Source organism: Leucopleurus acutus, assembly GCF_964270905.1.
Source record: "Leucopleurus acutus genome assembly, chromosome: 3".
Classification (NCBI taxonomy): domain Eukaryota; kingdom Metazoa; phylum Chordata; class Mammalia; order Artiodactyla; family Delphinidae; genus Leucopleurus; species Leucopleurus acutus.
In genome coordinates, this window is record NC_139145.1 from 64,245,475 (window position 1) to 64,372,729 (window position 127,255).

The 127,255-nt window shown below is 38.6% G+C and overlaps 3 protein-coding genes and 1 long non-coding RNA gene across 6 annotated transcripts; 1 reads left to right on the top strand and 3 right to left on the bottom strand.

Moving 5' to 3' along the window:
* Positions 1–899: 899 nt before the first annotated feature.
* Positions 900–9,820, bottom strand: CAMLG (calcium modulating ligand). The gene is made up of 4 exons (XM_082835648.1): positions 9,565–9,820; positions 7,530–7,990; positions 4,756–4,821; positions 900–1,483 (listed from the first exon to the last, which is right to left on the bottom strand). The coding sequence occupies exons 1-4, from the start codon at positions 9,734–9,736 to the stop codon at positions 1,292–1,294; spliced, it is 891 nt and encodes a 296-aa protein (XP_082691774.1). The 5' UTR covers positions 9,737–9,820; the 3' UTR covers positions 900–1,291.
* Positions 9,821–14,324: 4,504 nt separating this feature from the next.
* Positions 14,325–76,891, bottom strand: SEC24A (SEC24 homolog A, COPII coat complex component). Of its 2 annotated transcripts, XM_082834976.1 has the most exons (23): positions 76,358–76,891; positions 61,741–62,223; positions 57,583–57,753; positions 55,423–55,500; positions 54,687–54,847; positions 54,223–54,395; positions 51,675–51,777; positions 50,512–50,638; positions 48,692–48,801; positions 46,395–46,507; positions 44,914–45,032; positions 40,344–40,399; positions 39,044–39,250; positions 38,068–38,188; positions 37,591–37,749; positions 30,986–31,159; positions 27,998–28,108; positions 25,744–25,919; positions 21,979–22,116; positions 19,378–19,482; positions 18,960–19,052; positions 17,690–17,793; positions 14,325–17,277 (listed from the first exon to the last, which is right to left on the bottom strand). In XM_082834976.1, the coding sequence occupies exons 1-23, from the start codon at positions 76,452–76,454 to the stop codon at positions 17,163–17,165; spliced, it is 3,294 nt and encodes a 1,097-aa protein (XP_082691102.1). In that variant the 5' UTR covers positions 76,455–76,891; the 3' UTR covers positions 14,325–17,162. The 2 variants fall into 2 exon arrangements, with proteins under 2 accessions (XP_082691102.1, XP_082691103.1); XM_082834977.1 differs by lacking the exons at positions 14,325–17,277; positions 17,690–17,793; positions 18,960–19,052; ... (6 more) ...; positions 38,068–38,188; positions 39,044–39,250 and adding an exon at positions 39,292–39,971.
* A 7,326-nt stretch (positions 76,892–84,217) lies between these two features.
* Positions 84,218–115,071, top strand: SAR1B (secretion associated Ras related GTPase 1B). 2 transcript variants are annotated; one of them, XM_082834979.1, is made up of 8 exons: positions 84,228–84,330; positions 93,921–94,036; positions 94,617–94,692; positions 98,689–98,808; positions 106,899–106,964; positions 108,428–108,531; positions 109,584–109,715; positions 111,205–115,071. In XM_082834979.1, exons 3-8 carry the CDS (start codon positions 94,635–94,637, stop codon positions 111,319–111,321), a joined length of 597 nt encoding a protein of 198 aa, XP_082691105.1. In that variant the 5' UTR covers positions 84,228–84,330; positions 93,921–94,036; positions 94,617–94,634; the 3' UTR covers positions 111,322–115,071. The 2 variants fall into 2 exon arrangements, with proteins under 2 accessions (XP_082691104.1, XP_082691105.1); XM_082834978.1 differs by lacking the exon at positions 93,921–94,036 and having other exon boundaries at positions 84,218–84,330.
* A 2,638-nt stretch (positions 115,072–117,709) lies between these two features.
* Positions 117,710–120,528, bottom strand: LOC309958835. Its single transcript, XR_014326061.1, has 3 exons — positions 120,390–120,528; positions 119,528–119,757; positions 117,710–117,783 (listed from the first exon to the last, which is right to left on the bottom strand). It is a non-coding gene; the product is annotated as an uncharacterized lncRNA (long non-coding RNA).
* Between the last annotated feature and the right edge of the window lie 6,727 nt (positions 120,529–127,255).

A 127,255-nucleotide genomic window follows, 5' to 3' on the forward strand; every position in this document is an offset into this window, starting at 1 on the left:
GTGTGACAAATTCAAGAATACTATCCAATCCTCTGAATATTAGATTTGTATGGAATTAGGAAAAATGTGTGCTTGTAATCTTACCCTAAGTCAAACGAATAGACAAATTGTTATAATTACTCTCCATCACTGTGGTTCAAAATAAAAAAACTTTGTGAGTAATAAAAAAAAAGTCTATATCACAAGAATTAATCAAACAGACGATACAAAAAAACTAGGGAAATGTAATACCAAGTGATAAAAAACTTATGCTTTATACTCTTTTAAGTCAAATCTTCCAAATATGACAGTGTTACTACATTAGTTAAAAGAGTATTTATGCTATTGGGTTGAATACTTCAGTCAATTCTTCAAATTCCATTTTTATATCTAATCATTCTATGCCTATTGCTTAAAAAACATACTTCTGAAAATCTAAAACTCAAAAGTAAAAATTTCCAATTCTGAGTTTGGTAATAAAATTTTTCATAAATTAAAATTAATAAAGATTTCATAAATACCTTTTAATTTCACATGTATGAATCTTAATCATTTCCTCCATTAAATATTTATGCTGGAATAAAAATTAAGATACTGGGGCTTCCCTGGTGGCGCAGTGGTTGAGAGTCCACCTGCCGATGCAGGGGATGTGGGTTCGTGCCCCGGTCTGGGAAGATCCCACATGCCGCGGAGCGGCTGGGCCCGTGAGCCATGGCCTCTGGACCTGCACGTCTGAAGCCTGTGCTCCGTGACGGGAGAGGCCACGGGGTGACAGGCCTGCATACCGCAAAAAAAAAAAATTAAGATACTGACTCAACGAGAAAAGATAAAATTGGCTACCTTATTCAGCCATTATAAGTTAAAATGTGCAAACTTAACACTAGACAATTCAATTTCTTTCATTTTATTTTTAAGATGGCTCCATTTCTCAGGACAGAACAATACAAATACAAGATTCAGTCCTTGGGACTGGCTGAGACGACATTCATCTGCTCTCCTAAAAGCACTAGCTCAGCTCTCAAAGAGGAATTACAAATCTGAGAAGTTAGGGAAAGGTGTAGACTAGGAATTCTAATTAAACAAGAAAAATCGATTACTGACATTGGTACTCTAATCTTCACATCAGTATTAATACAAACTCAACCCTTTCCAGTCAGGGAACCTGCCATTCCATTCCTAATCAAGTGGTTTTAAAACCGCAAAAAGTAAAAGAATTTCATAAAGGTGTAAACCAATATGCTTCCTTTAGAGTCACTGCAATATAGAAGAGAAATTTTTTTTTGTAAGCTTCTCTTTCTGAGTTCTGCAGGCTTCATGGTACTTCAGAGCCCCAATAATCAAGCAGTTCATGACAAAAGATAAAAGTGAAAAAGTAGACACAGAGATCTGTGAAAACTTCGCCCATTTTGCTATAAGTATCCATTGATCGATTTATCACTTCAGCAGGAATTCCGGATAACAGAAGCGCAGCTGTTAGCACTGTTGTCTTTATCTTCTTTTCACCCTGCATAGAGAAAGACTTCAATAAATCTTACAGCTTTCAGAAGACTACTTAAGCTCTATAAAAACATCAGTGCTGCTATTTTTGCCTAACTGATTTCAAAACTGTTAATGAAGTTTCAAAATATCAATCAATAATATATGAAGAAACATTTACTGAGCATATAATATGTAAAGCAGCAAACTGCTAGGCAATAGGGAAAGACACCATTCTTGCTATCAAAAGTTTTTTAAAAAAGTCTTATCTTGGAGGCAAGATATAAATAATAATTTAAGATACATACAAAAGCTCAAGACAAAAACAGGAAACGCATTACCAGACAAGACATAAATAATTGCTAAATGAATGACATGGATGACGTGTGCTATAGTGGCTCAAAGGAGACAGAAATTACTCCAGGGTTTTTACGTATAAGTAAAGCACAGGGAAGGATTTCAGAAGGAAGTGGAATTAAAAACAGGCCTTTAAGAATGAGCAAGATTAAGATGAGCAAAAGTGAGAAGATAAATCTTATTATAAGGTTAAGTCTCATGACAACAAAAGTCAGAAGAGTGATAGGTGTACTGGAGGACAGTGAATAATTTGTAACAGAATCAAAGGAACATTCTGTAGAGTCAGCCCTAATTGCCATCCAAACGAATTCACATTTGTTTACATATGCAGCAGAACATCACTGAACATTTATTTCCTAATATAATTTTCTAGTCTCATTCTTTAAGAGATTCAAGGCTGAATTTTCATTTAATTTATTGATTTGGTATCACCAAATCCAATCACATGGTTCAAAACATTTTAAATATAAAAAGCTATAGTTACCCAAGAGAAATCAAAGCCTACGTCCACAAAAAAACCCACTCAGGAAAGTTCTTTGTTGCTTTAGACATATTAACCAAAAATTGGAAACAACCAAGACGTCCAGCAATAGGTAATTAGACAAATTAATGGATACACTCACTCAACTGGAGCATTATTCAGGGAAAAAAAAAGAGAGAAAGAGAATGAACTACTTATGCACTCAACAATATGGATGAATATCAAAAATATGATGCTGAATGAAAGAAGCCTTGCACAAAGAAGTACAAACAGGAACGATCCCATTTAAAATAAGTACTAAAACAACCAAAACTAATCTACAGTGGGAAAAAGAAAATCAGACCTTCATGGTGCAGGGGTTGGGACTGCCTGGAAAAGGACATGATGGAACTTCCTGACAGTAATGTTCTAAATCTTAAAGGATTTGGGTTTCACGGGTTGTCAAAACTCATTAAATGGTATAATAAAGACTTGAGCATTTCACCGTATGAAAATTTTACCTCAAAATAACGAAAAATAACCACAAAGAAACACTGAATTGTATATATATATATATATATATATATATATATATATATATATATATATATAAACTGAAATGTGTAGGGGTAAAATATACTGATGTCTTCATCTACAACATACTTTGAAATGCATCAAGAAAAAAGATGTATTGAAAAAAGATGTATTGAAAATGGATAGAAAATTGGGTGAATATATGATAAATATAATGAAATGTTCACTACAGAATCTAGGTGGTAAGCATAAACGGGTGTTCACTGCACAATTCTTTCAACTTTTCTGTTGAAACCTGTTAACAACAAAATATTTTGTTGAAAGAAAATTATACAGTAATCTCCCTTCCTTTTCTCTCCCCATTTACCTAGTAACCGACACACACTCTATCACAAATAACCACTGTTAAAAATTTCATGTAATATTCTTCCAGAGTTTCTTTACACATATACAAGCAAAATGAAATACATAGGATTTTCCTCCTTTTTACAAAAAAAAGGAGTATACTATAGATGTTATTCTGTATTTTTATATCTTAATATTTCTTGGCGAGCTTAACATTATCAGTATATGGAGACCTTTATCATTGTGAATGGATAGGCCATAATTTTTTTTAACTAGTCACTTATCAGTAGACATTTAGGTTGTTTCCAAACTTTTGCTATTGCAAAACTAAAATCAGTGTTTCAAGGGTAAATTTCTAAACAAATGCTTTAATTAAAATTACATTTTTGGAGGCGATCAATGAATATACATCTATATCATAAAAAAAGTTTTAATTAAAAAATAAAATTACAGGGCTTCCCTGGTGGCACAGTGGTTAAGAATCCGCCTGCCAGTGCAGGGGACACGGGTTAGAGCCCTGGTCCAGGAAGATCCCACATGCCGCGGGGCAACTAAGCCGGTGCACCACAACTACTGAGCCTGCGCTCTAGAGCCCACGAGCCACAGTTACTGAGCCTACATGCCACAACTACTGAAGCCCACACACCTAAAGCTGGTGCTCCGCAACAAGAGAAGCCATCGCAGTGAGAGGCCCGCGAACTGCAACGAAGAGTAGCCCCCACCCGCCACAACTAAAGAAAGCTCGCACACAGTAAAGACCCAAAGCAGCCAGAACTAAAATAAATAAATAGATAAATTTATTTTAAAAATAAAATAATAAATAAATAAAATTACATACCTTTCTTTACTCTTTTACTTTGTGGATTTGACTATTTGACCCCTCAAAAATATGTTTCAAACGCATTAAACACACACATGAGGTCTATCAGTGCATTACAAATGACTAAGCAAACAGTAAAGGAGCCATTTTTAAGCAAAAATCTCACACAAAAACTCAATTACACAAGTAAGGTTATCTTCTCTAATGGCAAGGCAAGTTCCATAAAACTGTATAGCATAATTGGAGTCAAGCTGACCAGATAAACACTGATACTCCCCATGATTCTGCTCTGTAAGTATGGCCAAATATTTCTTACAAATATCAGACCCTTGGCATTAAAGATAAAGCGCACTGTCATTAATTGTTCAGTAAGGAGCACAGTAAGATAACTGAACCCATTTTTAAAATAACTTCCTTTGTTAAAAACAAAATGTATTACTAAACTTACTAAGTAACTAAGTTGAACACTTTCTTAGACAAGTACTATTCAAACTCTGTCATGAGGGTTTTCCCCTATTCCATGGTGGACCAACATTTTTGTAAAATATGATAAAAATGTTATGGCAATGTCATATTGCTATACAAGTTTCTAATTACTCACTTTCTGAACTGAACTTATTACAAACAGAAACAAATAGTTTGAAGATCTGCACTTGTGAGCCAATCACTCTTTGAATAGCACTGATTCAGACCATAAGTATAAATAATTTTAAGTTCTTAAAAATCATCTCGTTGTTAATCAATCTAAATATATCACCATAATTCAGAAAAAATTTTAATTTACCTTAGGAAAATATTTGTATAGTCCCATGTATGCAAGTTGTAAAGTAAGAAATGGAGCAAATATGGACTGTGAAGACAGAAGATAAAGTTACATATTTCCAACATAATCATTCAAATCACAATAAATCAAACTAACAGCAGTTATAAAATTCCAAGCAAAATAACTGTAATAAAATATTTAATTTTAGTGGCTGAAAGGATTCTTGTTTCTGCAAAAGAGTGACAAAAATAAAGAGATTTGATTTCCTTAACATAAAACATGTTTCTCAAGTCACATTCTATCAACATCCTCCAAAATTCCCTCTCTCTTAAAAACTTATCTTTTAAATAATTTAAAAGGTAACTTCTCAGCGGTGATTGATGTATAATAATGCAGTGACATCTCTCTCATCTACAGGTAATTAACTGACAGTTTGAAAGCATACCTAAAAGGCTCAATACTCAAAAGAGATGCCATACATACCTCACTCACACTTCAGGGCAAGGAATGAATTCATCTCTGGCCCTCAAATGACGAGGTGTTTTTATTATAGATAAAATGGCTTGGTTATCTCACTTCTCACACAATAAAACAGAAAAGATCAAAATAATACCTAATTTACATTTATTTCTAAAGTTAAAATAGGGAGGGAAGGAGCAAATATTACTAGATGGAAGAATAGTGAGAGCAGTGATTAATAGCTGAAAATCTGACAGCAAAAAAAACACCCAGAAAGCCAAAAAACCTCACACGAAATGAGGTACAAAACTAGGACATAATTTTAAAAGCATGGAAGTACAGAGCCCTTTAGATAAGACAAAAAAAGTAGCTATACATCTCACTAAACGCTGAAAGCTATGATGCCAATTTATCATCAGGGGAAAAAAAGATCTAATCTGTTCAACAGATTCTCTTTAAGAAAAAACTGGCATAAAAATAGACTTTTAGGGACTTCCTTGGTGGCACAGTGGTTAAGAATCCGCCTGCCAACGCAGGGGACACAGGTTCGAGCCTCGGTCCAGGAAGATCCCACATGCCGTGGAGCAACTAAGCCTGTGTGCCACAACTACTGAGCCTGCAAGCCACAAGTACTGAGCCCACGTGCCACAACTATTGAAGCCCATGTGCCTAGAGCCCACGCTCCGTAACAAGAGAAGCCACCTCAACGAGAAGCATGCACACCACAAAAAAGAATAGCCCCCACTTGCCGCAACTAGAGAAAGGCTACGTGCAGAAACAAAGACCCAATGCAGGCAAAAATAAATAAATGAATTTTTTTTTTTTAAAGATGGGAATTTCCATTAAAAAAACAGACTTTTAAAAACTTTTTTTCTGGGCTTCCCTGGTGGCACAGTGGTTAAGAATCCACCTGCCAATGCAGGGGACGCGGGTTCGAGCCCTGGTCCAGGAAGATCCCACATGCCGCAGAGCAACTAAGCCTATGAGCCACAACTACTGAGCCTGCACTCTAGAGCCCGCAAGCCACAACTAGTGAAGTCCACGTGCCTGGAGCCTGTGTTCCGCAGCAAGAGAAGCCACCACAATGAGAAGCCCGTGCACCGCAACAAAGAGTAGCCCCTGATCGCCCTAACTAGAGAAAGCCCGCGTGCAGCAACGAAGACCCAACACAGCCAAAAATAAATAAATAAAATAAATAAATTAAAAAAATAATAATAATAAAAACTTTTTTTCTTAATAACATAAACCTTAATTATCTGAAAATTTACTTAATGTGGCTGGTACTTGGTAGGTATTCTTAAAATGTCTACTGAATGGAAACACCTCAAAGAGCAAGACACTGTTATACTTTTCTTCTTTCCTCCACATACTATGAAACAAAAGGACCAATAAATCCCAACTTACACTGAACAGCCATGGCATATGAAGGTACAACAAAAATGGACTGCTCCTATGATAATACTACACTATAAAATGCAGAATGCCTTCTGAACCATAAAAAAATTACATCACATCCAGGACCATAGGAACTGCATTTTAATATTTCAAATTTGAAAAGTGGTAATTAATATCTCTATATATGTAGGTAATTTACCCTTTGGTTTTGGAATCAAAGTGCTTGGGTTTAATCCCAGCTGTCACTCAGTAGTGTGACCCTGGACAAATGATTTCACCTCTCTGAGTCTTCATTCCTTCATCTATAAAACAGATTCAAATGATACCTGATTCACTAGGGGCAGTACAGGAATAAAGATGCAGACATAGAGAATGGACTTGAGGACATGGGGAGGGGGAAGGGTAAGCTGGGACGAAGTGAGAGAGTGGCATGGACATATATACACTCCCAAATGTAAAACAGATAGCTAATGGGAAGCAGCCGCATAGCACAGGGAGATCAGCTCAGTGTTTTGTGACCACCTAGAGGGGTGGGATAGGGAGGGCGGGAGGGAGATGCAAGAGGGAGGGGATATGGGGATGTATGTATATGTATAGCTGATTCACTTTGTTATAAAGCAGAAACTAACACACCATTATAAAGCAATTATATTCCAATAAAGATGTTTAAAAAAAATGATACCTGGTTCAAGGATGAGGTTAAATGAATTAATATATGTAAAGCACTTAGAATGTTACTTAGCATGTAGAAAGATTTTAGCAATTATTATCAGGCTCTGTATTTAACCAGAACACCTCATTCTATACCTAAGGCGAATAGCAGTTTATAACACATCTCCAAACATCCACATGAATCTAGTAAATATTAAGTTACTGTTGGCAATGAATCTTACAAAAGCACTCATTATTATAATCAATTTGCATTTTCCACTGTTTCTTACCAAATATTTGCAAACAAAAGCTCTGACTCCAAAGGCAAGGAGAGCACATCCCACCAATCTAAATATTCGAAAAGAGTCAAATTCTTCAGTTGTATTTCCATCCTCTTGGTTGGGTTTTTCACTAATCAACTGTTTCCTTAGCTTCATTGCTTCTTCAAATCTGGAGAGGTACTGTTCTAGGCCATGGCGAGAACCCCTCTGGACAGTGTCTGCTGTCAGGTCTCCTCTGTTGCGCTGCCGGAGCTCAAGGCTTACATCCATACTGCACTCAGGAGGTTTAATGAAAGAGTCCAATTTGTCTCCCAGCTGAGTCCCCTTTACCTCGGCCACACCACTCTGCTGGTCAGTTGTTCCTGTACTGACCGAATCACCCAGCACTACTCGCTTTGAAACTGAAGGAATGGTGAGGGAGTTCAGTTTATCACTGTCCTGCTGCTTTGATTTTGTTTGACTTTCTTCTTCTGAGAAAAGAAATTTAGAAGACTTAAGTATTACATACTGGCAAACATCTTTCTTATTACTATTTAAAAATATGCCACTAGAGCTAGAACTTCACAGCCTCTGAATTTAATACTGATTCTTCATAAGACAAACTAGTTCCTTCCTCTACACACTCAAAATGTCAAAAAGAGTCGTCCTTCAGAGGACATACCCCAAACTTTGGAGGTAGAAGATAACGCTATTATACAAATTGGGAAAGACAGGGATGGAGATTTTTTTAAATCTGTATTTTTAATATTACATTTCTGAATCCAGAGTCCTGTCAGCACAGGGTGTGGCATATACTACAGCTACAGTTTACGTAATCCTTCTACTGTAATCTGGCAGCCATTAGCAGGTATTTAAGCAGTTTTAAGATGCTGTTCCGGTTTAAAACAAAACAAAGGGGAAAAAAAACCTTTAATGACAGATAAAATAAAAATTTCAAAGCAAAATAACAAAGTAGAAGCTTTAGGAAAGAATAAATATTCTACTATTAATCATTAAAGGGGAAAATGCGTCTTCTAACGATTGTTCTAGAATTTGAAATAGGGCTCTTACCTCTCTTGGCAGTTTTCAGTCGCAAACCCGTAAACTGTCTAAAAGTTCAGAGCTATATATCTAAAGCCCCACAGAGCAGAAGTCACAAGGATCTAAGGAACATGCAATCAGTGACTAAAGGCCAAATATTAAAGGCAACGCTCAATGGAAATTTAGAGAACACTAGCTCATACTGAGTGTTCAGTAAATATTCACATGAAAAAAAATTTTAAGAAACTCATTGTACATGTCATTGGGGGAGAAATGAGGAGCTATCTTCAGTGTTAAATGCAGTTCCTGACATCACTCACATCAATCTCAGCACACTAGGAGATAAGGCCTCAGATGGGCACGTCCCACTTGTTGGGTTTCTAAAGAACGGGCCCTCCAATTTTTTTCACCTGTTTAAGAAGATCTGTAGATGACAGTGTGGAGAGCACTGAACACAGACACTAGGATTTAACCGTAAGAGTCTCTGATCCAAGGAAGAACCAGGGGGCAGTTCAGTAAAGACAAGCTCATGCAGGCCGACAGAGTTACAGCAAAAGGCAAAAGAAGGTACAAGCCAGGGAAGGCACTGGAAGGGAAAGCATTTGGAAAGGAAATAAAGGCAGGCAATCTTCCCGACGGGCACAATAGACAGAGCAGTCTAGGGATAAAATGTGTGCACTTCAAGAGAGGCGAGGGAGTGGGGAAGGCGGAAGGGGGCCGTCTCAGGGTAACTGGGCAAAGGGCACCAAGGCAGAGGGTCTCAGGAGCGAGAGTTTCGCAGCCCGCGGCGGAGGTGGAGACAACCTAAGGGCGGAGCCCCCGGAAAACTGAGGAAAGAGACTAGAAACGTCGTGGGGTTAAGAAGTGCGAACTGGGGACATCATCAAAGGGACGGGGCCAGAGGGGGAGGTCAGAAAGCAGGGTTTGGTCAAAAAGGTCAGCAGGGTGGAGAAGGGAAAGGAAGAATGATCCCGAAGACTCAAAAGGGATGGGCAGGAGACCGTGGGGAAACGGAGGTTCTCACCGGCGCCGCTCCCCGGCCTGTGAAAGCCCATGATTCGGCTGATGCGCTGTTCCGAGTTCATGAGCAGCTTTCTCCGCCGCAGCTCGGCCCGACGCTGGGAAGCCGACAGGCCTGAGCCCGCCGGGGCCCCCGGCCGGTCCCCGCTGTCGGTAGCGATGGTGACCGGCTCCATCTTCCCCTCCACAATCCGGGAGTGGTGACGGTGACAGCAGCGGGAGCCGCGGCGACGAAGACTCCGGGCCGGGCCGCAGAGCAAGCGTCCCTCTACCTCTGTGGACCCGCCCCCTGCCCTAGCGCTTGGCCGCACATGCAGCCTAAGCACGCGCGTCGCCTGACGGGACCAAGCGCGAGCCTTGCGCCGCCATCTTGAGTGAGGGCATCGCTGGAAGCTTCAGTTCCTCCCGCCTGGGCTGGCCCTCGTTGCTCCTCTCCCCCTACCAGCGGTCCCCTGTGGCGTTCCCTCGGAAGTGAAGAAAACCGGCACCTAGCCTGACGCACGGAAAACGTATGGGAGCGAGGAATAAACTCTTCCTACCTGGTGCCAGGAAGTAAAATGGAGATTGCAGCGGCAGGCACTGGTTTCCAGTGATTTTCTTCGGCCTCGCTTATAGGCTTCGGGAATGCGTAACTCCGAGAGCGACGCTTTAGGGACCCTTGCGGTTGGGATTTGTTATTGGTGCTGATTCCTCATCTTCAGTAGTGCTACTACCAAATACACACCTGGTTCGTTCCAGGCTTTCCTCGTGTCTTTGTTCAAGACTTTCCCAGTGAAGCCTTCCCTTTCCGTTCTATTTAAATTTCCACCTCTTCTCAACACTCCTTATTCTCCTTATGTGCCTTTTCTCAACAGTTATAACCGACTCGAAAGCTGAATGTACTTGTGTTTATTATCTGCTTCTTACTAAAATGTAAGCTCCATGAAGACAAGTAATGTGTTTTGTTCACGGCTGCAACTCCTAGAACAGTGTGAGCGCCTAACAGGGTTGCCTTATCCATTAGGCCATGGTGAGGGCCCACAATAGGGGCCCAAGAAAATGTTTTGTTTTGAATTTTTTTAATGGAAGTATAGTTGATTTACAATATTGTATTAGTTTCAGGTGTACAGCAAAGTGATCTGGTTATACATATTGACATATATATATGTACATGTCTATGTTCTTTTTTACATTATTCTTTTCCATTATAGTTTGTTACAAGATATTGAATATAGTTCCCTGTGCTATAGAGTAAACCCTTGCTGTTTATCTATTTTATATATGGAAGTCTGCATCTGTTAACCCCATACTCCCAATTTATCCCTCCCTTACCCTTTGGTAACCATGAGTTTGTTTTCTTTGTGAGTCTGTTTTCTAAATAAGTTCATTTATTTGAATATTTTTTTTAAATCAGAAGAAAAGTGTAGTAATAATTTTTGTATAATGATGAATCAAGCCTGGATTGTAGTCATTCTCATACTAACACAGTCATAAAATATAATTTTAAATATGCTTTTATAGAGGAAGGAGCCCACGAAAGCAAAATATCCACAGCCCACAAAAGTCATAATGCAGCCCTGGTGCACAGTAATGACTAAGTGAATGAGTAAATGAATGAAGGAATTAAATCCCTTGTCAACCCTTGCTGAGAGGACGCCATGGCCAGTTCGTACCTGAGGCTGCAGGGGGTGAGGCAGCCTAGTGTGTCCCCTGCAATGAAGCCTGCTCAAAGTCAGCAAGTGGGTGAAAAACCCTGCTTAGATAGAAGGTAATAAAGTACTGTTTTTAACTGTGTCATCTGACCCTGTCTCAGACAGAAAAGGATTATGAAAAAAAGCGTAAAAACAAACAGCAACTTATCTTTTGGGTTCAACAACGTAAGGAACTCAGGTATAAACATTGAACATTCCCCTTTGATTGGATGATAGCTAAATCTCAGGGACATGCCCTAGCTAGTAATTTTAAAGCATTAGAAAAGGTTTTCCCTGCATATCTGTACAGATCTACATCTCTGAGGCCCAGACTGTGCCTTAAAAACTTCTACAGTTGAAATAATTAAGTACTAGTAATAAGTGTGCACAACTTGATGAGGTAAAATCCTGATGAGTCAAGACCAAATACAGTTCCATGGTAGACAAAAGATTTTTTTCACTTGAGATAGCATATAGAAACCAAATGGATATTTTGATAGATGTGTTGATGTATGATGGCTGATGGAGTCAGGTAAGAATTTAAAGTGTCAAGATTTCATATTACATGCTTACTTATTTCTGGGAAACCATTTCCCTATGGGGTTTCCATAGTTATTAAATTTCCTTGTGCTTCTCAGTGGTATATGATTCCTTACTAAATGATGTGCATACTTAATGATTGTCTTAATTTCTGTCTCCCTCACTATAGACTTTTTACAAGGGCAAGCCCACCTCCATCTCTTTTTCTTGTGTGTGTGTTATTTTTTTGGTCTCGTTTTTATATTCCTTTAAAAAAAATTTTAATTTAAAAAAAATTTTTTTTCCATTTTTAAAAATTGACCACTTTGCCCCATGCTTAGCACTGAGAGCTCTAGATTAAATTTACCTGAATAGTTGCAGAAATTTTTCTTTTGTGCCAAATCTTGGCATTTTCAATGAGTTTTATGTATAATTTTTATTTGATCCCAGCATTGTTTAGGTAGGCTAATATTAATACTTTATTGACAAATTGTAGCTACAAACTGACAAATATGTATGAACATATTGAGTCATAAGTAATAAAAGTAGAATTCAAATTCTCGGGTTAAATATAGACAGTAAGTTCATGCTTGGACACCTCTCTACTACATATAGCAATCAGTAACAGTTAAAAACATAAAGAGAGGGACTTCCCTGGTGGTCCAGTGGTTAAGAATCCGCCTTCCAATGCAGGGGACGCAGGTTCAATCCCTGGTCAGGGAACTAGGATCCCACATGCCACAGAGCAACTAAGCCCACGCACCACAACAACTGAGCCCACACACCGCAACCAAGATCCCGTGCACCTGCAACTAAGACCCGATGCAGCCAAATAAATAAATATTTTTTTAAAAAACATAAAGGGAAAAAAAAAAGATAGCTGGCCTCAAAAACAAGAGAAACATCTCAGCAGATCAAAGTATCAGAAACAGCACAGTGGAGCTAAAGTCAGGTGCCTGTTGGGCTGCAGATCCAGAAGCTGGCAATGGTAGCGTGTAAGAGGACCTGAAAGTGCTCCACGTGAGACAAAGGGATGAACAGGACAAACTCACTGCTTGAGGTCTGCCCTCCCTGAAAAATATTCAAAATATCATTTGCTATTGGACTTCAGCTTAATAAACAGAGAGGCAGAAGAGAGGGCAACAACTAGACTTCCCACTGTTGGTGACTGGAATGGTGATATCCCCAAATCACGGCAGGAGCCCTAAAATACCTCCATGAGCCCTAGTTTTGGGAAAAAGCAACTAGAAAACCCATAGACAGGGAGGGGGAAAGCTTGGACTGAGAGAGATGTGCTAAAATGAAAATAACAACCCTCCCAATCAAATAAGCCTAGAAACCCAAATTCTAACAAACATGAAGAAATACAACATTTAAATTCTGCCACCCAAATTAAAAATTGGAATTCACTCCAGAAAGAATGTTATAGAACAATTTTAATACATTATTGAACAAAATAGGCAGAAATTAATCAAAAATAAAGTTAGTTATACAAATATAAAAATCAATAGATGAGATTAAACTCCAACTGGACGTAGTCACAGAGGAATTAGTCACAAGAGGAATTCTGGAGACTTCCCTGGTGGTCCAGTGGGTAAGACTCTGCACTCCCAATGCACTCCCGGGGCCCGGGTTCCATCCCTGGTCAAGGAACTAGATCCCTCACGCATGCCACAACTAAGAAGTCTGCATGCCGCAACAAAGAGCCCGTGTGCCGCAACTAAGACCCGAGCAGCCAAAATAAATTTTAAAATAAATAAATATATATTTTTTTAAAAAAGGAATTCTGAAGGTAAAAAAAGAATAGAGGGAATGACAGAAGCAAATATTTTAAGAGAAAACATATGTCAATTATATCTAAGTTTTAAAAATAAATAAAAATTTTAAACGTAACTGAGAATTTTCCAGAATTGAAGATAGACAAGGATCTCCAGATTAAAGCATGCTCTGAAAAGCAAGCAGGGTAAACAGTAAACTCAGAGTATTAAAACTATAGAATATTAAGGATAAAAGAAAAATCTTAAAAGCTAACAGATTATCTTCAAATAAACAATTAGACTTACAGTAGGCATCTTATCAGTAACAAAAGGGTCCACAAGACAGTGAAGTAGTATCTTAAACATATTGAGAATTAAAAAATTGAAAACGCTTTCAATCTAGAATTTTATTTTAATTTATTTTTTTTTTGCGGTATGTGGGCCTCTCACTGTTGTGGTCTCTCCCGTTGCGGAGTACAGGCTCCGGACGCGCAGGCTCAGCGGCCATGGCTCACGGGCCCAGCCGCTCCACGGCATGTGGGATCTTCCCGGACCGGGGCACGAACCCGTGTCCCCTGCATTGGCAGGCGGACTCTCAACCACTGTGCCAGCAGGGAAGCCCCCAATCTAATATTTTAAACCTAGCTGTTCTTGAAGAGTGAGCATCCAGAATTTGGATTGTGACTTCCCAGACACTGACTCAGGTTTAAAGAACCTTCAGCAATAGTTTTCCATTTACTTAATTTGGGTGCAAAACATAGCACTACTCAGTGACTGTCAAGTTATTCATACCAATTTAAATAACTAATCACAGTATGTTAGCTCTTTCAATTAACTTTATTGAATAGCCAAATTGATAAGTTAGCACAGTTCAAACGGTTATTTGCATGGGTTACAAATGACTTTTTTTTTTACAGGAATAAAACAGTGAAAATTACAAACTGTAAAAAGGAAGACATCTTGTCTCTAACGTTTCAGAGAAGCAAGATTTAACACAGCACATTGAAGATCAATACATTTTTGAATTTGAAAACAAGAATTTAATGTTACAATATTATACACTACTTTACAAAATTAAAATTTCTATATAAGGATTATATTTGTAATGGTTAACGAAATCTTGAAATCACATTTAGTGGTCCCCTAGATAACAGCTGTTATTCATCTTTGATTAGAAGAAAATCTTTTATTCTAATTATTGTAAAACAGTCTATTAGACTCAATATATTATATTAAATTAAAACAATAAAATATATGCAAACTAAAATAAATGCTACAGCTTGAGGGAATATTAATGTGCCAGACTTACAGAAATGTTATTTTAAAAATCCTAGAAATTAGAAAAATAGAGTACTTTTTATGGTAGAACTGCCATGCTCAGATTTAAATACCAAGATTGCCCTTGTCAGTTATTTTAGTAGCTGCAGATCTGTAGAAAATTCAAGGGTCTTTCATAATTTACAACTACAATAAAAAAAATATGGCATAGTGTAAATATTAGTTGCTTTACATCAAAAAGTAATACAAGATGAGATAGCAGGTAGTGCCCTAATTTAAAAAAAAAAAAAAAAACTAAACTAAACAACACATTCAATATTGCAAAAAATAATTGCTTCATATCAATATCTCCAAAAGTTTCATTCATTCCCTCATTACTGGGAGAACAAATATTGTGAATCCTTACTAAAGTTATGTTTTTTATGACCTATTATAAAATTATTCTGGATTGCACATGTTATGCAATATCTAAAATAATTTTTTAAAGTAAATTTGTGTAATACACTAACAAAGCATGTTGTAATAACAAGAGTCATACCCACTTAGGGATAAAAGTGAGGCACAAGGAAGATTATTGTCCCTAGGAGCACAAACTTTTCCCTCTGGAAGATTCTTTACTACTATTAAAAAAGAACCTACAATATCAACATTTAAAATTCACATTATGAACAGAATTTTAGTTATTTTAAGAAACATCAGTGCATAATAATGACTCAGTTTCTTCAGAAGAGGGGAAAATATAAATGTATTCTAACTAGCCACAATTTGAAAATTGCTTCCTAATAAATGAAGCAGCTTTCAAGAAAATTTCCAGTTCAATGTACCACTTGCATACTGAAAATAAACCTTAACACTGCTTAAGGGAGATAATATTTTTATAGAACACAATTATTTTGATCTTGCTGGCAAGCAGTAGTATATACTCTAGTGGGACCTGTTTCTTCCCTACCCCAAAACAATTCAGTTAAAGTCAGCTCATATTGATGTAAACCTGAAAGTTACTATTTCATTGGTGATCATATGAGATCAAGATTGTAAACACATTTTTCTAACCCATTAAAACAAAGAAACAAAAATCTTTTCATCAAGTACTATTCATGAACAACTTTTACTTTAAGAAGTTCATATAAGACAAGATGAATCTGTGAAAACTGGACCAAACTCTTTTAAAGATATTTTATCACGGCACTTTAAACATACAGATGTATAATTTACCTATTTGTAAACAAAATTCACTGAATAGTTTTGACTATAATATTTCTCTGGCCAAATCAAAAAGCAGTTTCTTAAGCATGTTCAGGAATCAAGTTTCTTTTGTAATTTTCATAAATCAGATTTGTGTAATCTTAATATCCACTAAACCAAACAGTGGCATTCATACTTTAATTTTTAATATCCAAGAATAAATCTTATGAGCAGCTTCCAATTTAATTATTAAACTCCTTAGAAAAATGTTACTGATGCATTTGAGACAGCATTTAAGAAACCTTTAATTTCTTTCATTCATACTCATTTCACCAATATAATGCTTTTATTATACATCACAGAGCAAAAATGTACCAAATAAAACCCACTTAAAGGATCAAGATAACTAGGTTTCTCATCTCCTTATTATCATTGCAAGTCCCAACGTATTTAAGAAGACAGCTCAGATTCTTTTCACTGCAGAATAAGACAGTGTGTCCAACCAAGTCTTCTGCAGTCAAATCAGAAAACTACATACAGTTTTCACCTCAAATCAGGGACATTCTTCTTCAAGTATAGAGAATACTGACAGATTTTAAAGCTTGACTGTATCACTTCATAGTCTTCTCAAGCTAGACTAGAGTTAGTTTACTCTAGTTTTAGTTAACATAATGATCCTTTTTCTTCCTTAAAAAAACAACTGTGGGGGATGGATTCTAGTCTTCCAACATATTATTTACTTAAGAAATTTTTTGATTTTAAAAAGATCATTATCAATGGATTTGTAACTTCCCTGCAACATTTAGTCTTGTGAGGTTTTAAATGTAGCAGCCAAAAATTCAGAAAAAAAATGAGAAATATACATTTGGAACACAGAAGTCTTTATTTTACAAAATGTACTTTGCCTCTGCAATACTGTCTTATTTCAATCCATAACAACTCAAACATAATTGGCAGCAAAGGAAAAAAGGTATCCAATCGTATATAGGTATATTTTGATTTAAAAAATACAGTATTTCAGAGTCGCATGTTTGCTGTGTTCCTTTATTTGCTATAGTTTGTTGAGATCACAGTGAGAACATATAATCATCACATTAGTCCACAAACCTAATAGGAAAGGAAAGTATTACACATTTTCAGGTGTTCTGCATTATTGTAACTTTCCTTAGAAATTACTAAGTATCTTCATTTGTTCATTTATTCACTTGCTGTTGTATATGCAAGAGGAATTCATAATATGATAATGCAGATTCTGTTCTGTCTTCTACCATGTTTTGAAGGAAGTTTGCTTTCATTGGACTCTCATCCCTTAGGAATAAAAGACAAATATTTACATACATTAGACAAAATGTAATAGTAACATAAACAGTGGATTTGTCACAAAGCTTTTGACACACATTTTGCTAATAACTGGATATAAAGCATAACTTAGTACTATATATTAAAAAAAATTTCTTTTTCTATATTCTTCTAAAGAGTTTGCGGGAATTCCCTGGCAGTCCAGCGGGTAGGACTTTGCACTTTCACTGCCGGGGCCGGGTTCCAACCCTGGTCGGGGAACTAACATCCTGTAAGCTGCTCAGTGTGGCCAAATCAATCAATCAATCAATAAAGAGTTTGCTTAAGCAAAAGGTCACACATATTTGAGTCACAAGGACTCAAAACAGGTCCTTGCAAGGCCAAATTGTTTCACTATCAGTAAATGACAAATTCAACTTACCTTATTACATAAAGTATTGGGTAAAATGGTCTCTGTTCTCTAAGCCAAGAGATGAAAGCTATTGTTCTGGCAGATTCTGGTGTATCAAGTTCTGGAAGGTCTGTCTATTAAACAAAAACCAGCAACATCCAACTTATTCTAACCATCTACAGTGTTTTTCAAACTTTATCTTGTATATGAATCACCTGGGGATCTTGCTGAACTGCAGACATTGATTTAGGAGGTCTGCGGAGGAGCCTGAGATTCTGCATACCACAGTTTTCTAGTAAGGGTTGGAAACTTCTTAAAGGGACAGATAATAAATATTTTAGGTTGGCAGGTCATTTGGTCTCTGTTGCAATTCTCAACTCTGCCACTGTTCCACTGAAGTTGCCATAGACTATACATTATAACATCTAGAATTAACTGATCCATTCAGGCAGTTATTATAAATATATCCATTTCTTATCTCCTCATTACTTAAAATGCCTAGTCATCCAGACCAGCCATTAAGCTACTGCTTATCCTAGATAGAATCCTGACATATATGTCTTTTAAATATATAAATCTCCTAATGACTTTTATAAATGAAGTTAAACCCATAAATATGAAAAGATGCTGACATAAAACATATTCCAAAGCTGGTGACAAACTGAGAGTTGAAACTGAAAAATATGATGTGAAATAAGACCATGTTATAATTAATTCTAACTTTAAAATTCACAGCTATCCAAATAGTACATAGTTTCACACATGCTTTCTCATGTGTTATTTCAAATACTCCTCCATAAGCAATAGCATTCTTATCTTACAAACGAGGCTTGACCACGTTTGACAAACCTGGTCAAGTCAAGGTTAGTGACTTGACAAAGGTCACAGAGCTAGTGACAGAGAGTCCACTATTACACTGTCCAATAATCAATATAAATCCAACTGACACTGGTCACAAGTCATTTGCTTGTGTGGAAATTAGCTTAGTTCTTACTCCAAAGCAGCGGTTAAAAGGACCCTGCCAAAGAACAATGAAATCACTTGCAAAAACACAAAACACAGAAACAAAAGAGCCCTAACACTAATGCCAACAGCAGCAAACTTTTTTGGCCATTAACTAAATTCCTTACTTTCTCCCTAAAATAGTACACACACATAAGAATAAGTCAGTCAAAGATGCAAAATAACGTAAAGAATGCCTTTAAAATATAGCTATGATTTCAAAATAGGATGTTCATGTTTTTGCCACATTTGAAATGCCTTTAAGCCTATCACAATCACTATAATTACATAATCTTACCATAGTCTGTGGAATTAATGCATAGTTTTCAACTCCTAGAACTTGACTGAGAAAATTCTGTCGACAATTTCTTCCAACCCAAAGCATTAGTACCTATGGACGGGAAGAAAACTATTTTGAGATGTAGCTTAACAGTGAGCTGTTGACTTACCTTTAACCACTGACTATGTTTCAAAAGATCAGAAAGATGAGTACGTTTACTGAGATTGTACAGCCTTCAACTGAAGTAATGATAACTACCATTTACCATGATGAGACATTTTATGCTTGGCATGAAAGGAGACTATGGAGGGATAAGTGGCTAATACAAAAATATACAGATTAAATAGCATATAATCTGTTAAGGAAGAGAGATATTAAGAGGAATGAAGGTAGTAGTATGCAGAGAGAAGAATCCAGCGCAGTCAAGACTACTCACAGAGCCTGCATCCATGAGGAAAGCTCCATCCCTGCTCAGCTTCTCCACTGAAAGCTGAAGAATAGGTGGCTGAGGTATAGTGCGATCATTGATGTTGATTGCACCCTAAAGAATTAAGCAAAAGATTAAAGCTTTTAATCATGTACCACAATGTTCATTGCAGCAGTATTTACAATAGCCAGGACATGGAAGCAACCTAAGTGTCCATCAACAGATCAATGGATAAAGATGTGGAACATATATACAATGGAATATTACTCAGCCATAAAAAGAAACAAAATTGAGTTATTTATAGTGAGGTGGAGGGACATAGAGTCTGTCATACAGAGTGAAGTAAGTCAGAAAGAGAAAAACAAATACTGTATGCTAACACATATATATGGAATCTAAAAAGAAAAAAAAGGTTCTGAAGAACCTAGGGTCAGGACAGGAATAAAGACGCAGACGTAGAGAATGGACTTGAGGACACAGGGAGGGGGAAGGGTAAGCTGGGACAAAGTGAGAGAGTGGCATGGACATATATACACTACCAAATGTAAAACAGATAGCTAGTGGGAAGCAGCCGCATAGCACAGGGAGATCAGCTCAGTGCTTGGTGACCACCTAGATGGGTGGGATAGGGAGGGTGGGAGGGAGATGCAAGAGGGAGGGGATATGAGGATATATGTATACATATAGCTGATTCACTTTGTTATAGCAGAAACTAACACAACACTGTAAAGCAATTATACTCCAATAAAGATGTTAAAAATAAATAAATACATAAATAAATAAAGTAAAAAAAAGATTAAAGCTTTTAGATACCAGTAATAGGGAGCCACAATTAAACAAACAAAAATTTTAATGAGTGTTACCTCTGAGACTTTGGAACTTATTTAGGTAAATCACAATTATTCATATTTAAATATAAAGAAGAGGAAGAAATATGTATCACTTATCTAAACAAAGTCACCATGAATCCCAATAAAGCCAAAATAATTTCTGATCTTAATTATTATTTTAAAAACTAATACAATAAATGCAATCAATATCACGTATCCTGAATGGATAAATGACATTAGTAAGATCCAAATAAAGTCTGGAATTTAGTTAATAATAACAGATGATTGCATGGCTTAGATCAATGTACACATCCTGAGGGAAGAGTAAGTCTAATGCAAATGAGTTTTTCTCCAATTTAATATTTATTAAGGCCAGAAATGGAAGGTTTTCATTTATAATTGAGTATAGTACTGCCATCTTAAAACACACACACACGCACACACACCTTTAAATATTTATAACTATTCATTTTTGACAAAAAGTTGATTTAAGTACTAAAACTTGGTACTTAACCTTATCTAAAGGAGAAAGTAAATAAAATACTGACCTGTCAAGGGGTACTACCTTGATAAGGCTTTAGCTCTACCAGGAACTATTAATCACAGCACCTTAAGACCTCTGGCCTTAGGGTGTGTGGGCAGCTAAAGAGACTATAACTTAAATACAGCCATTCAGAAATTAATGTGAACTAAGAAAAGAGAGCCTTGTCCTTCTCTGGTGATAAAGATGGGAAGCTATCAGTGGCTCTGTTTTCTAGTCTGGTAGAAAAGGCCAATCTGAAACAATGAGGCAATGCAAGAGAGTCTATGAATCTGAGCTAGACCTGAGTTTAGTTATACCCTAGCCTTTCATGTGGTTTGTGTTTGAATGCCACATCAGTCCCCTTTCCTTCCTAAGCTTACTTGCAGAAAAGAGAGTCCTGATAAATACACCACCGAAAGTCCTAGTAGTGCTTGTCTTTGAATGTATCTGAGTGATTTATTTTTCTTCTTTCTAGTGGTTTCTGTATTATACGCATCTAATATATTGCATTTGTATTTATGTTAATTTGCTTTTTTTTAATGTGAGAAAAAGACAGGTCCAGTTAGTTGAACTTGTCAAACACAAGATTAATCTTGAGTTATTATTTTTGTAATACAAACTAATGTCATCAACAGTTTTCATTTGCTAAAAAGTTACCTCAAATTTCACACGTAATTTCTTCTTTATTATGCAAGGTACCCTAAAATCTTTAAACTCCGAAAAGGTTTTAACCAAAATATTACTTCCAACATATATATCCTAATTTGATCACAATGTAGGAAGAAAGGTTATGATTTAACATTTTCATGCTTGTAGCTTCAACTCAGGTTAATTTCCTATCAAGGGAAAATAATGTTACAACTTACCAGATAAATATTTTCTCTTTAATTCAGGGACACCATTACACTAAACATTGACTTGAGGTATTTAAATTAAGTGTAATTTTACTCTAGGGATACTCCTTTCAGATCAATTTGCTTAAATAAATAAATCATAGGTTGCTCTGGTCAATCTGACAATCTCTTCATTTACTTAGATCTGCTCTAAAGATTTGTCTTAAATAAACAGTAAAGTTTATTATTTTAATAAATAAAGGTACTATATTCAGGAGCTTCCCAAAACCAAACTTTCTTTATATAGGAATAAAATAAAAAGCTTTAAAAAAGAAAACACCTTTCTTCATTTCTGCAGTGGATTCAATATAATTAGGCTTATAAACCTTCAAGTAAAAGCAACTAAAAAATGAATCAATCTTACCTCATCTGAGAGATTGTCAACTCTATACAAACTGGGATGAGTTGTGAGCATAAGGTAAACCAAAGGCTGATTTTTCACTTGACACATAGCAAAAATGCGTTCATCTAGACATGTATTTGTCCCAGTCTGAAATGATTTCTATAAAAAAAAATACACCCCCATTAAAAAAAAGAAAAGGTATTTAACAAATACATATACATTTTGCAAATATCAGTTGTTAAAAGAATATCTTCAGACAGAATTAACAAATTTACCGTTAATTATTCTTTCAAAAATATCTCTTGGGACTTCACTGGTGGCACAGTGGTTAAGAATCCACCTGCCAATGCAGGGGACGCGGGTTCAATCCCTAGTCCAGGAAGATCCCACATGCCGCAGAGCAACTAAGCCCACAGCTACTGAGCCTGCACTCTACAGCCCACAAGCCACAACTGCTGAAGCCCGTGCACCTAGAGCCTGTGCTCCACAACGAGAAGCCACCGCATGAGAAGCACGTGCACCGCAAAGAAGAGTAGCCCCTGCTCACCACAACTAGAGAAAGCCCACTTGCAAAAATGAAGACTCAACGCAGACAAAAAAAAAAAACATATATATATATACACACATATATATATATATACACATATATATATATATATACCTTAATAAGTCATACACATCTATTAAATCGTGGCTATATCCTCACCTGAAAGTCTTGACAAATTAATTATCTGACCATGGCAAAGTCATTTAATCTCTCCAGCATTTGTTTCCTAATCAATGAAATCGATCTAAACACTCTATCTACCGTATAGCAATAGTGATGTAAAAAACTAAATAACATTGCAAGGAGGGTAAAGTTATATTGCAGATGACAAAATAAAGACATATATGAAATATGAAAGACCAAAGATCTAAGTTTCTGTAAAAGCTGGGTGATGATTAATGGTGGTTAACTATTCTTGTTTCTCCCACAGTTAGAGAAATTAAATAATGTAACAAAGCTCACAAATCAATCAGGAAAATTAATAATTTGAAGACAACTGCTTAGCAGCATACAGATAATAAGTAATTGTGAGTTTCAACTGGAATATTAGCTCCATGAAGAATAATGAAGTTCTGAGGTAAGGTTTTAGCCATTTCTATTGATGGAAAGGAATAGAAAGAGGCAGAGAGATAACAGCAATGAAAGTATGCCTTAAAACAAATGCACTGGGACTTCCCTGGTGGTCCAGTGGCTAAGACTCTGTGCTCCTTATGCAGGGGGCCTGGGTTCAATCCCTGGTCAGGGAACTAGATCCTGCATTCCACAACTAAAGATCCCGCATGCCGCAATGAAGATCTTGCATGCCGCAATGAAGACCCAGTACAGCCAAATAAATAAATATTTTTAAAAAAACAAATAAAAAACCCAAATGCACTGACTATAAATAAGCAAGAAGAGAAAAGGTTCTTAAAGAAAGAGTACTATGGGAAATGAAAGAAGATCCATTTATTCATTCAAAAAATATCTACTGACTGCCTACTATGTACTAAGAACTGCTCTAGATGCAGGGACAAAGTGGTAGACAAACAAATTAAAAATCCTTGTCCTTGTGGACAAAAATCCTAGTAAGGGAGAAGTAAATAATAAACAAGCAAAATATGTGGTATTTCAGTGTTAAGTGCTATGGAGAAAAACAAAGGAAGAAAGAGAGATAAAGAATGTCAGGGTGGGATGGGATGAGAGTACTGCATATTAAATGGGGAGATGACAGAAGGCAGGCCTCAGTGAAGGACAGCATTTAATGAAAGACCTGAAGAGGGAAGAGCTCAGATTCTTAAATGTTAAAATTTAAGTATTTATGTAACCTCTGTGTATTTACATTATTTTCAGAAGTGGAAATACATAATTTGAGTTAAAGAAACTAGAAGTAGATTCAAAAGCTATTTCTATCAATGTGTAACAGGTTGCCCTTCTTGCCTGGAAGAGACAACATACACCCGACAGGCCAATGCTGGAGTTCAGAAAGTATACAAATTGACAAGAGCAGTCCTTAATTCATCCTGGAATCTGGGATGGTTCCCCAGGTAATCTGTTAACATGAACTTTTTAATAAAATTTTATAAGGGAAAGTTATACCAAGTCTACAAGTTTAGACATTTTTTATTAACTGAAGTATAGTTAATTTACAATGTGTTAGGTTCAAGTGTGCAGCAAAGTGATTCAGTTTCCTCTTTTTCAGATTCTTTTCCAGTATAGGTTACTTTTTTAATATATATATTTATTTTATTTATTTATTTTTGGCTGCATTGGGTCTTCATTGCTGTGCACAGGCTTTCTCTAGTTGCGGTGAGTGGGGGCTACTCTTCGTTGTGGTGCACGGGCTTCTCATTGCGGTGGCTTCTCTTGTTGTGGAGAACGGGCTCTAGGCGCAGGCTTCAGTAGTTGTGGCACGCAGGCTCAGTAGTTGTGGTTCGCGGGCTCTAGAGCACAGGCTCAGTAGTTGTGGCCCACAGGCTTAGTTGCTCTGCGGCATGTGGGATCTTCCTGAACCAGGGCTGGAACCCATGTTCCCTGCATTGGCAGGCAGATTCTTAACCACTGCGCCACCAGGGAAGACCAGTATAGGTTATTATAAGATATTAAGTATAGTTCCCTGTGCTATACAGTAGGTCCTTGTTATTTACCTATCTTATATATAGTAGTGTGTATGTTAATCCCAAACTCCTAATTTATCTCCCCCGCAATCCCCGCTATCCCCTTTGGTAACCACGTTTGTTTTCTAAGGACATTATATTTTGGTCATTGGAAAAATAAGCCTCCTCCACCAGGCTAGAGTTTCCCTTTTTTCTTTTTTCAGGAGCCAGGGATATGGGCAAAAGGTAGGCAGGGGAAACAAGTAAATAATAATATAAAAAATAAAAAAATATTTTTTTAAATGTCCTCTATAAATAAATATATGCACAAAGAGCTACCGGGTCACAGAAGGAAAGGCAACTGCCAGAGGGACAACATTTGAGCTCAAAGACAAGGACAGGAAAGCATAATGCACATCATGGAAATAGGTACACATGTATGAGAAGGCATTTCTAAGATTAAGAAATGAAATGTGGGACTTCCCTGGTGGCGCAGTGGTTAAAGAATCCACCGGCCAATGCTGGGGACACAGGTTCGAGCCCTGGTCCAGGAAGATCCCACATGCTGCAGAGCAACTAAGCCTATGTGCCACAACTACTGAGCCCATGCACCACAACTACTGAGCCCGTGCGCCTAGAGCCTGTGCTCAACAAGAGAAGCCACTGCAATGAGAAGCCCGTGCACCGCAATGAAGAGTAGCCCCCGCTCGCTGCAACCAGAGAAAGCCCGTGCGCAGCAATGAAGACCCAACGCAGCCTAAATAAATAGTAATTGCATTACAAAAAAAAAGAAATGAAATATGGCTGAAATATTGTAGGGAGCAGGAAAGCATCAGAAGAAGAGTCTCGTGTGTGACTTGTTGCTCTAGCAGTAAAATATACAGTTCCTGTTTTGAAAAACTGGAAAACTGATCATTTGTATCTTCGATAACATCAGTGAATACTTCATCAGTGAGCATCTCTTACAAAGAAGGCACATACTTTAAATCAGTATTTTGTAAATTTTTTTGGTTACAAATCCTTTAAGATACAATAGGAGTTAAGGTCCCTGTCCTCAGAAAACTTAACTGATGTAAAGTTATATATACAATGTTCAGCGGTTCACAGGACAAAAACTTTGGCTGTTGACATTTTCACTGTGTTAGTTTCTGATTCTGATTCTTTTACCTGTTTAAGGAGAGCCAACACAAACAGTGGGAAAAGCCGCAAAGAAAAAGGAACCATAAGTCCATGCTGCTGGTTACTTAGGACTGAAGAACGATAAGCTGAAAGAGAGTCTATGACAGCATTCACTAGGGCGTCCCGAGCATCACTCAGACTGGCAGTCACAGACCTGTCAACAGCTAACAGAGGTTGAGGTAGGAACAAAAGAGAAAAAAGATAGAAGTTTAGCTACCCCACTGTTAAGGAAAGAAAAGTTTTTTTAAAATTATACAAATTCTCTCTCAAGTTATTACATACACAAGGAACCAAACATATCAGTTAAAAGCACATACTTTGGAAAATCAAACCATGTGTTGAAATGTTGTTCTGCTATTTCCTAGCAGTATGAATATCTGGCAAGTAATTTAACTTTCATGAGCCTCAGTATCCTTACCTGTAAAATGGGAAAACTGTATTTCGCCAAATCTAAGGTGTTATTAATTGTAACCCACCATTTTATTTTATGTATCATTGACAAAGAAAAAACTCTGCAATCAAACACACATGCTTTATTAACACAGAGAATTTTTTTTTTTTTTTTTTTTTTGCGGTACACGGGCCTCTCACTGTTGTGGCCTCTCCCATTGCAGAGCACAGGCTCCGGACACGCAGGCTCAGCGGCCATGGCTCACGGGCCCAGCCGCTTTGCGGCATGTGGGATCCTCCCGGACCGGGGCACGAACCCGTGTCCCCGGCATCGGCAGGTGGACTCTCAACCACTGCGCCACCAGGGAAGCCCCATAGAGAATTTTTATTTCATATTTATTGAAAGAACTCTTAGCTATTTAGATGATCTTCATCATCTGTCATGCCACTGTTTTATGCTTTTCTTTATACTCAAAAAATTTCTTCAATACTAAAAACACTCTAATTGTTTTGAAGACTTCTCAAACTACAACTAAACTCAATTCATGTGTTATCAAAAATACACTTGGGCTTCCCTGGTGGCGCAATGGTTGAGAGTCCGCCTGCCAATGCAGGGGACACGGGTTTGTGCCCCGGTCTGGGAAGATCCCACATGCCACGGAGCGGCTGGGCCCGTGAGCCGTGGCCGCTAAGCCTGTGCGTCCAGAGCCTGTGCTCCGCAATGGGAGAGGCCACAACAGTGAGAGGCCCGCGTACCGCAAAAAAAAAAAAAAAAAAAAAAAAAAAATACACTCAATGAAGTGATGTTATTAACTGCTATGACCAAATTTGTACATAAGCAAGAAAGAATGAAGACTACTGTTACCTGATCAACAGTAACTCTAAGACTTTATCAACTGAAGACATCCTGATTTTAAAGATTTTGACAAAATGTGAAAAAAGTGCATACTGGGATCAACCAAACTTAATAACAGAACTAATATTTGTTGTGAAGATTTTTTTTAATCCACAAATACTGCCTGATATATAGTTGTTGCTGAAAATAATAATAATCACACTGTTACCAAAACATACCAGTTCAACAAAATATAAAGGCAATGACCCTCAAATTTCTTAGGTCACAATTTTTAACTTTTGACAACACATGAGACTAAAGTGAGGTTAGATTCTTTACCCTGTTCCATTAAAGAAAAATTTTCCCAATAGGAAATTCAAGAAAATAGGTAATTATTCCTATTATAGGCAGATTTGAGTTTGAAGCAAATGGACCCACTGGTAGTCATCCCTGAAGGAGAAAGGGAGCAAGAAACAAAATGATGTTAAGCTCTATGTATTTGAAAAAAGGATCCAAAAAAAAAATCCAAGAAAGCAACTCTGAGATGGAAGACATTAAGGAAAACATGGTTATTTAAGTCCGTAGCAGGAAGATTGTGAGGCAGAAAACAGTTTAGTGGTTGCCTAAGGCCAGTGAGGGAAGAAGAAGGGAGTGAGCAGTAAGTGTTAATGGACATGAGGTTCTTTTGGGGGTGACGGAAATGTTTTAAAACCGGATTGAGATGATGGCCACACAAATCTGTATATATACTCAAAACAATGAAATTGTATACTTAAATGGGTTAAGTGATTGTTATATCACTTATATCTCAATAAACTGAAACTACATTTCAATAAAACTTTAAATTAAAAAAAAAAGATCAGGTTATCTGCAGCAGATCCATTTACTTAGCAGGCATACACTGGATCCAAAATATTGAAATCATAAAGCTAATTATTTAAAGGAAAACAAAACTACGTGGACATTTCAAATGTTACTACTTGCAATATATCTGCAATAGGTGACAACAATTCTTACCCATATTGGCCAATAACCCTGAAATTGCTTGAACATCAGCTCCAAGAAAGACTTCATTTAGAGTTGAAACTACTGGCAAACACAAAGTATGAACACGAATTCTTCTTTCACCTTTGGACAAAACACACAAATGATAGTGAGGGACAGCACTATAAAAAATAGTTTGTATTAAAGTTACTCGGAAAAATCAGTTCTTTTCAATTTGGAACCAAACAGGGTTATATATAGTAAGCAGGGATAGTATCAAAACTTTAATTCGTGAAAACTCTAAAGCATTATTTCTTTTATCTTTTTTACTACAAAATTATTTTTCTTCAAGGTATTACTGAAAAGACCACAGGGATCATATCCAAATGATGGTAACATGCTAGCTTCTTAAAAATTTCTTTTCTGAATTTTTTCGTTACTTTATCCTTTTTCGTAAACACAATTTTGGGAAAATATACATACTGTAAGACAACACTACTCCAAGATGTGTTCTAGAGTTTGTTTTGATATTTAAAGTCCAGAGAAATTTTATGTTTCTTTTTAATCACAGGAAAAAAGTTTAAAAGAAATAGACTAAAGCCGCTCAGCACAGCCAAATTATAAACAAACAGACAAACAAATAAAGCTTTCATTAAAAAAAAAATGAAAGAAATCAACTAATAGTCACAATACTTCCTCTTTGGTAATTACCCACAACAATAAAAATCAATAAATACAAGAAACAAAAATGAAAATCTTTCGAGAGCCATAAAATATCAAATATCATGTCAATCTTTAAAACATTTCTAATGAGCAAGACCTTGAACAACAAAGAAAAAGAACAAGTAAAAAAACTAGAGAGGATACCCACACTACAACCTGCAGGGACACATGAAGACTAACGAAATTGTATCTAGGAGGAGCTCATACAAATTACTTTTAAAGACAAGAAGTGATATCTACAAAAAAGGGTAACATTGTTTAGTGCTTCTAGTCTAGATAAAAATATTGAGAACTAAAGGGAATAGGATACAATGTTTAGCCTATCATATTGGCAACAACAACTATTACATACATAGATACAGACACACACAGATACATGCACACAAAATCAGAGGCTGAAATGAAAAGGGCACTGGATGGGACTACAAATTGGTAAAATATTTCTGAAAAGCAATCTGACAATACCAAGATTTTTCTAAACAGTTGATCTCTATACTTTTTATTTCCAATCCTAGAAATCCATCTTAGGGAAACTTTCAGAAATGACAAAGATTTGTGGACATGGATAGATATTATAATCACATTTTCCATAAAAACAAAACATTAGAAATAAACTAAACTTCAAATAGTAAATATATAAAAAGATATCCAACGTTAGTTACTAGGAAAACATGAAATAAAACTAAAAGTGGTATCACTATACTTTATTAAAATGGCAAAAGAGATAAACAAAACAAACCAAAAACCTCAAACCAAACACAACAAACAAAAACTAAACACTGATAACAGCAAATGCTGGTGAGGATGCAGAGCAGCTGGAACTCTCATACACTGCTGGTGAGAATGCAAAATGGTACAGCCACTTAGGAAACAGTTTGGCAACTTCCTAAAAAGTTAAACATAAGCTCACCATACAACCTAGCCATCTGTCTGTTAATACTGAAAAAGTATTAACCGAAGTGAAATCACAATTTATGCTCACACAAAAATCCAATGCAAATGTTTATAGGGGATATATTTGAAACTGCCAAAAACTGGAAACAACCCAAATGTACCTCAACTGGAAAGTGAATAAACAAACTGGGTACAATGGAATACTACTTAGGAATAAAAAATAACTACTGCTGGATGAAACAATATGGATAATCTCAAATGCACCATGCTAAGTGAAAGAGCCAGATACAAAAGGCTACCTACTGTATGATTCTATTCACAAGACAGTCTTACAAAGGCAAAACTACAGAGTCAGAAAACAGATCAATGGTTGCAAGGGGCTGGGGATGGGAGAGAAATGACTACAAAAACACAAGGAGATTTGAGGGGTAACGGAACAGACTGTGATACCTAAATTGTAGTGGTGGTCACACATACACTTGTCAAAACTTGTGGAACTATATATTAAAATGGTAGATTTTACCACAGGTCAATTATATATTACTTTTTCTTTTTAAATGTTAAGAAAAATCAATGAGCAGAAAAAGGATTGGGATGTTCTTCTGTCAAATAAAAAATGATACCTAGAGACAGAAATCCATCTTACTTTTACATTTATAGTATGCAGTATTACAATCATAGTACAAAAACTGGACTTCTCTCATACTAAAGGTTTTCATTAAAATATCTGTATTATACACTTTTTATAGATTTTGGTGGGGCTGTGAAGGTCAGTAGACATAGCACAGAAACACTTCCAAAACCTTTTTTAAGGAGACAAAACAGAATAGGGTGAGAGCTGTGAATCTTTAAAATAATAAAAATAAATTTAACCAGCCTTCACATCATCTTTAGGACAAAACACATTATAAATTAATTAGTACTAAACAAATTATACCCTTAAAAAGTGTTTATCTTCCATTTGAGCTCCTTCAAAACTTAACTCAAACGTCACCCTCTGTGAGACCTTTCCTGACAACCATATCTTAAAAAACCATCCCCTCAGCACTTCTTAAACCCTTCACATGCTGTTTCTCATTAACTGATATTACTATGTAACATACTACTATTTTACTTACGTATCCTCTTTATTGTTTGTCTCCCCTACTAGAATAAGCCTATGAGAAAGAGGTTTTTAAGTCAGTTTTATTGACTGTTGTATTATCAGAACGTAGTTCAGACACTAAGTAGACTCTCAAGGAGTTTATCACAAGCCATAGACTACATGGCCAAATCAAAAATCTTACCTTTGCTATATCATTGTGCTTATAGTTAACAATATGGTATTTTAGACTTTAATTTTGTTAAGAGGATAGATCTCATGTTATGTGTTTTTACCACAGTAAAACAAACCAAAAAACTTACCTTTGCTGGATGTATACAAGAGTGCTGACTGAAAGGAAACCAACTGAGTGTCATTAAGACTCTCTTCCACTGACATTTGTACTGCATACCCAGCATCTGGGTTTACATTAGGTAAAGACAGTAAGTCTGTGGACCGAACAAAGAAGTTCCCATGGAAAGTATGAATGGAAAGACCTAGAAAAGAAAAATATATCAAAATGATTTATATGCACCTACATATATTTACATTTTATCCTTGTCACTTATCAGAATAGCAGAGTAGATTAAAAAGTTTAAATGTGATATTGTGGTTTATAAGAAATATATACTTGGTCTTCACCAGTTTCTGGCACAGAGCTCCCAAAACCCTTAGAACTCCCTAAGTGTTGAGAGTCCCAAAGGTATCTTTTGCTATGTTAACAAAGTGGTTTTTGGAAAGCACTTAGGTAACCTAAGGATGGGGGCTGGTTGTCAGAGGATTCAACCATATGATAAGAGGGTTAGATCTTCCAGTTCAACCCCCCACCACTACCTCCAGGGAGGGGAGAGGCGCTAGAGGTTGAATCAATCACCAAATGTCAGTGATTTATCAGTCATGACTATGTAATAAAGCCTCCATAAAACCCCAAAAGGACGGGGTCCTTTAGAGAGCTCCGGGATTGTGAATACGTGGAGATTTGGGGAGAGTGAAGCTCTCAAAGAGAGCAAGCAAGCTCCAGAAGCTCCATGCCCTTTCCCTATATCTTGCTCTATGCATCTTTTCTATTTTGCTGTTCTCGAGTTATTTAAAATAAACCAGTAATCTAGTAATTAAAATGTTTCTCTGAGTTCTATAAGCCACTCTAGCCAATAATTTCAACCAAAGGAGGAATTTGTTGGAACATCCAATCTATAGCCAGTTGGTCAGAAGCACAGGTAACAAACTGGACTTGCAACTGGCTTCTGAAATGGGGTGGGGCGGGGGGGAAGGATGGGAGACGGTCTTGTGAGACTGAGCCCGTAACCTGTGGGATCTGATGTTAGCTCTACACAGACGATGTCAGAACTGAGTTAACTGCTTGGTAGTGTGGAGAAAAACAACCCACACATTGTAACTGGAAGCAGAATCATATTAAAGAATACATAGTAGTTAGTGAGAGTGGGGAAGGAATAAAAGATATCTTCTTAAATGAATTCAAATTTTCAAAAAACTTTTTTCGATAATAATTTGGCAATATCTACCAAAATTCTAAATGGGTACTTACTTCGACTCCAGTAATTCCATAACTAAGAATTTATCCTAGAATATCCTCATAAAATATCCTCGTAACAGTGTTTCTACTAACAAATCTCACAAGTGGTATTTGCTCACACTTGACAACTCAAAAAAAAAAAAAGAATTTATTCTATAGATACAATTAAGTGCCAAATTTATATGTGCAAAAAAAATTAATCATAACAAAAAAAATCAGAAACATCTTCAATGACAACCAGTAGGAAAATAACTAAATTGTGATTTTTACATTCTACTGAGTACTGGGTAGAAGTTAAAAAGCATGAGACAGATCTACATAAACTAATATTATTAGATCTTCAAGACTTGCTGGGCTTCCCTGGTGGCGCAGTGGTTGAGAGTCCGCCTGCCGATGCAGGGGACACGGGTTCGTGCCCTGGTCCGGGAAGATCCCACATGCCGCGGAGCGGCTAGGCCGTGAGCCATGGCCGCTGAGCCTGCGCGTCCAGAGCCTGTGCTCCGCAACGGGAGAGGCCACAACAGTGAGAGGCCCAAGACTTGCTAAAAACATGTACAACGTTATTTATGCTACTACACTGTACTATATATTTTCCATGGAGAGGTACATATGTATGTAAACATATAGAAAAACTTAGCATTACCACAATGTGGTTATAGTGACTACATAAGGATGGAGTGAAAGTGAAATAACACACACACAAGCTTATACAAGAGGACTTTAGCTTTATCAATAATGTTTTCATTTTTTACAAATAACAAGTATATTTTCTTTTCTTTTCTTTTTTTTTTTTTGCAGGACCGGGGCACAAACCCGTGTCCCCTGCATCAGCAGGCGGACTCTCAACCACTGCGCCACCAGGGAAGCCCCCTCGCTGCTTTTATTTGAAGGCGAAAATATATTCCCATGCTTATATATGAACGGGAAAACTTTTTCAAGGGCATATGAGAAACTCTGAGGTAGACTATACTGGCTTAAGTTTAATTTCTCATTTTATATCTTTTTGTACTGTACCTTTTTTTTTTGTAGCTTTACCAAGAGCATATTATTTCATGTAATATGAATTTAATGTAATTTATCATTAAAAGAGAGAGAAACCTAAACAAATTAACCACAAAGATTTAGTAAATTAAGCACTGTAGAAAGAGGGCATAGGTTGGTTTCTATGTCCAAGCTCTTTATGCAAAGTTTGGTACATATAAAATAGCTTCTGTCCTGCCAAGTAGAAAAAGTCTTAAAAGCACTTTTAGGATGTACATTCCCCTTAATTTAGAGCCAATATCTGCAGAAATAATCATTTCTGAGGTCCATCAATCTTGAATGAATGGGATATGACAAATGGGCCCTTTAAAACATAAATACTAAAAAACTATTAGAATTAAGAAGCAAGTTCAACAAGGTTGCTGGATACAAGATCAGTATACAAAGAATTAATTATATTTATAGGAGAAATAAATTTTAAAAATAATTCTATTTAAAATGTAATGGCAAAAACATTTAGGAATAAATTTAACAAAAGAAATGCAAAACTTACATTCTGAAAACGCAAAATATTGTTGAAAAAATTAAAGAAGAGACATACCATGTTTTTGGATGGGAAGACTTATTATTGTTAAGATGCCAATATTCCCCAAATTAACCTATTATATACAATTCCTATCCAATACCAGCTGGCTGCTTTGCAGAAACTGACAAGATGAAACTAAAATTCATACGGAAATGCAAGGGACCCAGAATATCATAACCATCTTGGTAACGAAGAGAAAAGTTGGGAGGACTCATACTTCCTAATTTCAAACTTATTACAAAGTCACAACAGTCAAGAAAGTTTGGTACTGGCATAAGACAGACATAGATTAAAAGAATAAAATTCAGAATCCAGAAACAAACCCTCACATTTATCATCAACTAATTTTCAACAAGGGGCCATGGACACCAAGACATTTCAATAGGAAAAGAAGTCTTTTTTTTTTTTTTTTTTTTTGCGGTATGTGGGCCTCTCACTGTTGCGGCCTCTTCCATTGCGGAGCACAGGCTCCGGACGCACAGGCTCAGCAGCCATGGCTCACGGGCCCAGCTGCTCGGCGGCACGTGGGATCTTCCCAGACCGGGGCACGAACCTGTGTCCCCTGCATCGGCAGGCGGACTCCCAACCACTGCGCCACCAAGGAAGCCCGAGAGAATAGTCTTTTTAACAAAAGGTGCTGGGACAAATGTATATCCAGATGCAAAAGAATGAAGTCAAACACCTACCTCATCAAATACAAAAATTAACTAAAAATAAATCAAAAACTTAAATATAAGAATTATAACTATAAAAGTCTTAGAAGACAACATACATATAAATGTTCATGACCTTGGATTAAGCAGTGGTTTAATGCTACATTAAGATACCAAAAACACAAACAGAAAAAGTTGATAAATGGGACATCACCAAAATTAAAAACAATTGTGCCTCAAAGGGTACCATTAAGAAAGTGAAAAAGGCAACCCACAAAATGGAGAAAGTATTTTGCAAATCATATATTTGATAGAGGCCTTGTATCTAAAAACATATAAAGAACACTTAAAACTCAATAATAAAAAGACAAACATACCAAGTTTTTAAATGGAAAAAGGATCTGCATAGACATTTCTCCAAAGAAGATAAATAACCAATAAGCACAAGAAAAGATGTTCAACCTCATTCATGAACAGGGAAATACAAATCAAAACCTCAACAAGATACCACGTCACACCCACTAAGATAGCTAAAAAAAAAACAGGACAATAACAAGTTTTGAAAAGGATGTGAAGAAATCAGTACTTTCACTGTTAGTGGGAATGTAAAATGGTGCAACTTCTAGAAAACAGTCCGGCTGTTCCTCAAAAAGCTAAACATAGTTACCTTATGACTCAAGTATATACCTTAGGTATAGACCTGAGAGAAATGAAAACAGGTCCAAAACCCTCTACACACATGTTCATAGCAAGGGACATCCCTGGCAGTCCAGTGGTTAGGGCTCCGCGCTTCCACTGCAGGGGGCGTGGGTTCGACCCCTGCTTGGGGAACTAAGATCCCACGTGCTACACAGCGTGGTCAAAATTTAAAAAAAAAAAAAAAAAGTTCATAGCAATACTATTCATAATACCCAAAAAGTGGAAACAACCCAAATATTCATCAACTGATGAAAGGATAAACAAAATGAGGTATCTATACAATGGAATACTATGAGAAATAAAAACAAACGAAATATTTTTTAAGGGGGGAGTAGTGAAATACTGATATATGCTATAACATGGAAGAACCTTGAAAACATTAAAGTGTAAGAAGCCAGTTACAGAGGACCTCATATTGTATGACTCCATTAATATGAAATACCCAGAACAGGTGAGTCCAGAGACAGAAAGTAGACTGGCAGTCGACTAGGTGGGGGAATGAAAAGTGACTCCTAATCAGTACAGGGTAGCTGTACTGGAATGATGAAAGTGTTCTAAAATTGATCGTGGTAATATCATGGTGAATATATTTAAAACCACTGAATTGTACATTTCAAATGGGTAAATTGTAAGATATGTAAATTTTATCTCAATAAAGCTTCTATTAAAAAAAAAGGAAACAGAATGCTATTGTGGAAAGTGATCTGTTATGGGTGACACCAATATCTGTGTGCTGTTTGGAGATGTGGCAACCTCTTAAGTGTTTATCTGATACTTCATTTGACACGTCATTTGATCAACAGATTTTAACATCTATCTAGTGGACAGGTTTGTGGATCCTTATCTTTTGATACCTACTTTTTGCTACATATTTCACATAATCTTTCCACTGTAAAAAATTATTGCTTCATACCCTTTTACAGAGCAGTAATATTTTAAAATCTGAATAAAAGAGTAGAAACAGGTTGATAATGTGGAGAAATGAAATATCAAGAATTATAATTTCCCACTTTCATAAGAAAATAGTTGTCACATTTAGCAACCACAAAACATTTATCCTGAAAAACATATTGAACATACGCATTCTGAAACTGTGAGACTATTTCCAAAGCAACAGTGTGGCAAGGTATTAGTAGCAGGTGCAGAATGAGAAGAACACAAACTAAAAGATACCCGACTTCTGGAGATGGATGGTGGTGATGGCTGCACAACAATGAGAATGTACTTAATGCCACTCAAATGTATACTTAAAAATGGTAAAATGGTAAAAAAAATTTTTCAATTTTTAATTTTTTGGCTGCACTGTGCAGCATGTGGGATCTTAGTTTCCCGACCAGGGATTGAACCTGAGCCCCTGCGTTGGAAGCATGGAGTTTTAACCACTGGACCACCTGGGGAGTCCTGTAAAATGGTAAATTTTATGTTATATCTGTTTTACCACAATTTTAAAAAATAGTTGTGGGCTTCCCTGGTGGAGCAGTGGTTGAGAATCTGCCTGCCAATGCAGGGGACACGGGTCCAAGCCCTGGTCTGGGAAGATCCCACATGCCACAGAGCAACTAGGCCCGTGACCCACAGCTACTGAGCCTGCGCATCTGGAGCTTGTGCTCCACAACAGGAGAGGCTGCGACAGTGAGAGGTCCACGCACCGCGATGAAGAGTGGTCCCCACTCACCGCAACTAGAGAAAGTCCTAGCACAGAAATGAAGACCCAACACAGCCAAAAATAAATTAATTAATTTAAAAAAAATAGTTGTAAGAAAAAAGATCTTCCACTACTACTGTTCAATAAGTGGAATAAAAATCCATCAGTAATATGTTTTATTTTCTTTGGAGATGAGATATTTTTTCACTGAGATACAATTCACATACAAAAAACCCCACACTTTTCAAGTGTACAATTCAGTGGTTTTTAGTATATTCAAAATAGTCCCTAGGGCTTCCCAGGTGGCGCAGTGGTTAAGAATCCGCCAGCCAATGCAGGGGACGCAGGTTCGAGCCCTGGTCCGTGAAGATCCCACATGCCGTGGAGGAACTAAGCCCATGTGCCACAACTACTGAGCCTGGGCTCTAGAGCCTGTGAGCCACAACTACTGAACCCAGCGCACCTAGAGCCCGCACTCTGCAACAAGAGAAGCCACCGCAATGAGAAGCCCACTCGCTGCAACTAGAGAAAGCCCGCTTGCAGCAACGAAGACCCAACACAGCCAAAAAAATTAATAAATAAATAAAATAATACATCAAAAAAATAGCAATTCCTATAAAAAAATAGTCCTTAGTTTTTCAATATGTGTCTTCTCTATTCTTAATTGCATAGTCCATCAAAGTAAGTACAATACCTTAGAAGAACAAATCATTTTTTTTTAGAAGAACAAATCTTATGAGAAAAGACCAGGTGAAAATATGTGTATATTTATTCGTATCAAAAGCAACATTTACGCCTTTGTAAGTGTAAAAAAAAAATAGTGCCCCCACCTTTGGTGCACCGAATCCTCATGACTGCCTCAAAGCCAATCTTCCGAGTGAGGTACCTCTGTAGTTCCTTCTGTAATTTCTGCACTTGCACTGGGTTGTGCTGATGGTGGTAAGAGGGATAATAATAGACACTACCTGCTGAATACCGAGAAATACAACCTGGAAGAGAACACATACTCCTTTTAAATTCTGCCATTAACTACTATTACTACACCAGAGTAACTACAAGCATTTGAATCAATCTTTGCTTAGCCTCCTAAGATATTGGCAAAAAAGAATTATTTCATCCCTTTAAATAGTAATTTAGAAATTTCTCTATTATAAATATTCAGAGTATAAGACTATAAGGTTTATTATAAACTAAACTAACTTCCCAAGGGAATAAGAATTCTTTCACTTTGTCCTCTCTTTAACATATCGTCATAAAAATACCATTTTGACATTCACATGAGAAAATAATCACTAGGCAGAACTTACCCAGAGAAGCCAAATCAGAATACTGTCCACTGAGAAGGAATAAGTCAACAGCTACCTGCTGACCAGAACAGTCCAAGGCTAATTTCTTATAGAAGTCAGTTGATGGTGTCAAGTGAATTTCCTATTCATAATTACAAAGAGAAAAAATTTTAAATCATTAAATTGTCATAAAATTTATACACCTATCCATATATACCAAGGGTTAACAATTATCCTTGGGCATTCTACAAAATCCTTTTGTTCCGTGATATTTCCTCTTTTTTCAGTATGAAACACATCCTGCTTAAGAATTTACTATTTTTTTTTTACTTTTAAAAAGAAATACACCTATTATACTAATTTTGATAATCTATTAAATGCTTATTATGCTGGAAGCTTCTAAATTCATACGTAATACTTTTCATCTATCATAAGAGATGGGTACTATCGATATTTTCATTTTATAAATATAAGGAAAAAGAGGGGCAAAGATATTATGTAACTATTCAAGCTCACACATCTAAAAAGCAGTGAGACTTAGGCAGACTTATTCCAAAACTGACACCTTAATCATTACAGCATATAGCCACACTACCATAATCTTTTGAGAAATACACATCTCAAACTAAGTTTACACACACAAGGTGCTCAAAAGCAATCCATGGCAGTCAATATACCAAACCATGACTACTTTTTATTCATCATCCAGGTGCTACTTTGTCCCTGGCAAGCATATTCTCTTAGTCTGCCTGACTTTCTCATCAAAGGCAGGTGGCATTGCTATGGCCTGCTAAAGATCTATACATAAGGTAAGGGTGAATCAGATAGAAAATAAGGTAATAAAACAGAAATGTCTACATAAAAGAGGAGAAACGCTTTATCCATTTCCTTATATTCCCTCCTTTTCACAACTGAAAAATAAATTTGAAATAAGCTCTGTACTCAAAGGGACAAAGCACCAGCATAAATCTTATCATGCACTTGATGACTTTCTAACCTTAGCAGATGACCTTTGGTTGGGTTCCTCTTGTGGTTTCAGGGCTCCCACTCCAAGAGTTGGGAGTTGTGTTTGAAAAACAGACATTCGACCACCAGTTGGGGACATCAGCTTAAAGGCAGCCTGAAGGGCTGGACCCAAGGCACTCTGGGTCTCCAGTGTCTTGGTGAACATTTGCGGCAAAGTTTTCAGTAAATCTTGGACGAGCTTGTGAAATAAAGCAAGAAAACTCAAGAGTGTTACAATAAAAAAAATTTTTTTCACGTTAAGTCACTAACTCATACGATAGACAAGACATTGAGTCATGATGATGGTCAGAGAATCTACAGACAGTACAGTAAACAATGAAGTTGGTCAAATGACAAGAAAGCCATTTTAAGTCAACATTATAAATTGGCAAGCAAGACAAATCAAAATTGGGGCCTTACAGTTCTTGCACATGCAGTAGTCCAGCAAGACTATAAGTCCAAATGTATCCAAAAGAACCATCACAGTTTAGAGATTTTACATATTTAAATGCCATGAAATATGGCCTTCTCAATCACCTCTATACACTTTATTCTTTTCAGTTCCAAAGTGCGTTTAACTCTTCCCTACTGCAAAATCTAAGATAGCCAGTAAATTTGCCAACTAGTAATATTACTACAAAAGAAAAACAAAACAAATAACAACTACCTATTCAGGTTAGGTTGTACAAATAAAGAGAGTTAATGGGAAAAAAATACTTCACACTATGGTGAAGTCACCATTGCCAACAGCTGAGACCATAGACTTGCTAGTTAAAATGTTACCCCTACGGCATATATGCATGTACAGGGTAGACAACATCCCCCCTTCAGACACATTCTGTTCACCTCTCACTGTATTATGTCATGGCAATTTCCAGGCAGGTAATAAGAGTTTCTTCTGAACTGACCCCAATGACACTCTGTGAATCAGAAAAGCAAAGGGCACTGAAAGCAGCCTAAAGTGCTTCTATGTAGTGACCAGAAGCTTATCTCAGCAACCCTCCCAATTTCCCAAATGGCTGGCAAGGCAGGTTTCCTTCAGGTTTCTCTCATTTATGGAATAGGCTTATCTTCTACCCTACTACAAATGGATACATTAAACTTAAAAGCAATCAGTTCAAGGGCAAAATCAAAAGCTGTTCATCTGATGAATTTTAACTAACTGCAAATATAAAATGCTATACATCTTAGAAATGTCACAGAGAGAAGCAAAATTCTACTTAAAGTTCGTTTCAAAAATATATTCCTTCAACATTTCAATTAAATATGTCAGATAGGAAAGTGTCCCTTACCTCTTTACTTTCATTTAAATTTACTAATAAGTTCTCTGGCATAGGTATAAAAACATCTGAAAGAACAAATAAATATTTCTCTTAAACAAAACTTAATTGTTAAAGATGTTCCAAATACATAACAGTGATATAATTAACCACCCCCATACTTAGAGAAGAGCCACCTTCTCCATTTGTACAGCAATGTCTACGTATGTTCAGTCACCAAAAGAGCACTGATTTAGGCTTTTACTGCAGCTTATCTATTACCATGTAAAAGGTAAATAGCCTCCCAAATAGAAAATACTGACCCACAAGCACTCAGTAAGGGTTTGTACAAGTACTCTGCTTCTTAGGTTAAAGACAATTTAGAATCCTGCTTTAGAATTCTTGCTTAGCCCCAGAAGCCAGCCAAAGAAACACTCTTGGCATTAAAAAAAAAAGTTGACTAAGATGACACACAAGAATTCTGTGTCTTGACATGGAAGTAATACAGCCCACCAACAGCTCTGTCATTCATAAGGCACATACTTTCTCATAAAGAAGGCCCCCATTATACTTATGGGACCACGAGGTCAAGTGAATCAGGAGGTATGCTAAATGGCCACATCAGAAGAGCTTCTCAGGATTCAAATTTATTCTTTCTTAGGAATTAAATATCCTTTCTTAGAAGGAAGCAACTGGGAAGGAAATGTGGGTGGTGATGCAGGATTATGAGGGGGTCTCACTTTCTACATTTTTGTACTATTTTTTATTAAAAAATTACAAAAATAAGGCTCATCATAATGTTCATGAAAAATAACACCAACAAATAATTTGAAACATGAAATACTTAGTTTAACTATCATATAAAAAATGTACTATTGTTTAGATTTCTTCCTTTTTCTTTAAAATTAAACAGATTTTAATAAAAGTTTTAAGATATAATTCACATACCATAAAATTTACCCTTGCAGAAGATACAATTCAGTGATTTTTTAATATATGCATAGTTGTACAACTAACACCACTAATTCCAGATCCTTTTCATCATCCCAAAAGGGAACCCCACACCAATTACCAGTCATTCCTCAATTCCCTGTCAACTCCCACAGCTCTAGGCAGCCACTTTCTGTCTCTGGATTGGCCTATTCTCGACATTTCATATTAATGGAGTCACACTATGAGGTCCTTTGTGACTGGCTTCTTACACTTAGCTTCGTGTGTTCAAGGTTCATCCATGTTGTAGCATTTATCGGTACTTTATTCTTTTTTATTGCTGAGTAACAAAACATTTCATTGTATGGATATTCTACGTTTTGTTTATGTTGGGTTGTTTCCACTTCTTGGCTGAGTTGCTACCAACATTCACGTACACATTTTTGTGTGGACATGTTCTGTTTTATTTTTAATAATTCATATTTAGCAATTTTAAAAAATTGAAGTGTAGTTGCTTTATAGTATAGACATGGTTTTAATTTTCTTGAGCATATACCTATTAAGTAAAATTGCTGGTTATATGGTAACTCTATGTTTAACTTCTAGAGGAACTGACAAAATGATTTCCCTAATGGCAGCACCATTTTCCATTCCTACTACTAGTGAATGAGGGTTCCAATTTCTCCACATCCTTGCAAATACTTGTTACTGTCCTTTAAAAAAATTTTTGCTATGTGACATCCAGCAAGGGATATTCCGTTTATCAGCTCATGTATAAAATTGAGAAGCTGGACCATATCAGTAAATTCACAACTTGGCCCATCATCAGAATCACCTGTTCAGTGATTTTATTTTATGCCAAATAAGTAGCTGGGTAAATAGATAAGGGAAATGAATGACTGACGTGGCTGCTCTGTTGTGAGACCTGGAACAACCAAGACAGAAGGGGGCTCTATTCAACTATTTAATTTTAAAGTTGTACAGTCAATTCTCCTAATTCATAGATTTTATAGCTGCAAACTTGCCTACTTATTAAAATTTATTTGTAACCCCAAAACCAATACTCATGGAACTTTCCCAGCTATTCAGATATGCTGAGAGCAACAAAAAATTTTGGTTTTGAGAATTTTTTTTAACTGGTGTGATGTGGCATTTCACTGTGGTTTTCATTTGCATTTCCCTGATAACTCATGATGTGGAGCATCTTTTCAAGGGATTATGAGCCAATTGCATATACAGAATATTGAATATGGTGTATTGAATAGAAACATGTCTATTCAAATCCTTTGCCCACTTTTTAATTAGGTTGTCTTTTTAATAAGTTGTAGAAGTTTTTTACATAATCTAGATATAAATTTTGATCAGATACATAACTTGCAAATATTTTCTCTCATTCTCCACTTTCATGATGGCATCCTTTGAAACACAAAAGGTTTTAATCATTTTAATTTTTAAAAATTTTTGTTTTTTTTTAGTTTATTGAAGTATAGTTGATTTACAATGTTGTGCTAATTTCTGCTGTACAGCAAAGTGATTCAGTTATACATATACATTTTCTTTTCCATTATGGTTTATCACAGGATATTGAATATAGTTCCCTGTGCTCTACCGTAGGACCATGCTGTTTATCCACAGGTTTTTAATTGTTAGGAAGCCCAACTTATCTGTTTTTTCTTTTGGTATTTGTGCTTTTGGTGTTATATCTAAGAAATCACTGCCTAATTCAAGGTCACAAAGACTTACTTCTATGTTTTCTTTTAACAATTTTATAGTTTTAGTCTCATACTCAGATCTATGATCCATTTGGAGTTAATTTTTTAAACTGTGGTAAAATATACATAATATACAAAATGTATCACCTTAATCATTTTTAAGTGTACAATTCAGTAGTATTAACTACATTCACAATGTTGTGTAACCATCATCATTATGTATTTTCAGAACATTTTCATCATCCTAAACAGTACCCATTAAATAACTTCTCCCTTCCCACAAGCTCCTGGTAATCTATAATCTACTTTCTAACCTATATCTCTATGAATTCACCCATTCCCGGTACCTCATACAAGCGGAATCATATAATCTTTGTCCTTTTGCATCCGGTTTATTTAACTTAGTATTGATATAATGTTTTCAAGGTTCATTCATGTTGTAGCGTGTATCAGAATTTCATTCTTAGGGATGAAAAATATTCCATTATATGTATATACCACATTATTTAACGAATCATCTCTTGATGGATACTTAGGTTGTTTCCAACTTTTGGCTACTGTGAATAATGTTGCTATGAACATTGGTGTATGAGTATTTGTTTGAGTTTCTGCTTTCAATTCTTTTAGGCATATACTGGGAAGCAGAATTGGTAGATCATAATGGTAATTCTATATCTAACTTTTTGAGGAACTGCCAAATTGTTTTCCATAATACTGCACCACGCTACATTCCCACCAGCAATATACAACAGTTCCAATGTTTCCACATCCTTGCCAGCCCTTGTTATTTTCCATTTTTTAAAAAATAATAACCATTCTAGTGGATGTGAAGTGGTATCTCACTGTGATTTTGATTTGCATTTCTTTAGTGACTAATAATGTTGAGCATTTTTTCACGTGTTTATTGGCCATTTGTACATCTTTGGAGAATTGTCTATTTGAGTCCTTCGTCCATTTTTGAATTGTGTTTTCTTGTTGTTGTTGCTGAGTTGAGAAGCTCTTTATATTAATCCTTCATCATATGTGTGATTTGCGTATGCATATATTTTCTCCCATTTTGTGACTTTTTACTCTCTTGACAATTTTCTTTCATGTACAAAAGTATTTTGACAGTGATAACATCCAACTTATTTATTTTTTCTTTTGTTGCTTCTGCTTTTAGTGTCATATCCAAGAAATCACTGCCAAACCCAATGTCATTAAGATTTTCCCCTATGTTTCCTTCTAAGAGTTTTACAGTTTTAGTTCTTAAGTTTAGGTCTTTGATCCACTGAGTTAATTTTTTTTTATATGGTTTATGGTAAGGGTCTAACTTCATTCTTTTGCGTGTTTGGTTTTCCCAGAACCATTTGTTGAAAAGACTGTCTCTTCCCCATTGAATGGTCTTGGCGTCCTTATCAAAAATCAACTGAACATATTTGTGAGGGCTTATTTCTGGGCTCTCTATTCTGTTCAATTAATCTAGGTCTATCCTCAAATACTTTTTGAATGAGCTTTAACATTAACTTGTTTTTTGTTGACTTGTTCAGAACTCACTTTACCTCCATAATTCTGTTTCCTCTTCTATAAAATGAGAGATTTGACTGAGGGACTCTTTTTTTTTTGCGGTACGCAGGCCTCTCACTGTTGTGGCCTCTCCCGTTGCGGAGCACAGGCTCCAGACACGCAGGCTCAGCGGCCATGGCTCATGGGCCCAGCCGCTCCACGGCATGTGGGATCTTCCCAGACCGGGGCACGAACCCGTGTCCCCTGTATCGGCAGGCGGACTCTCAACCACTGCACCACCAGGGAAGCCCTGAGGGACTCTTATAATTCCAAAAATCTTATGATTTTATACTCAAGGTTTTCCTCAGTATAGTAGAATCATACCATATGCTGCTAGTTTGTTGAACAGTCACGAAATATTTCTAAAACTAAAAGCTCCTCAGACAGTTCAATAATTTTAAGTATATAATATATACCTTCAATATCTGAAACTATTAGCATCTGAGGTTGAGATAGACCTTCTTGAAGGCTGTAGAAGTGGATTGTACTATCAAATGTTATGAAGCCAATTTTTGTCCTAGTGTTGCCAGGAAGCCTAAAAACAAATTCAGAAGAGTATTTTGTAGTTTTCCCATATACATATATACCTAAAATATCTGCAAAGAGTTAAATACAAATATCTACTTCTGTGTTATGAAAACTGCCCCAACATAAATGTTTTTAACCCGTGCAATGTTTAATCACCATGAAAACATACACTACTCAAAAGAAAACACTATATATAAGTCAAACCCAGCAATAATACAGCATATAATACAGCAATACAAAACTCATTATATGATATAAAGTTATATCAATCACTTAGGAAATGAGATATAAAAAATACTGGAAAGTATATACAGAAGTTTGTAGATGATTTTAATTTATAAAAAATACTTCAAAAAAATTACCAAACACCAACTCTAAAATGTAATATAAATTTATGAACTGCATATCTTTAAAAAAAATTGCCCAAACCTCTTTTTATATTGTTTAATGCATTCATTTAAGATGATCAACAGAAAGATCTGTTTTTGAAGAACTTAAATATGTAGACCATAGTTTCATAAGGGGAAAGACAAACTAGTTTTCATTTTTGTTGTTCATGCTTGGGTGAGTCAGTGAATTCTCTCATCAACAGACAATCCCCATACATAACCTACAACATTAAAAATACAAATGCTGATAAGAACAAGAATGCCCATCGCCAAGGTGAGGGAGTTAGTCCACTTCTGATGAGATTTGGTCCTACACATTCTTCCTTACACACAAGAGCACAATAGTATTTTATTACACTGAAAGGTCACATTAGCTTTTATGTGTTACACTAAGTATCTAAGAACCACTTAAAGTACAGTTATTTTAAGAGGTTTAAGAGATATGACCAGCAAATGCAATGTGTAGATACTGTTTAGATTCTTATTTCAACAAACCCACAGTAAAAACACATTCTGGAGACAACCAGGAACAAAAATTGAACTGGGTATTATATCACATTATGGAATTATTGCTAATTTTGTTTGATGTGATTCTCATATTTTAGTTAGGGTTAAAAATAATTCCAAGTATTTCTAGGTAAATGATATACTCACTGAGATTTGTATTAAAACACTCTAGGGAAAAAAGGGGGAAGGGCAGGGTTAGATGAGGCAAGAACAGCTGAATGCTAAAAATATTGAAGTTGAAGGATGGGTACCTGGAACTTCATTACATTCTTTCTATTTACTATATATTTGAAATTTTTCCATAATAAAAAGTTAAAATAAATTAATGTTTCTCAGAGAAGTGAGGCCTAAAGTTATCTACTGATTTAAGTGGACTTTCAGAACATAATTACATAACTTTTAAAATATAGTTTGAAACTACTTATTCATTTTACAAACACCGTTTATAATTTAACCTGAATTAAGATACTTACAAATCCAGATTGTCTAACAAACTCTGGCAAACTGAATTCAAGTATCCAGTTTCAACTGCATTGTGAGACACATCAAATACAAAAAGGTACACTGGAGGTTGAGGTGGTCGTAACTGAAGGAGAAAAAGGATCTCATTAAATACAATTAATAGAATTAAATTTAAACTTACCATTTGTTGTGTCTATATAGCAAAAGAATAAAATAAGCATTATTTACAGATTAAGTGGAGACCACAATAAATAATAATACATTAAGAAAATAATATAGAAAGAAGTTTTCTTCAGATGCATACTTAGAAAAAGGACAATGAGGATATGATTATCATAGGTCAGAAGAGTATTTTTTTTCTAGGACAGGAAGAGGAAGGAATGTGATCAGAAAGGTATTTATGAGCATCAGTAATGTTCAATTTCTTGACCTGTGTGGTGCAACAGTGGTGGTATGATTATTTGGTAACCTATATATTTATGCTTTATAGGCTTTTCCATATGTACATTATATTTCACAATTTAGGGAAATGTACAGCTCTGAAAATGACAAATCAAGTTAGCCTGAGCTGGTTATTTAATCAACACACTTCAGCCAAGTTCCAGGAAAATGTACAAGTATATTTTAAACTTCCAAGTTCAAAGATTTGTTTTCACTTCAGTAAAAAGCTGGGGCGGGGTGGGGAGGCAGGTACAAAATGGGAGATTGGGATTGACTGATATACACTACTGTGCATAAAACAGATAACTAATGAGCACCTACTGTTTAGCACAGGGAACCCTACGCAGTGATCTGTGGTGACCTAAATGGGAAGGAAATCTAAAAAAGAGGGGATATACGTATACGTATAACTGATTCACTTTGCTGTACAGCAGAAACTAACACAACACTGTAAAGCAACTATATTCCAATAAAAATTAATTTAAAAAAAAGAAGCTCGTCATGAAAGACAAGGAAAAGCTAAGGAACTGCCACAGATGGGAGCAGACTAAAGGAACAGAAACTAAATGCAATGTGGATTGAATCCTGGGACAGAGAAAGGATGTTAAGTGGAAAAACTAGTGAAATCTAAGTAAAGTCCGTAGTTTCATTCATAGTGTTGTGCTAGTGTTAATTTAAGCTTGATGACTGTCCTAGAGCTACATAAAATGTTTACATTAGGGGTAGCTGGGTGGACTCTTTGTGCTATTTTTGCCATCCTTATATAAGTCTAAAATTGTCTTAAAATAAAAAGTATTTTAAGTTTTCAATAAAAATAATAATAAAATAAAATAAAAAGCACCAAATAACCACAATCAGAACTCCACGTGTAGTATACTAACTTTTATATTATTTTGCACATATCACTTGCAAAATCCATAGAATCTGTTGCCCAAGAGGTAAGTCAGGAAGGAAGAAAACCTCTTGCTATAGGCAAATTTCCAAATTTAAAGGAAGCCATTTTTACAAAACCTGGGAGTTAAAGAAACCCAGGAAGGCCAATTCAAAAGAACAAGTGCTTCTGATTTTTTGGTTTTAATTCAACAGAGGGACAGCTACACTACAGAAAGCGATCACCAGCCATTTAAGTGTCACAAAAATGTTTTCTACACTGAAATTTCTATGTGATGAAAAGAGACTGAATCTTCAAAATATCTATACTAAAATGGCCCCAATTGACCAGATAGAGACTATTCCACAAAAATATACTAAAATAAAATATTAAAAGTTGGTATTAAATCTTATCTTCATATTCCCTTTCCTTAGAGGCAATTATTGCATGCGGAAAGGGAAATCAAATCAAAAATCCTAAATTTTTATGAGACCTCTAGCACCTGCTAAAGAAGATCTGGAAAGTCACCTAACTAAATTTGTTTCACATCCGTAAAACAGGATTAACAGCTTAAGAGTTATTTGTGATAATCAAAAATATATAAGTGCTTTATAAAATGCATAGTGCTAAACATTAGGCATAATTATTATCTTTTCAAATGCAAGACCTCAGATATTCACACAAGTGTATAAAAGTAGTTGCAAAGATGATGTGCATCACATCATTATTTGTAACAGAAAAAACTGGAAGTGACCTAAAAGTAAGTATGATCCCAATAATATATTGCAAATTTCTGGAGGGATGCCCAAGAAACATAAGTGGAACTTTACACTTTTACTTTTCAAACTTACCCTTATATACAAATTAACTACTTTTATAATGAACAAGGATAACTTTTATAAATTAAAAATATAAAATTTTGGTTAAAGGATTTTATATTTTATTTAAAACCAGGTATAATGAAATATTTGTGCTATATAAAAAATGAAAGTTTACCATGTATTCTGAAGGAGCCATAAACTCAATAGTAGCATTTTGAACTTCAGGTCTTCTATGAGGTTCTCCATAGACTCTGGTCAAAGGGTTGTACATGAATTCTTCAGGAACTATGTGAGTTAACAATATATAATGTTAAAACTGAAAGGATTAAGTTTAATATAGCTTGCATTTGGCTGTTTTTTTTAATTTAGGAATTTATAAATAATTCAATATAGACTAAATATTAAGGGTTAAATACACTTTGTTTTTGAGTCCCATTCAATTCCCCTCCACACTGAATGGCACTAAGTATGTTTTGCTTTTACAACCACAAGCACTATGATTTTTCTTTCCCTATCTTCTAATATCCTTTTTTCTCTTAATTCTTGGAAAGCTGCTTTCCTAAAGTAGTTTGAAAGGATGATAAAAATTCATTAAATGCCAATTATTTTCTTAAATGCAAGACTAAACTTTGTCTTAAATTTCACAGTGGTACATGGATAATAACATTTGACGTATGAAATGTACAGACTCTGGTTGCCCCTAGAAAGCTATGGTAAAATACTTCAAAGGTTAAAGCCTAAGGGTATGGTGAGTTTCAATAGTTATAAGACCTCTATGGAATATCAGTTGCCTACTGCCTATAGAACACTAGTGCTCAAAGAGTATTTTCTAAATTAACACATTTTATCCAGAGACATATTACGGCCACAGGCGTTGGTTTCTGAAAAAATCCCCCCCCATAATTATCATTTCATCTATCTTCCCAGGAACTGTGTAAAAATTCAAATTCCTATCTATGCTAAAGGGTAAGCCATAGTTCATGAAATGGTCTGGGCTGCACACAAAAGTGACTTCAACCCTTATTATAATTTAATTTCATATATTGAAGCATATATACATAAGATTCTAAAAGTGTACTAAACACTATAAATACATACATTTTCTACATTATTACAGAGTAAAAAGAATGCTCTTTTTCTACCCTCACTTCTTCTACTCTAAAAACACAAACAATAAAAATGGTTATAAAAAATCTCTCAAGTGTCCGCCTGCCAATGCAGGGGATATGGGTTCGTGCCCTGGTCTGGGAAGATCCCACATACCACGGAGTGGCTGGGCCCATGAGCCATGGCCGCTGAGCCTGTGCTCCGCAATGGGAGAGGCTACAATAGTGAGAGGCCCGCATACCGCAAAAAAAAAAAAAATCTCTCAAGTTCCTTTATTTCCCAATGCTTAATGAAATTTCCTTCTAAACAGAGACCAAATATTCAATGTGGGTAACGGCATGCCCTTTTTTTCTTCTCTAATCCTAATAGAATGTTGTTGGTTAGATGATATTCCTCAAATATAAATTGTGAAAGTTACTGAAGAAGATCCCCTCCTCATCAGCTACTAAAAAAACTACATTCAACTAACCTTCTAGCACTGCCCACCTCCCTTCATACAGCAGTGAATGAAGCTAATGGCAGCTACTCTGTGGGCTTATTTTCTTTCACCCTAGAGAAAAGGCATGGGACAATTTCTAAATAAAAATATTTCTTAAATTACAGGCTTAAATAATACCATGAAATATGCCATTTATTATATATCCAACAGAATAAATGTAAAAAAGTGGTATCAAAGTAGTATTATCACATTTTTTGCTTAAGAAGTATATAATTATTTATATATAAGTATAAATGCCTAGAAAATAGTTAAAAGAAGTTATATCTGAGTGAAAGGATTACGGGTAAATAAGACCGGGTTTTGTTTTGTTTTTTAACTTCACATTTGTGTTATCTGATTTCCCTACAATGCATGTAGAAATGTTTAAATGTTTAAAAAAAAAAACATACCATCATTGACTCGGTAACATAAGTTACATTTCCATCTCCTTTGATCAAGAAAGCTGACAAAAGGGTTGATGTATGTCCTGCATGAACGGCATCTCACAATTGTACTAGAGGTAACCACAGGCAATTGCTGAAAAAAAAGGACTAAATTATTAAAGACAATGATGATCATGTCTAAAGGTCAAGCACTTAATCCATACCTTCCAAATAATTGTTGGGATATTATAATTTTAGACAAAAAACTAGGGTAAAAAAATGTGTCCAAGCTGCCAAACAAAAAATTATGTAATGAAATGTACTGGTTCTTAAACCCTAGTGATTTTCCCCAGGACCATTCTCATTAAATTTTGCCTTTTAAAAAGTATTTATTTTCTCATTAAAAGTTTACATTGCAAAACCAACATAGTAAATTTACAACATATCTGTGAGATGAATGGTGAAGGAAGGATCAATATTCTAAAAAAATGACTAATTAAATCATTAGGAAGTTTCTTCATGTTATATTAACAGGCTACTAAGTTCTCATAAAAGAACTGTCACAAAGTAAGGTATGGTTAAATTATATTTAAATATTTTATTGGACTTCGCAATTATGCTCCTATTTAAAGTTTATCCTACGTTTTAAAAGATGTAAAGTTAAAGTCAAAAATCAGTAAAGGCAATACAATCCTATTACCAAAAGGAGGTTTGTATTGGGAAAGTCACTTCACTTATGGACTGATTCTCTCAACCCGTATGTGGTCACATGTCAAGGTCCCAGAGCCTTAGGACAAAAGTAGAAGGGCTTCTTTTCTTTTCTTCTTCTTCTTTTTGGAAACAGCTTCTTAAAGCAACAGATTTTACTCCAAGAATGGAAGAACTGGGAGAATGGGTAAAGTATTTTAATGGGTAAACAATTTACAACTTGTTAAAATAGTATGGTTCATTTATTTATTTTCTTCAGTACCTCTATTCTATTCAGTACCTCCTGAATTTTTCAACAATATGTTTATTTTATCTCTTTGTGAAAGCATTTGATAATATTTTTGGCTGAAATACAAATAAAGGAATCGGCCAATGGTCAAATTCCTAAAGATAGCTCAAACAAATTCTTGCACTATTATAAAAAATTCCTTACCACCAAGATAATTTTCCACAAAACATTTACTTTCACTAGTAAAACATACCACTAGGTCTTTAAAAGGATGGAGCAGCAGTCCCAAAGGAAGTTTGGCTTTATTCAGTAAGGCCTGAGTCTGAGGAATGCTAGTCAGTGTGCATCGGAATAACCTATATCAATGTAAAAATCATTTGTCAGTTATTACTATGACTATTTTTGGACAAAAATAAAAAGACTTAAAAGGTACACATTTTAACATTGGATCAGATTACAAATGAAGTATTTCAATAGGCTCTCACAAATTTTATCCTTTTTAAATATTTAAATCCTATTCAGAAAGAAAGGGTGGACAGTTATAATCCCATTTTATATAACTAAAACAAATTTTCTTCTCAGCTTGTGCATAAGACAGTCTAGACTACCAAAGAACTTATTTTTCTTTATATAAATCTAGATGGCACTGGAATTTAAAGGTGATGACCCAAATTTGCACATGCAAAGTTAAGCGTATTACTGGAACTTTCCCTGGTGGTCCAGTGGTAAAGAATCTGCCTTACAATGCAGGGGACACGGGTTCAATCCCTGGTCAGAAAACTAAGATCCAACACGCCTCAGGGCAACTAAGCCTGCGTGCCACAACTACTGAGCTCACGTACGCCTCAACTAGATCCTGCGTGCCACAAATACAGAGCCCATGCGCCCTGGAGCCTGCATGCCACTACAGAAGAGAAAAGCTACTCGCCACAACGAGAAGCCCGTGCACCACAACGAAGAGCCCGCGCACTTTAATGAAGGATCCTGCATGCCTCAAGGAAGATTCTGAGTACTGCAACTAAGACCCAATGCAGCCAAAAATAAATTAAATAAATAAATAATAAATCTTAAAAAAAAAGTTAAGTGTATTACTGAAAAGCTCAGTTTTACTGATGGTTTTAAAAAGACTATTTAAAAATAACAAAATTGGGTTTCCCAATTTTGGTGGCTCAGTAGTTAAGAATCCGCCTGCCAACGCAGGGAATATCCCACATGCCGCGGAGCAACTAAGCCCCTGTGCTACAACTACTGAGCCTGTGCTCTAGAGCCCGCGAGCCACAACTACTGAGCCCACGTGCCACAACTACTGAGCCCGTATGCCACAACTACTGAAGCCCGTGCACCTAAAGCCTGTGCTCTGCAACAAAAGAAGCCACTGCAGTGAGAAGCCCGTGCACCACAACGAAGAGTAGCCCCCGCTCACCACAACTAGAGAAAGCCCACATGTAGCAACGAAGACCCAACGCAGCCAAAAATAAAAATTAATTAATTAAAAAAAAATTCGGGGACTTCCCTGGTGGTCCAGTGGTTAAGAATCCGCCTTCCAGGGGCTTCCCTGGTGGCGCAGTGGTTGAGAGTCTGCCTGCCAGTGCAGGGGACACGGGTTCGAGCCCTGGTCTGGGAAGATCCCACATGCCGCGGAGCAACTAGGCCCATGAGCCATAACTACTGAGCCTGCGCGTCTGGAGCCTGTGCTCCGCAACAAGAGAGGCCGCGACAGTGAGAGGCCCGCGCACCGCGATGAAGAGTGGCCCCCGCTCGCCGCAACTAAAGAAAGCCCATGAACAGAAACAAAGACCCAACACAGCCAAAATAAACAAATAAATAAATAATTTTTTAAAAAATTGAATCCACCTTCCAATGCAGGGGACAATGGTTTGATCCCTGGTTGGGCAACTAAGATCCCACATACTGCAGGGCAACTAAGCCCATGTGCTCTGGAGCCCACACACCATAACTAGAGAGCCCACACACTCTGGAGCCCGAGCGCTGCAACTACTGAGCCCACACGCTCTAGAGCCTGTGCACAACAACTAGAGAAGAGCCCCCACACCGCAACGGAAGATCCCACATGCCACAACAAAAATCCCACATGCTGCAACTAAGCCCAATGCAGCCAAATAAATAATAAATTTTTAAAATAAATAAAAATAACAAAATTCAGTTTATCAGAAAGTCTTCATATACACTTAAACTCACAATCAATTTTAAGAGAGAAAAGAGTATTATGTTGGTTATGAAAAACAATTTAAAATGAGAGCAAATAAAGGATTATATAGAATCAAGTCTCTGTCCTTTGGACTTTGAAAATATAATGTAATCACCATAATGATAATGAATATCATAGTCCCATTAGAGCTGATAAGAGTAGCTATCAGATCAGGGGTTACAACACTATTTCTTTCTTTTTTTGTGGTACGCGGGCCTCCCACTGCTGTGGCCTCTCCCGTTGCGGAGCACAGGCTCCGGACGCGCAGGCTCAGTGGCCATGGCTCAAGGGCCCAACCGCTCCGCGGCATGTGGGATCTTCCCGGACCAGGACACGAACCTGCGTCCCCTGCATCGGCAGGCAGACTCTCAACCACTGTGCCACCGGGGAAGCCCTCTATTTCTTGACTTAGAATATTTCAAATATCAAGTAAGCAACTAACAAAGCGCTGTTTTCTGCATGCAGAACTACTTTCATAAATTAATACATTTGTATAGCTTGTTCATAACACATGAAGCTCAAAAATAATCTGGAAGAATTTTAGAACAAGTAAAATGTCATATTTAATAAGAAGCGCTGTTTGAAGCCTTACTCTGGGTTACAGTTGAGTTTCTGAATATCTTCATGCAAATTTGGAACAGGAGGCTGCAAAGGTGTCAATGGAAGCATGTTTCTTTCTTGAAGTAGATTGATAACCCATAGCCCCTCTGGATGTAGACTTAATCCTCTCATGCTTGCAGGTAAATGATTAGCACCTAAAGGAGTCTAAAGATATATAATTTCAAAGTAAGTAGCCTTTATAATGTCTTCAGTTGAAAAGAGAATAGTATAAGGACTTGGTTACTTAATTTCTCTCTAAATAACAACACTGTAATCTAGATTTCCTGGTCAATTTTTTGGTTCTGGAGATATGTAACAGGACAAAGGCCTTATGAAATATTTATTACCATTCTAACTGGTTAAAAATTTTCATTATACCTTCCTAAAATTTTTTCATGTGAATACAGTTTAAACTGAAGTGGAATACAGGTAAAAAAACAAAAACAAAAAGTATACCTGAGTAAATGCCTGTGGACCACTTGGATAATTCAAGGAAGAGGGTGGCATTCCTGTTGTACTAGGTGATATTGTGTTCTGATAACCAGGTGGTAAGGAGGGATATGAATATCCAACACTTCGGCTCATTGTAGGATTCTTATTAGTAAGCTGTGGTGTTGCTAGAAACAAGGTAACTTTTAAGTTCTATTTAACACTCCAGAGTACTTTAAATCAACACACACATCCATTAAATTATAGAAATCATAACTCTAAAATCCTTTGGGTAATTTAATACTTTTATTCATCAATTTTGTAAAGTAAAACAAATAAACACTAGTAACAAAGTAAGAGCAATGATTAAAATCTAGCTAAAGTGGACTACAGCTGTAAACACACAAAAATAAGTTTAGTATAATTAATTTACTCTCATATCTCATATCACGTACTAAACTTTGTATTCAGACTAAAATTTAAGTCAAAACAACTTTAATTAAAACATACTAAATGTTCAACTGGATAAGTAAATTTAAATAGATTTAATTGAAAAAAATACTCTTCGGTCATAACATAATAATAATAAAGCCCATAATCCCAGTCCTAAAGGGGAAAAAAACCTAACAAAAAATCTAAACACATGGAGATAAAAAATGCTAACAGTAGGTATCATTGTGTGACATAATTATGAAGTTTTCTTCTTTGTTTCCTACAAGGAACACATACTTAAAAAAACAAAAAAACTTTCATAGCATCTCACCCAAGAAGCCACCGCCTTCAATTTCATCATAACTATTGTGAACCACCATAGATCCATTATTGGTATTTGGTATAATACCTAAGGAGAAAGTTTATTAACAATATTTAAATTAGAACCATTACTATAATTTTTGCAAGATTTGAGCTAACGTTTAAAATTTATGATAACTTTCCAAATGACAAATAGTTTAAACCACAACCCAGGAAATGTTAAATGTTGAAATAAAAATTTCAAACAATGTAAGATTTTAAATATACAAAATACATAAAAGTTTCAAATAACTTTATAAGCTTCCAAAAAGAATGGTACTTTGTGTAGTTTATAAAATTATATACTACCTGAAAGATTTTACTAGTTGTGAGAGCAGCATTAAAAACTTCTAAGGAGCAGTACGCACTAAAATAAGTCACCAAAATCAATACTATTTAAGGATGAAATAAATTTATGAGGATAAAAACCTTTTTAAAAAAATATGTAAGTAAGGGCTTCCCTGGTGGCGCAGTGGTTGAGAGTCCGCCTGCCGATGCAGGGGACATGGGTTCGTGCCCCGGTCCGGGAAGATCCCACGTGCCGTGGAGCGGCTAGGCCCGTGAGCCATGGCCGCTGAGCCTGCACGTCCGGAGACTGTGCACAACGGGAGAGGCCACAACAGTGAGAGGCCCACATACCGCAAAAAAAAAAAAAAAAAAAAAAAAGTAAGTAAGTCAGCAAGAAAAACAAATATCGTATATTAACGCATATATGTGGAACCTAGAAAAACCGGTTTGCAGGGCAGAAATTGAGACACAAAGAACAAATGTATGGACACCAAGGGGGGAAGTGGCGGGGGGGGGTATGAATTGGGAGATTGGGATTGACATGTATACACTGATGTGTATAAAATGGATGACTAATAAGAACCTGCTGTATAAAAATAAATAAAATTCAAAAAAAATAGAATACAAGAAAAAAATTTTAAAAAATAAAAATATGGAACAGAGCAGAATCTAGAGTTAACTTTAAGGTGATATATATTAATTAGAACAATTGCTTTGGTCTAGCAAACAACCGCTAAAATGAATAATAAAAATTTATCATTATGTACCTCTGCTATTTATTAGCTCTAATTTGGGTACAGAAGAAACTAAAATCAATGAATAGTATCAACCTCTAGCACCTAAGTATAAAGGTGCTAACTTTTAACAGTTTTAACACCAAATAGATAAGTTTAATGGTTTCATAAAGTTAGTAACTCCTTTCCAATTCTCAAGACCACCAGGTCTTTAGCCATGAGTTGATACAGAAAACCTTAGTAAAACTGTTTTGTAGAAACAAAAACATTGAGCATATTTTTAGTTGGTTAAAAGTTTAAATACTTATTGTAGCTTGATATTCAAAATTATCAGGTGGCAAGCAGTGGGACACGGCTTTATCATTTTGTTACTCATTGTTAACACCATTCTTTTCAAATTATACACAGGTCAGTTTTTTCCCTACTAACAATACTAAAAAAAGGAAATGGTAGAAGAAAATACAAAAATGATAATATTGATTATATTGAGTAGTAGGATATGGGCAGTGGTTTTTTCCCCTCCTCTTCTGTTTTCCTATTTCCAATCTTGTTGCAATGGTTATATTATGGCTAAAATCAAATTTCTTATTTTATAAAATATTTTGTTTAAATTAATAAACTTATATGTTAAAGTTACCTCTGAAGACAATGCTTTAAAACTATAAAACATCAAAATGTTTGTATATTTGACTTTTTATTTAGGCTCATAAATATTTGTTACATTTACAGTAAGAGTGGCAAGCAAAATACTGCTCCCATAAAAAAGGGCCAATGTATTAAAAGGATAGTTCTAACATCATGTCCAGAAAAGCAAAATTTCCTCTCGCCTCCCTCTCCCAAAAGACATGTAACTTTATAGCCATGATTTTTAAAATCTGCACAGCAACAAAAAAAGTCAACAGTGATCCCAAAAGCTATTCCACAGCCCAGAATGGGGCAGTGGAATACCGAGAAACTTTTTTAAACTCTAAATTCCTGAGGGGCATCCCTAACCAAAAAAACTAGATTTTCTGTTAGAATATGACTTGAATGCACAGAATTCAGATAATATTCATCTTTCCATCCTGAGTCAAAACTTTAGGACGCGACTTGGTTTTTGTCTTGCTTACCTTCTTGGTTGCTAGCTGAATTAAAGGTGGGCTGGGGCACAGCTCTATGTGTTGATTTCTGAGGCGTAAGGGCCCTCACTGGAGGTGGTGCTCCAGTTGGAGGGGGCCCAAGAGGAGCTCCTGGTTGAAAAGTGGTAGGCAGAGGTGGATTCACTAAGGGGGGTGCAGATCCTATGGAAACAGTGGTTTTTCACATGACACTTAAGAACTTAAGAAAAATGCCAAAACGGCCTTTTACCGAATCTAAGTAACTTCCAAATCTGTATTTCAACTACAAACCAAAAATTACTAGAAATGAGTTAACCTCCCAGATGAATGACTTTCTAATTTATATGCATACTTTACACATTTCCAAGTCTCTCCTACCATAATTCTTACCTGTCGATTATTAAAGCAGTATAAATATAAAGTCAGCATCAAATTACTTATACAGTAGATACAATGCCCTGTTTATTGATTAATTTTTCATTAACTGGTCACAGTTTCAACAGGCCACATCAAATATTCCAGTAGAAATTAACATTAATAAAAGTGTATGAATACCTATCAATATAGTCCATTCACTATCATCAATTAGGTTTAGAGTTAGCTTTCTAAAACTACAAACTATTGTGGTTATCCTAAATTTTCCAAGTTTTATTTCATTTTGCTTCATTTTTATTGGGGGTATAACCTGTTAAAATAGATAATAAATGTGTACACTGTTCAGTGTTTACCTAATAATAATTAAAAGTAGTTTACTTCCAATAATTGCTTAAATACTATATTAAGAACACTCCCTAGGCTTAAAAATCAGGAAATGATCCAAAGTTTACGTATAAACCTTATGAAACACTGATATCCAAGAGGTTTAAAAGTACCCATCAAACAAAACTAAGAAATGACATGGTATTTGTCCTTGTATCTACCAGTATCTCACTGCCTCAATTTCACCAATTTTCTATTAGGACAGTAAGTTCTGACTACTGTAAAAACATTGTCAGTTACCCTTGGGGAAATTCTTCTGTGTGACATGGAAAGTTCCAAAACCCACAACCACCTGTCCATTCAAATCAATAATACTGCTTCCACCTTCTCATTTGCTAAAGAGGAGGAACAAAGTCTATAAAGTAGATAAAATACTACTGATAATACTACTGATAAAATACATGTGATTTAATTTTTCATTACAAGACTTTTAATCCTCTGAATTTGTAAGTGAAATAGGTAATAAATTTTACATATAATATATTCTACCTGTATTTTGTAAAACCCTGTATTTTGTAAAATCAAAGGAATAAAGATACCTAAATATGAAAAATTTCAATATGTTTCTTCAATACTGTTCAAATTCTCCAGGGCCAAATTGAAAAATGATCTCCCAACAAGACTAATCAGTGCCCTGTTGTCAAAGGTGAAGACAAAGATTACTGCCATGTAACTCCCTTATCAAAGAAGCACCCATACATATCTATGGCAATAGAGACAAGTCAAAGGAACAAAAGGGCAAGGTACATTTGCAACTCAGCATGAATAAGAATGTTTGATACATCTGGCCACAAAGATGTAACAACCTAATGTTTAACAGAATACAAGTGAGCTGATAGAGATTTTTCACAGCTTTAAGAGGAATATTGTTGAATCCAGAATAGGCTACATTTCATAAAATAGACATTATTTTTTCAAGTTGAATGACTCTTATTTAGAACACTAATAGTTAGAGTTTCAGAATCTGCCTTCTGAGATCCCTAAAACTAATTACATGCTAAAAGGTGTCCCATTAGAAAAAAAAAGTCAGAGAATTTTAATACGTGAATTAGAAATTTGCATAACTTAGATACAGTTTTTTTTTTTAAGATTTTTTTGATGTGGACCATTTTTAAAGTCTTTATTGAATCTGTTACAATATTGCTTCTGTTTTATGGGTTTTTTTGGTTTTTTGGCCACAGGAATGTGGGATCTTAGCTCCCTGACCAGGGATCGAACTGGCACCCCCTGTTTTGGAAGGCGAAGTCCCAACCACTGGACCACCAAGGAAATCCCTAGATACAGTTCTGAGATCAGACAATCAGGCACCTACTAACAATGATGAAAAAACAGAGGTAAAAACTGGGGAAGTTTTTTAGAGTTTCTCATTAAGAAAAGAGAAGGGCAGTCATACATCTCTTGTAGGTTCATTTTATTAGTTTATGTATCTTTCTTTCCCCTTCTTTTATATAGAAACCTTCATAAGTTTTGGCACTTCCTTATGTCTCTTTCACCACATCTGTGCTGTAATCAAGGTGCTCTACCTGAGGGCTTCTGTTATAGCCAAAAAAATATTTCAGATTATTGATCACGTGCTTTTTAATGAGAGGCTACACCTAATTTTAAATAGTACCTTTTCCCAACCTATTTTCTTGTGGCTTTGGGAAAATTATTCAAGCCTCACATTCCTTATCTGTAAAACGTACTGCTGTAAAGATTAAATAAGATAAAACACATTAAAGTTTGGTAAAGTGCTGGAAAATAACAAACATTCAGTAAATGATACCTATATAAATGTTACCTAAAAATGTTACCTAAAATATTACCTAAAATTCTATATAATAAATGTTACCTTAATAAAGAAGTGAATGTTCATTAACTTCAAGCGATTGATGCTCACTCATGGTGTCAAATGAATAAGAATAAAAGTAATCAGAAGGATTTTAGGTCTAACAATTATGGATCAGAAGATCTCTCCAAAGAAACTAAGTTTCTAGAAGCAGCCTTAATCTTTACAAGTCCAAAATGCATTCACCAGGGCCAGTGGCTAGTCAAGAGGCTAAGAAAAATAGTTTCAGCAGTTAACAAACTACAAAACTGATGAAGTGCATGTAGTATCTAGATGCAGAAATACATATGAATATAAAAAGGTAATGACTGATATTACTATTTCACTTGGAAACTTTTACTAGTTCATTTCCTTGAGGATGTCTGCTGAGCAGAATCAACCTGCAGATCCTAATACAGAATCTGAAATGCTTTTCAAAGTAACACTGTTAATGTTGATAAGTGTTTAAGACAAATTTTAATATAAAAAAGGGAATAGTGAAACGGTTAAATGAACCTACTTTTGAACCGTATATGACCAAGCACTGAGGTTAAAAAATAAAATGATCAAAGTCAGTCCAAGAGTATATAGCTTTCTTCCCAAATTGATGTACAGATTCAGCACAATCCCTATCAAAATCACAGCTGTCTTTTTATTGCAAAAATTGACAAGCTAATCCTAAAATTCTTATGGAAATGCAAGGGACCTAGGACAGCCAAAACAATCTTGAAAAAAAACCTAAAAAGGTGGAGGAGTCAATCTTTACAATTCAAACCTTACTACAAAGCTACGCTAATCAAGATGTTTGGTACTAGTATAAAAATACACATATAGATCAATGGAACAGAATTCAGAGTACAGAAATAAACCCTACATTTATGATCAACTGATTTTCAACAAGGGTGTCAAGATCATTCAATGGGAGGAAGAACAGTCTTTCCATCAAATAGTCCTGGGACAACTGTATATCCACATGCACAAGAATGAAGCTGAATCCCTACCTATTAACACCATACACAAAAATTAACTCAAAATTGATCAAACACCTGAATGTAGGAACTAAAGTTATAAAACTCCTAAAAAAAAACAGAGATAAATCTCTGTGCACTGCTTTCTGACCACAGATGTGCTCAATAATACTCCTCACTCCAAAAGTACTGTCTGTTTTCACCTGACCCTCCAGATTCTCTGGTTTCTGGAGCCAAAACTTGTCCATGCCATAACAAATAGACAAGACAAGCCTTAGATCAAGTCCAAAGAGAGACCACAGGGATTAAGTTTCCCTAGAATACAAGATGGAAACCCATTAATAAAAGTAATGGCCAGTACTTAAGTGGTTCTGCATGCATACCTGAAACCCTGAAATATCATGGGTGACTCAAAGAAATTCAGAGGATACCTTCAAAGGAAAGAAGCAAAGCAGGAACAATCATGATCTTAAGTTGACCCAAAGGTTACAGAGGTAATCTATTTAAAGATTAACAATGATCAAAAACATCAATAGCCTTCCATATGATTTTAAGGTTGAAACAGTCATTTAAAAACATTTAAACAAGCAAAATTTTCCCATCTCTACATTTTAAGCAGTCCTGTAAGAACTCTACCTGATTTTATGAAGTTGTTTTGAAGTGAAGCATCTCCAGAAGAAACATATTGAGGACTTGTCAAATTTGCATTCCCAGACATGGTCGGTTGGGATGATGCACGAGGACAATGGTTTGTCTGTGACGAATAGTTATATTGCCAATTCAAGGGTGGTGGTATGTTGGCTCCAGGAAGAAAGCTACCAGAAGGCATTGGTGTAGCAGCTGGGTTCTGAGAAGTAGGTAGTGGCATTTGGGGAACAGGACCACTACGGAGTGAAGGTGTCACTGGATTAGAAGCCACAGATGGTCTATAAACAGTCTGTCCAGGTCCCTGATAATTACTTAGTGGAGAAACAGTCTGGGAACCACCAGAGTTAGACTGTCCAGAGACTGGATTCAAAGTCTTTGCTGGTATTAGATGAGGGTAGGATCCTGGAAGCTGAGAATTATATCCTTGGCTCACTGACACTTGTGAAGACATCAGTGCATTTTGGACAGGACCTTCCAATAAGAGGAGGAAAAATTAGTTTTACAAACAAATAAAGCAATACTTTAAAAAATACAGTAAAACATATGGTGCTCTTACAACCCAACAATGAAAAGACAAATAACCTAATTAAAAATGACCAAAGAACAGATGAATGGATAAAGAAGATATGGCACATATATACAATGGAATATTACTCAGCCATAAAAAGAAACGAAATTGAGTTATTTGTAGTGAGGTGGATGGACCTACAATCTGTCATACAGAGTGAAGTAAGCCAGAAAGAGAAAAACAAATACCGTATGCTAACACATATATATGGAATATAAAAAAAAAAAGAAAAAAATTGTTCTGATGAACCTAGGGGCAGGAGAGGAATAAAGACGCAGATGTAAAGAATGGACCTGAGGACAAGGGAAGGGGGAAGGGTAAGCTGGGACAAAGTGAGAGAGTGGCGTGGACATATATACACTACCAAATGTAAAATCAATAGCTAGTGGGAAGCAGCCACATAACACAGGGAGATCAGCTCGGTGCTTTGTGACCACCTAGAGGGGTGGGATAGGAAGGGTGGGAGGGAGACGCAAGAGGGAAGAGATATGGGGATATATGTGTATGTATGGCTGATTCACTTTGTTATAAAGCAGAAACTAACACACCATTGCATAGCAATTATACGCCAATAAAGATGTTAAAAAAAATGAGCAGAGGCTTTAAATAGCATTCAAATATATTTCCAAAGAGGTAAACAAATGGCCAGTAAGCACATGCAAAAATGTTCAACATTATTAGTCATTAGAGAACTGCAAATCAAAACCACAATGAGGGTGGCGCAGTGGTTAAGAATCCGCCTGCCAATGCGGGGGACATGGGTTCGATCCCTGGTCCAGGAAGATCCAACATGCCACAGAGCAACTAAGCCTGTGCACCACAACTACTGAGCCTGTGCTCTAGACCCCACGAGCCACAACTACTGAAGCTCACATGCTGCAACTACTGAAGCCGGCACACCTAGAGCCCATGCTCCACAACAAGAGAAGCCATTGCAATGAGAATCCTGCACACCACAACGAAGAGTAGCTCCCACTCACCACAACTAGAGAAAGCCCACGCGCAGCAACAAAGACCCAACGCAGCCAAGAAAAAAAAAAAACACAGTGAGATACCACTCACACCAACTAGAACGGTTATAAAGAAAAAGCTGGCAAGTGACAACTGTTGACAAGGATGTGGAGAAACTGGAAAGCTCATACATTGCTAGTGGAAATGTAAAACGGTACAACTACATTGGAAAATAGTTTGGCAGTTCTTCAAATGTTAAACATAGTTATATAATCCAGCAATTCCACTCATAGTCTGCATAAAACCTTGTACACAAATGTTCATAACATCATTATTTGTAATATCCAAAAAGCAGAAACAACCCAAATGTCCATCAACTAATGAACAGATAAACAAAAGAGGCATAACCATACAATGGTATATTATTTGGTCATAAAAAGGAATGAAGTACTGATGACATGCTATAATACAGATGAACCTTGAAAACTTTATTTTTTTAAAAGACTATTGAGATTATTAGTGTTTTTTAACATTTTATGTTTGTTTATTTATTTATTGCATCAGGTCTTAGTTGTGGCTCGTGGGATCCTTCATTGTGGCACATGGGCTCCTCATTGCAGTGCACGGGCTTCTCTCTAGTTGTGGCACACGGGCTCCAGAGCGTGTGGGCTCTGTAGTTGCAGCACGCAGGCTCTCTAGCTGTGGGTGTGGGCTCAGTAGTTGTGGCTCGCAGGCTTAGCTGCCTTGCGGCATGTGGGATCTTAGTTTCCCAACCAGGGATCTAACCGGCGTCCCCTGCATTGCAAGACGGATTCTTAACCACTGGACCACCAGGGAAGTCCCAACTTTATACTAACTGAAAGGCATTAGTTACAAAAGATCATACACTGTATAAATCATATATATAAAATGTTCAGAACAGGAAAACCCACAAACACAGAGGTAGATTTGTGGTTACAACAGCTGGAAGGAGGGAATGGGTAGTAACTGCTAATGGGTATGGGGTTTCTTTTTTGGGGGTGATAAAGATATTTTAAAACTGATTGTAGTGATGGTTGCAATTTTCAGTGAATACACTAAAAATCATTGACCTGTACATTTTAAAGCTGTTATTAAAAAATTAATCTCTAGGGCTTCCCTGGTGGCGCAGTGGTTAAGAATCTGCCTGCCAATGCAGGGGACACGGGTTCGAGCCTTTGTCTTGGAAGATCCCACATGCCGTGGAGCAACTAAGCCCGTGAGCCACAATTACTGAGCCTGCGCGTCTGGAACCTGTGCTCCACAACGGGAGAGGCTGTGACAGTGAGAGGCCCGTGCACCGTGATGAAGAGTGGTCCCCGCTTGCCGCAACTGGAGAAAGCCCTCACACAGAAAGAAAGACCCAACACAGCCAAAAATAAATTAATTAATTAAAAAATATTAATCTCTAGAATCACCACTTCTAAGGAATATGCTGTCATTTTTGCCCATAAAACTAAACAATGAAAAGAAATAAGATGAATATTTTTCAAGAGATGGCACGCATACAAACCTAATTTCTTTGGACTTTTTACATTCAAAAGGTATAAAAAGAAAATACGTATCTTCCAATCATACCCCCTCAAACCATGCAAGCAATGTACAAATATCATCAGCCTAATTTGAATCGTTTCATAAATTACACAATACTTATACAAACATACATAAGCATATGCACATATAGAGAGAGGTAGGATTAGGAGGCCTACAAAAGCATACACACATAAGCAATATGTAGCTGGGGAGAGAGAGTCTATACGCATTGCTCTGCAAAAAAAAAAAAAAACAGGTATCCTTCCAGGACAAAAGAAATAGATCCATATGTGTTAGTTGCAGCAGTGTTTATAATAATGGAAAATTGGAACAAATTAAATATCCATCAGCAGGAGACTGAATAAATAAATTGTAGATTAGTCACACAATGGGCTAATTATCAATAAAATGAATAAACCAGATGTACATCTACCAACTGAAATAAATTACAAAAAGAATACTAAGAGAGGGCTTCCCTGGTGGTGCAGTTGTTGAGAGTCCACCTGCCGATGCAGAGGACACGGGTTTGTGCCCCGGTCCGGGAAGATCCCACATGCCGCAGAGCGGCTAGGCCTGTGAGCCATGGCCGCTGAGCCTGTGCATCCGGAGCCTGTGCTCCGCAATGGAAGAGGCCGCAACAGTGAGAGGCCTGCATATGGCAAAAAAAAAAAAAAAGAATACTAAGAGAAAAAAGGGAAGTTATAGAGAGGTAAGTATGATATCTTTCTTATAAACCTTTTTATTATGAAAATTTTCAGACATACACAAAAATATAAGACTACTTTATGCAGTCTCCCACACAAAAAAAGTAAAATGTCAATAGGAATTACATTTGATTTATATATTCATTTTGGATTGTTTGACATTTTATGATAGAAAATCTTTCAGGAATTCCCTGGCGGTCCAGTGGTTAGGACTCTGCACTTTCACTGCCGAGGGCCAGGGTTCAATCCCTGGTCAGGGAACTAAGATCCCACAAGCCATGCAGCACAGCTGGAAAGAAACTAAAACAAAAACAAAAACAACCTCCTTTCTATCATAAACATGGTATATATCTCTCCATTTATTCAAAACTTGTTTTATATCTTCCAATTATATTTCATGCTTTTTTCGTAAAGATGTCTTATACCTTATTTAAATTAAATTTAGGGGCTTCCCTGGTGGCGCAGTGGTTAAGAATCCGCCTGCCAATGCAGGAGACACGGGTTCCCTGGTGTCCCTGGTCCAGGAAGATCCCACATGCCACAGAGCAACTAAACCCATGTGCCACAACTACTGAGCCTGCGCTCTAGAGCCCGCGAGCCCGTGTGCCTAGAGCCCGTGCTCTGCAACAAGAGAAACCACCGCAATGAGAAGCCAGCGCACTGCAACAAAGAGTAGCCCCCACTTGCCACAACTAGAGAAAGCCTGTGCACAGCAACGAAGACCCAGCACAGCCAAAAATAAATAAAGTAAAATAATTTTTTTTAAACTTAAAAATTAATTAATTAATTAATTAAATTTGGTTAACTTGTTGTTAGGGATTTTGTAGTTTGTAAATACTATGAATAGAACATTTATTTTCACTTCTAAGTAGTTAAAAGGGTATCTATTATTCAAAGCACCATAAATGTCCAATTATAAGGTGACATTTTCCTCAAAAATTATTTCTCAAAAAAGAAGTCACCTTACATATGAGTCTCTACAAATGTTCTCATTGTACAAGGATGCTTTGTCATAGTACATTAACACTGTTTCAAACAGTGGATACAATTAATTAATGAGTTATGAAATCAGTGAGTTACAAACTATCTTTTTAGTAATGCCATCTGTGGCACCATCATTCTGGCCAAGCTCTCCATCGTTCCCGTGCAGCGAGGCTACTGGGGGAACAAGATTGGCAAGCCCCATACTAGCCCTTGCAAGGTGACTGGCCGCTGTGGCTCTGCGCTGGTGCACTTCATCCCTGCCCCCAGGGGCAATGGCATCCTCTCAGCCCTGTGCCCAAGAAGCTACTGATGATGGCTGGAACTGATGACTGCTACACCTCTGCCAGGGGCTGCACCGCCACCCTGGGCAACTTCACCAAGGCCACTTTTGATGGCATTTCCAAGACCTACAGTTATCTCACTTCTGATCTCTGGAAAGAGACGGTGTTCAGCAAGTCTCCGTATCAGGAATTCACTGACCATCTTGTAAAGACCCACACCAGAGTTTCCATGCAGAGGACACAGGCTCAAGCTGTAGCCACCACATAGTTTTCTACGAGAAAAATAAAGTGAATGAAGCTAGTTAAAAAAAAAAAAAAAAAAAAGATAGTTAAGAATGGAAAATATCGGACTTCCCTGGTGGTGCAGTGGTTAAGAATCCACCTGCCAATGCAGGGGACACGGGTTTGAGCCCTGGTCCAGGAAGATGTCACATGCCACAAAGCAACTAAGCCCATGCACCACAACTACTGAGCCTGTGCTCTAGAGCCCATGAGCCACAAATACTGAGCCCACAGGCCACAACTACTGAAGCCCACGCGCCTAGAGCCCGTGCTCCGTAACAAGAGAAGCCACTGCATTGAGAAGCAGGCACACCGCAATGAAAAGTAGCCCCTGCTAACCGCAACTAGAGAAACCCTGCACGCATCAATGAAGACCCAATGCAGCCAAAAAATAAAATTAATTAATTTTAAAAAAAGAATGGAAAATATCAATGGGTTACAAACTATCTTTTTAGTAATGAAAAAGAACATAGTTAAGAATGAAAAATATCGCAGGACATTATATGTAATAAGGCAAGTACTGTGAGGTTTCATTACAAATACATACATATATGAATATATATACTGGGTCACTAAAATATTTCTTATTGTAGATTATAGTCAAAGTCTGAAAGCCTGTGACCAACTGATACATTTGCATCCTCCTTTATCCCTCTATGATTTATTTCCTACACATCCTATTACCTTTTAAAACATGGATCATATCAACTTCCTACTCAAAACTTTCAAAGTCTTTATCTTAGCTTATAATATCCTCTATGTCCCTGGCCTCCTTTCTGGTCTCATTTCTGACTTTCTTTTTTTTAAATATTGAACATTCATTTTATTTTAATGAAACAGTGCCAGGATAATACATATGTTCTTTCTGATCTGGAAGTAAGTAGCCTGTAGTTTTCTGATTCTATTTGTTTTTCACTTGTTCTTTAAGCAAATTTTAATATGAAGTTCAATTTTTCTTTAAGATTAGGTTTAACATAGACTATGTCAACTCAGACAATAAGCCAATGTCTTGAACCACAGATTCATTAGTTCTATCTTTGTTGTATTAATTATGCATGGTTCTTCTCTTATTAGGCTGTTTCCATCCTAATTTGACTTTGCTATTAGTGAATAATATCTGTTCATCTGTATAGGCCAAGGGGTCTTTTTATCTGATATCTCTAACTTTGGAAAGATGTCTATGCAGGCTGTATTTAAGCCGACTTGGAGCAGATTTGCAGTTCCAAATAAACACATACCTTTACAATTCTACCTTATAACAGTTTATCATACAATCCGAAATGGCTTAATGAATAATTTCCACTAGAGACTGAAAGCCCTGTCTGTATAATGGAACACCAATTCTTTGAGTTTAGTAACTGATTATGGTAAGGTCACTATGTGAACTGACATCAGTTACTCTGTTTTAATGGCCAAAGGCCGTTACTAGCAAGCTATTCAAAGAACTTCCTACTCTTCCTCTCTGCTCAGCTCCAGCCACATCCACCTTCTTAACGTTCCTTCAACAAGCTTAAAAATGCTTCTACTGTAGGGTTCTTCACTTTTTACTCTGCCAAGAACACTCTACTACTAGCTTTGTACATCCAGATCTGGATTATGTAAACTGTACGTGATTTGATGTATACTTTGTCGCAAAAAGGTATATAACTGTACTTTGACCTCTAACAGGTGGAATATTCCTCAGAGCTCTCTAAAAGACTGTCTTCCAGGTTATAATCCTCAGGTTAGGTGGAATAAAATTTTCATTTCTTTCTTAGATCTTAGACTATTAATTAATTTTATTGTCAACACTATATTTAGGCTAATCATTCATTTTATTACAAATGGTTAGGAACACTCCATTCATTGACTAATTGAAAAGACAGATTTTACTAAATATCTACTGAGGACATAAGGTGAGTAATGTCCACTCCATCCCTGCCCTCAAGTAGCTATAGTCCAAACAGGAAGACATATAACCAGGCAGGGACAAAACAGAGTGAAATCTTAAGAGATAATAGGAGTTAGCCCCAGGAAAAGGATTGTCAAGGGTGTTCCCAGAAAAAGGAACAACATGTGCAATCACCTGTGGCCATGAAAGGGCAGTCTGAAAAATCAGTATGGCACCGCAGAGTCAAGTGACTGAAGTGAGACAGGAGGTTAGGACATAAAAGAACCTCTTGGGGATTGGAGGAGAGATCAGAGATTGGAAGAGACTGGAGTCTATAGCAGTAATCCAGGTAAGAAATAATTGACTAAACAGCAGCAGTGGGAATACAGAGGTGTTTGAATCAATGAAAACATTTGTAAAAAGTTAACTTATAAGCATATTTTGGGTCATCTGGACAAAAATCAACATCTCACACCTTGTATTGCCACAAGATTTCATGGCCCACTCTCTTATTTTTATTTATTGTTTTATCACAGGCCAATATGCCAGAGGCCTTCAAGCCAAGTGCAGCCAAGTGAAAGCCAAATATCAACAAAATGCACAAAATAAGCAAAAGTCTTACAGTATATCAACGAAGAAAATGAAAAGAATATGCAAATAGTAGAAAGACAAATACAAAAGAAACTGCTTTGTAGTAGTAATTATCATAGATCCATTTTGAGTAACTTATAATGTGAAATTTTTATTTTTATATGTATCAACTTGCAATAGTTCATTAGAAATGTAGTAGTAAATATGTAATGAAGTTTTCACTAAATGGATTTTAATTATATTATTTTGAAGTCATTAATAAATTATGTAGCCCATCAAAATAATAGATCAGAGACATTAAAGGGGTCCAGAATATACCACCATGGCATAAAAATTATTTTGAGTACAGGGCATGAGTTTTGGGAATCATTTACCTGCCCAAAAGCAGAGCTTTCCAAAAGAACTCAAAAGAATTAAGTTGTCATAAATCTCCTTCCCAGGAGCAACCAGAGAAGACTGCCTCATTACCTGAGATGATAATTCTCCACACCACACCTAAACATACACTGTCACAAAATGATCAAGTCTCCCATTTATGCTACTAAGGACCAATTTATCTTTCCTAAAAATTGTTTTCCCATAAGTACCCTTCTCTCTCTCCCCTTCCCCTATTAAGATGGTATATAGTATATATAACTAAGATTGCAAAAGCCACGCAGTGTGGCCAAAAAAAAAAAACTGATAGAGGAAGTTGAACCAATGAAATTTGATGTGGAATTGAATATGGGGACTGAATATACGAATTGATGTGGAATTGAAATGGGGAAGGAACCAAGGATGATTCCCAGGATTCTGACCTGTGCAAGTCAGTAGATGGCAGTGCCATTCACTGGGACAGAAGGAGAAGAAAAGAACTGGGGAAGGCAGGGAATAGCAAAGGGAAGAGGGAATGTAGAATTATTTTCAACATACTTTAGGTGTCACCAAGAGATTCAAGTGGAAATGTCCAATAGAAAGACATCTATCTATATGGGTTTCAGCTTATTATATAACTTTGGAACTCACTGGCATATGTACAATATTTGCTATCATGAGAATTAATAATATCATGCAGGGAGTATGTGCAGAGTAAGAAAAGAGCCAGCCACAGAAACTATGTGAAATAATAAATGTTTACTGTGTTTATTGTTTTTTGTTTTTTTTAAGAAAAAAAGAAAAAGAAGGGAACCAGGTCAGAAAGCTCTGAGGAACACCAACATTTTAGGAAAAAGAGAGCAATTAAAAGATAGAAATGAAAAATATTTTACGTACTTAATAACCAAGAAGTCATTTGTGGCCTTATTAAGGGCAGTTTGGGTGGATGTATAGAAGTAGAAGCCAAATTAGAAACAGTAGAAAAGAAACAAATGAGAGATTAAAATAGATGCAGGTGGGGCTTCCCTGGTGGCGCAGTGATTGAGAGTCCGCCTGCCGATGCAGGGGACACGGGTTCGTGCCCCGGCCCGGGAATATCCCACATGCCGCGAAGCAGCTGGGCCCGTGAGCCATGGCCGCTGAGCCTGCGCATCCGGAGCCTGTGCTCCGCAACGGGAGAGGCCACAACAGTGAGAGGCCCGTGTACCGCAAAAAAAAAAAAAAAAAAAAATAGATGCAGGTGATTGCTTCTCAATCACCCAAACAGCAGCTTCAAAAACAAAGAGATACTAGGTTCTACCTTTGTAAATTCCTATTCTATAGGACTCAATGGAATCCCAGAATTTACATTAGTAAAATTTTCATGTACTGGTGATCCTCACATACTTCAAAATGAACTTTGTGAACTTTAGAAACCAGTGACATATAAAAATGATTGACATATTATTATTCATGAAATCTAGAATGTAAAACTTAAAAGATACTTCTGATACACTATCTCAATGAATACAAAATAAAGGTTAACTTTACAAGTTTCTTCAAGGAAGCCTACTGAACAGTCACAAGAACACAATGAATGAACTACCTTTTCACATAAATTTAATAGTAAGGTAAGGGGGGAAAGATCTCACACATCAAAATACATTCTGATCACTTAAAGAGTTACCAATTGAAACTGTAAGTGCAACAAATGGATGCTACTGCATGAAAACCGCTTGTGCGTCAGTCACTAGACATACAGGTTTTAAGAAAGCAATCAAAGAGGAAGAGCAAATATTAAGAATCAAACTGGGGGTATGGGCAATTTCAGGGTCTACAAGACGTTTATGAAATGTGATACTGAAACAGCAAAGAAATGGACTCAATACTAACAAAAGTGAAGGTCAGGTCATATATTAATTACAATCCAAAGGAAACTAAGCTAGGTGGCAATTTCAAAAAATATCAGCAAATGTTTACTCTAATTATATGTATCCACCTACATAAAGAAACCAAAGAGAAGGTTCTGATCCTTGATTCAGGCATAACTACCAGGTAAGCTGAATAACAGTGGTTAAATAAGACTGCCTAGTTTAAATCTAGGTTCCACAACGTATTAGCTGTGTGACCTTGAACCAGTTGCTTGACCACTCATCTCAGTTTCCTGGTCAGTAAACCTAACAGTTCTCTTATCATAGAGCTGTTGTGAGGATTAAATGAAATGATGCATATAATGCAACCTAGCACAGTGAATGGGCATACAGTAAGTAAACAGTAAATGTTAGTGCTTACTGTTACTATTTTATGTCTTTCAGGAGTTCCCAGTCTAACAGCAGAGACTAACCAGAAGCTCAATGCAGTAAGTTCTATTAGAGGTATGCAAAGAGTCTTATGAGAGTCCAAAGTTACTGTGCCCACTGAAAACATTAAAGGGAACTCAGCCACAACAATCAGTATTATAGACCACATGCCAATCTTATTCTCAACATGCTTTGATCACGACTAAAGACTTCCTATATTAAAAATACAACATCATAAATACGGTTTTCCTCATAGTGAAACTAAAAGAGATTTACATTTCCGTCATGCCTAAAATAGAGATATGAGCACAAGTCTAGCATTTAAACTGATGACCAACCCCCCCCATATTCTACTGTGTTTTAGCTGATACTATTGTACAAAAATCCACAGAAAATTTCACCAGAAAAAAAAAGAAGTTGAAAATGAGCTCAAATCTCATCATGAACAAGTTAACACGTGTTTAGTGAACTAAACTGCAAAATACCCAATTCTAAGATATTCATTCGATAAAACTGGTAATTCCTTAAATGTGCTAGAAACCGTGTGAGTCTGCTGGAGAGAGGATGATGTGCAAAAACAGATATTCTTGTCCTCATAGGACTTACAGTCTAGAGGGAAAGCTAATATTATTTTATAACAAGGTAATCTGGGTGGGAGAGAGGGTATAGAATATCCTTCTCACTCTTAATCTATAAGGGAAAAAGTTGAATATTACATAATATTACAAAAAATACTATTAATAAAACTATAGTTTCTAACTGCCTTGGCAAATTGACTCAAATAGTCAATAAGGAAGCTAATTAGAAGTGGGAGGCATGGGACTTCCCTGGTGGCACCATGGTTAAGACTCTGTGCTCCCAATGCAGGGGGCCCGGGTTCGATCCCTGGCCAGGGAACTAGACCCCAAGTGCATGCCACAACTAGGAGTTTGCATGTCACAACTAAGGAGCCCTCGAGCTGCAACTAAGGAGCTAGCCTGCCACAACTAAGACCCTGTGCAAACAAATAAATAAATTAAACAATTGTTTTAAAAAGTGGGAGTAATGATTTGCCTTTAGCCCTTATTACATGGTAATCAGATGAAGATCTGCCAGTTTAAGTAGTCTTGCAATTTCACCATCAATTTCTGCAAAGGAAATAAGTGTACACAAATCTACACAGAGACTTAGAAAAACCTGTCTAGACAAACTTTGGATTGTAGTGCAATATAACAATCAACCACATAAAGAAATGTCCAGATTGAGGCATCCTGTAATATAATGACACTATACAATATGAAAGTAAGTTACAGAAAAGTGAAAAAGGTGACTCCTCAGTCACCTTTTAGATTATAATCTAAAAACAAAACAAAAGATCCAACTAAACTGTAATATGTAATTTAAGCAAGCTACATCAAACCTGAAGCGTAAGAGAATTCAACAGAATATTTAAGCAGCAATAAGTGCCTAGAAAGAATTAACCAAAAAAATTAGATTCCAGCACTGAACTTTTTTTTCACCTTCTAGAGAAATATCCTCCCCTCCAATTCTCCACCACATTCCTACTCTCTTTATTATTAGTGGGATGAACAATAAAGGAACCCAATACAGGACATTAGCCATTTTACTGAGAATACTTTTTCAAAAAACTTTAGAAATGGGGCTTATAAAAAGAATGTCAAAATTATATCTTAACAAGGGTATATACCACATGACCCAGCTATTCCACTTCTGGGCATTATCTGAAGAACACAAAAACACTAAAACACTAACAAAAAACACTAAAAACTGTACCCCCGTGTTCCCTGAAGCATTATTTACAACAGCCAAGATATGGAAACAACCTAAGTGTCCATCAGCGGATGAATGGATAAAGAAGATGTGATAAATACACACACACACAATGGAATATTACTCATGCATAAAAAGAATGAAATCCTGCCATTTACAAGAACGTGGATGGAACTTGAAGGTACTATGCTAAGTGAAATAAGCAGACAAAGACAAACAGCATATAATTTCACTCATATTTCGAATCTAAAAAAACAAAGCAAGTGAAGAGACAAAATAAAACAAAAACTCATCAATATAGAGATCAGATTAGTGGTTACCAGAGGGGAAGGGGGTTGGGAGATGGATGAAATGGGTGAAAGGGCCAACTGTGTATGGTGATGGATGGTAACTAGACTTGTGGTGGTGATCACTTTGTAGTGTATACAGATGTCAAATTATAATGTTATACACTTGAAACTTATTTTTTAAAAAGTGGGGGCTACGGACTTCCCTCGTGGTCCAGTGATAAAGAATCCACCTTACAATTCAGGGGACTCAGATTCAATCCCTGGTCAGGGAACTAAGATCCCACATGTTGCGGGGCAACTAAGCCTGCATGCCACAATTACAGTGCTCACGCGCCTCAACTAGACCCCGTGTGCCGCAAACTAAAGAGCCCACACGCTCTGGAACCCACACGCCACAACTACAGAGCCCACACGCCGTGGAGCCTGCGTGCCGCAACTACAGAAGAGAAAATCTGCATGCCACACTAGAGAGAAGCCCGAGCACCGCAACGAAGAGCCTGCACACAGCAAAGAAAGATCCTGCGTGCCTCAACAAAGATCCAACACAGCCAAAAATAAATAAATAAATAATAAATTTTTTTTTTTAAAAAGTCGGGGTACATATTTGCAATCCTATGATTTCCTTCCCTATCTGACTCCAGAATTGGCTCTGAGCAACCTGTATACAGGGACTCTTTTCTTACTCTCTTTTACATTCCTAAGGACAGAACTTAAGTGTGCAACAAATGTCTGTTGGACTGGATCAAATCAACATAGTGACAACATCTCCAATACAGTAAATACAGTGGCTAAATTGCTTTAACATTTCAAAATTATCAAAAATATACTTACATATAAGTTTACATGCATATTTACAAGATCTGCCATTTAAAGCCCATGTAAAACTGCAATTTATAGATTATAAGAAAAAGCCACAGTCATATGACATCTTGCTTAAGAGTTTTGACCTTAAAGTGAAATGTCTTAAAATAATTTCATCCTCGGTGAAAATGTAACTAAAGAGCCTAGAATAAAATGTAGTTTACATAATGTTACTGTAAATTTGAAAAAGAACAACTGATTCAACTTAACACCATTTCAGTGCTTACCCCCACTTATTCTTGCTTCTGCCTACATACCTGCCTACTCATAGACATTTTTAAAAGTCTTTTAGAGCCTTCTTTGTAAAGAAAACAGTAGTCTCTAAAAACAATGTAAATTAGTTATTTTAGTCATTGATTATTTTCTCGAACTTCACAGCAATCTTAGATTCCAATGGACAACTTAAGCATTTTAGTATTATTCTACCAATTTTGTTTCCAAGAACCAAAGATCTATAAGTAAATTGGTAACTTGGCAAACTGTTGGCAGAAAATCTGTCTTTATTATAACGGTTATAATAAACTTAGCAAATCACAACACACGACAATTTAAAGAATCCTAGAAGGGGTATAAAATTAGAAGACACCCTCACACCAAATGACAAATTATAGTGCCACATGCACACTCTGGTCAGAGGTTCAGAGACTTGTGTCCAACCACTTTCCAAGTGATGTAAAGACCTCTGGAGATCAAACAGGAGACCCTCCCCTTCTAAAGCTGAAAAACTGAACGAGGGGGCCTAAGTACAATTCAGGGAAGGTTCAGGGAGAGATGAAGCAGGCCCTAAGGAGGTCTCGCCAAAGCACAATCATCCATTCGTCTCCGCAAATTCACACTGAGTATGACCCTCACGTCACTGCAGGCCCGACGGGACCGAAATGAATCAGACCCCAAACTCTGCTCTCTAGAAGACATGGGTGAAGGGGCGAGGAGGGGAAAGGCACATAAACAGGCACTATGAGCCTTGTATGCCAGTTCTGAGGTACGGACCGAATCTGTATTCTTCACCCATGTATGCCCAGGGCGTTACATACAGCAAGTGCTCAGTGACTGTGTGCTGAACGAAAGAATAAATAAATAAATATGGAAAACAAAGACGAGCCGCGGTGTCCGTGGCTCTGCCTCCCACCTCCAGCCGTTCCTGACACGGGCAGAAAAGTCACCCTCCCCTCAGACGGCGGCAGCAACCAAAGGTCAGCTCGAGCCGGGGCCCAAACTTTGCCGTCCCCAGCGCCCCGTCCCCACCTCCCACCCCCGGGCGGCACTTACCGTTAGTGTAGGGAGACCCCGAGGCCCGGGCGGCCCCGTTCTGGGCCTGGAGGCCGATGGGGGCGCCGCCAGAGGCCGGTATCCCGGGCTGGGACATGACGACGATGTTTATCGGGGTTGGAAGGGGCTGGTTGGCGTCTGCAGCAGCGCCAAGCCGAGAGTTGAAAGACGACTGCTGGAAGCGGAGGGAGGGGGCTAACGACTTAGAACTGAAGGCGGGATAGAGAGAGGGCGGCGCAGGAAGCCCTAGGCATGGCGCCGCATTCTCCCTAGCCCGCCGGCGGCGACTGCTTGGTCTGGGGGCTGAGGCTTGCAAGTCGGGCCGGTGGAGCCGAGAACGCCGGGCTGGTAGGCAGCAGCCAAGCGGAGAGAGACGTAGGGAGGCCCCGGCCGGAACTGCCTGTCAGCCCCCGGCCGCGCAGGCGCAATCGGGACACGTGGCACTTCCGGCTCCGGCCTTGCAGCTGCCGCCGGTATAGGTGAGCTCTTCTTTCCCCGCAGGGCTGCCCTGAAGCCACCTGACAGCTCCGGGTGTCCCGGGCCGAAGGACGGAGCTCGGCCTCTCCTGCCACGTCACTCTCACCGTCGGCCGGAAGTGGCGTGTGTCACCGATACGGAAATCCCCGCCGTGATGAACGTCATCTAGCCGGCACGGCCGGGATGTGAGGGCAGTCAGGGTTTCAGTGGAAGCTTTCGTGGGGTGGGAATGACAGTTCCTCTCCTCGAGTTTTTGTGAAGATTACCTGGGAGGACAGACGTCATCGTCCTCTGCTGAGACTGTGCCGAGTAGCTGAGCCGATTAATGTTCGTTGCAGTATTTCATTTCACATTTCATCATCATATTCCAGGTGTAAATTGCAAGGGATTTTTTAAAAAGGAGTGGTTAATTATGTACATGTGTTCAGAGTAATCAAATCGAAGAGGAGGCCTTTGCTTTTTGACCGGAGGATTCAGAAGTCATTTTAATTTTGAAACTCGCTGATTCATATAGCATAGTCACGCCAAAGTTCATTAACAGCATATTTAAATGGCAGTTTTATTTCCTCTTCTAAGAGTTTGCAGTAAGGTACAACATTCAAGCTTCCTTTCTAGTCAAGGAGACTTTTTTTTTTCTTACAAGTAGAAGATTTTTTTTTGACTTTTGAGGCCAAAGGGAGGTAGAAACTGAAGTGATTAGACAACATAATTAATGATCTCAGTAGTCATCTTAGCCACCTTCATTTTACTTAGGTTTTCCTGTTCTGAGCTGATGATCAAGCCCTTCTTTAGACTGCAGATTTGTACTGTTCATTAAAATGTCATAACAACAGTTTCAAAACCGGTGAAGGGTGAAATACATCTTACTTAATTCACTTAATATCAAATGCCTATTATGAAATGTTATATTACATGCAAAAAGAGTAAGAACTAAACTGCTGTGTGATGCCTGAAAAATGAACAGTAAGAATTCAAAACACTACATGTTAACTTTTATCCTTTTTTTATCATTTGCCTCAGATGTGTAAAAATGTGTTTGCTGTGTATGAAAAATTAAACTCCTTTGTACAGTATACAAGACTTCTTTAGGATGAAGATGATACTTTTGGTCAAACTGTTTTCAGCTTGGAGCCCCTATAACCAAATCCCAAATCACGTATCCCAAGAACACTTGAAGAGATACACAAACACAAGCCTCTTAATGGTTTAAAGAGAAACCTCAGAAACTGAACCTCCCTGAGGTCAGACAGAAAGTCAGCGTCACTCTTCAAAAGAGCAAATCCTTAGGCCTGGTCTCAAACTTGCTTCAGTTGAATTCTTTTTTTTTTTTAATTCAACTTTTAAATGATCTTGGTTTGTTGACCTTGGCACAGGAATTTGATTTGGTTAAATCAAGGTTTCTCTGGACTTTGTTCTGTTTAAGCAATATCTGTATTGAGAAAAAAATACTGATGAAGAAGAATTAGCCATTTTAAAAAGTAGATAACCTCTGGTTAAATCAGGTTAAATAAACATAAATAATTTGCTAATAAGTAAACAGTGCTTCTTCTAAAATGTGTTCCACCCCTAAGTATCCCTGTTGCTATTATCACCCCCACTCCAAAAACAAGAAACAAAATTAATGGTTAAGTCTTTCAAGTGTTTTTTACATTTTCAATGTAGTCAGCTTTAAAATATTGAGGAAAAACGCATAATTTGTCATCTGCACACCCTTAGGAATAGTTGGAAGATAAGTGTAAATAACTGAGGTGAGACAACATATTTAAACAGTTAAGTGCTTTTCCTATTAAATATTATCCACACATTACCAAATCCTTCTCTGGCTTCTTTAAGTTGGCCACATAAATTTTATGGAAAAATTAGTGCTATTACCAGTTGTTAAGGGTATCGATATTTCTTTGGTCAATTATTTATATCTACCCTACACTACCATACACTTTTCTAAGCTAATGTCAGTAATATATTCTACTTTCTTATCCTGATTTTCAGAACAACAGGACCCTTCTACTGCATATGTCCCTTCATATTTTTATCTATGTATCACATTTTCTGCACATTATTTTCAGAGCCTTCAACCCTATTTAAGAAAATTATATACAACAAAATAAGTGACACAAAAGTGTTTGAGTAAGGAGACAACACTGTACAAAGAATATTTCATTAAATTTGATTACTTATTTAGACCCAAAAGAGGGAGATGCATTCCTAATAAAATTTGCTGATTTGCAGAAGTGGACTTTGGCTCACACCAGCCTAAGTCCACTTTGCCTGCCTGCTCGCAACTATTGAACTGTCAGCTGATAAGCAGGATCAATCCTGTTTACTTTTCAGGATAAGGGAAATTATTTTAGGTCTCCTAGTTTTTTTGGGTTTTTTTCTATTTCTATTTCAAACAAACAAACTAGTTTCAATTACAAACAGCAGGTTTGTTCTGAAACTCTCTTGTGGCTCCACTTTAGGAACAGTTCCTCTGGCCTCATTTGCCTCTCACAGGACATCTGTCTGTATCTGAAGTCAGTAGCTCTGAAGGTACATTACAAGTACAGTCATCCCACACCAAGCCAGTAAATCCCATTGCTTTCTTTGAAAACTTTTCATCTTTATGTAGTTCTTACTGCCCACTCTGGTTAGTTATTATCATCTTGCACCTGAGCTATTGGGATGGTCTTACTGGTTTCAATCTCTCCCATCCATCCTTCCTGCTGAATTGAGCTCCTAAGTACTGACTCCATTTCTATTTTCCTATACCCCTAAACCTGTAATTGCTCCCTTTGCCTGCTCCATCAAGTTAAAGTTTCTCTGCATGGCTTTTCTCATCTCATTCTGAGTAAAATCCAAAGTCCTACTCATAGCCTACAAGGCCTCAGATGACTTGACATTGCTACTTCTCTCTCCTCATCATCTTCTACACTGCCTCTCACTCAGCACTTGCTATCTCTCTAGCTACCCAAGCACAAGTCTGCCTTAATACTTATGTCCATTACCCAGGATGCTCTTCTTCAAGACACCCATCTAGCTCAATCTCTCACCCCTTCTTTAGTCAAATGATACCTTATGGTGAGGCCCTTACTGAGCACCCTATACAACAACATACCCTCTGTGCTCACTTTCTATCCCTCTTACCCTGCTTTTTTTTCTTCATAGCACTTCTCATCATTGTTATATACTTGTGTTTATGTTTATCTTTCTTCAGTGGAATAAAATTCTATACATATCGTGACAATTCTAAGGTAACCTTTTTTTATATAAGTTTATTTTATTTAGTTAGTTATGTTTGGCTGCATTGGGTCTTTGTTGCTGTGCGTGGGCTTTCTCTAGTTGCGGAGAGCTGGGGCTACTCTTCATTGCAGTGCGCGGGCTTCTCATTGCGGTGGCTTCTCTTGTTGCGGAGCACGGGCTCTAGGCACGCGGGCTTTAGTAGTTGTGGCTCACGGGCTCTAGAGTGCAGGCTCAGTAGTTGTGGCGCACGGGCTTAGTTGCTCCGCAGGATGTGGGATCTTCCCGGACCAGGGCTCAAACCCGTGTCCTCTCCATTTGCAGGAGGATTCTTAACCACTGCGCCACCAAGGAAGCCCAAGGTAATCGTTTTGATTTCATGTCTGTCTCCTTATTTAGAGTGTAAGAAAGTAGAGCCCAGGGCCAGTGTCCTATTTACCTCTGTATTCTCAGCACTTGGCTTGGGGCCTTACACTTGACAGGTATTCAATAAACATTTTTGAATGGATAAATTTAAAGCGTCATCTGTTCCAATCTTCTATTCTGAATATTTTGAGCCTCACTAATTCACTACTGTAAGTTCATATTGCAACTGTAGCCCAAACCACACCACTAGCACTTGTTTCTAAACTATGTTGTTCTCTAATTCTTTTATTCTTAACTATTACGCTGCATTGTGTCCCATCTGATACTGACCTGGTAGTGTAGTTGAAATAGTGTCAGCCTCTGGTCAGACCCTATCGCCCCTGAGTAGCACTGGAGGTACAATATCAAATGCCAACTCTTTTTCCTTTTCTAACTCTAAAGATATCGCTCTGTCCCTGCCCCATCTACACACAACCTGGCACCATGGTATCAGAGATCTGAGATATAAATTCCCCTTTAAACCTATCTTTTCATCGTACTTTCTACTCATCAGCTCTTTCACTGATTTATTCATTCATTCAACAAATATTGATTAAATGCCTTCCATATGTCAGGCACCAAGCAAAAACAGAACAGGATAGATAGGATCTCTTCCTTATGTGGAGTTTACAGTGGAGGAAATGCAATAAAAATGTAAATAAATATATCTTTATAAATTTCTAATTTGATAAGTGCTGTTGAGATATTGGTAGTGAGATAGAGAATAGGAAGCAAGGATCTGATTTGGATAGGAGGGTTAGGACATGAGGTAACATTTAAGCTGTGATCTAAAGGACGAGGAAGCTACCCATACAAAGGAAGAAGGTGGGGAGAAGAAGGACACTGGGCAAAGGGAACAGCACCTACAAAAGCCCAGAGGGAGGAATGAGCTTGCTGTGGTGAACAAGGTAGAATGGCACAAGGTGAAATTCGAGAAATACAGGAGGCAGAGCAGCAAGAGCCTTATAAGGCATTGTAAAGAGTTTACAGACTTTGGGAAGCAATTGAAGAATTGTAAACAGCGGAGTAATTTGATCTAATTCATGCTTTAAGATGAATCCATTAAAAAAAATCAGTGCAACAGCTGTGAGGGTAATTGACTGGTGGGGAAAGAAGAGTTGTTGCAGTAACCCAGGCCACAGATGATGGTGGCCTGCAGTAAGCTGGTTGTAGTGGAGAGAGAAGTAGACTCACTAATCCAAGTTAAAACTTTGGTATTTCCTTTACTTTTGCTACCAACATGTAATCAAGCATGTCTGACTCCCTATTTCTTTGCTCCCACTGACCCAGCACCGCCCCATGTTACCTCTCACCTCTGTGATTGCAGCTGTCTTATTACTGATCTCAGCTTTCAGTCCTGACCTGTTCCAATACAACCCACGCACTGCTGCCAGAGCAAACTTTCAAAAATATGACTGACCATGTTCCTGTTCTGCTCAGAACCTCTGAAAGGCTCTACAGTTTGGGAGTCAAGGTCCCTGGTAGTCCAGTTGAAAGCTATTTAGTCAAACCATAATACTTGCCTGATGTTTTTCCCATCTCTATTCCTTTCAGAATGTTATTCTCTCATTATGATATATTATCCCTGCTGGATATTAATCCCCATTTTACATATACAGGAACTGAAACTTCAAATGGCTAATAATGTTAGAACCATAGTCTACAGCTAAGGGTTGTACTCTTAACTATTATACTCTATTAAAAATGCAGCCATTGGGCTTTCCTGGTGGCACAGTGGTTAAGAATCTGCCTGCCGGTGCAGGGGACGTGGGTTTGAGCCCTGGTCCGGGAAGATCCCACAAGCTGCGGAGCAACTGGGCCCGTAGCAACTGGGCCCATGTGCCACAACTACTGAGCCTGCATTCTGGAGCCTGCGAGCCACAACTACTGAAGCCCGGACGCCTAGAGCCCATGCTCCGCAACAAAAGAAGCCACTGCAATGAGAAGCCCGTGCACCACAATGAAGAGTAGCCCCCGCTCGCCTCAACTAAAGAAAGCCCATGTGCAGCAATGAAGACCCAACGCAGCCAAAAATAAATAAATAAAAATGCAGTCATTAAAATTCATGATTTAGAAGAATACTTAATTACATGGGAATGTTTTTAATTTTAAATGTTTTACAAAACTGTTCATAGTATGATTATAATCTTATAAAACTGGTTATATCTGTGAGGTGTGACAGAGGGCGATTTTTGTTTCCATTATGTTTTTCTGGATTTTCCAAACTTTTTAACCATGACTAAGTATTATTTTTATAACAATAACAATCTTCAAAAAGTTGGGGGTAAATATCTTATGTATCCTTTAGACTCTCCTCAAACATTGATATCTCCTGCCTCTCCACTTCCTCACCCCTACCATAAGTTTGTACTTTGCTATCCTTTCTCTCCTCCTACCTTCTTTTATAGTTAGTTGTGAACAAACACATCTCCCCACCAAACCGAAAGGCCCTGGAGGAAAGAGACTGTCTTGCTTATTGTCATTCCCCCATTCCTAGTCAATTTACAATCTGTTGCTGAAGTCAGCAGGAACCATAATTTAGATTTCTATCTAAAGGGTCACTAAAATGCCAGGGATATCAGGAAAGAAAGGCAATCCAGGAAAAGAGCTGTGGAGTAATCTTGAGGAGCCTGGTGAAGGGCCTCAAGCTACTTAAAAGTATTTATTAAACCAAACTGAATTTAAGACTAGGTGAGTGGAAAGGAGAATAGAGGTGAACCCAGACTGGAACAGCAGGCTCCTCCACCTAGACCAATGGACTCCAGGGAAATTCTTTAACCCCTTGAGGACAAAAATGTACCTAGGAGTCCTTCATATTATGAATGAATCACTAGCTCATATGTATTAAGCACCTATTGTATGCCAAGCACTGAAAACAGGTTCAAGAGAGGAAAGGCAGATATGGTTCTTGACCTAAGGAAGTTTCTAGAATGCCTGTTGGGGGAGGCTATAGATAAATAATCATACATATTTAATTGTAAAATTATAAGCAAGATAACTTCAATGATAAGGTAAATTGTACAGTTGCTGGGGAAACCTGAAATAGAGGGCTTAACCAAGTCTGAGAGGGAGGCTTTGATGAGAGAGCTATCTGTGCTGAGACTTGAAGAGTGTGTAGGAGTTAGCAGGGTGGAGAGGAGAGATCTGGGGAAGCAGTTCTGGCAGAAAGAATGACAAGTGCAAAGGGAGGACCAATGGAGTAAGGCATTTCCTGAGGCTGGAACGAAAGAGGGGGAGATCCAGCTGAGCCAGTTACAGGCTTTGTTGGGAATCTATCAAATAACTCTGCTTCAGCCCGCAAACACCTCCTTGTTCTGTCTGCATCACCTAGAATCCTAGGCTTAAGAGCAATCTTGGAAGTGCTATAATCACACTTTCATTCAAGGCACTCAAGTATTCCCATTTGAATACATTTAAGAAAAGTAACATTCATGAGCAAAGAACGGCCGGGGTCAAGGCAGTCTTGTTTAAAGCTCATAGTTACATTTTGTAAATTACTTGTTGAACTCAAGAAACAGGTGCACTTTGAAAATGTATTTTTTCAGAAAAGCATGTCACGTATAATCTCCCCAAGCTAGGAACCGGTGTTACCTTCTCTGCCTAGGCCTGCAGCCCGTGCAGCCCCTTCAGGCGTGTATGGGGAGCAGGCCCCAGTTCTGGGAGCATTCAGCAGTGGGACTGGCCGCGGAACCGCCAGGAGGCGGAACTAGAGGCGCACGGCGCTGCTGTCCTGCGAACCTTCGCGAGAGAAGCACCCACCGGCCCGGAAGGAGCTAGCGCAGACTAGGGCCGCGGCAGCCATCGCGCTTTGCAGTTCGGTGTCGGAGTGAGTAGGGTCGACGCCAAGCAAGGAATTGTGTTCTCTCCAATCGCAGGTAAGTGGCGGCCTCTCCTCCCCGGAGAACCGGCGGGCGGCAGCTGTGGACCCCGGGGAAGGAGCGCCTTTCGCGCCTGGGCCCACCCAATGCCCCTGCCTGTAGCCGGGCGAGGAAGGGGCTCCTGTTTTCTGCCCTGGAATCTGGCGGCGGGAAAGAGGACGGGCTCCTTTCGTGCTTCGCGGGGCCTCTCTGACGGTCATCCGGATAGGACACCGCTGCTGTCAAACGGTGTGTTATTTCAGGAATGAACGAGATGACTCTGAACTGCAGGCAAGCCCTTCCTTCCCCTCGGCCTCAGTTTCCTCACCGAGTAAGGTGAAGGCGGCGGGATCATTGACAACTCAAGAGGCTGTGACGCGGCGTGTTGTTCTCAGCTCTCCCACTTAGTGCGGGAACAAATCGAACTTCCTTTCCCACTAGTGGGTAACGTCTTCCCATAGCCCAAGTCCCAGCTGACTGGGAAAAAGATAAACTGTTGGGGGAAAACTGCAATGATTTAGGGATTATTTCACGAGTTTCTAACAAGATAGAAATTGATTTTGACAACAGCGAAAACTCTAACATTGATGACCAAAAAAACCAAACGCGTCAGGAATTTAAGGTGTTAGGTACATGGGGCAAAATGAGGTGAAGAAATCCTTTTAATTTGAAAAACGAAACCTAATATTAGTTGCACGTTTTTCTTGATATATCAAGATCTATACTACCACTGTGTCTCACGCTGAAGAATGTCCTGTGTTCAGTGTTAGAATACGAATTAGAGTAATTTTAAAGAAGCAAATGAAAGAAGGAAAAGAACATTTGTTTTCTACTATGTGTAAGGCGCTAGCTATGCACACAGCAATCCAATGAGGAAGTAATAGTATCATCTCTATTTTACACATGAGGAATACAGGAAGGTTTACATTTTATCAATAATTAGTGGTGCTGATATTTCAAAGCAATGTGTATATCAAACGTTGTTTTAGTGGGCTTGCGTTCGTCACCAAAATATTTTGAACTTTAAAAACTTTAGGATAGTTCATTGGTGTTTTCTGAGTTTGCAGAAGAGGAAGGTGTTGCCTTCATTTTAGAAATATTAAAGAAGCATTGTCATTAATTATGCAGATTAGCAGTTTTAATAGGGTACATTTTAACCTTCCTTTGCCTTGCACTTCAAGCAAGAATTGAGACCGAAGAGTAGGCTATCAGAAATGAAAATCACTGCCACGTCATTTGAAGCTTATAAATCAGAATTCTGTAGTAATGATTCATTATTTCTCCACCCTCTTCTTTAAGTACACTTGGCTGAAACTCATTTAAATTATTTTTCTGCAAAACATTACTAAGCAAATAATTTTCAAATCATGGTATTGAAAAGTTTCTCTTCCTTGTATATAGCTTTTAGAACAATTTGAGTCAAAAGTATTTTAATGATTAAATTTGTCATTGCTTATGTCAGTTTTCTTTTTTCTTAATTCATTATAGCCAAGTTCAGTACTTAGGTGCGCAACTTTTTTAATACAGAGGTTTTTTTCCTTTCCTCTTAAAAAATCCTATTTATATTTGTCATAGATTTAACCTTATTTCAATCGAGCATCACTTTCCCTTAAAGGAAAATTGATTATGTACTTTTTGTTCATTACACGAACTAAAAGGTTTAGTTTTTAGTTCCATTATTATAATTGCTATACATTCAATCCTAAAATGTTTTCTAGAGTTTTTTTATTTGCATCACCGTTTCCATAAAGTTTGTAAAAAGAAAATTTAACAATTTTAGGGGTGAGTATTTATAAAGTAACATTGTCTTAAAACATTCAACATTGTCACTGTCCATACTTTTAGCAGAGTTGGCCCTCCATATCCACGGGTTCCACTCTAAGGATTCAACCATGGGTGGAAAATATTTGGGGGAAAAAATTCCAGAAAGTTTGAGAAAGCAAAACTTGAATTGGCCAAGTGCTGGCGACTATTTACATGGCATTTACATTGTATTTACAACTATTTGCTTATTATTTACATTGTATTAGATATTATAAGTAATTGAGAGATCATTTAAAGTATACTAGAGGATGTACGTGGATTATATGTAAATACTATGACATTTTATATAAGGGACTTGAGGATGGGGTGTAGGGGCTTGGAACCAATCCTCTAGGACACCAAGGGACGACTGAAAGGCATAGGGCCTTGCTGAAATTCTACAAAACATGGTCAAGCAGAGTTTGGCCTTTGTATTTCTAGTACTGTTTGAATCTGAGAGAGAGGTATGTATAGTTCCTAAATTAGTTTACAGATAGTATACTAATCTTACGGAATTTGTACATATTTTAATCATAAGCCTGACAAAATTGTGTAGAAAATTGTGATTAATCTCTCCTAGTGAAATTTCCTTACCTGGATTTGAAGGAAACTCTTCTAATGCCTTTTCTGGTGACAGTGATGGTGCTATTAATATTTAAAGTAAAATCAGAACATTATGAAAAAAACTTTTTCATATTAATAGTTGTTAATATTGAAGTTAACTTGAAAATTGGCATTTAAAGTTTTGTGATTTGAATTTTAATCAACTTAGTTTGAAAGAATTAATACCACTTATATGGGGTAGTATTCAAAGTGTTTTCATGTACATTATCATAGTTAATCATTCTTAACATTCTGTGAGGCAGGTGGTATTTCCCTTATATGGAGAAGCAAACTGGCACTCAGAAAGATTGGGTTTCCCAGAATGAAATTATGGTATTTCGAAAGATGCACATTCAGGACTTACCTGGTGGTCCAGGGATTAAGACTCCCGAGCTTCCACTGCAGGGGTCACAGGTTCCATCCCTGGTCGGGGAAGTTCCCCTTGCTGCATGGTGTGGCCAAAAAAAAAAAAAAAAGATGCACATTCAGTTTAGATTTTTTAAATTCTAGGACAGGCACTCCATCCATTTTATCACAGCTCTACCATGCTTTGCTTCCCAAAGTTATTAATGTATTGATTCTAGAATTCTATTCTGAATAGGATTTACCTCCTTAGAATATTTTTTATTTTCTACCAGCACTACTTTTTGGAGTATTTATATCTTGTCATCTTATGTGTGTTTTTTTCCCTTATGTATATTTTTAAAAAGTTCATAACTAGGGCTTCCCTGGTGGTGCAGTGGTTGAGAGTCTGCCTGCCGATGCAGGAGAGATGGGTTCGTGCCCCGGTCCAGGGGGATCCCACATGCTGCTGAGCGGCTGGGCCTGTGAGCCATGGCTGCTGAGCCTGTGCGTCCGGAGCCTGTGCTCCGCAACGGGAGAGGCCACAGCAGTGACAGGCCCGTGTACCGCAAAAAAAAAAAAAAAAAGTTCATACCTAAATGATTTTGCTAAATAACTTATATTAGTTATAAATATTAAAAGCCCATGTAAATTTTCAACATATAATTTTCTTTATTTTTTAATAATAACTTTATTGAGAGAGAATGCATACCATAAAGGGTACTTGTACATACACTTCTTACCTTTATAAGTGTACAATTCAGTGTTTTTTTAGTTCATCATGTTGTGCAACCATAACCAGTAACTCCAGAACATTTTCATTACCCCCAAAAGAAACCCAGTACTTATTAGCAGCCACTCCCCATTTCACCTTCCCCCCAATCTGACAACCACTAATCTATTTACTCTAAAGACTTGCCTATTCTGGACATTTCATAAAAATGGAGTTGTCCTTATGAGTTTAATGGGGCAAGGCTTTCAGAAGTTATTTGTAATCTGAGAATTTCTGTTCCATTACACACTTTGCACTGATTTTCATGTTACTTGAGTAGATCACTTTTCTAATCTGCTTAGCAACTTTTCCTTTTTGGTGTTCATGCAATAAATAAATCTGCTGACGTGTATATGTTTCCTTGTTCTTGACCTTTGCTTTTCACATGTCTTAATAGTGTGTTCATGGTGTTGTGTAACCTGTTCTCAGGGCTCAGGTATCTGTTTGTGGCTAAGTAACTTTTATTCTTAGTTGGCATTTTTACCTCTACTTTATTGTTTTTAACATCTTTATTGGAGTATAATTGCTTTGCAATGGTGTGTTAGTCTCTGCTGTATAACAAAGTGAATCAGCTATACATATACATATATCCCCATATCTCCTCCCTCTTGCATCTCCCTCCCACCCTCCCTATCCCACCCCTCTAGGTGGACACAAAGCACCAAGGTGATCTCCCTGTGCTATGCAGCTGCTTCCCACTAGCTATGGGTTTTACATTTGGTAGTATATCTATGTCCATACCACTCTCTCACTTTGTCCCAGCTTACCCTGCCCCCCGCACCGTCCTCAAGTCCATTCTCTATGTTGGCCTCTTTATCCCTGTCCTGCCCCTAGGTTCATCAGAACTTTTTTAAAAAAATTTTTTAGATTCCATGTATATGTGTTAGCGTATAGTATTTGTTTTTCTCTTTCTGACTTACTTTACTCCCTCTACTTTAAAATGACTAATGACTCCTAGCTTAAGGAGTTTCTGTTTAAGGATCTCAGAAACCGTGACTTTATAGATATGTAAATATCTCATTAATTTCTAAAGAGTTTCCCCATATATGTTATTAAATTTGTTATCTTGGGACAAATTATACAAAAGCAAATTGGTACCATCCTTATGCAAAAAAATCCATTTACCTGCATGGCTTACCCACTCTACCCTCCCTGAGTCCTCGTGGCTCTCACCTACCAACAGTCATCTTCAGTAAGGATTTTGCCACTTGATTCACAGTCTTGCTTTCTAAAACGCTACCCTCCAATCTTCTAGATGATTCCACTGCCTGTCAGTGTGGAATAGCCCAGCTTCCTGAATCCTTCACCCCTAATTCTCTTCAGCTGCCTATGCCAGACCAGGCCTTGGAGCTGGCCACCACCCAGACCCAATCCTTTCTTGAATTCTGAACCCCACATTTTCCTCCACTGTGCAGGCACAATTCTGACCCACCTTTCACTTCTCGCACCCTTTTACTACATCTACACCTGCTATTTAGCTAGACTCTTCCCCTATTCTTCCATTTCTATTCTGTGAGGAGCCTGCCTTTGATCCCCACCCCATTCCATGCTCTATTTGTGTTTATACCTTATCCACTCAGACTGAACTTCTGATCAGATTACTTCAGTCTCTGTTGCTAGTACTGTCAAATTCCTGCTCCCCTATCTTTTTTTCATTTGCTGTTCTGTAAGTCCCTAAACCCCATTTGCTCCTTGTTCTCTAAGGCTGAGCATTGCTTGGGGTGGGGGGGGTGAGGGATAGAAATCAGTACAGATTGGTACTGCTGTGAATGTTTTTCAACCCTAGCAACTGGCTCTTTTTATTTTTTTAATTAATTTTTTATTTATTTATTTTTGGCTGCGTTGGGTCTTTGTTGCTGCGTGCGTGAGGGCTTTCTCTAGTTGTGGTGAGCGGGGGCTATTCTTCGTTGTGGTGCGCAGGCTTCTCATTGCGGTGCCTTCTCTTGTTGCGGAACACGGGTTCTAGGCACGCGGGCTTCAGTAGTTGTGGCATGTGGGCTCAGTAGTTGTGGCTCATGGGCTCTAGAGCGCAGGCTCAGTAGCTGTGGCGCACGGGCTTAGTTGCTCCGCGGCATGTGGGATCTTCCCAGACCAGGGCTCGAACCCGCGTCTCCTGCATTGGCAGGCGGATTCTTAACCACTGCGCCACCAGGGAAGTCCCTGGCTCTTTTTAGCAATCTTTTAATTCGATCTTTTCCCCACAGTAGCTATTCTTTTTTTTTTTAAATTTAATTTAATTTTGGCTGTGTTGGGTCTTCGTTGCAGTGCAGGCTTTCTCTAGTTGCGGCGAGCGGGGGCTACTCTGTTGCGGTGTGCAGGCTTCTCATTGCGGTGGCTTCTCTTGTTGCGGAGCACGGGATCCAGGCGCGCGGGCTCAGTAGCACCCCTTCTTCATCTTTCCTGGCCTTCCTTCCTTCTCATCTTAGAGAAAGTGTGCTCTCTGCCCAGGCTCCTCTTGAGACTTTGACCCTTTTGGTTAATTCCTTCTCTTTCTCATCTTTAACCTCTTCCTTGCCACTAGCTCCTTCCTTTCAATTTATCAACATTCTCAAGCCTCACCCTTCCTTAAGAAGAAAACCTCATTTCCCTCATCCCATTTCAAACTTTTTGAAAGAAAAATTTCCTAGGACTTCCCTGGTGGCACAGTGGTTGAGAGTCCGCCTGCCGATGCAGGGGACACGGGTTCGTGCCCCGGTCCGGGAAGATCCCACATGCCGCAGAGCAGCTGGGCCCGTGAGCCATGGCCGCTGAGCCTGCGCGTCCGGAGCGTGTGCTCCGCAACGGGAGAGGCCACAACAGTGAGAGGCCCGCGTACCGCAAAAAAAAAAAAAAAAAAGAAAAGAAAAAGAATGAAAGAAGAATTTTCTCACTGCCTCCACCTGTTAACCTCCTGTCCCAATCTCTTCTCAATAATGACAGAAGCCAGGTTTTAAATATTGATACTTACTTTGTACATTGTATCTCATTTGCTCTTAAAACACCCTGAGAGATTTTAACTTGTTCAAGGTCACACAGCTCTGCTGTGCTTTAAGTACCGGCCAAAGGCTCTCCTGTACTACCTACTGCTCCACTGCAGGCTACTCATGCTGTCAACTGTTGTCTCCTTGTCACCAAAGCTAGCTGTGACATCTCTGCATTTAATGTGTTTAAATGCATTTAATTAATTTAATTTAATGTGTTTAAATGCATTTAATTAATTTAACTTCTTTCCTTGCCTTTCTCTTCTAGTTCTTTTACCCTTCCTGGGTTCTTTTGGTTCTTCCATCTATATCTGTCCCTCAAGTGAGAATTAATTTCTTTCATAGCATTTGGCTGGTGCTGGAAGCAAGGAGACTTTAGCAGAGATAGTGGGAGAACATTCTGATGCTGGGAAGGATAATGAGAAGAGGTTTTAAGGTAGTAAAGTCCAGGTCGCCAGTGGTGAATGGCAAGCAGTTTACTTTGGTCTGGGGAAAGCTACAAGTAGGGAAGTAATATGTATTAAACTTGGAAAGGTAGCTAAGAGTGGAATGTGGAATACTGGCCTAGGAGTTTGAATGTATCATTTCTCAGCTCACAAACCTCCAGTGACTCTCCATCCACAAGCATAGAGTGGCCATATAATTTAACCTAAATCAGGACCCTTTTGAGAGTGAGAGGAAGCACTGTTAATAATTACACTGAAATAACTTTGCTGAGACTATCCCCAGCAAACTGGGAGTTATAGTCACCCTGACTATGCAACAAGTCCAAGATGACATTTTGGGGAAGCTACTCTGGACGGCATGTACAGATGGGTAGAAACACATTTTGATGTTAAGATGGTAGTTTTGGAAAGTGACAATAAGGCTTTTGACTAGGTGGCTCCTGTGAGCATCAAAGAAAGCTTGAGACTTCAGTGCAGAAATTGATAGAACTAAGGAATGACTGGGTGTTGGATGTGAGGGAGAGGAAGGAATTACATGTCAGAGTCATGAGCTGGAGTTATTAAAAAATGGTATGTAATGACTTAAATAAATTTAAACCTTTAAAACTATTATTATAAAGCTTTAGAGAGCCAATGCAATGTAAAGGAAAGGGGATGGACGTGGAAGTTCAACTCATGTTTGAAACTTAGTTGTGCCTATCATTAATAGTTGAGTTTTATTTACTGTAACTTCAGCTTCTTCTGTAAAATGCGAACAATAATATATGTAATCTGAAAGGTTGTTGGGGTGGGCCATGTAGTATAAGAAATAATAATAACAGCAGCTAAAATTAAATGCTTCCTCCATGCGAAATACTAAATGCTTTGCGTGTAGTAATTAATCTTCACAATAACCATCTCAGGTAATATTGTTATCCCCATTTTACAGATGAGGAACGTGAAGTAACTTACCTAAAGTAGATATTAAAGTCCTAGCACCAGAGCTCCTGCTCTTAACCTCTAGACCATAATGCTCGTAGGGGTTCAATAAATGGTAGCTGATATTTTTTGTTTGTTTGTTTTGCTTTGTTTTATTAAGTTGAAAGGCGGATTCAGCATCGTTTCTTATGTTCATATATTAAAAGTAGCAGGCATGAAGACCTAATGTCTAAATTTAGTCTCAGATTTGTTTATCAATCTGGCTTCTGCATCACTAATTAGCACCAGTTGATTTTTTACTCTCAGTTTGCGGTCCCCTAACCCCAGTCATATTATCTAACAATTCCCGACTTTTTGCTGTACCCATTCAGGCTAAACACCATCTAAGAAACCTTTCCTTAGCTGTACCCTGGTGTCACCATAGAACTATGGAAATAGGACTTCGGATGTAGAGACAAGCAGGACTGGTTTTCTCTTTTTTCATACAAAATATAAAGTGCATTTGTGAGCATACCATACGTCTTTCTGTTGGTATGCACATAAATACCTCATATCTCTGTTATTTATTTTTATTATTTTGTTTTTATGCTCTTATGATCATTACTCCCCTAGTAGCTTAGGACTTAGAGAATAGGCATTTTTTTCCCCTTGTATTTGAATGAGTCTTGAAACTCTATAGGGTGAGTTGTTACCATTTTAGATAATATCCTATTCAGTTTTAACATTTTTCAGTTTAATTGCATTTGTGTAGCTAATTTATCACTGTATAATCTTTTTGAGAGAAAGAGCCATGTTTGTCATCAATATTTGTATTCCCCATGATGTCTAGCTCCAGACTTTGGATGTAATATGAACTAGGTAAATATATATTAAATTAAATTAAATATCTCAACACACCACTGCTTTATTTGATTCTCTACAGTGAAAATTATTATGATTCCCTTTGAAAAGCATATACCTCAGAATCTTCAGAAAAGACAAGCCACCTGTATATATTTTCTCTGACTTTAAGTTTCAATTTCTATATGACCTAAAATGATAATAGTAGGAGGTGTAATTTTCAACTTGAGTAAAATGAGAACTTCTAAGATAATAGATTCTTATATATTTATGTTGCTGTTGTAGTTCTCATTCTTGTGACACTGACAAATGAAACTATTCATAGTTTGCCAGTCACTCTGTCTTAATCAGGAATCAACTGATTGCAAGAACAAAATTCTGCTTACGCTAATTCAAGTAAGAAGTTAATAGAAGAGGGGAGAATCTATTGCCAGGATCCAGGGGATTTCCTAGTAAACACTGCTAGGCCTTGTACAGACTGGAGGTAGGCTGTCTCTTTTCTCTGTTTCTGACTCTTAAGGTGATGTGCTCTCAACATCTTACCCTCAAGGAATATTGAGTTTGGTGGGCCCATCTGTGTCCAGTTTGGCAGCCCACTGGAGGGAGAGGCAGTTATAGAAAGCAGTGTTGTGTGTCATACTTAGTCTGAAGAATATCAAAGATAGCACAGCCCTTCAAACTTTTTGGACTTGGCCCAAGTTTGGGGCCTGGGTTTTTTTGTTCAGCTCTAGAAAATGAACTTTGTTGATCTGAAAGCATATTTTTGTATAAGTGATTTTTTTTTTCTAAAGAGGCTTTTTTTCTCTTATTTTCCATATTAGCTATATTAGTTTATCAAGTACATGTCAAGTAAATGCTGAATTGAACTATGCTCTGTATTTTCTACTGTGATTTAATCTTTTTTTTTTTTTTTTTTACATTTAGTAACATGATTAAAATTTGAAAAATGCAGAAAGATAACAAACCCAGAAATTTACTGTCTGGTACCAACTGCTACAAAAGAACAAAAGAAAAAGAAAAAGGGTTTTTACTCCACATAGGTAAAATCAGACTCGGAAACTTATTTCATGATCAATTTCCTTTCTTCTCCTCTTTTCTCCCTTCTCTCCCATCCCCCACTCCAAGGTTTTGGTAAATATTTCATATGCCATAGATACTATATTTAATTTACTATTGAACATAGATTATTTCTAAAAATTTTCTTATGGAACACTTTGATGAACATCTTTATACATAAGCTTTTCCATATTTAGGACAATTTCTAAAAGTAGAATTCTTGGGTCAAATGGTATCAACAGATACATTATTGTCAAATTGGTTTTGAAAAAGATTTGTACCAATTTATACTGCCACTAATAATGCTTCTTTTACCACATTTTTTCTAGTCTTGACTGTTATAATTTTTTCATGTTTGCTACTTTGAGGGGCAAAGAATAGTCTCTACTTGGTATTTTAATGACACTTTGTTTTTTATTCATCAGTATAGATCAGGTTAGACTGGCATGGAGAAGAGTGTTTAATTCTTTGTAGTAAGGTTGTAGGATTATTTACTCACAGTTGATGTTTAATGTTGTTGGTGTTTAATGTTGACTACTAAATTCAAAACACTTTTTTTTCCAGACCCTATAAGATTTGGCTATGTCCTTCATATTTGACTGGATTTACAGTGGTTTCAGCAGTGTGCTACAGTTTTTAGGTAATGTTGGCCCTTTGTTCTCTTTTGTTATCCCATTTAATCCTACTTATATAAAAGTGTCTTTTATTTGTACAGAGCCTCTTTGTATGTAACCCAGTAATTACAAATATGGGCTCTGGAATCATACAAACATGTTCAATTACTCATTATACCTGTTGCAAAGTAATCTTAGACAAACTCTTTTCTCCACTTTAGCCTTAATTTCCTTATCTGTAAAATAATAATAATTCCTATCTTTTAAGGTTGTTGATAAGCATATTATTAACAGGAATAGCTACCATTTATTAGCCAGTTTGCACAAGAGCTTTACATGCTTTACCTCACGTAATCCTCACCGGAATCCAATGCATTGTTTCTTTTTTTATTATTATTATAAAAATGCATGTTCCATAAAGTACCTCATATATTATAAATGGCATTTTATAACCTACTAAATGAGTCTTGTTTACCCAGCAATTCTGACTAGTGATTTTCCTCTCTTTATAGATTTTAAAGATAGGAAAAATCTTTGCTTCCCATTCTTTTATTGACACCCTTGACTTGTCACATTTTTCGGTGAAACAGGCTTTTTTTTTCCCCCTGAACCAGGCTTTTGATTAACTTTTATGTTGGGATATACACAATTTTATTATTGTAATAATTAATGAAAATATTTCTAGTCTCCTATTTTCAAATTTTGTCCTAAGTTTAGTCTCCTTATAACCATCATCTTGTAAACTGGCAGAAAGAGAAGCATTTCATGTAATTACAGAGTGGTCAACATAGTTCTAAACTGGCCACAACCATACTTATGGAATGATATCTCCTATATAAATATTTCTTTCTCCACAAACATAATCTTGACTGAGGAAATAAATTTTGATTGGGAAATATAAATTTTGTTTGACTACTATATATTGAAAGGATAAAAATGTAAGATCAAATTTTGTCACTGTATTTTTATTTCTTAGTTGAACCTTAGTTGTAAATTTTTAAAAACCCAGAGTGGTTCTTTTTCTTTTTAAAAATATAATTCCTCACATTATTTTATACTGTTGCTCTACTACAGGTCAAATGTCAGATCTCTCTATACTACCTCCAAGAGAATTCTTAAATCTTTTTATCAGACTGAAATATTTTGTCCCATATTTGCAAGAACTGGGTCAGAAATAGAGGCTTTTAAACTTTATTTTGCTGGGGCTTTGGGTTATAACATGTTGGAATCTATATCTCAGTTTATAGAACAATGAATCTATGCTGAATTATGTTGAAAAGGCAAAATAGATTGCATCACAATCAGGAACAAGAAGGTTAATAGTGCTAACTTTAGGAAGCAGTATAGAGAAATGAAAATGAACCAAAGCTTTGGGATCAAACATAGGTTCAAATCTCAGATCTGACTTCGGCATTTGAGCAAGTTAACTCTGAGTCTTCATTTCCCCTCTGTAAAAAAGAGGATAATAATGCTACTTCACAGAGTTGAGCATTAAGTGAAATGTTTGCAGGTGCTTAACAGTGCCTACCACAAAATAAGAATTTAGTCCAACTCAGTTTAAAGATTAAATGCAGTTGTTCCCTTTTAGTATATTATCTTGTACACTTTTACTATTTAAAAGTTAGGGTGGTAGGGACTTCCCTGGTGGCACAGTGGATAGGAATCTTCCTGCCAATACAGGGTACACGGGTTTGATCCCTGGTCTGGGAGGATCTCACATGCCGTGGAGCAACTAAACCTGTGCGCCACAACTACTGAGCCCACATGCCACAACTACTGAGCCTGTGCTCTAGAGCCCATGCTCCACAACATGAGAAGCCACCGCAATGAGAAGCCCGCGCACCACAACAAAGAGTAGCTCCCGCTTGCCACAACTAGAGAAAGCCCGTACACAGCAACAAAGACCCAACGCAGCCAAAAATAAATAAAATTAAATATTTTTTTTAAAAGGGTGGTAAGATTGAGTGCATTGGTTAGAAACAGTCTATATAGAAATCTTTTAAGAAATAGACATGTTTAAGGAGATTATTAGTCAGATTTATAATAAAGGAGAGATGTAGTATCCCAGCTCAAGTAAATATGGAAAACAATCTTCGTAGAAACCTTTTAAGAAATAGAAATGTTTAAGGACATTATTAGTCAGATTTATAATTAGAGAGATGTAGTATCCCAGCTCAAGTAAATATGGAAAACAATCTTCTCTTTAGGATTGGAATTGTTGGTCAATATGTGATCAAAAGATTAGGACTTAAATAATTTACTTCTTAAACTTAAATGTGGGTAAAGAACTAGATGTTATTTTGGCACGAACTTATTAGAAAATGGATGGCCTGAATCTGTAATTGCCTAATGTCTTAAAAATTTCATTTATTGATTAAGTATTTTTTGAGCTGCTGCTGCATTCCCTGTCCTCATGGAATTCCATGGGTATTAGACAATTAAAGACATGAAAAATAAATTTCAATACCACTACACACCTATTAGAATGCCCCAAATCCAGATCCTGACACCACCAAATACTGGTGAGGATGTGAAACAACAGAAACTCTCATTCATTGCTGGTGGGAATGAAAAATGGTACAGCCACTTCGGAAGACAGTTTGTTGGTTTCTTATAAAACTAAACATACTCTTACCATTCAATCCAGCAATTGTGGTCCTTGGTATTTACCCAAAGGAGTTGAAAACTTACATCCACCTGAAAACCTACACCCACCCGAAAACCTGTACACAGGTGTTTGAGGCAGCTTTAGTCATAACTGCCAAAACTTGGAAGCAACCAAGATGTCCTCTAGTGGGTGAATGGATAAACTATGGTATAGCCAGACAATGGAATATTATTCAGCACTAAAAAGAAACGGACTATCAAGCCATGAAAATACATGGAAGAAACTAAAATGCATATTACTGAGTGAAAGAAGCCAATCTGAAAAGGCTACATACTGAGTGATTCCAACTACATGACATTCTATGACATTCTAGAAGAGGCAAAAATATGGAGACAATAAAAAGATCAGTGGTTGCTGGGCCTTGGGTGGGATGGGATGTATAGGCAGAGCACAGAGGACTTTTTAGGGTGGTGAAAATACTCTGTATACTGTTGAATATGCGTCATTAAACTTTTATCCTCTTGGGGGAGGATACGTATGTGTGGGGACAGAGGTATATGGGAAATCTCTGTACGTTCCTTTCAGTTTTGTTGTAAACCTAAAAGTGCTCTAAGAAAAGTCTTTAAAATACACACACACACACACATATATATATAGCTCAATATGGAACTTTGCAGTAAATGCCAGTCTACTGTAAATTGGTCAATGCTGTCTTTATCTGTTTATCCCTTTATCTATCAATGCTTGACTGATATATTTAAAATTATGTGCTTGGATATTTTTGTTGTTGCTTAGTGTTATGCAATCATGTGAATAGTTTAACCTTATTCTCAGGGAAATTTGACAGTGAACTAAACTTTTTTACTGAAAAAAAACTCACTGTAATTTTTATTGTCAAAAATAGTTAATCTATTTTTATCTGTGGAAAAATACTCTTTAATTTTTCTTTTGGTCTAGCTTCATAAATACATGATGTCAAGTATTTTATGAGTGTTTCTCTAGTAGAGGACACAGATATTTATCAAGGGATAAACTAAAATAAAATAAAAGAGGATTTAAGATAAATTGTCAAGGGAATTGGCATTTTGGCATTGCAAGATAAGTTTAGGTCACACACACATTTATTGATTGGGGCAAAGTTTAGTTTTATAATGATTTGACTTCCCAAATCATAATAAATTTAAAATAGCTCTTCAAAACTAAAAATAGGTTAGATATCCAAGCTTTTTCAGGCCAATTTATAAAATGTTAAAAGTTCAAAAGGTTAATGTTTCTTTATCAAAAATCTGGGGTAATTAGGAAAAGTATCTAAATAACTAAATTGTGACTATTATATTATACTTCTTTTTAAAGTCATTTTATTTGTGTAGTCTGTCAGATATCACTTTGACTAATCATAGCTCTTATTCTGCAGGATTATATAAGAAAACTGGTAAATTGGTATTTCTTGGATTGGATAATGCGGGAAAAACAACATTGCTACACATGCTAAAAGATGATAGACTTGGACAACATGTCCCAACGTTACATCCCAGTAAGTATATTCTCCCATACAATATATTACTTGATCAAGTGATACCAATTCATAGGCCCTAACCAAAAGGTTTTGTTTGTTTTTTTGGTGGATAAATTATGATCAGGTCATTTCACCTGTTCTTAAAATAGTATAGTAAATAATAAGTGACCCAACTCTAGGGAGTATATTTAGATCTTGAAATAATACTCATATCTTCGTATCAGTTAGTATACCATTGTCCAGCTAGAGGAATTAAAAAGTTATTGCCTCAGGGATTATGATATGATATTCAACAACATATTGCTTAGGTTATAAATAGTCACCATTAGCTTGTTACATAACCTAAATTTCTTTCAAATTTTAGAACTGTACTATTTTAATCATTATTCAATGGACAGATTATAGTCTTATACTTTGCTGGTAGCTCTCAACTTGTTAACCAGTTATTTTTCCAGTCCTAACAACCTGAACTATTTCTAATATAAAGACCACAGAATTATTCCAAAAAACAGGGCATGTATTGATACACTTATAGAAAGGTTTTTGGTTTTTGGTGTTCTTTTTGGCCACACCCCACGGCTTGCAGGGTCTTAGTTCCCCAACCAGGGACTGAACCTGGGCCCACGGCAGTGAAAGCACCGAGTTGTAACCACTGGACGGCCAGGGAATTCCCTAGAAAGTTTTAAAATAATTAAAAAATAATTTACTGTGCTTCCTTTTAGAAAGACTACCTGAAAGACATTAATAATGATTCTATAAATCACTTAATACGTATCATCCTGTATATAAGATTATGTAATAGGTACTGTTTGAGAAAGTAAAGTTAATGTTAAAGTGATAAAATTATTAGAAACAGAAATCTAATCTTAAAATACCTGTGAACTTACTTTTACTGTTGAAAAGACGATGAATCAAGTACACAGAGAGTTTAAAGATAAGTTAATCCATAAATTAATTATGAAATAATGAGTGTTGGCCTTAATAATGAGTATAAAATTGAGAACTGGACTAAAAAGTAGATAATATGATAGTTAATTTAGTTCAGTAAATATACAAAGAACAAAGAAGGAAAATAGAGCAAAACAAATTACCATTTTATCTCTAAAGCTGTTAGTGAGTGAAGTTGGAAAAGGAAGATTTTTGTAAAATTGATACTTTTTTTTTTATATTAGGAGAGGAAAGTGGGGCTTGACAAATAAGATTCTGATACAAGAACAATACTGTTAAAGAAAAATGATCATGGTGAAATTGAGTATACAAAATTATCTGCAAAAGCAATAGAAATGGAAGAGATTACACAGTGGTCTTATATTAGGTGTAAGTCATTTTAAAAATTTTATGATGTTGCCCTTTTTAATTTATTTAACAAATATTTTTTGAGCACCTGCTCTATGGCAGACATTGTTCTAAGTACTAGGAGTAAAAGCAGTGGCACAAAACAGATGCTATCTCAACCTTCCTGTGGCTCACATTCATTTCAACTAATATTTTTCAATTAATCAAAAAACATGTGTGTACTCACTTCGACAGCACATATACTAAAATTGGAATGATACAGAGAAGATTAGCATGGCCCCTGCACAAGAATGACACACAAATTCGTGAAGCATTCCATATTTTTTTTTTTGCATTGCATATTTTTAAGAATGAAACTAAAAATACTCTCTAACATTATATACAAAAATAAACTCAAAATGGGTTAAAGACCTAAATGTAAGGCTGGATACTATAAAACTCTTAGAGGAAAACATAGGCAGAACACTCTCTGACATAAATCTCAGCAATATCTTTTTTTTAATTAATTAATTTATTTATTTTTGGCTGTGTTGGGTCTTTGTTGCTACGCGCAGGCTATCTCTAGTTGTGGCGAGTGGGGGCTACTCTTTATTTGCAGTGCATGGGCTTCTCATTGCAGTGGCTTCTCTTGTTACAGAGCACAGGCTCTAGGGTGTGCAGGCTTCAGTAGTTGTGGCTCGCGGGCTCAGTATCTGTGGCTTGCGGGCTCTAGAGCTCAGGCTCAGTAGTTGTGGCTCACGGGCTTAGTTGCTCCGCAGCATGTGGGATCTTCCTGGACCAGGGCTCAAATCCATGTCCCCTGCATTGGCAGGCAGATTCTTAACCACTGCACCACGAGGGAAGTCCCACAATATCTTTTTTGATTCACCTCCTAGAGTAATGAAAATAAAAACAAAAATAAACAAATGGGACCTAATTAAGTGTAAAAGCTTTTGCACAGCAAAGGAAACCATAAACAAGATGAAAAGACCACCCTCAGAATGGGAGAAAGTATTTGCAAATGAAGCGACCAACAAGGGATTAATCTCCAGAATATATAAACAGCTCGTGCCACTCAATATCATAAAAACAAACAACCCAATCAAAAAATTGGCAGAAGATCTAAATAGACATTTCTCCAAAGAAGACAGACAGATGGTCAAAAAGCCCAAGAAAAGATGTTCAACCTTACTAATTATTAGAGAAATGCAAGTCAAAACTACAATGACGTATCACCTCACACTGGTCAAAATAGCCATCATCAAATATCTACAAACAATAAGAGCTGCAGAGGGTCTGGAGAAAAGGGAACCCTCTTGCACTGTTGGTGGGAATGTAAATTGGTACAGCCACTATGGAGGACAGTATGGAGGTTTCTTAAAAAACTAAATATAGAACTACTGTATGATCCAGCAATCCCACTCCTGGGCATATATCCAGAGAAAACCATAATCCAAAAAGATACATGAACCTGAATGTTCATTGCAGCACTATTTACAATAGCCAAGACATGGAAGCAATTTAAATGTCCATCGATAGAGGAATGGATAAAGAAGATGTGGTACATATATACAGTGGAATATTACTTAGCCATAAAAAAGAACAAAATAATGCCATTTGCAGCAGCATGGATGGACCTAGAGATTATCCTACTAAGTGAAGTAAAGTCAGACAAAGACAAATATCATATGATATCACTTATATGTGGAATCTATCTAATTTAAAAATGATACAAATGAACTTATTTACAAACCAGAAACAGACTCACAGATCTTGCAATCAAACTTATGGTTACCAAAGGGGAAACGTGGGGGGGAAGTGATAAATTAGGAGATTGAGATTAACATATACACACTACTATATATAAAATAGATAACTATGGACTTCCCTGGTGGCGCAGTGGTTAAGAATCCCCCTGCCAGCTCAATATTAAAAAAACAAGCAACCCAATCAAAAAATGGGAAGAAGACCTACATAGACATTTCTCCAAAGAAGACATACAGATGGCCAAGAAGCACATGAAAAGCTGCTCAACATCACTAATTATTAGAGAAATGCAAATCAAAACTACAGTGAGGTATCACCTCACACCAGTTAGAACGGGCATCACCAGAAAATCTACAAACAACAAATGCTGGAGAGGGTGTGGAGAAAAGGGAACCTTCTTGCACTGTTGGTGGGAATGTAAATTGATACAGCCACTATGGAGAACAGTATGGAGGTTCCTTAAAAAACTAAAAATAGAATTAGCATATGACACAGCAGTCCCACTACTGGGCATATACCCAGAGAAAACCATAATTCAAAAAGACACCTGCACCCCAATGTTCACTGCAGCACTGCTTACAATAGCCAGTTCATGGAAGCAACCTAAATGCCCATCGACGGACGAATGGATAAAGAAGATGTGGTACATATATACAATGGAATATTACTCAGCCATAAAAGGGAACGATACTGGGTCATTTGTAGAGGCGTGGATGGATCTAGAGACTGTCATACAGAGTGAAGTAAGTCAGAAAGAGAAAAACAAATATTGTACATTAACGCATATATGTGGAACCTAGAAGAATGGTACAGATGAACCAGTTTGCAGGGCAGAAATAAAGACACAGATGTAGAGGACAAACGTATGGATACCAAGGTGGGGAAGTGGTGGCCGGGGGTCGGGGAGGTGTGATGAATTGGGAGATTGGGATTGACATGTATACACTGATGTGTATAAAATGGAAAACGAATAAGAACCTGCTGTATAAAAAAATAAATAAAATAAAATTCAAAAAAAAACAAAAAGATTCTGCCTGCCAATGCAGGGGACACAGGTTCGAGCTCTTGTCCAGGAAGATCCCACATGCTGCGTAGCAACTAAGCCCGTGAGCCACAACTACTGAACCTGCACTCTAGAGCCCGCGAGCCACAACTACTAAGCCCGCGTGCCACAATTACTGAAGCCCACGTGCCTAGAGCCTGTGCTCCGCAACAAGAGAAGCCCATGCACTGCAACGAAGAGTAGTCCCCAATCACCGCAACTAAAGAAAGCCCGCGTGCAGCAATGAAGACCCAATGCAGCCAAAAATAAAAATAAATTAATTTTTTAAAAAGAAATTTTAAAAAATAGATAACTAACAGGGAACTCTACTCAATATCCTGTAATAACCTATATGGGAAAAGAATTTGGGGACTTCCCTGGTGGTCCAGTAGCTAAGATGCCTCGCTCCCAACACAGGAGGCCTGGGTTCAATCCCTGTTCAGGGAACTAGATCCCATATGCCTGCCACAACTAAGAGTTCAAATGCCTCAGTGAAAGATTCCGCATGCCAGAACTAAAGATCCCGCACACGGCAACGAAGGTCACATGTGCCTCAACTAAGACCCAGCTCAACCAAAATAAATAAATAAATAGGAACTTCCCTAGTGGTCCAGTGGGTAAGATTCCATGTTCCCAGTGCAGGGGGCCCGGGTTCGATCCCTGGTCAGGGAACTAGATCCCACATGCCACAACTAAGAAGTCTGCATACCGCAACAAATGATCCTGCATGCCACAACTAAAGATCCCACATGTGGTAACGAAGATCCCATGTGCTGCAACTAAGACCTGGCACAGCCAAAATAAATTAATAAATAATAAATCTTTTAAATAAATAAATAAATCTTTAAAAAATCTTAAAAAAAAAAAGAATCTGTAAAAGAATGGGTATATATGTATAACTGATTCACTTTGCTGTACACCTGAAACTAACACAACATTGCAAATCAACTATACTCCAATAAAAATTTAAAAAGAAAAAGCATATATGAAAAAGGTAACATATATCTACCCTATGATCTGGCAGTTCTATTGCTAGGTATTTATCTAGGAGAAATGAAAAACATGTGTTCACCAAAATTCTCATCCAAGAATGTTTATTATACCAGTTTTATTTATCTGTAGTAGCCCCGAACTGGAAACAGCTCAGATGTCCTTCAAAAAAAGAATGGATAAACAATGGGATTCTACTCAACAAGAAAGAGGAATAAACTGCTGATACATATGACGCATATTATATTGCATGGAAGAGGCTGGTCACAAAATTTATGTACTATATGATACCATTTATATAAAATTCTAAAACAGGCAAAACAAACCTGTGGTGATAGAATTCAGATCAGTGCTTGCTTCTGGGAGTGGAGGTGTAGACTGGGAAGGGGCAAGAGGGAACTTGCTGGGATGTTAACAGTGTTCTGTATCTTAATCAAATTGGGACTTCTTTTAGAAAGCACGGAGTGTACTGGGGATTGTAACCATAGGGTAGTTTGCCAACCACATCCAAGCATTATCTTTTCCTTATGGAAAGGATCATGCTTTGAACACAAATTGTATTACTTGTTCATTCAGTTGGCAGTCTTCATACAGAATTTTTTAGCAAGATAAACTACTCTGGGGTCTCATAGTTATATTGAATAGTTAACAATTATACTGAACCTTTCATGGTAATTGTAGGGGGTCTTCTGCTTTTGGCCATGAGGGAGTAACAGAGTCTGGAATTACCATCCCACTGTAAATGACTAGAAAACTGGACAAAAATATCTACTACAACATAGCACAGGGCTATGATTCCTGAGAGAAGAAAAACAAATGCTTCTCTATTCAAGTTTTATCACAGGAGGTAATTTTCAGATCATGGTGTAGGGAGAGGAAACCCAAACAACCTAGTAGTCTTACTGAGTTGAGGAGACAGAGACCAGAATTTGGGGAGGCTGAGGTGACTAGAATTTGCTGGGCAGATTACCACAGACGAAGGAGCTCTGCAGAGAAGGAACTCCAGAAATTAAAAATATATATATATTTATTTAGGCTGCGCCGGGTGTTAGTTGTGGCATGCGAACTCTTAGTTGTGGCATGCATTCGGGATCTAGTTCCCTGACCAGGGATCAAACATGGGCCCCCTGCAGTAGAAGCATGGAGTCTTAACCACTGGACCACCAGGTAAATCCCAGAACTCCAGATATTTTCATGGCTGATTACCAATCTGTGCATACATAGAGTGAAATACACATGGCCAGTCAAAGAATAATTTCTGGAAGAACAGTTATAGTGGAGTTGTTAGCCAAATAATTCCCAGAGCTCACATGGGGCCGGGAATCCAAGTTCGCACCAGCCAAAAAGGAGAGACATTGTTGAATACTCCAAAGGATCATATCTTAGTAATGGGGCTAAAGTAGCTCCAAAGTAAAGGCTACTTAGGTCTGCCCTACAAAACTTAAAAACCGATCTGCAGGGCTTCCCTGGAGGCGCAGTGGTTGGGAGTCCGCCTGTCGATGCAGGGGACACGGGTTCGTGCCCCGGTCCAGGAGGATCCCGCATGCCGCGGAGCAACTAAGCCCGTGAGTGCGCCACAACTACTGAAGCCCGTGTGCCTAGAGCCCGTGCTCCGCGACAAGAGAAGTCACCGCAATGAGAAGCCTGCGCACTGCAAGGAAGAGTAGCCCCTGCTCGCCACAACTAGAGAAAGCCTGCGCGCAGCAGGGAGGAACCAGTGCAGCCAAAAATAAATTAATTAATTTTTTAAAAATGCAACATTCAATAAATTATTAGACATGCAAAGAAGCAGGAAAGTATGATCCATGACCAGGAGAAAAATTAATCAGTAAAAACAGATTGTAACAAAGATGATGGCAGAAGTAAAAAAGATGATGGAATTAGCAAATAAGGACATTGAAATAGCTGTTATGAATATGCTTAAGGATTTAAGGGAGGGCTTCCCTGGTGGCGCAGTGGTTGGGAGTCCGCCTGCCGATGCACGGAACACGGGTTCGTGCCCCGGTCCGGGAAGATCCCACATGCCGCAGAGCGGCTGGGCCCCGTGAGCCATGGCCCCTGAGCCTGCGCGCCCGGAGCCTGTGCTCCGTGGCGGGAGAGGCCACGGCAGTGAGAGGCCCACATACTGCAAAAAAAAAAAAGGATTTAAGGGGAACATGAACATAATGAGGAGAGAAATGGAAGATATAAGACAGAACCAAATGGAACTTATAGAAAAGAAAAATAAAATATCTGAAATGAAATTTTCACTAGATAGGATTAATAGCAATTTTTTTTGTGGGGTGGAGGGTGTCCCACACTGCACGGCATGTGGAATCTTAGTTCCCCGACCAGGGGTTGAACCCGCACCCCTGCAGTGGAACACAGATCTTAACCACTGGACCACCAAGGAAGTCCCAAGGATTAATAGCAAATTAGTGCCAATACTGCAGCAGGAAAGACCAGTGAACTTAAGTCAATGCAATAGAAACTAAAAGAAACAGAGAGAAAAACGACTGAAAAAAAAAATCAACGGAGCCTCAGTGACTTGTGGGACAATATTAAGTAGTCTAGCAAACCTATCATTGAAGTCCCAGAAGGGGAAGGAAGGGAGCAGAAAAAATATTTGAAGAAATAATAGCCAAATTTTTTATTATAATTGTGTTTGTCATTAAAGACTGTCACCTGCGAAATATGACAGCCATGAGAGAATACTGTTATTTCACCTTTATCGTTTAAGATGAATTACAGGAAAAATTATTAGGTTGGAGCAGTCACTTGAATTCACAGTAAATAATTGTCAATTTCAGCAGGATAGAGAAGGAAAAATAAGTAAGTGTTGGATTTGTGGTGGGTAGTGAATACTAGAAATGAATATTACCATTTACGTGCATTATATTGGCAATATGAAAGGGCATATAGTAGTTACAACAGAGAATTGCTTTTTGAGTTGACCTTATTTGCAATTAAAGTAAATCAAACTTTAAGTGGCAATATATACCAGGAATGGATGTCTAATCTTCATGTTGTTAAAATATTTTGTATTATTATTTAGCGTCAGAAGAACTAACCATTGCTGGCATGACATTTACAACTTTTGATCTGGGTGGACATGTTCAAGGTGAGATTCTATTGCTTTGTTTTATTTAATAAAAATGTGACCATTATGTTCCAGTGCATGAAACCTCATTCTATTCAAAGAAAGCCAGAGTAGACTTAAAATTTAGGAGTTATTACCCCTAGATAAACGCTTTAAATGCAAAGGATGATTTTCATGGTACTCCAATTTAAGTCTGAATTGCTTTTGGTGGTAAAGCATATGAGTAAAATTTAGCCTCCATTCTTTCCCTGCTCCAGTCCACCTTTCGCTTACTGTCGTAATCATGTTATGAATATGTTATTGCTCTGTATGAAAAACCTTCAGTGGCTAACTCATTACCTATAAAATAAAGGCCAAACTCACTGACCTGGCACTCAGGATCTCTGTGATCTGATCGCACTTTACTTTTTGAGTCTTTATTTCCCACTATACCCTTTCCCATTCTCTTTACTCCAACCAAACCAAACCATCTTGGTGTTCTCCCACCTCTGTGCTTATGCCATCCCCATCTGCACATAGGTAACCCACCTTCAGGGCCCAGTGTAAGTCCCGCTGCCTCCCCTGAGAAGCCACTCCCAGCTGGGAGTGCTCTCAGCTATACTTACGTAGCAATTAGTGCGTTTGTATACATATCTGCAAGTGTGCAACGACTGTCTTATTTCCTCTACTAAACTTAATGGGACTGAAATCCTAGTTATTTTTTAATATCCCCAAAAGGACTTAGCAGTATCCACCACATGGTAATTCATAAATAATGAATATTACAAAGCCTGTGGCTAGTGAAAGCACATTTGAGACATATATCAATTGTTTAAAATATACATAAACTAATTCCTGGAATATAATCATTAGATTTAGAACCTAATGGAGTTTGAGACTTCATTTCTATATTATTTTAAGGTATATTATAAAACTGAAGTCAGAATATAAAGTTACCTTCCCCTAGGGTACCCCCAAAACTGTTTTCCCCTCTAAAAGAGAATGTCATGGCAAAAATTACCCTAATGGTTTCATAAACTTTAATTTCTGTTATGAGTAGAACAGTTTATTATTTTAACTTAACAAGTCTGTACCCGATACTAATTTCCTTCTGTCACTGACTCCAGATTTATCACTGGCAAAAAACTGATAAACTAGGAATGTCAAAAAAATGAATACTGCATATAAGAAATAGTAGTGGTCCCTCCAATGAACTTAATGTGCATCCTTGTCCATTAGTAGCAAATATTAATTCTTCTTCTAACATAGGAAAATTGGGGCAGAGTGAAGTATTTGACTTGCCTACAATCAAGGAAAACCTGTTATTTCTTCTTTGGTCACCTGGAAAGATTTTGGCAATATTGGGTGAAAGATTGACTTGAGTATATAATGAAGTAGCAGCAGCTCAGGGATAATTACACTTGATATCTTGTTGGACTCTTCCCGCAAACTATCTGCTAGGTTTGACCAGCAAATAAAATATAACTCCTGATTGTTTTTATTAGCTCGAAGAGTGTGGAAAAACTACCTGCCTGCTATCAATGGCATTGTATTTCTGGTGGATTGTGCAGACCATGAAAGGCTGTTAGAATCAAAAGAAGAGCTTGATGTAAGTTAAATAATTAAAACTAAACATAGTTGAATCACTCTGGTAAGCCTGAGGAAATAGGCTGGATATGTAGGTATCAGAGTGTGGCTTTTTTTGCAGCCTCTGATGTAACTCCTGACAATTTGTGGAGTTCTGAGATTATTCTACTTAGAATGTAGAGGGAGTAGCTTGGAGTAATTGTAGCTATTGAGGAGGTACTAATGCAGGCTTCCTTCCTGAAGGCTTGGGCTCACTCTGTGCAGAGTGTGCCCTTGTAGTATATTTCATGTCTGCTACATTCCTGTAGCGGCTTGATCTGAAGCCCCTGGTCCTCCTAGGATGCTGGTTTCTTCAGGAGTTAGCCAGAACCTGGAAATGGCATAACATGCTATCTTTGTCACCGCTCCCAGGAGTGATCAGGGCCATGTGTAGCCACCTCCTCTCCCGTCTCCCGGGTCACATGCTTCATAAAGGGGCTCAGAAGCAGTAGGCAAGGTCAGTGCTAGATCTGGGTCCACAGAGAAAGCAGGTCCATGATTTGATGGAAGGTTGACCTGGCCATGCCTCTGCCTAGAGCAAGCAAACAAGTACTTATTCATGTGGAAAAGTCCAGATAGTCTCTGGTCTTGGAACAGGGTCAGGGAATTCCTGAGTTCCTACTTTGTGCCCGCCACTGTGCATATTACCTCATTTAATTCTCAAATTAACTCCATAAGGTAGGGGGTACTATTGCAAATTCTCTTTGAACTTCAATGAGCCTTATTTGTGTAAGATCTCACAACTCAAAAGCAGCAGAACTAGAAATGAAACCAGGTCTGCATGCTTCAAAGTGTTGGGTCTATTCACAGAGTGAGCATTTACAGAAGGAGACTTAGGGAGGCAGAAGAATTGAGCTTTGGGTTTGTTGAGCTCACTTTAAAATGTAGGGAGAGTTTGCCAAAGAAAGTTAGCCAAACTGACGGGTATGATAGAGAATGAGTCCTTGATGCCCATTTGGTAGCTTGTCACAATGAACCTTTAGATGGTTTCATATCAACATCTTGTCGTTCATTTTGTTTTGTTTTGTTTTTCAGTCACTAATGACAGATGAAACTGTTGCTAATGTGCCTATACTGATTCTTGGAAATAAGATTGACAGACCTGAAGCCATCAGTGAAGAGAGGTTGCGAGAGATGTTTGGTTTATATGGCCAGACAACAGGAAAGGTAAAAAAAAAAAAAAAAAAAAAAAAAATTTGACAAGTGTGAATATTTCATTCAGTAGTACAAATATCTTTTTATTTTATTTTTTTTTAATCTTCTGAAATAGTGTGTTCCCACACTACCCCTAACAGTAATCATTCTTATCGGTTTAATTGGTACAGTCTGGCTTTTTTTTTTTTAAATTGGGGTATAGTTGACATACAACATTATACTAGTTTCAGGTGTATAACCAGATGTCTTTAAATTATTATTGTCCTACCTCATAAGCCCATTTTCATTTTTTTTTCTTAAAAACTGTCATTTATACATTTGGGTCTTTTTTTAATGTCCTCATTTATTTTCTTTCTACCACTGAATGAAATGAAACCTTTTCTTGGTGATATCAAAAATGTCAAAGCCTACGGGCTTCCCTGGTGGCGCAGTGGTTGAGAGTCCGCCTGCCGATGCAGGGGACACGGGTTCGTGCCCCGGTCCGGGAAGATCCCACATGCCGCGGAGCGGCTGGGCCCGTGAGCCATGGCCGCTGAGCCTGCGCGTCTGGAGCCTGCGCTCCGCAACGGGAGAGGCCACGACAGTGAGAGGCCCACGTACCGCAAAAAAAAAAGTCAAAGCCTATGCTTATGAGAAACTGAATGAAAGCTTTCAAAGTTTTATTTGTCATAATTTTTCAGAATTAGCCACTAAATAATATACTTGAATGTTTAAGCATACCAGTAGTGTATTTAGGCCTTCAGTTCAGTGTTTAAGAGTTCACCACACAGATAAAAATAAAATGTAAACTTGGCCATAGCAGTGTTGGGGTTTTCTGAACATATGATTTATAATAAGCTTTAAGACACATTATTTTTGCATTCATTTTTACTGGCATTTGTTTTGGGGAAGCACCTTAGTATTAAAAAAATCCCAGAGTAGAGAAATATTGCAGCCTATGGAAGGAGACTCTTATGTTAGATATGGTAGACTTTGGTCTATTTTCTGTTTCTTCTTTTTAATAACTGCACACTAATTTTTTTTTTTTTTTTTGCCATGCTGCATTGCATGTGGGATCCTAGTTCCCCAACCAGGGGTCGAACTGGTGCCCCCCACATTGGGAGCTCAGAGTCTTACCCACTGGACTGCCAGGGAAGTCCCTGCTCCACATTAATTTTAAGAAATGCCTTGTTTAGTCATAAACCTACTCAGAGAATGTTTGTTTTTAATATAAGTGAAGCCAGTTGTCCCAGGTAACTTGAATTTTTTCTAAGTCACAGATTATTTTCATTCTTGTGTGCCTCACAAGCTCACCTCTGTCCCACTGAGCAGACATCCTGTCCTCCAGTAGAGTGAGAGGAGACGTCCTGTGTGTTTAGGGGAGGGTACTTGGATGCCAAACAGCCGTGGCTTTATCACAGTCACCCTTTGTTCTAAGATGTACGAGCTGCAGTTCTCCTGGGGAGTGGAGCTTTTATTTCATTAAGGGGTCATTCAACATAATGTCTATCTTCTCTTCTAGGGCAGTGTATCTCTGAAAGAACTGAATGCCCGGCCCTTAGAAGTTTTTATGTGTAGTGTGCTCAAAAGACAAGGTTATGGAGAAGGCTTCCGCTGGATGGCTCAGTACATTGATTAACACCAGCCCGCATCGGTTCAGGGTCTCACCATTCAGGCCTACTCAGAGATTTGATCACTCGACATGCATAACTTGAATTCAATAGACTTTTGTTGGTTAGAAAACAGATGTTTTTTAGATTATTAATATCTTATCAACCTAATTTGAGTGAGAATTAAAGACTGATTCAAGTAAGCTGAATATCACAATGTAGCTTTCTAATTCCATAAAAATAATTAGAATTTAGTTTATAATCTGACATTACCCCCAGCACCATTTTTAAAGAGCAACTTTCCAGACTACCTTTGAAGCACTTTTTAACAATATGAAACTACAAATGTAAACCATATTTAAAAGTTCATCATGTTAAACTTTTTATGTACTTTTTTGGAACTAGTTTTTTAATTTTAGATTATGTGTCCACCTGTCTTAAGTGAACAGTTAATAATTAGCTTATTGATGACTGCATGATGCCTTACAGTTTTCATTATTTTTTCTTATGCAAACGTCATGCAATAAAGCAAACCCTAATGTTTGGCATCCTTATTGGGCAAATGTTTTGTTTTAATGTGTCTTATCTGGCTAGTATGCTCTGAAATTTTGTATGTTTACTATTATCTATATGAGGGGGTTACTGGGAAAGGAGACTGCTTCAGAATATTTAGAATAATGCTTAAGTTCCTAGAGGCTTTTGCATTTTCCAGGAGACAAGTTGTGTTTGGTTGTACCTTATACCACATTTATCTCTGAATCATGTGTATTTTTATCTGTAACACTACCATTACCAATGCTGATGGGGTCCATGTCCTAGTCCCTGTGGGATCGGCCTTCTGCAGAAAAGCACATCTTCTGGTACAACCCAAGGTTAATTTTTGGTTTGACAGGCCCATTCCAGTTGTCTCATTCTGAAGTGCTCCATCTTACTGGTTTGGTATTCTGTGCCTCTTCACCAAAAGTAGTGACAGGCACCAGTCTCCCCACATTTAGAGGTACTCCCCAGTCTCTTTATACTTAATGGTACTCTCTAGGGCAAACAACAAGTAGGGTCTTGTGCACAGTCTCATCGTGGAGGCGTGCATCTGAGGAAAAAGAGCCTATTCTCCTTCATTTGTCACTGAGATATTTGGGGATTTTGCTCCTGTCCTTCAGCTCTTTTGCATTTTTGGCGTATTTTATTTCTTGGTGGAAAGAAAATGAATCCATGTATTTAATTTTCTTTTTTTTTATTCTCAGCTAGCTCCCTTTATAGCACAAAAGGCTTTTGTTTTTAGATACAATTCTTGCCATGCGATAGTGTCTGCAAACCTCATTGACAGGCTTTCTAGTAAGATTTTAGTTAGCTTTTTAAAGCATTTTAATTTCCTAAGAAATTGAGTTCTTTTTTTCCATATGTCAGAGATTCCCATAATTCGCTGAAAGACAAGTGCCAAATATTTATTTTTAAAGACTGTCAAGCTTAAGGTTTCCTCTCTTGGTCATAAACCAAGGTTTCATAGTACATTTAACCAATTCCATTGAGAATAGATTGCTCCAATTCCATCAAGAGTAATTTTAATATCAGAATCAGTGTTTTTCTCTAGCTGTTGTCCAAATCAGAGTTACTGTAGTCCTTTCTGTCATCAATAATGTAATATATGAAGCAAATAAGGATTGAAGGATATGCCTGGAAGGAATTACCAGTTGGCTAAACCAACAAGGTCATTTCACCATGACATTTGGTTTTAGGAATTCACCTATTCTATTTCACTTTCAGTTTCCTTCTAAATGAAAATAGAAAGCTTTCTCCCTGCCTAGAAACATCAGTAGCACCATGGGAAAAGTAGCAAATGACATTTCAGCCTCTTGGTTTATTCTGCCAGATATGTTTAAAGTACTCATTTTTAACGTCTTGACCAGACAGAACTAAGCCTTATTAAAGTAATTGCCTCTTGTTGATGGTATCTTTTCAATATTTACAGGGACATGCCTTTCTTCAAGTATTTCCTAGTATCTATTGTGATAATTGAGAAGTTAATTATTTGTGTTATAAATTGGTATAAAGGAAAAAGCTTAGTGGTTTCTCTAGAGGGGATTTGCTTTCTGGTACAAAATATATTGTTCCAGAGCTCTCATTCTAGGTCTGTCACTGGGATCAAAGGAACAAAGTCACTTTGTGGACCACACTAAACTGTGGATATTTTCCCAATGATGTAAGAGTCTTATGGCCTGAACCTCTGGAAATGAAGCTGCACTTTCCTGCCAGCTCCAAGGAGATGGGCCTCAGAGTTCCCCAGCCATTGGGCATACCATCTAGTTCTGAGAGCTCCTCAGAGCATATACACTAAGTCACTGCTTCCTTCAGGAGAAGCAAGTTAAGAGAATGCCAAGAAGCAGTAAAAGCACATGGGGAAAACATATACTCTGTATGTGCCTGTGCAAGTGTGCACATTTGCGGAGTAGTTTTTGGGTAAATGGTAGTATTGGGGACATAGGTTAATTTTGTTCCTCCCACTGTTGAGTGTGAAAATGTAATTAACACTGTTGTATACAAGTTAAGATTGGATTCCATATAAATCAGGAAGTGTTCAAAAGATGTTTTAAAATCTTAAGTCCAAAACTAAAAATAGAGGGTCTCAGCTGGCTTTTGTATTTTTAAAGAAGAGCTTCTCAACCTCAACACCTGTTTCAGTGACTGCTGTTAATTATACTTTTGTGTAACTGTTTAAATTGATGGATTCCAGTTTATCTTGGTGAATTTTTAGATTGAAGATTATAGCATTTTTAAAAATTGGGGCACAGATATTTCCTAAAGCATATGAAAAAATATTCTTCACCATTGGCTTAGTTGACCCAGTATCTTTGAGTGCCAAAGAAGTATGAATTCAGATACTGCTTGCATAGATCTAAATTTCAGTTTTGTGTGCCTGTGTACATATACAAATTTACTGTGGTTTACAATGTATACACAGAACATTTCTTTTCTTTAGTTTTCAACTGGCTCACACTTCTGTGTAGTGCTTTCCAGCATGTAAGTTACTTGTAAATCATTAAAATAGAGTAATATTTGATAACAGTGTTTCTTGCCTTCTGCAAAATGATTTAATTAACCCAGCATTTTCACAAGTTCCATCATTAAAAACAGAATACCTCTAGTTGACATGATTTGAGAGTTTCAGGAGACAGGTTTACATTTTCTGAAACTGTACTTGGTATGTGGCTCAACGTAGCATTTCAGTCTTAGTCACTTACAGGACTGAAGTTTGCAAGACTTCTATTGCCAAATAAATTTTGACCAGAGTACACTGAAAATAGCTAATATAAAAGGAAGTCTCTCAGAAAATCTTGCGTTGATTTTATTTAGAGTATATGGTTTGGATTTTTTTTTTTTCTGGCCGTGCCATGCAGCATGCGGGATCTTAGTTCCCCGACCAGGGATCGCCGTGTCCCCTGCATTGGAATCGTGGAGACTACCAGGGAAGTCCCTGTTTGAATCATTTTAAACGTATGTAAAAGTTGGTGAAGCTTCAAAAAGTCTCCAAGAGAGCATGAAAAAAGTAGAGATTAGCAAATATAAACTTCTGGATGCAAAATTAATAGGGAATTAAAGATTTTCTATAAACATTAAAATTTTTTTTTGTAATAAATAGTTGAGAGTTCAGAAAACAGTATATCTTCAATTAAGGACTAAATTCTCAAAGCTCCATATTTATGTTTCTGGTCATTTCCATCATTGTCCTTTTGAAATGCAAATTAGTGCTTTTTAACCAAAAAAAAAAAAAGAAAGAGAACAAGCTCTTAAAAATATAGGGACTGTGCCTCTGTGTAAAGTGATTGGAATTTTGTTAAAACCATGTTTCTACTCTTGAACCCTGGAACCATTACCCCTCACATACCCCAGCCCACACCTGGATAAAAAGATCCCTGAGTATAAAGGGAGTCTACAGAGTCTGTTGAAGATGCAATTTTGAACTAATTTTTGTCCTCATGATTTGGAACATTAAGTAGCTAATATATTTAGTACCTCTGATTGATTGTTCTGGGCTTTGACCACACTTTTAAACAGAGTCCAAAGTAATCACAGTAAAGCAAATTTATCCAAAGTAAACTTTGTTTCAGGAGTGCCCCCACCCCAAATAGATTTTAGGACAGAAATGGGAAAGGCTTTTGAGTGATTTCATGCAGAATTATTTTCTGTGGAAAAGCCACACTAGAGTGGATGAATTCTTCAGCATGTATTTTAAATGAAGCGGGGGAATTAGATTTAATTTTAGTTTTAAATATTTGAGGGTCGAGGGAGGTGACAGTTCTACAGTTTTTGACATACAAGCTGTCCTTGAAATTGTTTTCATTATCAAGTATGAAGATTCACATCAGAATGGCCAACTTCACATGGGTTTCTGGATTCCCTGGTGCTGCTCCTAACCTGAACTCACAATCAGTTGCCATACTGAGGCAAGAGCACTCAGTGAATGCTAGTGAATGTAGTGAATGTAGCCACATAACTTTAAAAGTGATCGAAGTGTTTTCCGTGATGAGGCCTTCAGTATTTGACTGAATGCAGAGTATGTTGAAGTGGTAAGTCGGTGATAAGTTTTCCATCACTAACCTTGTTTGCACTTTTGTACACCACTGCTTGCACTAGCATGTTAGTGTGAATTTTAACAATTGTTTTACAGTGTATACAGATTGTTAAGCATTAATTTATATAAAGATGTTTGTTTACCTTTATATATTTTACAAAGAACAGCTATAATAGTTGGTTAAATGTCCTTGAATTGTGTTTGTTTGTTATTTTGATTATGTTCTATTGTCTTTTCACCCCCTATGAATTTGAGTGTCAGGAATAGAAAAATAAAATGATTACCTGGTCTTTGAAACACTCTGGTGTCAAGTCCCATTTTTACCATCCAATTGTAATTTTCATTGTGCTTACTAGAAATTTCTTGGACTTCGAAATTATTAAGATTATAGAACGTACCCTTTGTGCAAGGATTCCAAGGAACCTTTGCTTAAATTAAGTACCGAGGCCTAATTTGCCTTCTAAGACTGAAAACAACTCATGGGCACACCGTAGTAGGACTTACACAATGCCAAGTCCATTGAAATGTGAAAAATAAGGCAGCTGGTTGGTTTTATCTACATCAAGGTTCTCTAGCTTTAGTATGCATCAGAATCTCCTGTGTGTGTGTCCGGGGGCGGGGGGGGGGGGCGGTGGGGTGGGGCGGGGGGAGCTGGCTTTAGAACACACAAGAAAAAAAATCCCACCAAATATTGTGATTGAGTAAATCCGGGGTGCGGTGGAGGGCAGAAATCCAAATCTTCAACAAGGTTCTCAGGTTTTCCTGGTGCCAAAGTGTGTGGATTTTCATTTAGGAAAAACAGTAATATAACACTAAATACTAGTAACACTAAATGGTCATTGGCCAATCAGGGAAGAAAAAAATGTACCTTTTTGTTTTTCCCCTGAGAATTCATTTATTAGTAAATCCTATGTCAGTGTAACCTGTAGTCGGTGGTTCTCAACCTTGGCTGCAATTCAGAATCACCCAAAGCCCAGGCTGCCCTCAGGATGCAGACTTTTTTCAACTCCTCAGGTGACTCGAATGAAAATTTTTATCATTTTGTTAAGGGTTATCAAGCTACTTTTGAGACTTAAACCCAAATATAAAACCTTTCTACAGCCATCCCTTTAACCTTCCCACTAACAGTGTGCAGGACATCAAGCTTTATGCTAACTCTTAACATAAACAATCATGATTCTATTACAGTTGGGTCCATCAAATAGAGATTTAGTATGGACTCGTTATTTGTTGAACTGAAACTAATAGGTAGGTAGTGAATGCACTGAAGGGATAAATGCTAAGAAAATAAAGTCCAGTTTATTTAGCTCATTTTCTTGAATTTAGCTATATAATATCCCACTAGACTATCTGATATTTGTTCTAAAGCTACAAGTAATGCAATGTCATAGCCCCCAAAAGAGTGTGAAAAACACCTTTTTGGGAATAGAGGAACTAGGAAACTGTAAAAGAAGCCCTTTGGGTGGTGGCCACCATCCTCCTAATTGAAAGGTGAGAACAACAGCTTAGAAACCTGATGATTAAAAAAGGTCCTAGAACAGGCCCTGTTTCTGCTGCGTCCCTTATAAAGGGTTCAACTGGGGATTCAGTTAATTGACAAAGGTCAGAGCCTGTGTTTACAAAGCCTCTTAACTCAATTTATTTAAAATCAGACACCAAGACAATAATTTTCTGGCCATTATTTAGTAAACAAAGGAAGCCTCGCTTTGGAATGTGGATTTTGATTGGGGGCACTATGGTGAACCATTTAACATGTTTATTAAAGTCACTGTGACTTCAGTGACGGCACTATGCCACTACGAACGAGCTGGTAATGTTGCAAAAAGAAGACTGAAGCGCTTTCTTACCTGATTGTATTGAAAGGGCCTGGGTTAATGGGTAACAGTCCTCCAGTCAGAATCTTCACAGGTGTCACGTTTCATGGCTGGTAAAATAAACAAAGGGAAGAAATAATTGGAGGTGAGGTACAGGTGGACAGAGAAACACCTGGGGGTCAAAAATGGAGATTTTGGTTTACTACTTTCTTGAGCTAAAAGGAACTGAATGTGACCCTCATCAGTGGAATTGTAGTCTCATTTCATCCGGGATTAGCAAAATCTCAGAAACTAGAGATTATACACATTACCGAGTTACGGCACCGTTTTTAGGGTTTTCTCCTGGCCCTTGGGTTTGGGTTGAGCTCTCTAGATCCACCTCTTGGTTGGGAAGCCACGCCAGACTGACTGCAGTCTGGAGAAACGCATGTTGACTTTCCTCCATTCTAGGGACTTCACTTTCGAGACCTGAATGGCCCAGAGCCCCTCTCTGGGTAAGGGGCAGAACAGGAGAGTTCCAGCCCTGTTCTGGGCCCCAGAGCTCATTTACAACTAGGGTCTCTACTGCATGGGGACACAGCTCTGACAGCTCCTGAAGGAAACCCCGCGACACTGCTTTCTTTCCCGACTGCAGCAGATGGCAGTGGCGCAAAGATATTTAGAGAACAGTCTGAGTCTTTTCCCGCCTCAGCTTCTATTTGGGGCCAGGTTCAGAATCCACAGGCCTCTGGCAGTCGGGTGGCATGCGGACCCCTCTCGGATTCTCTGGGGCCTCAATCTGCCTTGCGTCTTTGGAGAAGCGGTGCCTGACCCTTCTGATTACCTGGTATGTGGGCAGCCTTTGCCCACCACTCCACGCGCAGGGCTGGGCAAAGTAGGAGGCGGGGTCCCTGCTCACCAGGTTCTCTCTTTTTTTCTCTCTCGCATATACAAAACCTTACGTGTGGAAAACCGTTATCACCAGGGACTTTGCAAGTATTGTGCTGGTATTGGATTCAGGTTGGGACATTTGGCCTTACTTTCTGTCTGCCCTTCCACCAGTCAGTCAGCAGGAATTTCCTCAACACCTGCCTGCTGGGGACTAGCATGGAATGATGAAAAACGGGCAGAGATCTGCCCAAGGCACCATGGAAGGCAAAAGGGAAAGGCCCCCAAACCCCATCGAGGTTTCTAGAAAAGGGGCACCAGAGCTGAATCTTGAAGGTGTATAAACTGGTTAGTGGAGAAGGGGTGAGAGAACAGTGCGAGCAGACAGCACGGCGATGACAGAGGCATGGCAGAAAAGGGCACGCTGTGATTTGGGGCCGGTAGAGCCCAGAGCCTGAAGAGGTGCTGTGTGGAGAGCATCTTAGATGGACATGTCAGTGGAGGGAAAGATGAGAACATGAGGCCTGAACTGAGAAGGAGGCAGAAGACCGGGGCTGATCCCTCTCATCTTTCAACCTGCTTCTCACCTGTCATGATAAGTAGGTTACTTCTAACACTGATTCTGAAACCAACATTTTATGACGTATGACCATGTTTTCCAGCCCAAGGCAGGAGCCGGGGATCCACCAGGGGAGCCTGCTCAGGGGGCCATCAGATCAGGATACACTATTTGAAGCTGAGAACATCTGGACAGACATGTATCCCCAAAATGCCACACTGAGCATATGCACCAGAATGTGTGGCGCTGACAACGGGGAAGACACATGTTTGAGGTCAAAATAAAACACAAGCTGGAGCTGTTGACACAGCTACACAACCTACAAGACATTGGGCTGAGGGAGCGGGGCTCCCTGAGGGTACTGCTGGGAGTGGGGAGCTGAGACCACATCTGTCCCTCTCTGACCCCCCTCTCCATGCACCTCTTACCTGGGACTGGCTTTGCCTGCACAGTGTGGGGATCTGGTGGTTCCATCCATCGAGCAGGAGAAGCGTAATAGAAGTAGATGAGGGGAGTACCCTGCCTTCTAATCCCCTAGAAAAGTCCTGAACTTGAAAAGTCAGGTGGGCAGGGTGTCCTAACTCATCACACAGCCCAAGGGCTGCCCAGCAAACACCGGACTGGACTTGACCTCTGTGGCTCCCGGGCTCAGAACCGCCTGTGAATAGAAACATCGTTTCAGAGTGACAATTACAGTTGAATTTAAGGAAGACATTTTTTATTTTAACACAGATGGCTTAGCAGTGGGTTGCTTATAAAGTGACAGGCTCTCTGTCACTAGAATTCAGAGGTTGTCCTAGAGAAGGTGGTGGAGAAGACGTGCTTTCACGCCCCCCACCCCGCTAAACACTGAGGTCCTATCACCCAGATGCGGCTCCTCAGATGAGGGCCAGGTAGGACCCAGGACTTACGGTGCAGGTTGGTACTGGTCCCATACACTTTCTTGACCAGAAGGATGTGCTCCTGGAGGGCAGAGGGGTCCCTAAGATTTAAGCATCCCCTCTGGTTCCTGACATCCCCACAGGGCACACTGCTCCCTTTGCGTGGACCCATTTAGGAGTCTTACGTTGGACGAGGCAGCTATCAGGCCCGTCCATGGCAGCTCCTTCCCAAGCTTCCTAGGCTTCCTTCTGTAAGCTGATGAGCATGAATATTACAGCTGGCGTGTGGGAAACAAAGTTTTGTATACCAAGCACCTGTCGCCAGAACCAGGCAATCACCCAGCGTCCCAAGATAGCAGTTCAGAATATCCACAGGTGATGGTTTATTTTGCTGAGTCACTTTTCTTACTTGGCTTCTGCAAACCCTGGTGCTCTTCTGAGTTTCGTGTTGCTCCCAACATTCAGTCCCCAGCAATGGAACATTCCTTCTTTGCAAAAGAGGGTGAGGGTGCCGGACAGGAGGAATTCGGCTACCTCGGGCCTCCTGGGTTACAAGGTTTCAGGAAGGCCACCGAGGAACTGGGAATGCTGGGAAGGTGGGTGTTTCTCAGGCATAGGCAGCTGACTGGCACAGGCATCACGTGAGTGGCTTCCCTGATGAACACCAGGTGCTTACAACCCGCCCTTAGCCGGCCCCGCCCGGGCCGCACGTGGCCAGTCCCTGCCCTGCCCCCAGACCACAGGTGTCCTGCTTGGGCGTAGGAAGACCCGTGAGAACTTGTAAACAGCGGGGCTTCGCCCCTAGGATTCCGGGACTCAGTAAACAAATCCCTCTGGCCTCCTGGCCTCTGGTCAGTCTGCCAGCGTTAGAGAGCCCTCTGCCTAAACTGCTGTTCCCCCTCCCCTCACCCAGTCGGTGGTTCCCCATTCTGTTCCCTTCACATCCATGCCCACTCTGTGACTCTCAGCCACCCGGCATGGTGGGCCCAGTAGGAACTCTCATCTTCATTTGACAGGTGAGGAAACTGAGGCCCAGAAAGGGCCAAAACACAGTCCCTAATTCTCCATTACAGTAAGGCCCACAAGAATCCATTTCTAGTCACTTTCTCCTTTGTGGTGTGTTCATGGATGAATTCTCTGGACCTGAACGGCCACAGTTAGCTAATGTTGACTGAGGATGGAGGGAGAATAAGGGGGAATTGCCCACTGAACCCAAACCCCTAGACCTGGACAAGCCCACCCTACAATTGCTGTCACCCAAATCACAGAGCCCCCCCCCAGCCCTGCCAGCGAGGCCTCGGCCCCATACCCAAGCCTGGAGGATGGACACCTCACCTTCCTTCCAGTGCCTGCAGGCCCTGCTCAGTGCTTAACCCTGTCACCGTCCCAACCGGACCTTGTGTCTCACCTCGTGATCACACCTATGGCTAATGCTATGCTCCTACTGACCCCTCACCTGGTGACAGATGAATCGGGGCCCATGATGGCATTCTGATTGTGTGAAAGCCTGCAGCGTCTTCCTGCTCTTGCTCTGTCCAAGTTCAGTCTGGAGGCTCATGTAACCCCCTCTGCCAGCCAGCCCCACCTCACCTAGCTGGCCTTAAGGTAAAATGAAGGGCCCCGGCAGACTCTGACCTGATCCTCACTGACCACGTCCTCTGACCATGGACCCTCCTCCCAGGACCTAGAGAAAGCAGTATCCCCAACCTCTTCTCCCATTTTACAGATGGGAAAACTGAGGTACATCAAGTCAACGGCAGAGAGAAGAGTAGAACCCTGGTTTCCTCAGCCTGGGTCAGACATATTTTCCTACAGTGCTGTGCAAAAAACTGTGAGGGTTGGGTAAAAAGAAGACTTGAGTTTGAGTTGGGGGGCCCAGGGGAGTCATGGGTGCTCTAGGAAAGGCAGAGAGGCCCAATGTGAACTCTTTTCGTTTTTAATTTTTAAAATTAAAATTTTTTTAATTAACAAAATTTTTTTGGCCGCACTGCACAGCTTGCGAGATCATTGTTCCCCAACCCGGGATCGTAGCCGGGCCCCCCGGCAGTGAGAGCACAAAGACCTAACCACTAGACCGCCAGGGAATCCCCTCTGTTTTCTTTTTAATGTTTTAGAATGGCTTCTTTTTCCTTAACATTGTGTTTGTTGTTGCAGCAAAGCAGTCATACATTATTAAATGTAGCAGGGTTACTTTCTTTTTTTCCTATATAGTATTCTTTTTTTAAAAAAATTGTGGCAAAAAAACCACATATCATCCGGCATCAGGGCTGGGCAGCAGATGGCGTCCCAGATCTTACCCTGCAGGAGTTTCACAAGAACAAGGCAAGTTCAGGGTGGGCACGAGTCCCTCCCCGCTGCCGCGCAGTCTGTGTGTCATTGCACATGGTTTTGGGACTATCGGATTAAAGTTTGTCTCCCACACTGGCCTGGTCTCTGCAGAGGGGCATGTGGTCATCCCAGAGTCCTCAGGGCCCAGCAGCTGATGCCCCGTGAGTGCTGAATCCATGTGTGCATGAATGAAACGGCGGGAGTGGACACCTGGCCTCCCCTCGGATTCCTGTGCCATTGGCTCATTAGTAATTATTTTATATTGATTACAGGTTCAAGTGATCATAGTTTGGATATAATGCATTAAATAAAATACGTTATGAAAATTCATTTTACCTGTTTCTTTTTACTTGTTAGAAACGTGGCTACTAGAATTACATATGTGGCTCACACTTTATTTCTACTGCACATTGCTGCTTTGGACCCACAGGTACCTTGACCTCTCCTGCCCCACAGCTTTGCAGCTGCAGGCCTGGCCACGGAGCCCCTGCATCACTCTTCTGGAGCACTGTGGTCAAGTGGGCCTGGATTTGGGAGGAGGGAGAGGCTGGGGTGCCGAGCCCAGGGCAGCTGGCCCAGAGAGCTGACGGCCCCAAACCACAGCTAGGGGGGCTGGCCGAGCAGGAGCCCCCTCAACCCCGAGGCTGATCCACCAGCACCTCATGCTGACTGCGGTTGAGGATGCTGAGTGAGCCCTTCTCACTCTCAGCTGGGTGCCCTGAAAGAACCCACACAGCTCTGTCAGACAGGGTTCCCAGGTCCCAGCAGCAGGGATGTGGCCCCTCAGTGAGGGACACCTCCCTCCATAGGCATTCAAAGCACATACACTCACCCCGGGTTTCTTTCCATCACTTTTCTGCATCGGGGGGAATCACAGAACTTTGGATCTGGAGGTGCCCTCGGGGACTTACCTTCTACTGCATCAGGGAGGAAATGGGGCAGTTCTCTGTGGTTAACAACTAAGCCAGCGGCCCCAGAAGCTAGATTCCTTGAGTCTCAATTCGAGCCCCTTTCCACACAGCCTCCCCTTGGGCTCTCAGAGGAGGTTCAAAACCCCTCTGCACGTAGCTTAATCCATCTTTGCGCTTGTGGAGCCCTCTACCCAGAGCGCTTGTTGTCCCTTCCTCCCAGCCAGCTCCCCTTGGGCGAGCAACTAGTTATTCTTCAAGTCTACGACGCCTGGAAGTCTGGAAGCTCCGGGAGGGCCGGGTCCTGGTGCCATCCAGTGTGCGACCCAGCACACTGGCAGAATGAGACGTATGCTCAGTAGACTAACTGTCAAGTGAATGAATGAATCCATGCATGAACGAACGGCGTTGCTTCCTCAGAGTAACCTGAATGCACCCCTGTCCAATCAGCCCAGGCCTCCATAGTACCTCCCAGTTCCCTCATTGTGTCCCTGCTGGTCTGTGAGCTCCCCCAGGGCAGCTGGGGTGGTGGCTACGTTCCCCGTACTTTACAGAGCCTGGCCCGGAGTAAGTACTCAGGAAATAATGAGTGAAAAACTAAGCCTGGGCAAAAGCCTTTCCTGATCTAGGGACAGAGGCCTGAGTTTCCTCCCAAACCTTTCCACTGCCCCAGGTAGGTGGCTCAAGGGGTCCCGACTTGAACGCTGAACTTCACCTCTTAGCAGGGGTGTGGCTTTGCGAAGCTCCATCATCCACTCTGAACTCCAGGGAATGAAAGCAGTGAGGAGAAAATGAAATATGCCCAGCCCCGGTGCGTACTGAGCACTTGCTACGTCCCTTCGGGCAGCCAGGGAACACTCGCTGTTTCAGTGAACCTCTACCCCCCGCCCCCGGTGCAACAGAGCCTCACACCAGCCAGCACAGAAAACATCGCTTTATTAACTGCGTTTGCCAACACATGAGGAGTGCAGAGGGGTCGTGAAGACACGGGCCCTAGTGGGGGCTGGGCTCTGGAAGACCCCCAGGAGTGAGCAGGACAGGATGGGACTGGGAGCTATGCGGCAGCGGCAACACAGAATCATGCAGGGCACGCGGGCACCGGCCACCCCCAGGCGGCCATACATTCTATTGCTCGTGAAGGGTAGCGAACATGGACAATGTACAAAAAGGAGAAATAGGTTTTTGCGTTAATGAAAAATACATTTTTTCTCTACAAAGGAATCTTTTCTAATACAAGAAAATAAATATTGCAACATAAGCCAAAAATAATTTAAAATTGCTCTTTTCAATATATTTTCAGTATTTCTCTTGTATATTAACAAATGGCACATCACTTTCATTGAAACAAAGACAGAAGGTGTCTCCTCCTGTGACATTCATATCATCCCCCCACCCCGAGCCGATGTGGAGCACAGAGTGTTGTGCAGCTGAGGGACAAAGTAGCAGGAAGTGCCTTAAAGAACAACCAAGGTCCCAGACTCCAGCCTGGCTCTTTGGCCAATGTGGCCAGCTGGGCCAGGGGCATGGGAAGGGGCCTCCCCAAGGGCCTTGCTACAGGCACCCAGGCCATTCTACAGAGCTTCGGGCATGGGCAGAGGTTGGCCACATCTGGCAGTAAGCAAGGAAACGCCAGATCCAGCTGCTGCCAATGTCTGTTAGAACCGAGCAGGTGATTCTCTAGGAATTGTCCCCCAAGTCCCATCGTGTGCCCATACACGACACACACAGATACGCCTGCACTCGGACACACACAAGGTGTGCTCTGGAACAGGCTCACACATCCACAGTCCAACACCCATGTCTGGAAACCTGGGTGGCTTCTCCAAGGAACCTGAGACCTTCACACTGCAAATGCTCACACACTGTCACCGAGTCAGAGCTCATTTAATAAAATAAACCCTTCTACCTTTCTTCTCCTTATTTGTTCTAAAATACATTTATGATCCATAAAAATACTTTCCTTGCACATTATCCTTTCTCACTGTGATGAGGGGGAAGGAGGTGGGCAGTGGGGATTGGGAGGGTGGTGATGAGAGCCCGGATGAGTTCCAGAGCAGCTTCTCCCTCCCTGAGGAGGGCCAGTGAGTGTGGACACATACGGTCAAGCGAAAGGTCTGCCTCAGCCTCTGGTCTGGAAAAGGCCTCCTACCTTCTTCCCAGCTTCCCATCTTAAACTCCGAGGCGGCAAAGCCGTCGGCAGGCTGGAAAAAGAGCAAAGGGGCTGTGGCTAATAGCAGAAAGGCCAGCAGTGGGAACCGGTTATCCTTGTCCTCTTTGCAGCCCGGTGGACATCCTAGGGGTGGAAAGCTGCCTGACAAGGACAGCTCTAGGGCGTGGCCTGGGAGACCCTGGCCAGCCAGCCTTACGGACACTTGGACTCCGTGCAGGATGTGGGCCCCAGGGATAGTTCAATCCAAAGCAAGAGCCAATCGGGAAAAGGGTCGGAATCCAGAGGCCGACTTGAGTAGAGGCTCTCTCAAGAGTGCTGGCTGCCCGGCCTGGCTCACCCAGTCCAGACCCTGGCCAGACCCACTACCTTCCCACCCTGCTTCTCTCCCTACCCTCACCCCCAGGGAGCCCAGACTCTGCCTCAGGATGGATGAAGGGTAAACAGGCAAGTACTGAGTCTACCAGACCCGAGCCATTCCTGGCACTCCCATCCCCCGGCAGAGTTTGGTTGTTCTTTAAAGCTCGTCGTCCCTTTTGCTTCCTGTGAGGTCAGACTGAGCAATCCAGCACAGACAAGGTTGTGGCCCGAGGTGACCCGAAGCACGGGGAAGGAAGGTCTATTCAAAGGCAGTAAACAGAGAATGGGGTTGGGATGCTGATGCTGACACTGCACTGGCCACTACTGCCAAGGCGGGCGGGCAGGCAGACTAAACTCTACATGGTAGCTCATGCCATCCCAACGCCCAGAGTCCTCGAAGCCCACTCCGAGTCTGCTCCGACTGGACAAATCTGTCCGACCCTTTAAACTTAGTCGTTGTCTTTGTTTCCTGTTTTGATAAAATTCACATGAAACTTGAGTGTCGATGATCATGCCACTGTCGTACCTTGAAAATTTGGAGTCGGGGATGGGTGCTCAAGTCGCTTCCCCATCCCGCCGATTTGCGCTTCGTGTGTCACGTGGGGGCAACCCCATGGGAACACTTTTGCCACGCTGGTTTCGCCATCAGTCTCCTCCCACAGTGAGTCTCAGAGTTCAGGAGAGCTCACAGCAGGCCCAGCCTGGGGATCTGAAATCCAACACCAGCAGCAGAACAGCATCCTCGTCCAAGAGCTTGCGCTCGCCTCCTGGACGTGTGCGATGAACATGTTTCTATACTTGGTTGCTAAAGAGCTCCGTTTAAAAAATAGTCCAAGTGACAAGCTGTCAGGTCCAGGCTGTGCTGTATTATGGTCAAAATATTCTTTGGCATCCACAGAATGATTCACTGGGCTTTTGCAAGGTTCTTGTTGGAGAAGTTCTGGCTTTACCAGTGGCAGAAGTGATCCAGGAGTAATTCATAAAAGAAAGAAAAACACGTTTTCACTGAATTCCTTGTTTTGTTTGTTCCCTGAGCTGTCACCCTGGGGCCACTCCACTGAAACTCTTCAGAGCTACTACCTGGGACCTAGAGGGTGGGGTGGGAAAGGCAGGACGGTGATGGTGGGGAGGGAGGGAATGGCTGGGAAAGGAGGTTAAGGCTCGGAGGGAGAGAGGAACCAGGGAGATCCAGCAACACTTAAAACAGCCCCAGCAGGCCGTCACTGACGCGTCCTGGGCCCCGGGATCCCACTGCTTGTTGGAAAGAGGAGTTTCCAAAAGGAAACTGAGGAAGAAGCTCATCTCTTAGCAGGACTGGGAAACTTGAAAAGGCAAGTGGTCTGGTCTGGTCAGCTATCTGGGAGTGATCAGACCTCGGCCGAGACTGGCCCCGAAGGAAGGAAGGAAGTTGGAGTCCCAGAGCGATTCTCTGCAGTGGGCGAGTCTGAGCCCCACGCCCCCCATCTGGGCACTGGCCCTCCCTTGCAGCCCTCCGCCGGCACTGGCGGCTGG

Coding starts and splice junctions, on each gene's coding strand:
- SEC24A (XM_082834976.1), bottom strand. CDS start 76,454: ATGTCCCAGCCCGGGATACCGGCCTCTGGCGGCGCCCCCATCGGCCTC. Junction 51,778..54,222: donor AAACTCAACTGTAACCCAGA/GTAAGGCTTCAA, acceptor ACATTGATATAG/GTTATTCCGATGCACACTGA. Junction 17,278..17,689: donor CCAATACTTTATGTAATAAG/GTAAGTTGAATT, acceptor TTTATTCCTAAG/GGATGAGAGTCCAATGAAAG.
- CAMLG (XM_082835648.1), bottom strand. CDS start 9,736: ATGGAGCCGGTCACCATCGCTACCGACAGCGGGGACCGGCCGGGGGCC. Junction 7,991..9,564: donor CAGGCCGGGGAGCGGCGCCG/GTGAGAACCTCC, acceptor TTCTTTTCTCAG/AAGAAGAAAGTCAAACAAAA. Junction 1,484..4,755: donor TATACAAATATTTTCCTAAG/GTAAATTAAAAT, acceptor TTCTCTATGCAG/GGTGAAAAGAAGATAAAGAC.
- SAR1B (XM_082834978.1), top strand. CDS start 94,635: ATGTCCTTCATATTTGACTGGATTTACAGTGGTTTCAGCAGTGTGCTA. Junction 94,693..98,688: donor CAGTGTGCTACAGTTTTTAG/GTAATGTTGGCC, acceptor CTTATTCTGCAG/GATTATATAAGAAAACTGGT. Junction 108,532..109,583: donor AATCAAAAGAAGAGCTTGAT/GTAAGTTAAATA, acceptor TTTGTTTTTCAG/TCACTAATGACAGATGAAAC.